Below are 105,901 nucleotides of genomic sequence, written 5' to 3'. Positions count from 1 at the left end.
CAAAATTTTTGAAATTTTTTATATATTATATATTTTAATAATTTTTTAAAATAATTTTTTATTAAATAATTAATATAATTAAAAAATAATAAAATAATTTTACAAACTCTATTCAATTTTACTCAAATTTTTAAGTTTCTCCATCCATCTTTTTTTTTTCTTTTTTGTCCTTATATTATGAAATTATAAAGAGGTAAAATTTTTATTTAATTTTTTTTATTTATATTACTATTATTATTTATATTTATTTAGTTTTTTCAATTAATTGCTCATATATTTTAAGTTTCTATAGATTTTCTGTTTTAAATTTCTACGAATCATCAATCATAATTTTTTTATTATATATGTCATATCTCCTACTTGTTATGATTTTTTTTCTGTTATGTGAATTTTGTTTTTAATGTTTTTAATTTTTGAAAATTAAAAAATTAATTATTGTATATGTAATTCTCAAATATACCTTCAAGTGTTGCATTATTGGCTGTTGTTTAAAATTTCACTAATATATTATTTTTTATTAATCTTAATTATATAAGAAAAAATTATCTTGAGTATATGTTTTTAATGTGTTTTACATTTTATATTTAGTTGAAAGGAAATTATCTTGAATATAAGAAGAAATTATTAATTATATATATATCATATTTAACTATTTATATTTTATGCATTATAGTTTAATAGTTAGTATTAAAACTTAAATATAACAAAATAAGAATATTAGATGTTGACTATATTAATTTTTTAGTAGTTTATATCGATAAAGACAAGATTTTAAAACAAAATGGATGATAAATTTCTTACAAATAATTTAGTTGTTTATATTTAAAAGAATTTTTACTATCATCAACAAAACTTTTCTAAAGTATTATTATAATTTTTTTTATTTTTTTATTTACAAATTATATAAAATTATTATTTATTTTAAATCTTTTAATTATTAATAATTAAGTTCAAAATATTAATATTAAAAATTTTTTATTTTTATATTTTTTAGCCTCTGACCCTAATAAAAATTAATTAGCTCCGCCCTATATAGGTTCTTAACCATTCTGGAATTACTCGACTACTGAGATTGTCATCGGACAAAAGCCAGAGCATTGCCGCTGGCTAAATAAGGGTAACAAAAGGCATGTCCCACTCCCACTCGATATTAGAATTAGTTTAGAATCCCAATTTCCGGTAGAAATAGATTTCAGGTTGTGTTTAAAACCAATAAAGATACAATAGGATAGTCTTGGACCGTGCAATCGGAATTTCTTCAAACTTGGTCATTCCCCTGCGACTTGTACAATCAACATCAGTTGTATAGAAACAGAAAGTTCAAGTGAGGGTGATCCAGCATATGCAACGCTAAGAACACAAGACTCGGATGAACCATCAGTTTCATATGCTGCCATGTTACAATCATAAAACTCACAATGTTTGGAGAACGGTTTCGGAAAGATATAGAGTTTTCTCATTGGCGTGCTTACAGTGCACTGAGCATCTCTCGCATGGCTTAAACACCATCAGCCTTGTGAGCCCGTTTGTTCCTTACAAGTTGCTAAAGAAAGAAAGACTTTTCTCTTTCTTTACAAAATACCAGCATAACCATTTACAGGAGTTATTGAGCATTTAACTTTTGATTGGGAAAGTGCTTTGTCCTTTTTTTTTTTCCATTGTCCTTAAAAACGAAGCTGTTTGCCTATTCTAGTTATTGAACTTAATTGGCGCAGCAAGATGCTCCTGCAATTACACTTTGTCATCATGGAACCACCACCTGGTCTCCTTGGGAGAACGCCCATTTCTACAGTTCTTTACGTAGCGGTCATTGTCTTCAGGACGTTGCTGCAAGCATAATTAATAGTATTAAAAGGAGTTGTGTGGATTTAAAGAAACAGAAGTAAGATACCAATCTCCCCTCATATTTGCAACATCACCATCTTATCTGAAATCATTTAGGACATGCCCATCATTTACAGAAAATAGTAGTGCTTATTCCCGGTATGGAAATTTTAGCCCAAAATGAAAATTGGCAGTATGTCCTATGTATGACACAAACTGAACAAGCATGACATGAAGACAGAGTGGTATAATAAAGCCCCCAGAAAGTCAATTGGATGTATATTCAAACCTTCACAGTTGAGCTTGATAGCATGGAGAGAATGCTGATACAGATAGAACTAACTGTCATGGCTGGGGACCATGAATCATACAAGATATCTACAAAATACAATGGAGAAATCATGTATTATATGTCTGTCTTGTTGCAAGTTATGCAATAAAACATAGGTAAAGCACATACATGTGAAAACTGAGCAACATCACTATCAATGTGCATGCATGTGCATCTGCATGTGTGTGGGGGAGAGAGAGAGAGCATCTGAATTTTACAAAACATAAGTTAAAATAACAATATCAATTATGCTTTGAATTTAGCAAACCATGTTAAAAAGGCATAGCAAGTAGATAAAAATATTATCCTGAGCTCATTTCTCAAGCTATTACTATGCCCTCCCCTGTCCACTTGAAGAAACCATATAAAGAATTAACAAGCAAGTTGACATTGTAAAAGGCTACAAGATAATAACATTTCACAACCTCGTGAAGGAAGCCATGTGTTTCAAAAGAACGCAGCACAGATTACCCTATTACTGTAACAGAACAACAACATCATACCACAGCCAGGAAACGAGGAGGAAAAGGTAGACTATAGTTCACCGACTTCCCATTTCGGAAAAAACCCAATAAAAGAAAAATCAGTTTCCTTTTAAGTCTTACAAAGTAAAAAACATCCATACTAGTCACTGAGGGCAACAATCTTTAAATTTCAATTTCCCCTTTCTTTCCCCTTTTATTATATACATATGTAAAGACAAAGCTAACAAGGTTTTTCTGTTGCCAGTTGTAGTGAATATTTGGAGACTTAGAAATTGCACTTACTTTTTTTCCATATATATTTTGGTGAAAAGGATAGGAAGAAGGACGCATAATACAATAACATCCAAATATCAGTAAGAATAGTCTCACATAATAACCAAAGATCCTCCCAAGAAAACAAAGGGAAAAACTTTTGAAGGTAACAACAAATGAGTAAGGCGCAACACTAACCAAAAGCCCATCATTTTCCAAGGATAAATAGACAAAAATTAAGATGAAAGCAAAGAGACAAATCAGATCATGACATATCACTTGCAAAAAGTAAGATAAAAATCAATCAAAAACCTCCGAGAAATTGAAATTCATTGTAAGAACAGAGCAATTTTATGACAAAATAGTACCTAAACAAATATGGCCATTGCTATAAATATGCGGATGCAGAGGTGCCGGATGAAGAAAAATCACCTGCGACCGAAAGATCAAAATCATAAAAAAAGACAACCTCTTATAAAATTAAATTAAAAAATCTTTAAAAAAAAGGTTTCTTGAATTAAATGTAAACCTGGGGAGCTTCCATAGGGTAATGTTCAGGGAAATCCACCTGAAGCTGATAGGTTTCATTGGCGTATAAAGTTCCCGGAGCTCCATTTACTTCAATCACCCACCTGAATTTTTTTGTTCAAATAAAAAAGTTCCAATTTTTTAGAACAGAAGCAAAAGAAGAAGAAGAAATCGACGGAGGGAAGCAGAAGATCTAAAAGAAAATGGAAAAATGATTGAATCAAGTGCCTTTGGAGATTATCGGTGACTTTATGTTTGAAACCGGAGGGAGGGTTGACCTGCCACTCCACCAGCTCTTTCTGCAACCGGTTGCACGCTATCTTACTCAGCGCCTGAAACACCAAATCCAAACATTTCCAACAAAATCAATTCCAAAGAAAGGGAGAGAGAGAGAGAGAGAGTGAAGTCAGAGAGAGGAGGATTGAAGGAGGAACCTTGCGAGCGGAGGCGGAGGAGCTGGTCATGCTTTTCTGGCCTTCGGCTGTCGTATTCGGGCCTTCTGGCCTCAATCCAAAGGGAAAATATCAATCAAGAAAGGAAAGGAAAGGAAAGGAAAGAAAGGAAAGAGAGTTTTTTTTTTTTTTTTTCTTTTTACAAAGAGAAAGAGAGAAAGGGAGTGATTTATTTCTTATTTGACAAAACAAAGACAGAGAAAGAGTGACCCTCTTTGCGTTCCCCACCGTATCCTCTCTCTCTCTCTCTCCCCGTTTGATCGATGTCTTTTTTTCCTTCTTTTATCATCTTATTACTTACTCGGTCAAGGCGGTTTTTCATTTCGACAAGGAGCCCTTCGACAACCATCGAAACGATGTCGTTTCTATTACCATCCAGCCTGATCCGAGACCCGACAAAGCTTAGATTTGTTATTTATGTTTTTCATTTACAGTAATCTTGGATGTATATTAGTAAAATCCCGTAAATTTTCATTTTATTCGTCTTTTTATCATGCTAATGGAGTGTAATTTATTAAGTTATATGATTAAGTAAGTTAAATTGAAATAATTTTCTCGATTTAAAAAAATAAATTCAAATTTTATTTTTTAAATGAAAAATACATGCATTATGCATTTATAATTGAATCAAATATTCAATATTAAATTGATATTTTGAATTATAGTATTTATTTATTATCCAATTTGACATAAAATTAAAATTAAATAAGTAAAAAAAAAAAAGCAAACAAAACATAAGACAAGCTCATGTCTAGAAATGGATCATCCCTCCACGCTAGTCATTTTCTTATCCTTTATCATGACGGAGAGAAGGGGCGATGGCTCGTCAACGCATGGCTGTGCTGTCTATGGATCGGCATTAACTACAATTTCTAAATACAAATGTCTAGCCAGGGATTAATTTCAGAGGCAGATTTGGTGGTAGATTTTTATTTTTATTTATTTTTTTGTTTTTGCAATGCTGCTAATTCCTTCTTATCCAACGACAACAACTAGGAAAATCCAACGTAGGATCTTACTTTTCTCTTTCGGCAGGCAATATGCCCACCTCTTTGACTCCTCCAATGTTTTTATTCTCATTTCTCCATTTTAAGAATCTATGGACATGGCAAGATCAGGGGATTAGCATATTCCAGCCTTGCTAATTGGTGCTTTCCTTTGCAATTTGTCCCTTCCTAATTCTTTTCCACAAAGATGGTCTTGGCAACACCCTATATGTCAAACCCACTACATATATTCTGCTTTACAACATAAATAAATGAATGAAGGAAGGATGCTCTAAAAGACAACCAAGAATCCTTTTTTTTTTTACTTCATTTCATACTAAAGTTAGGCCTAAACTCCTTATTTCAACACCAAGTTGTCTCTTTGTCGTTACATAATCACTTTCACAAAATCCTGACAAGTGGTTACCTTGTATTTGCCCAGAGAGCAGATGCATGATGCAATTGGCAAAATGGTCTTTGGCCTCCTTGGATCTGCAATTTGCTTGCTGCCATAAACCTACCAGCAAACGGCTTGAGCGCACATTAAGAAAGATGCAAGAGACGTCAACTTGCATAGAATATTTACATACAGAAAAGCTTAATAAATTTTAAGCTGGTGCAACAAGTTCCAACTTATTTTTGCAATTTTATGCACCTGAGAGTCTTAACACGTTTCCATCTCTTATTCAATGATTATACAAAGTTCACTGTATAGTACCGGAGGCGATGCCCTTTGTTTGCCAGATCAATATTCTTTATGGAAGTTTCTTGGCCCCCCCTTTCCCCATTTTCAGCTCACCTCCATAGTGGCATCTTTTTCATGACATATTCCAAAGTTTGCCAAATGCTCTTAGTGGGGAGACTGAATTTGGAGATGGGAAAAAGGCTTCGCCGGTAGCATTCCCTGGCCCAGCTCTAGGGATTGATTGAGTGTGGAAGAACTTTATATGGGTTGAGGATCCCATTCGGGTCAAGCAATGTTTTGATGGAAGCCATTATTTGTACCTATCCAAAAAGATTCTCTTTTTAGACACTCTTCATGAAGCAACTATGAACTCACAAAGAGAAACCAGGAAACAGAAATATGTAGTATCATTTTGCGTTCGGAGAAAAACTCACAGTTTCAGGGGTTTTGCTGTAATAGATCTTGTTAGCTTTCATCAATCCCAGGCCATGTTCAGCACTGATACTCCCTCGGTGCTTAGATGTCCATTCATAGACATAGGGTTCAATTTGTTCTAAAATCTGCAATATTACAGATATTAATACAAATATGGAAGGATTTCTTCAAATTATACAGGAGGACCTTACCGCGTCATCGTACTGTGGAGCAGAAATATTAAGATGCAAATTCCCATCCCCAAGGTGACCATATCCAACTACTTTCGCCAAATTACCTGAAAATTTGAGATGCAGATCCTAAGCAGAATTTAAAGACATTTCTATGCTGTGAAATGCTGGATAAGTAATTTACAAACCACACAATCACATTGAATTACCAAAAAAAACATAACAACTTTGCTTAACAAATCATATTTGTATCAATAACAACTCTGCTTACCAAGTCTTACTCTCATGTCATCCACAAGATTGTACATCTTTTCAACAGGCAATGACAAATCATATTTGTAAACGGCACCAGCTTTCATCAATGCTTCTGGTACACCCTGCAATGTAAGAAAAGGAACCTTACAACTACATCCATTCATGCAGAGATTGCAATGATTATAAATTAAAAAAATATGTAGGAAGAAGAATATGGTATTCAAATGGGAACCTCACGTATTCGCCAAAATGAGGATAGTTGGTTTATGTCTTGTGCAAGAACACCATCAGAAATTAAACCACCTTCCATTGAGCTAAGTAAGAAGGCCTCAAGTTTCTCCCTGCAGGAATTTATAATTTTGTAAACTCATGGAGATATTGAAGGGCCCCAAGAGCTAAAATAGATGCTAATGAAAGAACATTTGACAGCATCAAGTACAACGAAAAATCCAAAAAAAGGTTCAATTCAAGAAGTTTAAAGCTGCAGGTTGATTTCAGCATATTTGTCTTGCAATCATCATTTGAACTTCTGTTAAGTGTGTGTGTTTCTTCTACTGTAAATGATTGAGACAAAAGAAAGTGAAAAGATGTATAAAGAGAAAGTTTAGCACCAATAGATGAATAAAAACCAATTGATGAAGATTTACCTATCAAAAGAGTCATCACTGCCTATTGTCTCAATCAGAACATAGAAGTTGTGCATTGAGGTGGGTAACGGATTCCGAACTCCATCTAAATGATGCAAAACCTGGCAGATATAATGCAATAACAAATCAGAAATGCTTCCAGCCTTCATTCAACCAGAAACAACTAAGATTGCAGGAGTATGCTTTAATTCATCAGAAAAAAAAAATTAGCATCAACCCTTTGTCCAGTCAAAATATGGAAGCCATAAGAAAGGATTTTAGCAGCAACAATAAAAGCTCTAATAATAATAGCTTTATGAGACACAGACTGAAAAACCTGTTAAGAGTATGGGACAGAAAGCTTACCAAAACCATTGCCTGGTCATCCAAAAATTCAATAGCAGATAGGATCTCCCCAAGTTTTCTTTTTGCTTCCATGAGAAGTTTCTGATAAACAGGAGGAAGAAAATGATAAGCAGATAACAATGATGTCTATTATCCTATTATTCTGCATTAATTTAGCATAAATTGTTCCCAAGAAAAGATGTTTTATGGTGAGGAAGTAGATCAAACCTGGCAGCTAGAATAATCTTTGCATGCAAGAAAAGCTAAATTTACAGAAGACAGCTTGGGAGGGGTCAGTATAGAAACTTTAGTTACAATTCCCAAGGATCCTTCACTTCCTACACAGATGATAGAAGAAATATAAGTGAAGATGTAAACTCTAATGAAAACAATACTTGCAGCAATTCCACCAATAAAGCATAAGGTGCACACCTATAAACAAATGCTTCAAGTCATACCCAGTATTATCTTTACGTAAAGTCCCAAGCATATCAAGCACATCACCATTTGCTAAAACAGCTTCAAGACCTACAAGGTAATGGGAAAGCAGGCTTCAGATGGAATTGGCATGAGCAAAATAAATTCAGAAGATATCTGATATCAAAAATTGCAAGATAAGTTGATAGCAGGTTTTGAATACTGGAATAGTTAACATGTCAGTTAAATGGCTAGGTTATTGAGCTCTTGAACTTCAAGGTCTTTCTTCCATATCATTTCACTATTAAACAGTAATCTGTGTCCAAACATTATGTATCTTTCTTTTAGAGAATAAGCTTCAAGCACTTCAATGTGAGTGCCCAAAAAAACTGCAAATACTTGAGAGACTATTAAACAACCATGAATCTGAAACCCTAAAATATAATAATAAATGGGCATATCTCCTAAGCAGAAAGGAATATAACCTAAGGAAGCTAATTTTATTTTTATGTTTTACTATTTAGATGTGCAATTTAGGACACAACATCCTATTAAAAAGTATTAATGCAAATTGTTCAATGATGCCCACACAAGGTTCAGGCTACCCTCCCTATAGATAGTGCACACACCATGCTATCAGCCACCAAACTCCACCTGTAGAAAATATGAAGCTTCACAATAATGGTTCAAAAATTAAGAGTTAACCTCATATAACCAGCTTGATGAAATGCAACACCCTAAAATTTTCATATTAGAAGGCATATGCATAACTCAGTAGGCTCCTTTTCATTTTCCCTTTCTGATTGCTAAACCCACCCTAAGTTGAAGAAATAAGTGTAAATTGAAGAAAATAGATGTCCAATTAACAAGCAGAATTCTTACCGAGTACATTCCCATGAAGTGAACCATAACGTACAAGGCGCAAACCACCAGCATTAGTTGAAACGTTTCCACCAATTTGACAGCTCCCTTTTGCACCTAAGTCCAGAGGCATAACAAATCTGAAATAAAGCATATACTCATAAAATGAGTGAAGATAGATCAATATCCACAGATAAAGGTGACAGGGGTACAAGTATGCATCTAAAGTCGAACAAAGTTACAGGTCCATCGAGAAAAGGCATTGAAAGTATAGCAGGCAATTACCCTTGGTTGTCCAGGAAAGAGATAAGATTTTCTAATATGCAGCCTGCCTCACATACCAATATACCACTGACCTGAAATATAGCATATTTCATATATAACTGTGTTATGATGTTATATATTGATGTGGAACTGGAATGCACAATGCTACTTTATACCTTAAGTGATATGGTGGGGTTAGTTTTCTTTTCCTTTATTTAAAGCAGTTTCATTTAGAATTTAGAATTAATCAGGACTAGTTAGAAATTTAGTTATAGTTTTACATTATTATAATATAATAGTTGGATATCTTATACCTCTAGGATTTCATTTCTATTTCTTCTTTGTTCACAAAGTCCAATAAGAAATTCATAATGATCTAAACGAATTCTTCTAAGTAAAATCCACACTGCACAACCTTAATTCAAAACAAAAAAAGATCCTTATGTTTGTATACTTGGCAAGAAAAAGAATAAGCAAGAAACAAAGTGGAAAAACGACATGAAAACATACCTTGTCAAAACTTATGATATTATTCATCGAACCAACATTGACAATTACCTGAGAATTATATCAGAGAAAAGCAATTTAATTAGTATAAGACAAGAAGAAAGCATCCACCAAAAAGAGTATCAGACAACAGATTATCGATCAACAGCTCCGAAAAATCGGCATTACCTCATCAAAAACAGGCACACTTCCACCAACAAGACCAGTATTTCCAGCTTGAGGAACAACAGCTAAACATCTTGAATTACAATATCTAAGAATCTGTGACACCTGCAATAGAAAAATAATGTAAAATCACCGAAGATATAACAGAGTTTCGAGAGCTTTGAAGAGCAAAATTAGAAAGCGAACCTCCTCAGTGCTTCGAGGCTGAAGCAAGAGCTTACTGGAGCCTTTGTATTTATGCATCCAATCCGTATTTACAGTTTCGAGCCTATCCTCATCTTGAATAACGTTTTTCTCTCCTAGTAACCCCTTGAAATAACTAATATCATCGGAATTTAACGTCGAAAATGAAGGATTTCTCTGAACAAGCGTCGACACTGAACTGAAATATCTGTACTGAACCGCATTCACTTCTCCAACACTTTTGTAATCTCTGATCCAATTAAAACTCGTCTGAAAACTCCTCTTTTGATTGAAATGCGTAAAATCTGTTTTAAGAAAAAACAATTTTGAATTTTACAACAATACTCAAAATTTTGAAACAAAAGAACCAAAAAATAGAAGGAGCCGAAGCGACGGCAGCTGATGATACCTGAACCGGAACTTAATCGACGGTTGAGAAGCGATTTCAATGATCGTCGGAGATTGCTCGTAGCTCTCAACTTCTCCATTTCCGATTTTCAATTTTTTTTTGGTTTTTTTTTCCGTTGCAGACGTGCCAAACTTATCCGCCAACGTTATTTATGTACGCAACTTAGAAGTTAATTCAAAATGACCATAATACCCCCTCTCCGTTTTGCTGAGACTAAGACGCTGCCGTTTTGAGACTTCCCCTTCCTCTATCCCCCTATTCAATACTTCTGCGTCGGGAAAGCAAACACAGAGCACACACTGAGAAGTTGGTTTGATGGCCTCCATTTTTGGCCAACCCGGCAGCTGCGTCAGAGTCCACCAGCGATGCTGCTTTAACACTCTAAGATTCTTCTCTTCGAAGCCTTCCGCTTCTAGTTCCAATTCTCGTCGCCTTTTCCCGCGAAGAGCAATCGGGAAAAGTTTCGCTCTCGATGTTTCCAGAAGCTTCTCTCAATCTCTCCGCCTCCTCAACGGCGATGGCGTCCCCACTCTCCATCACTTCGTCGCTCAAGCTTCCCTCACGGCCTCTCAACCACATCCCGAGTAAGTCAATTACTTTATTTTTCTCTCCCTTTTTGATATCAATTTTTCCGTGTCTTAATAATTAAAGTGCATAGTAAAGAAAAGTGATGAATTTTATACCTCAAAAAACAATTTTTTTTGGTGTTAGAATTTTGTCTAGTGATGCACCAGCTTCGGAAATTGCTTCAAAAGGTAGAATTTATCATGAGACATATGGGTGTCAAATGAATATAAACGATATGGAAATTGTGCTATCAATTATGAAGAATGCTGGGTATAGTGAAACTGTGGAAGTTCCTGAGAGTGCAGAGATTATATTCATTAACACTTGCGCGATAAGGGACAACGCGGAACAAAAAGTATGGCAAAGGCTTAATTATTTTTGGTTTTTAAAGAGGCATTGGAAGAGCAATGTAGCTATAGGAAGGTCGCAGTCCTTGCACCCTCCGAAAGTGGTGGTGTTGGGATGTATGGCTGAAAGGTTAAAGGATAAGATCCTGGATTCGGATAAGATGGTTGATGTTGTTTGCGGGCCAGATGCTTATAGAGATTTGCCAAGGCTGTTGGAAGAGGTTGATTATGGTCAGAAAGGGATTAACACTCTTCTTTCGCTTGAAGAGACGTATGCAGATATCAGTCCTGTCAGGATTTCGAAAAATTCGGTTACAGCTTTTGTTTCTGTGATGAGGGGGTGTAACAATATGTGCTCATTTTGTATCGTTCCATTTACTAGAGGTAGAGAGAGGTCTCGTCCTGTGGAGTCTATAGTGAAGGAGGTTGGGGAGCTTTGGAAAGAAGGTGTAAAGGAGGTGACTCTTCTCGGACAGAATGTGAATAGTTATAACGATGATTCTGGAATTGAAAAAGAAGTTGAACCAGGAAGTAATTGGGCATTGAGTGAAGGCTTTAAAAGCATGTGTAAGGTGAAAAATATGGGTTTGCGTTTTGCTGATCTCCTAGATCGACTTTCTACTGAGTTTCCCGAAATGAGGTTCAGATATACATCCCCACATCCTAAAGATTTTCCGGATGAGTTGCTGTATCTGATGCGAGACCACCGTAATATCTGCAAGTCTATACATTTGCCTGCACAAACAGGGAGTACCACAGTGCTTGAAAGAATGCGTCGAGGATATAGTAGAGAGGCTTACTTAGACCTTGTTCAGAAGATACGCAGGATCATTCCAGACGTGGGAATAAGCAGTGATTTCATATGTGGTAAGGTTTTATAAGGTTATTGTGGTTTTACTATTTTGGTTATATACTTAGATGTGAAAACTTAGACAGTTGCCCTTTAGTATGAAGGAATGACATCAGTTATCTATGCGAAATATTACCACTCCACCCAAAAAATAATCTCTTAATCTGCCATAGGGTTTCTATAATAATTTTTTGATGTTGCCTGGAATATTACTTAATGCCTAAAGTCACATCAATTTCCTTCCTTTTTACCTTAAGGGATTGCAATGAACCAGATGTTCACTTACATTGTCAACTAGGAGATGTGAAGTTGGGCCTTTTGAACAAGCTTATTGCTGTTTCGATTAGGGTGTGATGGTGATTGGGCTATGCTCTTAGTAAGGATCAAAGACTTCTCTTTTAGAGAATCGAGCCCTGATCATTTTGCTTTTTCTGCATTTGTCCTGCCTAATATGGTGGATCGCATGTCTTTACAGAGAGCTTATTGGTTTCTTTTATCTATTTTGCAAAGTACCATAGCTTCATCTTCCTTGTTTCGAGTATTCTTCTATTGATTAACATGCAAACTGTAGTACAAATTGCTGTTTTTGTTTTTGGGGAAATGCCATTTCCACTAACTGTTACACTTGAGGTGTCTATTCTGTTCTGTTTATTAATCAAGTGAAAGGACTCTCATTTTTAGAACATAAAATTAGACTCACACCTTTGTTAGAGCGTGAGCCAGGCTTGTGCTTCTTTTAGAAGCATGCTTTTTAAAGTAGGAGTTAAAAATCTATCTAAGCTTAATCTTCTGAAAAAGAGCCTCAGATTCCACGGTTGGTAGAGAGCACAATAGGCACATGTGCACCACTGGTGAATAGTGGGTAATAAATAACTCTCCCAACCTATCACCAAAAACTAGCAAAATTTTCTGTTCTCTTGTTTGTCCATATCTTTTGCAAAATTATGCCTAGTGAATCTACTGCAGCTGTTGGTGTTAGATGATCCACAGATGCACTGCTGCTAGAGTTGCTACCAATAACTCATCTCCCCTGTATAAGAAAGTTAACCTGCAGTTTCTGGTGTTGCCCTCTCATCATCTGGATATCTTGTGCAGGTTTCTGTGGTGAAACAGAGGAGGAGCATACAGACACGTTAAGCCTAATAAAGGCCGTTGGTTATGATATGGCATACATGTTTGCATACAGCATGAGGGAAAAAACTCATGCCCACCGAAACTATGTTGATGACGTTCCTGAAAAAGTCAAGCAAAGGAGGCTTACAGAACTTATCGAGGCTTTCCGTGAAAGTACTGGTCAACACTATGATGCTCAGTTGGGAACCATCCAACTTGTGCTGGTTGAAGGCCCAAACAAGAGAGCTCCAGATACAGAGTTTATTGGCAAAAGTGATAGAGGCCATAGAGTTTCATTTATCAATCTTCCTTTGCAAGATCGAGATGATCAAGTGGATAACAAAAGGAATCCTGTTGTTGGTGATTATGTAGAAGTTCTTATAACAAAGACTACAAGAGCATCACTTTTTGGAGCGGCACTTGCCATAACTAAATTAAGCACATTTTACAACAACGTGGAGGAAGCAGCAGTTGCCTGTGGTAGCAGAAGTTGAAAACCAGAGCTGCCCTTTTACTGATGTGCGTGCGTTAGGCCTTTTTTCTTTTTAATTACTAGTTCCCTTTATTTGCAATGAAATTACAAGCACTTTCATTCTTGTTTCATAATGCTAGAATAGCTTCTTGCTGTAGAATTGACATTTGTTCCTAGGAGATTTGATGTAAATTCTGTGCTAGGTTGGTCCTGCCAAGGAAAGGGTATGGGCACGAGAGCACGAGAGCCTAAGAATACAGAGTGAAGTCTGAAATTTTCTATTTGAAGCTGCTGCTTCAACATGGCTAAGAGGTGCTTTTCTGTAATTTTTTTCAGAATGTGGTAGAGAATACATGTCGATACCAATTGCCATAAAGAGAGGATAGAAGCAATTGTGGCTGCGGATTTTTCTTCATTTCCTTTTGTTCTCACTCTACATATTGCTGGCTGATGCATTGTAGAAAGCAGAAAATTGATTCTTAGGCCCTACTGCTGCCCCGCATCTTAATTATGGTAGCTGTTACTCTAGCCTGAACGACCATGACATTTCTCTACCTCGTCTGGCAGAGCAAAATGATCAGAAAATGATGTTGACATGCTAAGTTGTCCTCTCTCTCTGTCTCTCTCATCTTTTCCTTCTGATACATAGAATGGGAAGGAAAGAATAATTCCATTTCTATCTCACTTGCATGATGGCTTCAATTCAAGATTGAAACCTCAAAGTTTTACCGCCCATGATTGTTCCACAGACTGAACAGGAATTAAGAGCACAGGGAAATCATTTCCAAATATGCGGCAAGGGATTCCACTAGATTTTTGAAACGGCTGGGGGGTCATCATGGATAAAATTATATAACATGATTGAGAGAATCATATGATTTCACTCATCATGAGTTAAAAAAAAAGAGGTCAAAGCACGCACGCATGTTCTCCCCTCTCACCAGCCAGCCCCCATCGCACAAACCCCACATGGCTGGCATGCAAGAGGACGGACCACTTTCTTTTGTTGCCTTCAAAATTTCAACCATGGCAAATGGCAGTAGGCAATCCCATTTGACATAAAGCCAAGACAAAAAACACTTGGATTTCTCTGTTGGGTCATAACTCATAAACAGTTACCTCAAAAGATGGGTGTGTGTTGCACATATTCTCAGAAAAACTATAAAAATGCATGAAAGAGAGAGAAAAGGAAAGGGAGAGAGAGGCAGTGGGCGGCTGGGTAGTGGTGGTGGTGGCTGTGAGAGTACTGGAGGATGATGAAAGACAAGACGATGATTTAGTTTACTGTTCGCATTAAAGAAAAAAGAGGCTGACAATTCCGGCGCCCTCACGTTAGGCCCAGTGGGCTTCTCTCCGTGCCTTCTTAAAGGTCGGGAGAAGTCGAAAAAGGTAATACTACCTACTGTTCACACCTCTCATTAACTTCTCTTCCTTTTTTAACACGTTGGTTACAAGTGTCAACCAAGCTCGGATTCTTTTCCATGCTGAGATTTGTATGAATTTAAACAGGATCACTTTCCATCCAGGTTTGATACTATTTGTTAAGATGAAATGTGTCTTAGTATTGTTGAAAGAATCGAAAACAGCTAAGAGCAAGAAGATTAATTCTTTTAGCAGAAGAAGAAGAACAACAAGAAGCCTTTAAGCCCTACCCCACTCTTTTTTCCTCTATTATGCGCAGGGATGGGTACATCTCTATCTAAAATGAAGAGAAGACAAAATGAACAAGCGTGGAGCATTGGGTGCACCCAAAATGGCCAACTCATTTAATGATAGGTGCAACCTCTAGATCTTCCGAATCTCTCGCTCAAGATAGCCATGACCCTCTCATTCATTTCCCTTACCAAGGACAAAGAGCTTTTTCCTTATTATTTTTCACTTGCCAAGTAGTATCTCTGTCTCTCTCCCTCTCCCTCTCCCTTCTCCTCTCTCTTTCTCCTTTTCTCAAAAAAGCTAGAGCTGCATGAAGTGATCAGGTTAATAACCCCATGTGTATTTTGGAACACTCTGAACTTTCCCAAGGTCTCTCATAAGGGCAAAAACCTTTGCAGCTTATTGCTAGAAATAGTCTAGGGTTTATCATTTGGTTATTTTGGTGAAAGATGGACCGGGGAATAGGATTGTTTAGCGTGTTGATGGGTGCTGTCTTGGTAGGATATTGGTTTTGGCACAAGAAGAAGATGAAGAGAGTAGGCGTAGGAGGAGAGGTAGTAGCAAAGAAAAGTGGGGTTCCTAAAGGGAGCTTGGGTTGGCCTTTCATAGGAGAAACTCTCGACTTCATTGCTTGTGGTTACACCTCCCGGCCTGTCAGTTTCATGGACAAACGCAAATCCCTGTGAGCTTTTCCTTTTCCTTAATTTCTAACCCCACTGTATATGTTTTCTTGCTTTTGGGATTGTCTTCTTCTTGCTCCTTGTTCTTTTGCCCTCCCTCCTTTCTCCATGGCTCCATTTGTATATTCATGTATATGTATATATATATATATATTCTTTTAAGTTTAAATTTTTAATATTAGTCTTATTAGTTTACCAGGCTTGCTTTTTCTCTTTGGATGATGGAAACCCTAGATTCACAAATCATTGCTCCATCATCATCATATCAGAATTATTATATTTTTGTTATTTTTGGTTTAAATATAAATTTATCATCTTTCTTATTATTTTATGTAAAAATATTGCTTATACAGCCTATAAAGTTCTAATTGTTCCCAAATTTTTATAATTATAAAAGGGCATGCATGGCATTACAAATTATTCTGATTATTATTAGTACTACAAAAGAATTTCTTATAGTACTAGAGGACTCTTCATCTATCAAATCATGTAACATGCAGGCTAAAACATAACCTTGTGGGGTAACAATAAATTTAAAGTTTTTTATTATTATTTATTTTATTTTCTTTTCTTTTCTTTTTGTTGGCATAAGGAGTTTATAGCAATTAGCATGTAGTGGTAAAAGTTTTCTATATTTATATAACCCAAAGGAAGAAAAATCTACCCTTCCCCCTTTCTAAAGGATGCCATTCAGTTACATCACTAATTCTCTTTTTCTTTTCTTTTCTTTTTTTCCATTTTTGAGAGTGGATGGAATGACTAATATTTTCTTGGTTTGCAATTAAATATTGTAATATCAATATATTATATATACACTAATACTGGTATGTAACTTGTCATTTCATCCAAAAAAAATTAGTAATGGAATTAATTTGAACTCTTCATTTCATTTCACATTATTTGATTAGTCAATGGGGACATTGCCTCAATGACTAGGCCCCAAATTCCCCTTATATAATTCAGACAAATTCTTTGTAAAAATTAATTACCACATTAAATAAAAGGGAACAAATGTGTGCCTAAAAATTGATTACATTGAATGATATGTACCAAAAAGAAATTCTTTTTCATTAATGAGCTATGACAGATAACTACTCCAATGGCCTTCCCAGCTTCAAAAATAGAAGGTGACATTAACTAAAAAAGTTTGCAAGTGAAAGACTTACTAGGACAAAAGCACATTGGGTTTTGGAGCTCCAGCCTATTGCTTGTTGCAGGAAGTAACCAACAGCACCCAAATTCTCCATTGTTTTCAGCATTTTTTTTTTCTTTCCAACGAAACCACCATTTCTTTTCCATTTTTGAACTCCATAGCGTCCCCCTCTGTGGACTTCAATCAATGAAGCTAACAAAACAAAAAGCAATAAAAGAAGTCCTGCCCTGCAATAAAGCAAAAGCTTTGGCCTTTTGCTTAGTTTCTCTTCTCTCTGTTCCAGGCATGGGACGGTGTTCAAAACTCACATCTTGGGAACACCCATCATTGTTTCCACCGATCCCGACGTGAACAAGGTGGTTTTACAGAACCATGGCAATGTTTTTATCCCTGCTTACCCCAAATCGATCCGGGAGTTGCTTGGAGAACATTCCATCCTTCAGATGAATGGGAATCTTCAGAAGAGAGTTCATGCACTCCTCGGAGGTTTCTTGAGATCCCCACAACTCAAGAGCCGTGTCACTAGATACATTGAAAACTCTGTCAAACTAACTTTGGGCTCATGGCAAGACATGCAGCCGATACATGTTCAAGAAGAAACCAAAAAGGTCAATTTCAAAATAGTACAGTACTACTTAAACAAATATTGATTCCAAATAATGATACTGATATTTTGACTCTGACGAAGCTTGATTTTTCTGCTTCATGGACATCTCAGATTACATTCAATGTCTTGGTAAAAGTTTTGATGAGTGTTGGTCCTGGAGAAGACTTGAACTTTCTGAAGAGAGAATTTGAAGAATTCATCAAAGGCTTAATCTGCTTACCCATCAAATTTCCAGGAACAAGACTATATAAATCTTTGAAGGTGAATAAATAAAAGAAAACACTTGGATTTATCTTTCTCTTCAGTTTACCGTTTCTGTAGGGTATCTACAAGGGATTCTTTTTTTTTTTGGTTCATTGTAGGCCAAAGAAAGGTTACTGAAAATGGTGAAAAAGATTGTGGAGGAGAGAAAATTGGCTATGGAGAAAACAGACGAAAGAGGTATGGCCAATGATGCGGTGGACGTGCTGCTACGTGACAGGGAAGAAGCAAACGACAAGCAATCTCTACCGTTGGATTTCGTCAGCGGAAACATAATAGAGATGATGATCCCTGGAGAAGAGACGGTTCCCATGGCAATGACCCTAGCTGTCAAATTCCTCAGTGACTGCCCTGTGGCACTCCACCAGTTGATGGTACGTAACATGAATATAAATAAATAAAAACAGATTAAAAAACATAAAAAAGCTCTAACCTTTTTCATCCCACGGCTAGGATCATTTTGATTCCATCTGCAAAAGTTGGTCCTAACGCCAACTGTTTGACTTTCTCTTTCCTTTTTCTTTTAATTTTTTCCTTGGGAATGGAGAAGCCTCTTTCCTAGCTAGTTTCCTTAGACACACGAGTACACGCACGTGCAAGACAGATTGTACGTGTGGAGGGCCCCAGATTGTGTCGAAAAATAGACCATACTGTAAAGAGTTAAGAGTACTGTCACTTTTCTCTTAACTCTTCATCCCTTGCCTGTGCTTTGATTATCACAGCTCTACCTAACTCCTAGTCAGTTTTCTTTCCAATGGAACAAAGAAAAAGGAAAAACCCTTTCTTTTGACTTTACTATTTGTACTTAGGATCATATTCCAATTGTACTCCTCTGTCAAAGAAACTGAACTTTGAGTAATGCAATGAACCATATTGTTTAAGAGGAATCCTGGGCATGGTTTCCTTACTGAAGCTAAAAACGGTTGATCTTAACCACGAATCTGTAGCAACAATGTAGAAAATTTTCAAGAATTGGCAAGTTTCTGTATGGGCTGGTCAGATATTTGGCAACCCAAAATTTATCTCACAAGTTCAAAACAGATTGAACATTGAACTGGGAATTGAACCGTGTTGGTGTAGTCACAGTCACCAAAACTACCAAAACTGTCCCTCGGTTTCATGTTAAGATCTCCGTGGAAAAGGTACATGAAGAAGAAATTCATGGGGCAATTATTTTCAAGGTTAGAATTGAAGGGGGGGAGCCTGTAATTTTGTAAAGAAGGTTCTTACCATAATTACGAAATGAAAGTCTTTGAAATTGTTGTAAAGATACGTGACAGGTCTGAAGTCTGTTACCCCTTTTTATTTTCTTTTTCCTTGTTGAAGAAACAATAAAGGAAAAGTGATCCAATGGAAAAGTTGTTGGCTTCTTACTTTGAAAAGCAAGTTTGTCATGACACTTTTGCGTAATTGATGATGTTGATTTGTGCAGGAGGAGAACATGGAACTGAAGAAGCAGAAGATGATGAATTCTGCTGAAGACTATAGTTGGACTGACTACTTGTCTTTGCCTTTCACTCAAAATGTGAGTCTCAAATTTCAAAGGAGATGATGTAAAAGTTTCCTTTTCACATAAAAAAAAGTTGCATATTACATGAAGCTTTCCTTTTCTTTTTGCTCTTGCTAGGTGATAAGTGAAACTCTTAGACTGGCAAATATCATCAATGGAGTTTGGAGGAAAGCACTCAAGGATATAGACATTAAAGGTAGTTTCATGTAGAATTTCTTTAAGATTGACTCTGCAGAAATCAGGAAAAGCACTTTTCATTGGACCAAACTTTTTTATGGTTGTTTGCAGGTTATTTGATACCACAGGGATGGTGTGTCCTGGCATCTTTCATTTCTGTTCATATGGATGAGGAAAATTATGAAAACCCATATCGTTTTGATCCATGGAGATGGGAGGTAAGCTTTAAATAATTGTGAACAATTCCACCACTTTACAAGATAAGTGTCACTTGAATTTTAGTTCATCTGTATAAGCAATTTAACTCCAAAATGCTTTAGGTTTTATCTCCATTGATGATAATTTTGTTTGTTTGCAGAAACTTGGAGCTGCTGTTAACAACAATAGCTTTACACCCTTTGGAGGTGGGCAGAGGCTCTGCCCTGGTTTAGAACTGTCAAGGCTAGAGCTTTCAATCTTCCTTCACCATCTTGTCACCAGTTACAGGTAATTAATCAATCTTGTTCTTCCTTAATCATACATTTCTTCTGCTGCTGCTATAACTCGATCCCGTGAAGCATGGGATACCTCCATGGTTAAAGGGCCTTGGAAATGTACATCCAACAGGCCATTAAAATCCCACATGATTGAGAGTTGCTTTTATTTAATGACATAAACTAAGAAGAAGCTAAAGAATTGATATTTAGCTACCATGCCCTGGTAGTAGGTGTCATCAGAAGCCCACCAATTCTATCCAGATTTGCCATCTCTTACAGTCTGTCAAAACTCAAAACAACTCTGTTTTCTCTTATCACATGCAGATGGGTTACTCAGGAGGATGAAATCATCTACTTTCCAACTGTTAAGATGAAGAGGAAGCTGCCAATCACAGTCACCCCCTTATGCAACTACCAGTAGTTTGGCCCATCCAGGAAAGATCTTTTCAAAAAATATCTAAAAAAGAAAATATTTTCTAGTCTCATTGGATAGATATAACCAGACAGATACTTGGAAGCTTTATCCCCACCAAAAGGGAGCCATTGGAAATGGAATTTGTACAGCTGCAATGATCTTTAACAAACCGATGGGACTGTGTATCATGGTGTTAGTTCTCATGTCACCATCTTTTTTTATAGCAGTCGAGGACCTTGGGCCCTTTTTTGGTCATTCAAAATTGAATGCAAGTGGGGATGACATAATCTAACTCTTCATGTCTGAGCTTCAAATGGATTAATTTTTCCTTTTTTTTGTTTGAGTTGATAATAACAATTTTTTTTTATATATTTAGAAGAAAAGGGATTTGAATTTTACTTTTTAAATAGAAAATAATATACCAATCAATGAGTCAAATGCTAAGATACAGTTGATAATAACATTTATGGTAGTACAAAATTCCTTGTTTCACTGCCTCCCTTAAATCATCTTCCAGGCCAAAGTGGAGGGAGAATACCACCAAAGATATCAAAATCATCTTACACAGGGTATTGCCTTCTAGATTAACAGCAACAGAAGAGCAAAGCTGAGGTTAGATTGCATTTCTGGCCATGGAAAATTGGTTGGTTGTAGTGCAAATATCTTTCCTTTTTGTTTGGTAAAAAAACAAAAACAGATGAGAAAAACAGGACTTGATTGATGAACATTCAGCTAACTGATCCAAAATTTTGAGTAGTTGCTGTCTCGCATAAAACACCTACTGATATTGACAACACCAGATCAGTCACTTGAAGGAAAGCTACATGACTCCCAGGCAGGCAGGCAATTCAATTCTTAGAAAGCAGCTTCGAACCTTTAACAGTTTGATAGGAAGATGAAAAAAAAAAGAGGAACGAGAAAAACACTAGTTTCTTTTCCATCCCCTTTCTTTCTCCTTCCCTCTTACCAAACATAGTGTAAGTGGATCCGACCACAAGATATAGGAGCTTTCTGGCTCCAACTATTTGACATCCTAAAAATAAAAAAGGAAACTTTCACATGCATTCATTTGTGCCATCTTTTCAAATACTGCTTTAGTCCTTTCTGCTTCGTGGGTGTGTTTCTACTTTGTAGCCTGTAAGAGTTGTTCTAACCTCGTTTTACACATGAAGAAATTTTAAAGATGCTTGGAGCACAGAAAATGGGAACATAGCTCATAATCGTTGCTGATATTTCTTGTCTGTAGTTTATCTCAACCTGGAAATGTGCAGCATATGTTATAAGAACTTCTTGCTAAGAACTAACATGAAAGTTCAAAGTTTTCCAACGGGTAAGAGCTCATGGTAATCAAGCAGAAGCTACTAAATTATGCAGTCATTGAACAAACTAAAACCCTGCTTGCAGGTAGTCAAACCGAATTAGCAATGCCTATTTGATGAGATAAATAACCACTTTAGTTTCTCTATTCAGCCTAGCATATATCATAAATAGGAATGGCAAAAGGGTTGGGGGTTTAACCCTTAACCACCCAATTGTCATATAATCACCATGAAAGAATGTAGTGGCCCTGGCATCTTCTGTTAATTTAAACCAAAAATAAAACCGTAAGAAAAAAAACCTCAGATGGTCTAAGATCCCATTCCCTTATAGTAAACCACTTAAATGGCCAAAAAACTCTCCAGTATCCTCAAACATGATGAAATGAAGAATTATTTTAAATGAATGTTTCTCCCTTTTCCATGACATTTTGTTAGGTTACTTGGCAATCAAACATCACATCATAAAATAAATTTTGAAATCCAACTAACTTATTCCAAATCTCATTTCACCAGTTCAATAATAAGTCCTCAAAGAAGGGCTCGGTTAAAAAGATATGCAAAAAGGGGACAAGAATCAGGCCCATGGTTGGGAAAGCCAAATGTAACTTTGCAACACCTTTCCTGTTTCCTAATCCTGCTCATAAAATACAAATTTCCAGTCTACAAATGAGAAAGTGCAGAACTAGAAAACCAACATCAGATGTCTAAAGGCCATTAACTTGGGCACTGAATGGCGTAACTAAACATTAGGAAGGAAATGCAAATAAAGCTTATAGAAACATGGTTTGATGTCTCAAAAGCAGCATACCATTGGAAGAAGAAGTCTACGACCAAGTGATATTTCAAGCCACGGCCTTTTTCTTTTCTTCCTCAAGCCGCTGCAGTTCAACCAGCCTTTCGGCCCATGCTCTTTCCCTTGCCACTGCAGCCATCTTACGCTCTACTCGCTTAATCTTCTTCTTCCTATTAGCCTCCTGCAACTGAGCTTTCCTCTTCTTTGCCTCTGCCTGCAGAACTCCACAATAAGACATAAGCATTTTCCCCAGAACCAAGTATGCAGATATTAAAAAGTAGACAGTCTACTCCAAAGACAACCAGAAAGGATGAGAGGAAGAGAAAGTTTACTACAGAGATAATTCATTAATACATCCAAACATAAGTAAACACAAAGCAATTATATGGCTTATCTAACTGCCCGCATATGTCAGAACTTTAAGAAAATCTGAAAAATAAGAGAAGAAGCTTGCTAAAAGTGTACTATAAACAATGCATGCAAGCACAAGCTTGTAGATATTTCACTTAAAACCTCAGTCTAAACGCTTGTCGTAATAATAAAAAGACAAAAACTGAAGACCACAAGTGCAGTGCTAGTGAGGGCAGCACACACTGCTAGAGTGGTAACCAGTTATGAGTCCAATTCTGAGAAGATGTTAAAGATATTACAAAAGTGCCGATGGAGCAATTAGACAGACATGGTTTCAGAAGTGAAAAGGGAAAGTCAATAATAACCAACAATTGATATTAGTTCTCCTTTTATTTTCTTTTGATACAAGAGTACATTCTTAACAACAGAATTATTGTTTTAGCTAAATTGATATTTCTAAAGCTACAAATGATGCAGCTAGAGATGAACTTCTGCAATCCAAATATGGCTTCCTCATATAATCAGAACAATTCTGTGCTAAAAGGGTATCATATTACACATTTTATGAATTCTGAAGCCACATTCACCCGGCCTCGCAGGAACCAATGTTAGAGGCATAATATGAAATGCCAATTGAAGACAGACTTCAATAAAGTAGCCACAACCGAATGCTGGTGTTTAAATAAATTGAAGACAAGAAAAGAACAAGATGGTGACTACAGTTCAAGGATAAATTGGTTCATCCATACACATAATTCAGGATAAGCTGGATTGTTTACCTCAGTCTATGGTTGAAATTATAGCACGTATTTGGAAGACCCGTCCCTACATGAGCTCTGACAATATGACACACTCTATTAGGGAAACATGAATCTACCCTCATTTCACATTCCAATGTCCCTTTTGGCTAATTAAAAGATAACTTACTGAAAACATTGCTCAGATATATACCTTCAGGAATTCTTCTAAATGCATTCAACAAGGTAACCAGTAATGTAAATTGTAACTTCAACATTCAACAATTCATTTTAAATCAGCTTCATTCTACCGGAATGAATATTCTATTTGAGATTTGGATGCATTTTAAGTAAAGGCAAAATGGTTGATAATGCATATAACTAAAACCTAAGGCACTACCTTCCTCATCTTTAACATAGCTTGATAAAACTAAACATATTACAAACTAGATAATTGCTATACAAAGCTGAAATCGATCAAACGTTTTCAATGTGGTTTATCGAAAACGAACCAATTTAAATGCACGACGCAGCCTCATTCTCTTTTTCTCGTTCCTTCTTTTGACACTCCCTTCATTCGGGTTATTAGGAAGAATTGGCTCCCCTGGTGTATACTTTACCCATGCATACGGCCCTGCATCCTTAAATCCATCAGCATTTTCCCCTATTTTTCCTCATTTTTCAGTAACAATTTTGCTCTTTAACAAAATGAGCATATATGAGCTCCTCTCTAAAGGCCTTCTAAAACCCTAATTCCACATAAACCCGAGCAAAAAATGAAATAAAAAGCCTCAAAACTTTAAATTAATTAAAATTGGAAAAAGGGTTTAAGCGAGGTTTCGAAAGGAAGTACCTGGGGGTTTCAAGCTGGCTCTTTTCCGACGCGGTTTGTCTTGGGGCCTTCTCTTTGGCAAACGAGTGTCGGTTAAGCTATGCAACTGATTGGATATCGGGATCCATGGAGATTGCCGGTAAAACGACCCGCCCAAAAAGGAGCTGAAACCGGGTTTTGGGCATAAAGAAGAGGAGAGACTCGAAGTAGTTACAGAAGCAGGGGGGGCCCGGGATAGGATGGTCCGAGATAGCGGTCGAATGATAGTTCTTAGAGCTCCGAATCCCATTATTTTAAAGCATGAAACGGTTAATTTTTCAGGTCCAAAGTGAGTGTCAAAATGAAAGCTTTGTTTTTGGTTTCTGGCTTTTACCTTGTTCTTGTTTGAGCAGAGTGGAAACCTCAAACCAGAGTGAAAAAGAAAGGGTTGGAGACGAAGAAGCGAATGGCAAAAATCGGCCCTTAAGCCCAAACTATTAGGGCAATTGGGCCAATTCCATTCCCAAATTAAAGAGGTTCTTAGGACATTCCAACAAAAAAAAACCACTTGACCCAGCCCATTTTTTCTGTATATATAATTTAATTTTTGATTTGGAAAAAAATGATTTGAATCTTATTAAAAAAGTAAGCTTGTTTCGGTATATAATATAATTTAATTCTTTATTTGAAGAAAAGAAGATTTGTGCCTTACTAGAAAAGCAAGGAGATCATGTCAGAGTGATTCACTGGAGTTTTGGCTATGGTTGAATGTTTGATTCGATAGCAAACATATATACATTTAAAAGATTGGGTTTGAATTGCCTCAAATTCGCATTAAATAGTTAGGTTATATAAGGAATTGGTAATGATCTTAGGTTGGGATGTTAATCTTTTCTTCTAGGAGAACTAGAAGGATGAAAACGACAGTCACACAAAGAAAAATACTTAAGAAGGATGGAGCTGCTATGAACTATAAGCAGCAGCAAATTCAACATTATCTGAACCTTTTGGAAGCACATGGTCATGGAAATGTATTCCAGCTTGATTGAACAAGAAGAGTAGATGTAACAATTCCTCATTAGACAGCTTTGAAGGCCTCTTATCTTCAAACCCACCTGTTCTCAAAATCCCAACAATTTTCTCTTTGAACAAAGTCATTTCCAAATCAGAAGCAGAAGATGCAAAGCCATCCTCTTCATCAGTCCTTTCTTCTTCATTGTCACCACCATAGTCATCGTCCGATTCATAATCCTTGCACACCAGGGCTGTTTTGGCCAGTTTCAACAGCTCTATCACCTTCTTCTTCTGCTTAAACGTAGCACCTAGTGTCTTATTCTTCTTGCTGAAACAAGTCCTCGTGAAAGCCCACCACTCATCAAGATTGACATCCGGGACTTGAGCTTTTGGTCGGATCATTACAACAGAGGAATCAACTTTTGGGCAAGGAAGAAACTCCCTCTTGCTCACATCCATAACAAATTCTACATCAGCCACCAACTTCACATTCACAGCCAATCTGTTAAACTCCGAGTCCCCAGGTTTGGCCAACAGCCGACGAGCAAACTCCTTCTGGAGAAGCAACGTTGCACTCCTAAAAGGGTTCCTTCCATAAACCAATTTAGCCACAAGAGGAGACGAGATCCCGTATGGAATGTTAGCTACGACGAGATCAAATTGAGGAAACTCCGCCTTCATTGCATCTTGACATATAACCTGCAAACAAAAATTAGATTTTTAAGATAATAACATGCACAATTTTACTTTTATATAGAACTATGAAACACCCAACAAAGCTTGGAACATTCTCTCAGACATTTCATCGAACATATAAATTTTCATTTGTTGAAACCGTACATGGAGCCTATCTTGCAACCCTTTCTCAGCAACACGTTTGTTGAGAATATCCACCATTCTTTTATCAATTTCGATGGCCACGACCCTTTTAGCAGCTTCAAGGAGCTTGACAGTGAGATTTCCGGTGCCGGGTCCGATTTCTAAGACGGTGTCGGTAGGTCTTACGTTGGACCTTCGGACAATAGCGTCGAGAATCCGTGTGTTGGTGAGAAGATGTTGCCCCTTGCTCTTATACAAATACAAAGGGTCTTGTTGATTCTCTTTTGTGTCGCAAAATTTCTGGTCTTTGTCATCATCTTCTTCATCATTAACTTTGCCAGAACAATGACTGGATGTTGTGCTGAGATTTCTTAGACAGTTTTGCCAGAAAATTAACCGAGAAATGCAGAGTTGAGTTGATTTTGGCTTGAGCAGAAGCATTTGCTTTTGGCAAATGGTTAATGAACTGAACGCCAGAATTTGAATTCCCCTAATTCTTGGTTAGGGGGGAAAATTATTACTTTGTAATAAGCTACTTTACATTAGCTAACGTAACTAGAATTAAGATTAGAATATAAGCTAACCTCATTAACATTAACATTATAATACTTTATAATAGGATTCGGTTAGAAGTTGAATAATGTAATTGTTACTTGTCACGGACTCACAGTCTATTTAGAGTTCGGATAATCATTTTAGACTATCCTCTATGTGAATTCGATTAGTTATATATATTTTTATTTATAAATTTTTTATAATCAATATAATATTTATTACAATTCATTAATTATTTTACAAATGATTTTAAATTTTTTTAATTATTAATTTAATTTAATTTTGATTAATAATATATATATAAATTGACTTTAAATTTATTTTAATCAAGTAATTAATAGATATGGATATTTAATGAATAATATCTATAATATTCAAGTATGAGTTCCAATAATACTTTAAAATTTTTATCAGATATTTTATAGTGTTCTATTTTTTATTAAATAATAAAATTCGGATTAAAATATTTAAAAAAATAACGAATATTTCACTGATTAACAGCTCAATTTTTATTTAAAAAATGAGAATATTACATAACTGTGATTATGGGCCATGAAGAAACTGCCCAGAAGGCTTAAAACCAGTTTGAAAAACTCCGAAACCCGAATCTCATGGGATTCTCAAGGGGCTTTCGACCAAAACCCGACTTTGTTTTCCAATGGGGCTTGGCCTTCTTCGTACTTTTTGCCGTGCCGTGTTTATCTGCCCGCAGTTCGCGACCTGAACAGGGCACACCCGGAAGTACCAATCCATGGTAGCTTCACGTAAAAGCCACGCTTCATGGCTTCATGCTGTCTGCTTACATCAGGAAGGAAAGACAGAGGCACGCAGCCTTGATAGCTACGCTCAGCTGCATGGTTCCATGCCCGGGTTGTAAAATAAATTGGAAAGTCATAATCAGACACCCTCACACAGCTTGGGAGAAAGACCAATCATTGTTTCTTTGGCTCAGGTTTCAGGATTTATCCATCTCTTCACGGAAACTCTGATCCTTTTTTTTTCGGAAAGCATGGAAAACTGCATCAATGATTGTTTCATTCCCCTATCCTCCTGCCATTGCTATACTTATCTGCTTATACAAACCAGAAACAGAATATTATATGTCAGGCCTTCATGATTTTGTTCTTTTGGGGCCGTTAATAGGAGGGATTGGTGGCTTAATACTTTCTTTATTACACAACAAAATCAGTTTTTTAGGGTCTCTTTGTCTGATTAAGTGGAACCTACTGATTTCAGTTACATCCCAGACAAGGATCTTCAATGAAGTGGTCCATTGGTTTGGTTCCTTTTTTTTTTTTCTTGAGCATGTAAGCAACGAATTACATGGTAAAAGCAAAGAGATCACACATAATTTTAAATGTTGCAAATATTCTGTAATTACAATAAATATTACAGAATTTAGATATATACATATATATATGCATATGTATGTATGTGTATATATAAAAATATTAACTTGATTGTCTGATATTCAGAATTATTCTTATACCATTTGATTTCGAAATGCATCTTTCATTTCTATTACACTTTTGAAAGATAATACATTATTAATAAATCCCGACACATCTCGAGACCATCTACCTTGGTGACATCGCAATCTCCCTCCTTTGAGGACTCAAAAGATTTCACAAGGGATCCAACTCATGACTTCCTTAATACAAAGTTGATTCTGATACAATTTCAAAAAGAAAAACTACATATATTCTGAGTAGGGACCAGAACCAAGAATCATGGCATGGAGTTTCAGCTCCTTTAAGTTTACTTCATATTCAAGGGACTTGACTGAACTTTGAGAGGGAAAGTATCTCACCCGATCTATAAACATTGGTCTTAAAAGAAGCTGAATGAAATCTTTTTCTTTTCTACAAGAAAGTAGTACTAAAAAAACTCGAATGTGAACTCTTTATTTCATACAAAACACATTAAACTGTCCTTTTAGCTATGGATTTCCAGGTCTATCTATGTATACATTACATGGCCCATGCCTTTGAATCAAACCCGCCAAGTCCCAAATGAAAAAGCTAAAGCTTCTAGCCTTCTGCTATTACTAATTATATAAAGTAATAAAAAGCTTTTGCTTCAGTGACACTGGCGCAAGTTTGCACATTGTACCCAACAGTTTATACCGTTAAAAAGAAAAGGATTTGATGAGCAATGGCTCGCTAGAACCGAGAAAAAGTGCACAAAAGGTAAAGGAATCCTATCTGCTTTACGAGAATGGTGTAGTTGAAGGACCATGAAAAGAGAGACAAGTGTTGATGAATAGAAGAGAAGCCATGGAGAAGTGATGATGGGACCCCAAAGAAAGAAACACATAAAGCTACAACAACATCTTGGCCACCACCCCACTCTTCAAGTGTGGAGAAGACTGTCAGTGTTGGGTGAATGATGTGCTCAAAAAGGCAACCCTAAAATCAGTAATTTAGCCTTGGGTGTGAAGGAAATGGGTTTGCAAAGGCATGCAACATACCCATGCTAATCAATCAAATAAATTTGGGATCACATGAATTCTTAATTAATTTGCTTTAAATGTAACTAGGGTTGGTTTCATGTGCTTATTAATCATTACCATTGACAAATTTTACCCCATTTTTATGCCCTTTGCAGCTCCCCTTTTTTCCTTCTCATTCTAATCACATGGCAGGCAAGAGAATATTTCTGAATATACAAAAATTAACTTGTGAAATATGTGATTTTTTCCTTAAGTTTAACACTAATTAATTGTAACTAGGATTGATTTCATGTGCTTATCAATAAAAAAATAAATTTATTTATTATTTAATTATTCATTTTCTCTTTTTTAAAATAATTGATTATTTTGATTTTCTCCTCTGTTTCCTTCCTCTTTCCTTCCCCTTTTCCTTTGCAAAGTAAAAGAAGTATAGTACAAAGGTCCTAATCTAGGCACGTGGCGGCCATATATGCGAACGCCATAAGGCATAGGTCCTCTCCAATCTCGGTCCCCTTACCCTTAATTTAAGGGACACTAGCCCCATTATCTCCACCCCAATCAAAAGAGGAAAGAAAGTTACTCAAACTCGTACGAGTTGAAATAATTTCACCGCAGAGAATCCCAATTTTTGTACCTCGTAAAGAATATGCCATCCCCGAGAATCACAAGGGGGAGGGGGCAAAACCGTCAACTCGTCATAACGGAAATCGTTTCCCACCGACGTTAACGGAACCAGGATCTCGACCCTCACGAGAGCTCTCGAATTGGAGGGAACCAACTAACGGACCATCGACGCCGTTCCGCAAGGGGGGGGGGGGGGGGGGGGGGTGGCCAAAATGGAGAGTCACGCGCGGCAGGTCCACCGACGCTTAAGGGGAATTGATGGAAGAAGTGGACCCCATCGAAACAGGCACCAACCAAACCTTTAGATCTTCTATCACGTGTGTACCATCACGTTCGCCAGCCAAACAATGCCATCCAGATCCAAATCCATCAAAGATGTGGAGCTTTCGTTATCTTTGGCGCCCTTTCGCTTTGACACGACACAGTTTCGTGTCTCTGTCTCCACCACCGTCACTCTTTTAACTGTTCCAACGTACCTCTTTCCTTTTAACGGTTCGTTTTTAGTTTTGGGTCGCTGTAATAATCATAACTCCTCAAGTCTAACACTAATCATTAATTAACTCTTTTTTGTTTGCCTAAAAGTTTGTGCCTACAAAAGATTAACCTTTTTCTACCCCTTGACGAAGTGGGATAATTTGATTACATAACAGATGATATAATAATTAATATGATTAAATATTAATTATTATATATTCATATTACCAAATCACATCATATATTATACAGATAAAAAATAGTAATTAATTTTTTAAAATTAGAGTTTGCATTTATATTTATGAAGTATAATTAGCTGCCAAATTATTGGGTAAATTATACATGCACTAAGTGTGTAATTAAGAAACCTAATAAGGAGGTGATCCATGCAAGAAAGTAAATGTGTAGGTAACAACTTTATCTAATGCCCCATTTGAGCTACATTTGCCAGATGGGTACATTTGAGTAGGTATGGAGCTTTATATCAAAGGGTTGTTCCTTCAATTGACAGGAGTAGTAACAATAATGCATATTCTTCTTGACTATGAAAATGAAAATACATCAAATCCACCTTAATTCCTGCCCTTTCCTCTCTTTGGCCTAGCAGCATGACATCCTAACCAATTAATTAAAGACAGGAAAAGTTATAATCAAGGGCCCCTTTATGATATTTATTAGATAAATTATCGAAACAATGTTACTTAAACAAGAGATATTTTCAGAACTTAAATATAATAAAAATTTCTTTTTTATTTTTATTTGATTTTAATTGAATTGTTTATCTTAAAATCCAACATGATATCGAAACAGGGTTTGTGTTTATTTATAGGTTAGTGAAAAGAAAATATATATTTTGAGAATGCTGAGTAGTTTGCTCTGAAAAGAGCATCATATCATGGACAAACACTGTACAAAATAAAAGGGTTTGGCACACCAGGAAGCAGAAATCTTATGATTGACCCAAATTATGCAAAGCTGGTGCCGGTGTCTGTCTTTAAAAAAAGTGGGTGCCCCCAAGTGTAAATTAGGCACTTTCTCTTTTTTGAATGGGTTGCTGTGATCTCAATGCAATGCGCAGATTATGTGAATTGAAGGTTAGGTGTGTGTAGGGCAGCTTTCAGAGCAAACCCTTTCACTTTGTTTATCAAAGAAAGAAAGAAGAAATGCTCACTGCAAGGCTTCTTAACCAAAGGGCTTTAATTTAGCCACTGACAAAGTACTCATTAGTTATGTTATCCACAAAGTTGAATCAAATAATGGATTTAGGCTGAGGTTTTTCCCCCTTTTTTTTTTTTCTCTGATTGCAGTAATTTTTGGGGTTCTCCAATTATTGATGTAGGCCTGTTTAGGATTAGGGCTAAGAATTATGTACAAGACAATTTGATGATGTGAATGTGGCATGGCTTGGCCGGGAAGGAATTTGATTGATGTAACTTCTTTTGAGGAGCCCAAATCATATGAATATGAAAGTTTCACCCTGATGAAACATGCATGTGGTCATGACATATGTATGAAACCTTGCAAAGAAAAATAAGCACAAGTTGCTTTGCTGTAAATGGTTTTTTCCATAGTCTAATTCCATTTGTTGAAGGGGGTTATAGTGACTCTTTCATGCTGTCCAGCTTTGTTAGGGAAGTACCTTTCAGAGCAATGACATTGAAAAAGATGTTTGAAAGTTTAATTTTTATGCTATAAAAACGACTTCTGCAAGCAGCAACAAATCAGGCAAATCCAAGTCAGTTTAATCCACTAATTAGTCAAGTTTAGTACTTGGACCAATCTTTAGCAGACAGCTGCCTAAGCATGCATAGGCTGAATGTATCCCTGGAATCTCTGACTAAATCCCACCTTGAAAAGAAACTTTTGGCCTTCATTTTCCTTCCTCCTCCTGCAATGGACAATGGTGATTACCAGCAACAAATAAGAAAATCCTAAATTTGCTAGCAATCTGTCACCATTCACCGGGGACAAGGAGCTTGAAAACCTGCCGTGAGAAAACCATATTAATGACTGCCACCAAAAGGGAGAGAACAAAAAACATAAATAAATAAAACACCAAATTAACTTTAAAAGGCATTGATATGTAGGTGACAACATAAATAAGAAACAGTGGCAGTGGGTGACCTAATAAGTGATAAATATGTAAATAAATCCTTAATCTGCGCTTGGAATTGGAAGTGGGAATGAGACCCCACGACGCTTAAGGGGTTGAACTTGATTTCATTGCACTTTCCTTTCCGCTCATCTCGGCGTTGAAAGGTAAAAGAGAAAGAAAGACACGAGTAAAAGACTAGGATTGAACCATACTGAGGCTTTGGATGGCTGACTTGTTTTCTAGCTTACCTACATAACATGCATGCCATGTGGGGACATACAAGAAGGAACATCCATCTAAATCAAACCGTTGGTTTGACTTTCATTAAAGTCTAAGATTAATTAAGCAAATCTAATTACTTTGATTAAAGGGTTTTTTGCTAAAGTAATCATGTTTATAACGTTCCCCAAGAAGCCTTTCATAAATGGTGTAGGGAGGCCTTGGAATCTAATCTTATCAATGTTTCATTAGTTGAATCTCCTTTTTCCTTTTTATTTTTTAATGATTCATTGAATGTAAATGCTATAGATTTTGATGCAGCATGAAAATATTTTTCTTTAATCTTTACATGGTAAAACATAGTCTCCATAGCAATTTCACTTCTAGAATATCAGCTCAAAGAGCTTGTTCATTCCATGGAGTTTCTGCCATGATGGTGACCCCTTTTATGATTGAAAGAACGAAGCACCAATTTGACAGAACCTAAGCATTGAGTAGAGGTTTATGCCTTCTCGTAATGTATGCATATGGTACTTTCATATCGCATTAAAATAATTTGCAGAACATTTTCGGGAGACTCACTGTTTCATTTAGCCTCATTTATTGTCAACCTCTTCTTTATTTTCCTTTTGTCAAAGGAACCTTCTATGGTAAAATATATATAGATAAGACTTACAAAGTTTTTAGACTTGGTTGGTTTTTCAAATTATAATTAAAAATTGCTGACAAGAATATTGTTTGTATGACTAAATCACTGTTGATGTAGCTGCATTTAATATTGAGTACAATTCTTTTTTTTTTCTCCGGAAGGACCCTCTCTTTGTGATGGCAAAGCACTACCACATGAAACATTATTTTTTTAATGAGAACAGAGATATTGCAGAATAAAAACCAATAAAGATTGTAGGGTCACAATTGAAATATGACAGCAAAAGGGCAGAATAGAATACTGATTTTGGCTGGAATGACAACTAGAAGTTGAGAAGATCAACAAGTCACAGAAAACTGAACAAAAGAAATTTATGTGAAGGGGTTGTTTTGAGAAGACAAAAGAAGTTGGTATCAGCTAGTGTGAATTAGAAGCAAAAGAATTGTCACAATAAGTAGGAAAATATGATGGGTACATGAGATGGTCTTTCTGGGTTCACATGGAGAAGGAGGGAATGCAGACAGATTTTGCAAAAAGGGTCCCCGAAGACAAAAAGCAGGCAGCAGGCGGCAGGGGCGGCAGCAGCAGCAGCGGCAATGAGCAAACTTTACCCCTTTTTTGTCATGACCATAATACCCTAAGTCAGAGGGTGTATCAACAGGTCAAACCATTAACAGTAGTGCTATAATAAGAGTGTTGTCGGTTGGTTCTGCAAGTTTTTTCCCAGGTTAAATTTGGAATTAGGTATATCAGACAAGGGGTTGATATAAGTCTCTTTGGTAATGTAGTGCAATTAATTGACAAGTGGATGATACCATGTTAGCTGATCTAATCTTATGACTTGAGTCCATCCCACTTCAGAAATGTACTACAGACAGAATATACAACAGTTTTTCTTCTCACGTCTTTTCATTAATTTGTAGGAGAGCAGGAATTACAATTTGAGTTAAGACAACTTATAGAAAAATAACATTGTAACACATTTAAGTTATATGGCATCCTTTGATTATTTTGAATGGAAGTGTAAAGGACATAGAATTACATGTCAGGTTATCATGTTTTCAATGAAAGTGGTATATGAGCTAGCTTGGAAAGACAAAAGAATTGGCAATAACGATTCACTTAAACAAAATTTTTTACATTGTATTCTTTTTGCTTTTTCCTGAAAATCTTTGGGGAGTTTAGTTTAGTTTAGGCAATGTGTTAAGTGGAAAGGGCAAATGGGAGATACTAAATCTAGTAAAGTCATGACAGATTCTGTTAACGCGTGGAGAACACTCACCAACGTTAAGCTTTTAATCTTTATCTAAGAACAGTATAAAGCTTCTTCTATTTACTGTTGTGATACCCTTTTTTTCCCTGTTTTTTGTCAATTTTTTTTTGTTTTTTCTACCCTTTTTTTTTTTTTTTTTGTTTTCACTTCCTTTTATTGCTATGGCTACGGACACTGGTGAGCTGTGAGTTGAAAACTGTACACACACATTTTTTGTCACTTATAAATTGCTGTCTGCTCAAAGTCTCACTTCTCTCTCAGAGACCCTGTGTGAAAATGGATTCTCTTCCTGCTCCACTTTACTCTTATTAAACTACAGCCACGAGCCCACCAGCTCAAAACCTCCTTTTTCTTTCTTTCTCAATCGCATTCCCTTTGGGTTGCAAGCTTTCTTTTGTGAGTTTTGGAAGTTAAAGGCTGAGTCTTGAGCTGTTCAAAACATGGAAACAAGCTCATTTTCAAGGCTGTTAATTGCATTTTGCCTAGCTTTGTGTTTGGGTTGTCAAGTGACCCAGTGCAGTGTCACCTATGATAGGAAAGCTGTAGTGATTAATGGCCAGAGGAGAATCCTCTTCTCTGGTTCCATTCATTATCCCAGAAGCACTCCTGATGTACTTCAACAGATTCTCCTTCTAGTTTCTATTGAAATTTTTGGAGCTTTTGGTGTATTATTTTCTTATTCTTGAGAAATGAAAATGGGTTATTTCTTTTGTTGTAGATGTGGGAAGATCTGATACAGAAGGCCAAAGATGGAGGACTTGATGTGATTGAAACTTACGTCTTTTGGAATGTTCATGAGCCATCTCCTGGAAACGTACTCTTGTTTTCCCTCCATTTTCCTCTACAATATAAAGTTTATATTTTTACTCTGTTTTTCCAACTTGGGTTGTACTATTTGTTAAATATTTCTTCGTTTACGATTTTACAGTACAATTTTGAAGGGAGATATGACCTTGTGAGATTCATGAAGACAATACAGAGAGCAGGTCTCTATGCTCATCTCCGCATTGGGCCTTATGTTTGTGCAGAGTGGAATTTCGGGTTAGATCTAAATTTCTGTCCAACTCTTTTTTCCTTCTTCTCTTTGCAATTTGTTTTTTTTTTCTTTTTTCTTTTTTGATTTCTGTTCTCTTCTCTGCTGTGTGAGCTAATTGGGGAAACTTCTATTTCCTTGATAAGTTGATATTCTAAAGCATTTTACTCTGTGCAGAGGGTTTCCTGTTTGGTTAAAATATGTGCCAGGCATCAGCTTCAGAACAGACAATGAGCCTTTCAAGGTATCCCTTCTGTGCTTCTTTATTACTACTTTCCCTTCCTTTGTTTTAACTGCATGGCAAGTTAGAGCAGAATCACTGGAACATAAATAATCATTAATAGTTTAGAATATATTTTAACCTTTGTTTTCTCAAAAAATGAAACTGAATAAGGGCTGTTGATACATTATTGCAGAGAGCTATGCAAGGGTTCACTGAGAAGATTGTAGGACTGATGAAGAGTCATAACCTGTTTGAGTCCCAGGGTGGTCCCATTATTCTCTCTCAGGTAAATGTTTTAGCTGTTGGCTTTACTTTCTTTTTCACCCCATTTTATCATTTTTATCTTCCTACATCTTAAGATGCAAATTTTTGCAACCATATATTTTGGCGTCCTAATATAAAGTCAAGTTACAATGGAGATATGAACCCTTTTTTTTTTTTCTCTTTTTAATTTGTATGAGTTCAGATTGAGAATGAGTATGGCGCACAGAGTAAATTACTAGGGGCTTCTGGCTATAATTATGTTACTTGGGCAGCCAAAATGGCGATAGAGACAGGAACTGGGGTCCCATGGGTGATGTGCAAGGAAGAAGATGCCCCGGATCCAGTGGTAAGTAATTAGCCCTCAGGTCTTTATTCATCATGTCAAGTCTCTTGCTCTACGGTCTTGAACTTTGAAGGATAAGTTACTGAGTATCAATGTGTACAAAGCCCAATTTCTTGTATCCAACTGTCAAATATAGGGTGTTCTGTTTATCTTAAATCTCAATTTAATTTGTTACAATGATGATTGGCTAAGAGAGTGTCATGGGTACTTGTAATAGATAAACACATGCAATGGTTTCTACTGTGATACATTCCAACCCAACAAACCCTACAAGCCAACAATGTGGACAGAGGCTTGGAGTGGATGGTAAGTTTATCATGTGTTTTTCTTTTGTAACCTTAATTTGAAGAGTCTGATATGAAATGAAGTCCAACCATTTTATATCTTCGATTGTCCAAAAGGTTCACAGAGTTTGGTGGTCCACTTCACCATCGGCCAGCTGAAGATTTGGCATTTGCTGTTGCACGATTCATACAAAAAGGAGGATCCTTTGTTAATTATTACATGGTTGGTTCCCCCATTTTTCTCTCTATATATTCACATCTTTGAAAGGCATGAAATATTTACAATAGAAAACCCGATTCTCTTTAACTGAGTTGAGTGTTAACCACGTGAAATAGTACCATGGAGGGACCAATTTTGGGCGTACGGCTGGAGGCCCTTTCATCACTACCAGTTACGATTATGATGCTCCAATAGATGAATATGGTGAGAAAAAAAGCTATTTGCTTATCTCTACATAGTTTGTTCTGTTAAAAGTATCATCTGCTTTTGGTGTTTTCAGTTTGTTTGATATGCAACTGCTCTTCTAAATTACTTTAACACTTAAAATGGTTGCACCTTACAGCCCGTGCCTCACAACAATAGCATTTGAACTGAAAACAATATAAATTCAAGTCTTTTGTTTTTGTCTGCTGATGTTTATATATATACTTATTTCATTCGAACCATTAGTTGGGTTACAAAATGGGAAGATATGGTTTTATGCACTCCTTCCAATTGCCTCCCCTCTAGTTCAACATCATCCATTTTTATCACTTTGAGTTTATGTGAAGGCCATCAGTTTTGGTTAGCAACCACTAATGCATTACTAACTACTTCCCACGAAAACATGACAGGTTTGATTAGACAACCTAAGTATGGTCATCTAAAGGAGCTTCACAGGGCTATTAAGATGTCTGAGCGAGCTTTAGTTTCAGCAGATCCTATTGTTACTTCACTCGGAAGCTTCCAGCAGGTTTCTGCTTTGACTCTCAAAGTGCTCTGCTTCCAGCAGATGTGGGATTTTAATTGCTTATTGAATCTAATCAATCTTTGGCATTTTCCAGGCTTATATGTACACATCAGAATCAGGAGATTGTGCAGCTTTCCTATCGAACTATGATACCAAATCTGCTGCAAGAGTGTTATTTAACAACATGCACTATAACTTGCCTCCTTGGTCCATCAGCATCCTTCCTGATTGCAGGAATGCAGTATTTAATACTGCTAAGGTATAACATTGTGAAATGACTGAATTTGCATCATCAGGTTCAGTATTATTGTAACTGAAGCATATTTTTAAGGACATGAAATATTTTTTAGATAAGTTTTAAAAAGTTTAAGGATCTCTTAAATGACAGTAAGTCATGTTCGTCCTTTTCAGGTTGGAGTTCAGACATCACAAATGCAGATGTTGCCGACAAATGCTGAGATGTTCTCTTGGGAAAGCTATGATGAAGATACTTCTTCTCTGGATGACAGCTCAACAATTACTGCTGATGGTCTATTAGAACAAATAAATGTCACGAGGGATGCAAGTGATTACCTATGGTACATTACTAGGTGAGACTGATGCCCCCACAGTTAGATGTGAAGGGATTTTTTATTCTTTCCTCATTCTTAATTTATATTTGGTTCCCTTTTCTCCAGCCTTTTATCATTTTAGGGATGAGTAGGTGGGAGGGAGTTTTTAGCTTGAAGAAGAGAAAAGTACTGTGTTTCTGATTCATCATTTCTTATTGCTCTGCTATCCCTTTATTTTGTTCTTTCCTAGAAGATCAAATCAGAATCGAAAAGAAACAGCAATAGAGATATTCCCTGTTTTCATTTTCTTTTGGGGGGAGAGAGAGGGGGAATGCCTATTGAAGAAACTTTAATTATAGCTTGCTTCTTCTGCATTGTTTGCCTGAATTTGCATTCAATATGTTAGAAGACTCACTGGCAAATAAATGTCTTTGAGCAGCATTACTGAAGCCAATTTAAGATTATATGATGCTTACTGATTCTTAAATTTTGGAAATGTCTCACAATTAGATATTATATGTTACAGTGTTAACATCGGTTCATCTGAATCCTTCCTTCACGGAGGGGAACTCCCCACTCTCATTGTTCAATCAACAGGCCATGCTGTACACATCTTTATCAACGGACAGCTTTCAGGTACATAGTTATATTGCTTTTTCCATGGACTGTTTGTTTTTTCTTTTCAGAAATAAAAATTGTAACATGGTGGTAACAGGTTCTGCCTTTGGAACGAGGCAAAATAGGAGATTCACATATACTGGGAAGGTCAATCTGCGTGCAGGTACTAACAGAATTGCACTGCTGAGTGTTGCTGTTGGATTGCCAGTAAGTTTTTTTCCCCAATCGTTATTACTTTGTACATCAAATCGTTAAGTATCATAGTCGTCTTTGTGGGGGGTACTTGGTGAACTAACCAGTGGTAGGAAAAGGATAGAAACCTTTCACAGCTTAGGCAATCATAAAATGGCAACTTTATCTTGTATGATGAAGCTAAAGAAAATTGGTGGAAGAAAACAATGGCTTGGTTATTGTGTTTTTTATAGGGTACATGACTCGTGTTTTTTTGGTGATAAAGAATGTAGGGGGACACTTCGAGACATGGAACACAGGAATCCTGGGTCCAGTTGCACTGCATGGACTTGATCAAGGAAAATGGGACCTGTCCTGGCAAAAATGGACTTACCAGGTAATTGACTCGACCTGTCTATCTTTAATGTCTTCATCATTGAATCAAATAAGTTTGATCATGACTGCCTCTTTGAACAGGTTGGGCTTAAAGGAGAGGCAATGAATCTTGTCTCACCAAATAGTATTTCCTCTGTTGAGTGGATGGAGGGATCATTGGCTGCACAAAAACAGCAGCCTTTAAGATGGCATAAGGTAAATGAAAATAAAAAATATAAAGTAGTTGCAGCATGAGTTGTGGCTCCTAGAAATTCCAACGTTTTCCCTTCAACGTTGCAGGCTTATTTCAATGCACCTGAGGGTGACGAGCCATTGGCTTTGGACATGGAAAGTATGGGTAAAGGTCAAATATGGATTAATGGGCAGAGCATTGGTAGATATTGGACCGCATATGCTCATGGTGACTGCAATGGCTGCAGTTATGCTGGGACATTTCGACCTCCCAAGTGTCAGCTTGGTTGTGGCCAACCAACCCAAAGATGGTAACTACTCTTCTGTGTAGTCAATAGTAAGCAGCAAATGGCCTAAATTAATAATATTTTATCATTTAATTTCCAATTTCTTATTTTATTCAGGTACCATGTTCCTCGGTCTTGGTTGAAACCTACACAAAATCTGTTGGTTATTTTTGAGGAGCTCGGAGCAGATCCCTCAAGAATCTCAGTCATGAAAAGATCTGTGTCCAGTGTTTGTGCTGAGGTCTCTGAGTATCACCCGAATATCAAGAACTGGCAGATTGAAAGCTATGGAAAGGCAGAAGAGTTCCACAGACCCAAGGTTCACTTGCACTGTAATCCTGGGCAGGCTATCTCTTTCATTAAATTTGCAAGCTTTGGAACCCCTCTGGGAACTTGTGGAAGTTACCAGCAGGGCCCTTGCCATGCTCCTGCTTCATATGCCATCTTGGAGAAGGTATTTTCACTTTCTTGTCAACAGAGTAAACTTAATCTAAAACTCGCAATCATGCATTTCTCATCATGTTCTACCATGTTTTGCAGAAGTGCATAGGGAAGCAAAGATGTGCTGTCACCATAGCCAACAGTAATTTTGGCCAAGATCCATGTCCAAATGTGCTGAAGCGGTTGTCAGTCGAAGCTGCTTGTGCTCCAATAACTTCAACAACAGGGCAACCAAACCGGGGGGGTTAACCAGATCAAAAGAGTGACAGAACAACTCAGTAATGTTTGCATCTAGTAATTTAACTATACTTTATCAGCATTTCAAGGAAGCAGCAAAGAACCAAATAAAAGGAAGAGTGCAAAGAATAGGCGTTTAGTTTAGGTTAGGCTGAGTGCCACAGCTTTTCAAATGGAGGGCTCTGGCTAAAGGTGTTCAGTGCTGTAGGCAGTTAGTTCTTTTAATCTTGAGTTAAGTAGACTCCTGCAAATCAGTGATTGTAAGATAGGTGAGTTTCTGAAGTCCTGTGGGTCCTGCAATTTGGGTCCCTGAGGTCAAATTTCTGGCCTGTGTCCCCTCCCCGGGCTTTTAACCGGATACGGGCACAGGAGAAAAGGATTACTTTGTATTGGTGTGATTTCTGTTTGTATCCTGGGGAAAAATTTGAACCCCAATTAGGTTCATGTTGGGAGCGGTTCCTGGTATGACCATTGTTCAATGTGCAGTTCCTGATTAAAGTGCCTTATTTTTCCAGTTGTTTCCCTGTCTTTCCCTTCCTGTTGAATGCTGTAATTCCTAATGTTAATCCAGAAATCATGTTTCCCACATCACTGTTAGAGCTGAAACAGGTTAAAGTGGAATCCAAAGTCATCTAAGACTCCTGAGAAAGGTATACCAATCTCAATCCTCTTGGCACCTGGGCTTTAAACATGTATAGATAAGCCCAGTGAAGTCCAAGATGAATTTCCCAAGAGTCATTTTCTGTTCCAAAAACATGTCTTTTTAGTTTTTGTCATCTAACCAGCAATCCTAGATATTGACAAAATAAACTAAGTTGATGAATTGGGTCCCATGAGGATTGAAAATGGATATCAGCGGTCAAATGGACATGGCCCCCTTGACTTGAACATACATTTCCACAGAAAATGAAACCAGCATTCTATCAACATCTGGGCAAGTAGTACTAGGAAACACGCAAGATATAGAAACAAACTGAAGGTCTAACATAGAGATGTCTAGATTTGTAGCAGCACACGATGATGAGGTCTATAGTAAATTCCTCCAAACATGAAGATAAATATATACTAATGATTATCATAATCAAGCAGAAGCAGAAGCCATATGCTTTGCCACAGTCTGCTGAAGATCATCTTTCTTTGCTCCCACCACCTTGTCCACAATCTTCCCCTCCTTGAGGAACATGAAAGTTGGCATCGCCTCCACAGCCCAATCAGTAGCAACTTCCTGAAAACAAGAAGACAAAAAAAAAAACAACTTTAATCAACATATTTTTCACTTCTTGACATTTCCACCCATAATGATACAGAATTATTTTTTTTTAACTCTGCATGAATTATTACCTTCAGCTCATCCACATCCACCTTAAGAAACATGACATTGGGAAGCTTCTTGGCCAGTTCAGCCAGGAAGGGTGCGATAAAACGGCAGGGTCCGCACCATGAAGCAGTGAAATCAACAACCACCTGCATTTCACCACATTGTAGAGGAGCAAAAGGTAGAAAAAAGCATGAAAAAGAAGGAAAATAAATACAAACACCAACATGACCATCAACATCTGTCATTGATTTGCCATCATCACCACAAGTACCAACCTTAAAATTCATTAATTACACATTTATTTCCATCACTTTTTTTTTGGGTAGGTTACAGAACAAATTCTGACTAGAAATTAAGTTTTTTTCCCCTAGAAACAAACACATCAAATCATAATCTAATACAAGTAACAATTTATTTTTGTAATTGAGAAAGACTGACCAAACAGGTTAACCCTAGTCCTTGGTTTCTCAACTATCATCTTAAAAAATTGTCCTCGTATCACCCCCAGACTGACAGAGGCAGACAATAACCTTAATTAACTAACTATTTATATGTTAAGAATATACATAATCAATCTACCTCCCTTTAATCCAGGTTTTAGCATGTGAAAAGACTGACAAATATTAACCGAGAGATTATTTAAATAAATAAAGGGTACCTTCAGCAACAACAGAAATCTTTTTTCTTTTATTTATCAACAAGGATTCAACTTTACAGATCCTGGAATTTTTATATTAAAATCCTAAATCCTGAACCCACCATTCAAATTACCCTACAAACAAAACAACCAAAACCATAAAAAAAAAAAAGAAAAAAAAATTTCAAGCACAGGAAAACATATTTAAAGAAAATAGATCAGACCCATCATCTTAAAAATCAAAATATAATCATAAATCTAAAGCTAAAAAAAACACAAAAAAAGACCCTTAAAAATAAAAAACGAATTACCAGCTTCTTGGATTCATTGCCCTTCTGAAGCTGCTCGTTCCATGACTCAACAGTGTGGCAACCGATTACTTGTCCTTCCTCTGCCGCCATTTTCGCTTTAGACTCTTCACAAAGGGAAATTAAATGAACAAAAAGATTCTCACGCAAGAAATGCTTCCCTCTGGCTTTGATCAACTCGTTTCTCTTTTCGGCGGCTCCTTAAAAAAGCAAATCGGCTTAAGGAAATGGGCTAGGCCCTATAGTTTTGCTGTAATTACGGATTTGCCATCTCAGATGGAGACATGTACGAAGATTTCCCTGCGACGTCAACAAAGAAGGCCAAACTCCCAACCACCAGCAGTTTTGTTCTAGTCGAGACTTCTGAGATTAATATTTTAAACGCGCTATTTTTTCAACCGTTAGATTATGATAATCATTGAAGTTTGTCAATTTTGATGATGGTACGATTCGATCAGATCGGTAGTTATAGGTCTTGTATTCGCTTGTTAGTGTGTGAACGCAAGCTTCCTATCTTCTTTTTTTTAAAAATGAAATAATATATTAATGACTGTTTTTGTTTTTTTTTTTCTCTCCCAAAAGTTTTAAATTAGGAAAGGATTTTTCTCAATTTCATAAAAATTAATTTTTTTTTAAAAAAGGAGGAACCTTTCAAAGGATTAGTAATTGACATTAAATTGGCATTATAACTATATAAGGTAAGCATCAATTAGTATATACTTAATTGGTACATAACTTAATCAATAATCAAGCACATAACCTTCTCCTAAAAGAAATCCAACTTGACCATTAAAAAAATTAGAATATTCTTTGAAAGTCAAAAATGGATACCCTTTTCTTAGTTGGATAGGACTACCTTCCACATTTAATAAATATCTCAATATTTTTCACACGTATGATTCCATTTGAGAATTAATAAAAGAATTTTATCGAAAATGCAATAGCTTATGATAATCATATGATAAACAAAATAGTAGATTCCTTTTGTAGTGAGTTAAGTTTCATTTTTCATTTGAAGAAAACAGATTTAAACTTGACTTTTTAATTAAAAATATATATATTTATTATTGAATCAAATACTCATGTTAAGTACCCGGTTTTTATTATTGAACATTTTGTAAAATAAAAGAATCTATATTTAGGCTATGGACAAACGTAATTCATTTTCCCAAGTACAAAAGGACTTTGGGTTTAGGAGAAATCATCTACCTTGGCCCAAGGGCATAACCAAATTTGTTAAGGAAAATGGACACCGTTACCTTTGAATCAAAAATATTTCCCTTCATTCTATGTATTGGACTGGAAAACATATGTGCAAGAGTTGGAATAAAGCTAGATCGGCAACAACCCTTGTCTAATTACAGAGTATTCATTTATCATGAGAAGAGCACAAAGAAGATAACTTCCTTGTAATAGCCTACGAATCTCGATTGTGTATAAGCATATGGATATTGCAAGCAGATCTTATACATAAATGCAGATGGAGAGTTGGATAATGTTTAAAAGCTACAAATGGATTAAACTTTTGAAACAGTAAGTGCCGAGAAGGAACCAACCAACAAGGAGGAATGCGAAGAGGGCCAAGAAAGTCAGGTATGTAGTGCCACCAAACGCAAGTCCGAGACCGGATACAATGACAAATGGCAAGAAAGATCGCAGGAATGCTGTTTTGCTCACCCAGCAGCCCTTGAGGAAGATGAGGACGGCAAGGTTCACTACGTTCCACCCACCCGAACGAAAGCCTAACCTGTTCAGGTTGTTTGCTACAAATGAATGGCAATTGCAAGTGAAAAGGCTGTATGAGCGGTGTTGGAACTCTTGCGTGCTTTTTCGTAGTGTGTCGTCCCATGTTAATGTCTCTCTCCTAGGATCATCATGCTGGTATTCTTGCTCTCCTTTAAATGCAGAGGGATGAGGAGAAATGCAGCATTCCTGGAAAAAAGCTCGAAAGGTCATATGTCTAACTGAGGAAGAATGATTAAGAAAGAAATACTCAAGTAGAAACGCTGGCTTCCACACAATTTCTGTCATTTCTCAGCAATTAATACTTGAAATTTTTGCTCTCACATCTACCAAAGTGCATTCATGAACCTGCCATTGACACCATCCTTAGCCACCAATAATCAAAAGGTTTCTGCCCTCACATCTAGCATAGAGCATTCACAAATTATCAAAAGCTCAAGACTTTACATTGTGCAGCCTATTAGAATTCTATCCTATCAAATCCCATACAAGGTAAAGCACAACAGCCCAAGCTAATCCCAATTCTCAAGAACAGAACTAAGAAATCCTACTTGGGAATTCTTAATCCAGTTAAAAAGATCATGTCATTTTCCCCTGTAAAAAGAGATGGAACATGAATATGTATACCTTATCTATGTTGATTTGGATATAGCGAGCCACTGCCCCGAAAGTAAAATTGTCAACACAGACAAAATTAGGCCCTGCAAAATCTAGAATAACCCCATCTTCTCTGCAAATGCCAACGTGGCCAATGAAAGGAACCAACCATGAAAGAACAGGTAGAGGTGTCCAAACAATGCAGCACGGAAACCGTTCTCTTCTCGGATCAATTTGCATAGTACGTGGAAAAGTCAAACCGCCCTCAACCATTAGCTGGTGATCAGAATCTACGTGTTCTTCCATTTTCCACTGTCCTAAGTTGCCAAAGAAATAAAACCAAGTACACCATTAAAATTAGTACAAAAGTTGCAATTTTTCATGAAACCCACATTGATTGTTCCTACAAGGCTTTAAAATTTGTTACAAATTCTCCTATCAATCATCTATAGGGTTGAATCAAGGTAAATGAGAGAGTTTTCCAGCAAATGATAAAGCATGATGATTCGAAAATCGAAAAATAGAGCTCCGTAAATAGATTCGAAGAGGGAGAGATTAAAGCGTACCTTTGTCGGGAAGAGAAACGCAGATCCAGCGGAGAGTCGAGGGATCGGGTGCGCGCCCCAGCGATGGTCAAAAAGGAGGTCCCCGACTCCTCCCTGAAATTTGTTCGTATGTTTGGATACTGGAATGTGATTGCCCAGCCTGAGGTTTTCACTGTACCGCACCGGTTCAGGATTTATGTATCATGTAGATTGTTGAATATTTTCAATTTTTCCATATAGAATGTTATTTTTTTAATTAACACCTTATGAATTTTTTTTTTCTAAATTAACACTTTATAAATAATTTTTGTTTCTATAAAAAAGTCAAACTGTTAATTTTACATCTTTAAATATGAACAAATAAATTAACTTTAAATTAAAAATATTTTGATAATTTAATTTAAAAATTAATAATTTAATTTTTTATAAAATTAAAAATTAAAAATTTAACAGAAGCCAACCATTTAAAGATTTAATGTCGGAGATTTTGAAAAAACAGAAATTTCCACAAATGAAACTTTAAATTAATTACTGTAATGGACTTGTAAACCTTACTTAAAATACAGAAATTATTAGTAAAGTGTTAATTACAAAAAATATATTCATAAAAATTTAAATTATAACGAATGTATGTGAAATGTACCTTCTTCGGATGTATTATCAGCTACAGAGTAACTCTCATTTTGGATGGATTAAGGTTTGCAAATTTGATCATTCAACTAAAATTTCATTATTAACAACAAAAAATAGAAAAGGGTATTGTTGTATGTAGCAAATCAGACTCATGAGCAACCTTAATGCAATAATAATAATATAATTAATCCAACATCAGAAGCATGCTCCAAAAGCTAGTTTTGTTTTTTGGCCAAATAAACAAAAGAAAAATGGCTATTAGAGCTCACGGAAGGCCCCTTCTGGGTTTCTTCAATTATTAAAATAACCTTGGAAGGCATCTTCATATGTCATCTCTGGCGAATGATGACCATGACAGTTCAGACTCCAAGTTTCTTGCTTGTCTTCCTCCACTCTTTCCGTTCGTTTTGGTGTATTACTTTGAGTAGCAGTGACCAACCACTGTGTCTTATATCCTGGTGGCATCGATCTGGACCAGATGACAGATTCTGGTAGCAACGTTGGAATGGAGCTGAGGGCGTGAAACTGGGGAATTTACTTTCCAGGGGCAGGAAGCAAGGGCTGGGTGAGGGAGGATTCGCCTGGATCTTCCACTTGATTGTTCTCAGACATTGACTTAATCGGATCCTTTTCTGACACAAGCTTGCTCTCTTTTCTTTTTCCTAGAATAACCAGATACAGTCCAGATATAATCAATGCAGCTCCAAGTATCCTGGAAAATTTAATTACCAGTAAACATAAGAATGTAAATCAAGCAATCAATCCCGACTCAAAAATTCTGGTATCGAAGCAAGTATCTTTGCAGGCATGGATGCTTGACTAGATTTTCAGGAGTAAGAAACTAATGGGTACTTTGGATGTCGAGACCTACCCTCCCAAGTAGAATTCTTCACCCAAAGTAACAGTGGCAATTACAGCAGCAAGTAAGGTTTGCAGAGGTAGATACATCGAGACAAACAATGGACCTCCTCGATCGACAACCCATATCTGTATTGCGAACACCATTGCCGAACCTATCAAGCCCTGCACCCATCAAAACTTTTCCACCATCATTTTCTCTAAAATGAAATATAGACTTACAAATTAGAAGGTTCAAACCGTCAGTTCAAAGGTTACCAACCGCATAGAAAATAGTGAACACTTCACTGCCAGAGTTGACCTGCCAAGCTCGGGAGTCTCTTTCGATGTATGCTGCGATTGCCCCAAATTGGATAACAGCGAAAAAGCAGGAATAAGAAACGAAGGAGAGCCGAGCTGGGTATTTCTTCAGGACTGGTGCTTGTAAAACGATCCAGCTTGACCAACAAAGGGAATGCCCGATGAGACAGATACAACCGACGGTCCAGTTCTTCCCCTCGGCATCTCCAAAGGAGAAAAATTCTGACTTATCCGAAGGTGAATTTGGACTGTAAACAGTTGGCCCCTTGTAGAGGGTTATGACCAAGGCTCCAGAGACAGAAGCAAGAGTTCCAAGCACCTTAGCTATTCCAGCTTTATGATTTAAGTGCACTTGTTCCATTCTGCAAGGAAACACAATTCGTTTTACAAATGGAGGGGAGTAACAAGGAAAAGCCAGTTTTAGGATTCTGATAGTAAGTTTCTGACCTGAGTAAGGCAGCCATGAAGAAGTCACAGCCGGGACAGAATTCTCCGTAGCAGAAGCTAATGTAGGTGATGTGTTGTCTAAGCCAAATATGTAAAATCCTTGATTCAATGTTATTCTGCAAAAACAGAAAACCAGCAATGGCAATTTTGACAACATGATTCATCAATACAAAAATTGGAAATTGTGTTTACAAATGGTTTCATTCTTCATACCCAATAAATCCCAGGAGGAAGAACTGTATCAGAAAAGAAATGGTCAGGGTTGGTCTTTTATTCCTACACAGCAAAGAAAGAATAAATAAAATGGTGAAGAAAACATAACCCAATTGGGAAAAGATTCTTGATCTTTTACTGAAATTAATTACTTACTTTTCTAGGTAATATGCAAAGGGAGCCAGGGCAAGTAGGGCTAAGATGTTCCTGTAAAAGGGGAAAACTAGCTTGCTTACACCCATGTTCAGAGCAACTCTCATAATCACATGATTTACGGCATAACCAAGCTGGAAAACTACCATGGCGATATGAAGCTTTGCTCGTTCTGGCACCATGGCAGAGGCTGAACCAGCTTCAGCCATTGGAGCAAAGCAGGGGAAGTGGAAAACCTTGCAAAGGGCAAACTGGTGAGAATTGAGAGGATGCTAGTTTGTTATAATTAATGAGAAAACGACAACAGGGTTGTCACCAAAGCTTATAGAAAACATATAATTAATTATTTATATCTGACAGAATCCAATTTTCCTGCTGGCAATTGCATCTGTGGATCACAACCTTGTGCAAAGATACGGAAGGCAAAAATGAAATAATCTAGAAATGAAGAACAGAAAGAAAGTGAATTAATTTGGAGGACTTTTCATTACTAAATTGATCATTCCAATCAAGTATTTATGCTGAAATCTATTTACACTGATTTACAACTAGCTAATCATAATTTACTTGACTAGCTAATTGCTTAATTACTGTTAACTCCTCTTAACGAACACTTGCTTCACGGTTCATCAACAAAACTTTTTAACTAACTTTCCAATACCGACAACATTTATATCATGCACAAATCATGTGTTAAACTTCTTATACTCCCCTCAAGCTGTACATGAATATTATGAATGTTCAACCTACTTATTAAGCTATAAAACTGGGCGCCCAAGCTGCAAGCCCTTAGTAAACAGGTCTGCCAGCTGAAGTTTTGTGTGCACTTATCTAGGTACTATAAGACCTGCTAGCACTTTCTCTCATATTCATGATAAATTGGATTTTTTGCTTATATGCAAGACAGATTGATTATCACATAACAACTCCACTGCCTTATTATAATTCATTCCCAAATCTTTAAGCAAGAATGTTAACTAAATACTTTCACTGCAAGCCGTTGTCATGGTCCTATATTCTGCTTCACTTGACCTTCTTGTTTCAGGGCAATCATATCCGGTCACTGTCACTATATGCCCTCGATTGCAAGTCTGAATATCTATAACATACTTAAAAGGAAGCCCCAAAGGGGCTTCCTTATTAACCCACATGTCAACTGAGCCCATGCCCACGTTTTGAATCTCTAAACCATTTGTGAGTCCAACTTTACAAAAAGAAACAGTCAATCCACGTTTTTGCATCTTTGAAATTCATATCTGTTTTCTTCATAGCCAAAGAAGCTACATTTTCTAGGAAGGAGTTTTTTACTTGTGAAACTTGAAGGAAGGGCTTTGAAATCTCTAGCATGGTTCTGAAACAAAATCCAATTTGCCTACGGTAATAAGTCATTTGACCCTATTCATATTTCCCAGTGCATTCCCATCCCCTATTCTTTGACTTTTCAGCTTAGATTTACTTGATTGTTTTCATCTTTTCACCTTCCCTCATTGTCGGCTTCCCCTCGAGTCCACACTATACTTCAAGCTTGCTGTTGGATCGGCTTGGGGAACAATAGGGAATCATGAATTTTGAATATTTGATCATAGATTTCGATCAAAGAGTTTGGGTTTTTAGGATTAAATGCTGTGTTTGCTTTTTCAGATTTCATTTTGGCCTTTGGATTTTGTACGCTGCGATGACGTGTGTGGTCTGATATGAGTGTCGTGTGTAGCCTATTGGTTCTTGCCATATGTCTATTTTGTTTTTTGTTCTATCTTGCTTATTATTCTTCACTTCAATGTTTAGCACTTCTTAAATTAGAATAAGTTTTTTGTTTAAGGTCCTTTCTCATGTCTTTCTTTTTTTCCTGCTTTAATTTTACCATTCTTCAATTTGAGTTTTGTCAATAATCTATATAGATAATTGATTATTAACTGCTCATTTTGATTTCTTTTCTATTTTTTGCACTCAGCTATTTTTCTTTTTTTTAATTGAGTTTTTATGAATTCTCATGTTTAAAGAAGTTTTAAGTTATTAGTTGTTTCTAAGACCTCTACTTTGATTTAAAGTGTTGTTCATGTTTCTTTTTGTTATTGTGTGTTTTCCATTTTGTTTATTTTAGTGTGAGATTTATATTTAAAATCCTGTTACAATTTGATCATTCAATTTATTATTTTTTTATTTTATATCTATGTAATCATAATTGATGTTAAACAACATAAGAATCATCTTATGAATTCTGATTGAATTCTCATACTGACTTAAAATTAATGTTGTTTTTTTTCTCTTATGCTTTTAGCCTTGCAGTGCATTTGTCAATATCAAATTCTCTGTTGGTACAAGTTGCTGCTGGAAAATGTAATGTCTTATGATTACATTAAGTTTTAGTTACAATTTTTTATTATTTGCTCTGTAGTTTTAATTTATTCATCTCTTTTCTTGCTTAAGTCTTGACATTATTATCTTTCAAATCTTATGAATAAGTTAGTCAAACCAATTAAAGAGTCATACCTTATCAAGGTCGGTTAGAGCAGAGGTGGGCCAGAAGTTAATATACTAATTTAATTAATTTTCAAAATAAAATACTAAATCAACTGGTTTTGTCAAATCCAATGAAAAATTCATTGAAATTCTTTTCAAATCTATAACATATTTAAAATGACGCCCCAATGAGGTTTCCAATGTTAACCACGTGGAGGATAGAGAGAGTAAAAGGGAAAATATGTTGAAGCAAAGAGAGAGAAAGAGAGGGGTGCAAAGGGGTCAGAGTAAACTGCGTGAAGGGCAAATAGAGAGAAAGAGAAAATATGCTAAAGCAAAGAGAGGGGGTGCAAAGAGGTCTGTGTGTTGCACACGGGTAATATTCTAGTGCTAGTAATAATAATCCCTATCCAGGTGCTTTCCTCAAATATCTCAACACTCAACATTGCTCGCATGTGAGTCTGATAAGGATTGTCCATAAACTGAGCTAGCACATGTGAAGCATAGGTTATGTCTAGCCTTATGAAGATCAAAATATAATAATTTGTCTACAAACTTCCTGTAACAAGTAGCATCTACTCCTTGACTATCAGCAGATTGCTTAGTCAATTTACAATTGTAATCTATTGGAGTACCTAACAAGTAATTCCATAATATATTTCTTTTGGCACATTAAAATATCTTGAATAGATCTAATAATCTCAATATTAAGAAAGTATTTTAGCTTACTAAAGTCTTTTAAGTTTACAATATGATACCATATGTCTTATATCGTAAGATATGTATCGTGTATCGTAAGATATATTTTTGATATTTCATCAAATGTGATGTAAATATGTATTTTTTTTATTAATATTGTATTTTACAATACGTAAAACATATAATACCATATTGATATTTTTATTAATAATATATAAATTTAAATAATATTTTTATTAATTTATTAATTAAAACTTAAAAAACACTTATCATGATAAAGTCAAAAAAGAAATTCAAATTTTTTTAATTTTTTTGTTTAAAATCTAAATTTTAAAAATTAAAACTCATAAAAAATAATTTTTATGTTTTAACTAAAAATAAATTTTAATAATTAATTAATTTAAATTTATAAGAAAATATCAATCCTATGATACATACATCTTATGTTATAATATATATATATATATATATCATGTATCATATGGTAAATTTGTAATATCTAATTAAATACTATATTGTTATTATTTTTTATTATTATCATACAATACAATTTATCAAGTATAGTAAATTATTATTATTTTTAATATTATTATATAATATAATTATAATTTATGTTTATCACATACAATATAATATAATATAATACAATTTATTGCATAAAATACAATATTGATAATTATTTTATATCTTCACAACTAAAAAAATTTATTTTCGAAAAAATAAAGCGCTCTCTTGAAACCTTAATTTCCAATCTCAGGGAATAAGAATTAAAGGAATGCCGCCGAAGACAAAAAATAGCGGCCTCTCAACGTCTTAGAGGTAACTAGTAGAGACGATGAAGGCTGCACCTAAAAGCCCTGAATTGTTGTGACTCAGAAAGTGTGCTTAGTCACAAAACCACCGCTGCCATTGCAAATCTCTGGACTCGATATGCCGCAGAGCTCAAGGGCCATAGAGCCATCAGTATTACTTGTCCGATGAAACCCTAAAGTCTCAAAGTTTCTTAAAGGTGGGGATTTATGCCGTTGGCCCCACCTCCAAACTTGTTTTCCAAAGTTCGCCTTATAACAAGTAATTTAATAATATATTTGTCACAGCCCAAATCTTGAGCCATAACTAATGCATGGGTCCAATGGGCACAACCCACTAAGCTCAAGTAAGCCTCTTTATGTGAACCTGTTCATTGTTCTATCAATTATACATCATCATTTCTAAATCCACAATTCGTAATTCTCAACTATAAGTACTTAAATAATATACCATGGTAATCAAATCCACATATTTGTATTATCCCAAAATAATGTCATCAATTACCAACTCATAATAGCATCATCAATCAAAATAGACATATAATGTTTACAAAATAAATCTTAGTAATTCACATCAAGTATACATGCATAAATGCAAAAAACCCTTGATTACCAGCGGAGTGACTGGGTAAGGATATTGCTACTAGATGCCATGGTAAACCTACAAAAATGTGAATATAAGTGGATACTTCAATTTAGGTCCCAACCACCTCCAAATTTGTCTTTGTTGATTTTCTTTTTGATCGACTCCAAACTTCAACTAATGCTCAAAGGGAAATGCGGGGTCTCGTTGGAACCTTAGTGGATTTGTAGTTGAATTTTTTTGGTGAGGATTAAAACGGGAAAAATTCCTTTAAGAGTTTTCAAGCTACTTTGAATAGTTTATCTCTCTAAATCATTCAGCTAGGGAGAGAAAGTGCAAAGAGAAAACTTTTTGAGGGTTTTTAAGGTGAAAAGGTGAAAGAGCATGAAAAATTCTATGAAAAAGTGTAAAAAAACATGAAATTTGAAGTTAATATGATAAAGTTATGAAGGTTTCGAGGATGGCCTCTGTGGAAGATGAAAAATTTGCAATGGAGAAAAGAAATGAGAAGAAGAATGAATAAGGTGCTGCGAAGTAAGGATATTTATACATAGGGTTGACAAAATTTTCACATATTTACGAAAATGCCATTAACAAGTTGATTTTGTCTTTCCCTTTCTTTTGGTGCAATCTTTTACTCTTTTGATATTGAGACAAGGTCCACAATAGATTAAATGTACTAGAGTTCACGAAAACTTAAAAATTTATACTCGACATTTAAAATTATCATTTTACCCATAATGTGAAAATTATTTTTATTTTATTTATTTTATTATTATATATTATTTATTTACTTATTCTACTTACTTAGACCTTAATAATATTAGAAAACTTACTTTTAAGAGCTTACCAAGAAAAATGACAAGATTACCCCTAATCCATGTCCTCATCTCTATCTCAAGTTACGCGTCCATAGAGGTCGAAGTTTTACAATATTTCTTTTGGCACATTAAAATACTTTGAATAGACCTAACAATCTCAATATTAAGAAAGTATTTCAGCTTACTAAAGTTTTTGAGTTTATAATATAATACCATATGTCTTATGTAGTAAGATATGTATCGTATATAATAAGATGTATTTTTTTTATTCTTCAAATACAATATAAATACGTATCTTTTTTATTAGTATCGTATATTGATACTTTTATTAATAATATATAATTTTAAATAATATATATTTTTATTAATTTATTAGTTAAAATTTAGAAAAACACTTTTCATGATAAAGTAAAAAAAGAAATGTAATTTTTTTAATTTTTTGTTTAAAATCTAAATTTTAAAAATTAAAACTTATAAAAAATAATTTTTATGTTTTAACTAAAGAATAAACTTTTAATAATTAATTAAATTTAAATTTATAAGAAAATATCAATCCTATGATACATGCATATTATATTATAAAATATATATATCCTGTATGGTATGGTAAATTTTCAATATTTAATTAAAAAATATATTATTATTATTATTTTTTACTATTATCATATAACTAGGATGGTGCTCGTAGTTACGTTACAAAAAAAATCACATAAAATATTGATTATATTATAATGAATTTCAATTTGGTACCTTTAAAAAAGCTTGTAGAGAAAGTAATATTGTATTAGTCAACTGCATGAATGTTCGATTTTTATTGATAGAGGAAAAAATAAATTGAAATTTATTTAAAATAATTATTTACTTTGATTTCAATTATTGAAAACTTGCACCGATATATATGATTATAAAACAGTAAAATATTACGAAATGAGATAGTATATAATATGTACTATTGGTAGATTAAGATAAACAGTTGTACAATATTAAGTAACCGTATATTATAAATATCCTATCAATATAAAATAATTATTAATTTTTAATAATATATCTTTTATATATAAAATGAATAGTTAAAGGTTGTCAAATTTAGTTGATTTATTTGTTCAATGATGCTATGTGTTATGTATATTAAGAAATGAATAAACCTTATTGACTTTTTTATTTTGTTCAATGAATTGGATGGATATTTATTGGAATTTAAACATTCATGTATAAAAGAGATGTCTAAATACTATGGATTCTGGTTCATGTAGAATAAGAGGATATAAACAGAAAATAATATTAAATTGCAATTGATAAATATTAAATGAATCTATATTCTAAACATTAAAAATTAAAAATTATTGTTTTCAAGTTCTTTTTACTTAAATAAATAAAAATAAAAAAACCCTTTATATGTAAAAAAACAATGCAACTTTGGCATAAGGTGTAAAAAAAAAATTAATTCAATTGAGAATGACAACTAATTGACCTAATTATTTATCATATTTAAAACATAATTTATCCAAAAAAAGACGATAATCCTATCAAAGATATTAGATGTATAATAAACTATTAAGAAATGAGAAGGAATATAACCTATACTATTAATAGATTAAAATAAACAGTTGTAGAATATAAAACAATATTATAATGTAAAAATCTTATTAATATAAAATAATCAGTAATTTATAGTATTATATGTTTTGACTTTAGAACACCCGCAACATGCTAAACCCAGTGTTGCTGGCCTTAAAATCTTAGGCTTAGTAATGCTTTGTCTCATTGCAAGATGATAAAAAAGTTCTTAATGTGATAATTAGATCTCCTTACAGTTTATATACTTTTCCCTTGCAATTACCTATAACTGTTAGCTGAGTAAAGAGTTAATTGTTCTTTAATTATATGCCCTCCCACCTCCACCTTTAAAAAAGAGTTAATTGATTTATTTATTCAATGATAACTGTGTGCATTTTTTATTTTTTTTATTTTGTTCAATGAATTGGATGGATGTTTATTAGAATTTAAAAATTCATGTACAAAAGAGATGTCTATATATTATAGATTCAGGTTGATGCAAAATAAGATAATATAGACAAAAAATAATATTAAATTGTAATTGATAAATATTAAATGAATCTATCTTATAAGTATTAAAAATTAGAAATTATTGTTTTCAAATATTTTTTACTAAAATAAATAAAAGTCAAAAAAAAAAAAACCTTCAAATGTTAAAAACAATGTAGTTTTGACATAAGGTGTAAAAAAAAAGTAATTTAATTAAGAATGACAAATGTCAATCAATTGACCCAATCAATTATTCTACTTTTATATAATGAATTGGATAGATATTTATTGAAATTTAAACATTTAAGTATAAAAGAGATATCTATTTACTATACATTTAGGTTCATATAGAATAAGAAAATATAGATCAAAATAATATTAAATTATAACTTATAAATATTAAATGAATCTATCTTCTAAGTATTAAAAGTTAAAAATTATTATTTTTAATTTTTTTATTAAAATAAAAAAATAAAAAAAAACTCTTAAAATATCAAAAACAACTTATTTTTGACATAACGTGTAAAAAAAATTAATTCAATAAAAAATAAAAAGTCAAAAAAATAAAAAGGTGTTCTAATTGAATGACACTTGACATTCAATTGAAGACTCAATTTAAACAAATTGAAAAAAATTAAAACATTATATTTTTATATATATTATAAATATAATTTATCACGTATAATAAATTATTATATTTTTTAATATAATTATAATTTATATTGATCACGTATAATATAATATAATATAATATAATTTATTACGTATAATATAATATTGATAACTATGTTATATCTCCGCAATTAAAAATTTTTATCTTCTTAAAAATAAAAATAAAGCGCTCTCTCGGAAACTTAATTTCCGGTCTCAGGGAATAAAAATTAAAAAAATGCCGCCGAAGACAGAAAAAGAGCGGCCTCTCAACGTCGTAGAGGTAACCAGCAGCGAGGATGAAGGCGGCGCCCGAACTGTCGCGACTCAGAAAGTGTGCTCAGTCACAACACCACCGCCGCCACTGCAAATCTCCGGACCCGATATGCCTCAGAGTTCAGGGGCCATCGAGCCGTCGGTATTACCGTCCGATGAAACCCTAGAGTCTCGAAGTTTCTGGAAGGCGGGGAATTATGCCGTTGGCCCCACCTCCAAACCCCTTGTCCAAAGTTCGCCGTCTAAGTTTTTTTCTTTTCACTCTTTTCTTTATATGTATTAATAATATTTTTGGTATCGGATTGATTTTTTTTGTAAAAAAAAAAATTTAAGGTTCATTGGAGCATGCGCGTGTACATCCGAAGTTTCTTCATTCAAATGCGACGTCGCATAAGTGGGCATTTGGGGGTAACTGGAAATTCCACTAGCTGAATTCTGGAAATAAACTTTTGTTTATGTGTGGATTTTTTGTAATCTGTATAAAATTTTCCCTAAAAATTGCAGCAATTGCTGAGCTAATGGACAATGCTGTGGATGAGGCAAGCTTTAATCTAACTTATTTGTCAGTTAATCTTTAATAACGCTGTTGAATTGGTTTTTAATTGTCATTTTGTACCTGCCTGTTTTTATAGATTCACCGTGGTGCAACTTTTGTAAAGGTTGATAAAATTGATGTAATGAAGGATAATTCTCCAGCTTTACTTTTTCAAGGTATAATAATATTACTTTGTGCTTCATTTTTCTCTCTTAGAAAGATGGTGGTTTATGATGCAAAATCTGAATTCTCATGCTTACTTTGCAGATGATGGTGGAGGAATGGATCCTGAATTGATCCGGAAATGTATGAGCTTGGGTTACTCATCAAAGAAGTCAAATACAACAATTGGACAATGTAATTCTTATTACTTATCTTGTTTTATCGGTTTTTTTTCCTTGACCAAATGGTTTTGTTTATCGCAATTTTGTTTTCAGTTTGTTAATGTTCAATTTTGTGGTTATTGTCCTGAAATGATGGCTGATAGAGCAACTCAACATCCTGCATTCATGTTCTACATGACTCCAAATATTTGTTTATGTTGATTTCAACATGAATATATTTTTGCAGATGGCAATGGATTTAAGACAAGCACCATGCGACTAGGTGCTGATGTTGTTGTTTTTAGTCGCTCAATTCGTGCAAGGTATTACTTCCTCTGTGGTGAAACACAGATTCCTACTCTTCTGTGAAGATGTTTAGACATTCTCTAAAGGAGATTTGTCTTTCATTTCATCTGTTGTGTTGGATGTGTTGCGTAGCTCTAATTGGTTTTGAATGCATGGGATTTGAAATGTACTGTCTTTGCTTCTATTTTTGTCATAGAGACTTTAGGCTTTTAGGTGATGGAGATAAATATGTGTATCTCTGCAACGTAGTCACCCCATTCAGGTTACTCCCTTAGGCAGACAGGAAAGGGTTTACTGATTTCTGAATTTTAATATAGCTAAACCTTTCAAGGTTAGAATCAGAAAATTTTGGGCAAAAAGTGCTATTTGTGTCTTGAATTTTATCTGGTTTAAGCTGCTCTGCCCCCTCTAATCGAAATGCTCCTTCTGCTTCTGGCTCTTATTTTACTACTAGTACTAAGTAGTATCTTTCAATATTCTGTGACTCTTCTTTTTTCTTCCCAATATGTCCTTAGCAAAGCGACACAGAGTGTGGGACTTCTATCTTACACCTTCCTACGCAGAACTGGGCTGGATGATGTCATTGTTCCAATGGTAATTCATTGTGCCCTTTAGTGTTTGGGGACTTTTTTTTTTTCTCATCCCTTCAAGGAGTTAGGTTTTGAGGATTTGTATGAATTTCTAATGTCTACAACTCAACTGCTTTCCTGTTTCACTTCGTTTGCAGATTGATTTTGACATTTCTGGTCATTGGGCAGAGCCAATAATTTACAGCTCACAGGATGATTGGTCTTCTAACTTGAAAACTATCTTGGAATGGTCTCCCTTTACATCAAAGGAGGAACTGCTGCTACAGGTTTGCGAGCTATTCTTTCCTTAGTAAAGTGTGGCTTACTTTTTTGTTAGTCTTGTTCAGAAGTACTGCCAGGAATGACTATTCTGGATTCACCATGTTGAATGTCTAAATTAAATCCGTAACACGTCCAAATTTTAATACTATTTAGCAATAAGGTGTTTTTTAATTAGGAAGGAATTAGAATTACAAAGGCCATTCTGATTCTGAGACAATTACCTCCTTAGCAAATTAATTAAATGCCTACAAAAATGCAAATGAAGTAGTATAAAATACTAGAAGAGCGGCTAAATGCACTAGTCTAGCAGTTGGCTGCAGTGTGTGCTCCTTTTCCGCTAACAAGCCTTTTTCTTCCTGCATTTCCAGTTTGATGATATTGGACCACATGGAACAAAAATAGTAATATACAACTTATGGCTGAATGATGAAGGCATATATGAACTGGCTTTTGATGATGATGATGAGGTACGTGCTTGGTGCTGTAAACCACAAACTGTATCTAAATTTATTCTTGTGGTATAATTTTAGCAATATATCTTGAGAAGCAACATGCTCCAGCATTCGCATGTTTGTGCTCAGACCTAGGCATTGGATCTCTCAATGCCTTTACTTATGAATTGAAAGCTTTTGATAACCCTGTCATTTCAGTATTTATGAGGTACATGTGTACACATGTTTATATTTGTGTATCAGGCATATCTTTTGCTCTTCTCTTTTTGGTGATTTCATTACTACATATAATAGATAAAAGAATTTTAACCTCAAGGTGTTTACTGTTTTTCTCTGTTCTTTTTCAAAAGGATATTCGACTGAGAGATGAAGCTCTTCGTGGAGCTACAAAATTGCATAAAAAGATTGCTGAACTTCAATCCCATATTTCTTACCGCATCTTGTATTCGTTGAGGGTAACATTTCATAGTTTTGGACTTATTTAGTTTGGTTGAAACTGCTTGATATCACTGGACTCATCAAATCGTAGTTCTTTTCCCTGCCTAGGCATATGCATCAATGCTGTACCTCAGAAAATTTAAGAATTTTCAAATCATATTAAGAGGGAAACCTGTCCAGCAGTTCAATATCGCTGATGAATTGAGGTATCCAAAGGTTGTAACATACAAGCCCCAAGTAGCTACTGGATTGAAAGAGGTAAGAGATAGTTTGCTAGGATATTTTCTGTTGTTTTCACCTTTTTTCTTTTGCATGTGTGTTTGAGATAGATTCCTTGTCCCACCTCTTTTTTTTTTTCCTTAAATGTCATCCATTTTGAAACTTTCTTTTCCCTGCTGCTGACAGTTGTGTTCTAGTCTTCTTATTTCTTTCTCGTGCTTCTATTCTTTGCTAGATTTACTTTCAAGGTTGTTACCTTCAAATCTAAATTTATTATTGCTACTTTAGAGATAATGTTTACTTTGGAAACTTATGGAGTTCTTCTTCTAATATAGTGTGCAGTGGAAACTACCATTGGATTTATAAAAGAGGCCCCTTCTCTTGGAGTTTCAGGATTTAATGTCTACCATAAAAATCGCCTTATCAGGGTATGTTTTGATACTAGTCATCTTAACTTTTCATTCTTTTTTATCTATCTAATTAGGTGCTACTATATTTTTATGCTCTGATGATCTGACTATAGATCAGTATCATTTAAGTCCTGTATGAATACAACGTTTTAAACTTTGAATACTTATGGAACCTAAGGTTTTAAACTTTGAATGTTAGTGGAACTTTGGTGATGTAAGTAATGCAACCAATTTCAATGAGTTCAAGTTTGCTTGAAAGTTTGGTACCTTGGAAATTTGAAGCTATTTAGAGGACTTTCTGCCAGTTGTATGATAAGGGTTTCTGCATGTTCTGAATAATATTGACGTACTTGATTATGTTACTGATTTAGCAAGTCTGTTCACATTGATGTAGCCCTTCTGGAAAGTGACTGGCGATGGCTCTTCTAAAGGGAATGGTGTTGTTGGTAATATGCTTTTTCTCTAGATTTTTTTGTTAGGTATCCACTCACTTTTTCTGTTACTTATATTATGGCTTCATTGCTTATATTGCAGGTGTTCTTGAAGCAGACTTTATAGAACCAGCGCATGACAAGCAGGATTTTGAGAGGTCATCACTGTCTGTCCGGCTGGAAAATAGGCTAAAACAGATGGTCTCAGATTACTGGTTTGTTCCTTATCATACATTGCTTTTAGATTGCTATTCAATTTTTGTAGACCCGAATGACAATTCTGAGGTTTTTTGTGAGGGGGGAATGGGGGTGGGAGGTCAGTATTGACTTCTCCATTTGATAAACTTTTCATTACAAGATGAGGGTATTTTAAAGATTATCTCACAACTGACAGCTAATTCTTGTTTGTATGGTATTTTAAAGAATATCTCACATGCCTCCTCTCAACTTTCCTTTAGCGTTACTTGAAGATTTCTAACTCTTCTTATATGTACTGGCTGGTCTCAGTTGGGTGCAACTATATGTATGAGACATAATTGGCATTATCTTCATGAGCACTTATTTTTGTTGTTTATGTTCTTGATTTGCTGAACCAAGGTGAATATTTCTGGAGAATTTGAATTCTTAAATCCTTGTTCTTAAAACAGCTGGCATAACTGAGGAAAATGTTTTTTCCTTCACAACTAGGTTCTGAGGTGTTCTGGTTAGTCCAGTTGATGATACAAGGGCTTGCATAAGTATAATAGTGTTTTGACTGACCTTTAAGTACTCGCAGTAGCATGTCTGGAATCGAGCCTCTCTTTTATAATTTTTCTTGCTTGAAATAGATTGGATTTTTTTCTGGGCAAAACATCTAGATTCCATCCTAGTTAAAACTGTTGCAAGTGGTCTATGAATGATAAATAAGAGGTAAGCAGGTAGCATAGTCCTAAAAGACGTGCTATTTGTCCACCATTTTCTTGGACACTATTGGTAAAATATTTACCTATACAATCGTTGTTCAAATTTATAATAAAGGAGCCTTAAGTTTTACTGATTACTTGATTTATTTAATCATGATTCTGTATGCTTTTTGACTCAGATAGATTGAGGTTTGTTATTACTATTTTGACTAGATGGAGTTTGTTCTTGTGAGACAGGAGAAACCATTGTCACTTGATCGGGTATCAGGCCTTAGTTTCCTCTGCACGTGATAAGCAAAAGGGGCACCCTGGTCAACCTCCTGTTGTGCATGCAGCAAGCATGGAGAAGCATTTGCCTTCTTATCGGCATAATATTAGTTTTAATTTGCAGGCAGAAGTTGATGACCAAGCTGTTCATATTCCAGGCGATGGCAAGCAGGATTTAAGCGACAAGCAACCAGATGTCGAAGTTCCTAATGGACTCATGTCAGAAGATGATCTTGAATCCATGTCGGTTGATCAGATATGTGAAGAGAACATAAAACTTTTCGGGAGGTAAAATTTCATGGTCAATGTAGCTGGTTGGGAGTTTCTATCAATCACATTGTATCTTGCGTATCTCTCATTCCAATGATAATGTCTGTGCACTGGGTTCAGATTTCAAATGTAGCATCTGTTCTTAGATTCCATCTTCAGTCATTTCCTTGAAGATTTCTTCTTTGTTTCTCAAATTTCAACTTACGTTAACTAAACCGGTGGATGCTTAATTAAGATTTACCACTTACTATGCATCTATAATTCGGTTGAGCCTGATGATATCCTCTGATGCAGGTGTGAGGAACACAGAAAGGAGGAGGCTGAATTGAAACAGACGGTATGTATTACTTACGAATGAGTCCTTCTGGCTTTGAAAGAATGAATACTTTTGTGGGCATCAATTAATAAACTTGGTACTAAATTCTTTTACCATTCGTGGAAATCATAGATCGACAAACTGGAGAAGGAGTTGGAGGAAATGAGAAAGAAGTGTGCCCAAATTTCCTCACTCCTGGAGGGTAAACAGAAACTGAAGGTTAAATAAAACTCTCAACCCAAAACTTAAAGCTGATCTTCTCTACTAGTTTTATTGTTTATTGCTTCGTCAGCATGGAAGGAACCATTTTTGCACCCAAGCTACCCCATGATGTAAAGTTTATTCTTGTTCCCTTGATGTATATAGGAATGACTTGCCCCTCAAAGCATTGCCCTGTATTTATCCAGTTAATTCCTATCCTTTGGAGGATTACATAATGGGCATTCATTACTTCAAATTATACTATATAGTTTCTATTCAAACCATTTTGTGTATAATTTTTATTTTTATTGTTATTTTTGTCCCATAAAATTATTAATATATTTAAATAATTTTAAATTAGTCTATTTATTCATATTTAAAAGTAATTTTGTAATTTTTTAATAAATTTAACAATTCAATTTTTTATCTAATTGAATTAAAATAAAAAAATTAAAACTACAAATGCTGTCGACACGATTCTTCTGATTTGGGTCATATTGTTTAGATTGGGTTTGGGCCCGTTTCTTTTCCAACATCTTTTCTCTTATTGACCGGCCCGAGCCCTAAAGTCCAGTCCAGTTCAGTCCATGGTTTGTCTCCCTCGGTTAAACTCGAACCGCCTCTTTGTTTCCAGTGTTTACGTCTGTTGTCAGCTGTACCCATTCAGCCATTGATCCGTCAACGGAGCCGCGACTCCAACTCTCGGAACCACCATGAGGAAACGAGATTTAGCTATCCTTATGCTCTCTGCCTTCGCCATATTCTTCTCTCTTCAGGTTCTTTTACTTCCATTTTTAGTTTGTTGTTTATCTCTACATTTACTTTCTATAATTATAATATCCACTGAACTCAAACCATAAACCCTAGAAACACCTAGGCGCTTCAATTCCATGCTAATTTTACTGAGTTGACTTTTTTTTTGTTATTATTTTTTGGTATAGCACGAGGGAGATTTCTCGTTTAGAGAAGCGTGGTTTCATTTATCCGATGAACATCCGATCAAATACGAAGCGGAGCGTCTCCCTCCACCTATCGTCGCCGATCTAAATGGCGATGGAAAGAAAGAAATTCTCATCGCCACTCACGATGCCAGAATTGAGGTTATTCATTTTTTTATATAATAAATTAATTAAAACAAAAAAAAATGAAGCTTATTGTAAAGAATAAATTTGATTGAATTTGGAACCTACTAGGTATTGGAGCCACATGCACGGCGTGTGGATGAGGGGTTCAGTGAAGCGCGTTTGCTGGCAGAAGTGTCCTTGTTGCCTGATAAGATCAGGGTTGCTTCCGGTAGACGTCCTGTGGCCATGGCCACTGGTGTTATAGATCGAACTTATAAGACCGGACAACCTCAAAAGCAGGTTCTTGTTGTTGTTACTTCGGGTTGGTCTGTCATGTGTTTCGACCATAATCTCAAAAAGTTATGGGAGAATAATTTGCAGGTCTGTATACTTTGCTTGCTTGTATTTGATGTTTCTGTGACTTGTTTGTCAAGTGGTTTTGGTTCTGATGCTTTTGGGGTTTTGTGGTGTTGGACAGGAAGATTTTCCACATAGTGCACATCATAGGGAGATAGCGATTTCAATAAGCAATTACACCTTGAGGCATGGGGATTCAGGTTTGGTCATTGTTGGTGGGAGGATGGAAATGCAGCCCCATGTATGTTTGCTAAGTTCTCTTGTTGTAGTGGCATTTATTCTTTCTCTTGTTATATTCTCGAAATCTAGCTGTACATTTCTGTTCCTTGAGTCAGGGTTCTGAGAACTATTATGTTTCGATTGTATAGGAACCATTTTTCTTATCACTTGTTAGTGTCCCAGTGTTTAATATTATTAAAACCTGGATATATGATGTGTGAAGTGGATTTTTTGCATTACTTCTCTTTGATTTATTAACAAGTTTCATTAACATTTTCAGATATACCTAGATCCTTTTGAAGAAATTGGGATGGCTGAACGAAATGCTGAGCAGCATAGAAGAAGTGCGAACGAAAAGGAGGTATGGATGTATCATTGTCCATTTCTTTCTCTGCTACTTTAGGGTTTTTAAACTTGTCTAACAAATACTTAAAAACCAATGTTTTCGCATTAACCATCCGTACTTGTCAAAGTTGGACATAGTTTTTATTTTCTATTATCTCTCCATGTGAGAATGATTGCCCCAATCTTCATTGGACAAAATGTGCATCATTAGGAATAAGATGTCACTTCTAGTTCCAGGATTTGAATACTGATACCTTGTATCCTTAATAGGCTTCTGAGAACTCTGGAACTGTGAATTTACGTCATTTTGCTTTTTATGCATTTGATGGACGAAAAGGTGGACTTCGGTGGTCTAGAAAGAATGAGGTAACTTTTTTTTTTTTAATTTCATCATTATTTGTCTGTACACTTCATTTTGCAATTTGGCATATCTTTCACCATATGTGTAGGTTTTGAGAAAATGTATATGCGTATTTATAATTCTTGTCACCTGGTTGCCAGTGTGGTGCTTTAATCACCTATCTTCTCAATGCTAATATGATCATTTTGTTGGTTCAGAATGTTGAAGAACATTCTACAGATCCATCACAGCTAATTCCACAACATAACTACAAGCTCGATGCGCATGCTCTGAACAGTCGTCATCCTGGTGAGGTATGCTTTAAATCCATCTGGATAATTATATCGTCTGAAGGTGGATATAACCTTTAGCTGCTTTGGAGGAAAAATATAATAGTAGCTGAAATCTTATTTGTAATGGGCTCATCATGGTCCTAGTGAAATTATAGGCAGCTGATTTTTTCCAACTTGGTGTCCATTTTCTGGTCACATCATCCATTTTTTTGAGTCAAATTTTCATCAAATACAAGTCTCAATTCATCAGCTATAAGAGCACACTTTTGCTCACAGGGTTGTACATTTTGTTGAACTTCTCTAAGTTCTGGCTATTTTTCTAATTGTGTCGATATGTTTATTTGTTAGAGAACTTCCCCTACTCTAGATGATCGCTTGTAATAATCCTTTTGAAATTATTCTTTTCCAGTCTTGTCGAATCTTTCCCAAGTATAAGTCTCTTATACATGTCGAACTGTAGTTTGAATGCAGGGAATTCAGAGAATCAATCCTTGGAGTTATGCCACATCATTGGGTAAGCATGTAGTAGTACATGCTAATTTTGAACATTTACTCTGTTCATTGTATTCTCAAGTATGTGAGAAATTCATGTTAAATCTATCTTTTTCACTAGGATAGGAGAGAAGATACATTGTTGAAGTTGTCACATTTCAAGCGGCATAAGAGGAAAACATTGAAAAGAGTACCTGGAAAGTCGACAACCTATCCTTTTCACAAGCCTGAGGAACACCATCCTCCAGGGAAGGATGAAACAAAAAAAATTTCAAACTTGATTGGAAAAGCTGCGAAGTATGCCAGTTCAGCAAAATCTAAGAAGGTAAGTTTGCCAATGTGGTATGCATACTGCTGTTAAACCTTCCTTTTGTAGTTCATAAGGGTTTGGACATGAAGATGTTTTAGTTATTTGGTTGGTTTTATTTTAGTTGTGATGCTGATCAACACGTAGTTCAGGAACAGCACCTAACATTTGTCTTATGCACCTCTTTTCTTTTGTTTCTCTGTTTTTCTTTGTTGCATAGATCTTTTTTTATAGCTATAATGCATCATCTAACTGCGCCCTTTTGCTGTTGCACTTAGCCAGTCTTATGCACTAGTACGCCCAACCCTGTGATAAACTTATTTATTGAAAGCTTTCAGTTACATAATATGACCACTCAATTTTATTATCATATCAGTTTGTCTTTAGTGACTTCCAGATATATTACAAACTGAAATTTTTGTTACATAATGTTTATGAAATATGTTCTCAATAATTATTTTATTATTTTTACCTTGATCAACTATCTTCTGCTTCATATCTAAGAGTATGAAGCATAAAGTACATTTATAAATGCCTTCTAATTTCCTTATTTACATTTTTGATGCAGCCAATGTCTTATATTCCAACCATAACAAATTACACACAGCTCTGGTGGATTCCTAATGTTGTTGTGGCCCATCAAAAGGAAGGGATAGAAGCTGTTCATTTGGCATCTGGTCGAACCATATGCAAGGTGACCTTAAACCCACACTCTGTGCTTTTAGATATAAGAAATCTTGTGGTTTCTGAAATCTGCTGAAGTAATATGCCATTTGTTTGTCTGACTTTCTTTTAACACCTGTTAATATGAAATGCTACTTTTGCAAACTGAAAAAGTCAGCCTGTGTCTTGGATCTTATCTTCAGCTTTTTCTTTTTTCTTTTTTTCCGTACATCACGAAATATGCATAACAATGTTAAATTGAACTTCTGTTAGTTTTTAAATACAATTTATTCATGCTATATATCTGGATCATATATTGCCTAACAAATTGATGTGTAATGTTTTATTGATTTCATCAGCTTCATCTTCAAGAAGGTGGCCTTCATGCTGATATTAATGGGGATGGAGTCCTAGATCATGTACAGGTGAAGGCTGTTCCCTTTATCTTTTTTTTTTTAAGATCACCTTGTACTAATTGTTGTTTGTTGTGAGTAATGCATATGTAAGAAGAAAAACTGCATTAGTACCAAAGTGCTAACTACTTCAGGTGTGACCATTTATTCGTTCTCCTCAGGCTGTTGGAGGAAATGGGGCTGAGCAGACTGTTGTGAGTGGATCAATGGAAGTTCTGCGACCTTGTTGGGCTGTGGCAACCTCCGGAGTGCCAGTTCGAGAACAACTCTTTAATGCTTCAATATGTCATCATTCACCTTTCAATTTATTCCAACATGGAGAGTTCTACAGAAATTTCGGTCGAAGTACAGATGTTGCCTCTTTAGAAGTGGCCACACCAATTCTTATCCCTAAAAGTGATGGGCATAGGCATCGTAAGGGGAGTCATGGTGATGTTATTTTCTTAACAAATCGAGGAGAGGTATGCTGTTGTTCTGAGTCTAGTTGCTTTCTGTAGCTACCTTGAAATTGGATTGAATGCATTTGAATTCAGAATTTTTTTTATTAAAAAAATTGGAAAAAAAAAGCATCTGTTATTTTATTTGAATCTACAACTCTGAAGTTTATAAAAATATATTCCTTGATTACGGATTTTTTTGGGAGTGTTTGTTAAGTATTTTATCAGGCAGAAACCATCCTTATTTCATGTTCCCTGTGAACATGGAAATGATTGAGGTCATTTACTCACATTTGGTCAAGCGCACATTGTTACATTTTCTAGTCCTAGGCTGCGAGATGCATGTTACATTTCATCTATATGCTGAAGAGTTAGCAACTTCTGTGCTAATCCTTTCAGGTAACTGCATACTCTCCTGGCTTGCACGGGCATGATGCTGTTTGGCAATGGCAGCTCTTGACAGATGCTACATGGTCAAATCTTCCCTCTCCTTCCGGGATGATGGAAGGCGGTACGGTGGTTCCAACCCTGAAGCCGATCTCATTGCGAGTGCATGACAATCAGCAAATGATCCTTGCAGCAGGAGACCAAACAGGCGTAATTATTTCTCCCGGAGGTAGTATATTAACATCAATCGATCTTCCTGCTCAACCCACCCACTCCCTGATCTCTGAGGATTTTTCAAACGACGGGCTCACCGACCTCATTCTCGTGACCTCCAGTGGAGTATACGGGTTTGTCCAGACCAGGCAGCCGGGTGCCCTCTTCTTCAGCACACTGGTTGGCTGCCTTTTACTTGTGATGGGAGTAATCTTCGTCACTCAACACCTGAACTCAATAAAGGGAAAACCTCGTGCTTCGTCTGGCCCTCGGTGAAAAGCAGTCGTTATATGTCCAGAGGCATGACAACCGTGTAGATCATAGGACATATGGATGAAAAAGAGAAAAAAGGGTGTAAGAGTTCGAATTCTCCGGGAACAGGAAGAGATCAAAGATTCATGCAGACATGGATTTAGAGGGGCGAGCTCATGTAACTATTACAAGTTGGAGAAAAGTTTTAATTTTGTTCTTATTGAAAATTTTAATTAATGATACTTAATCCGAAAAATGGGAAATTTAATTCATATCTCATTTTGAATTTAGTTAATGTCCGTGTCACGGTTTCACATTTTTAATCAAAAAGGTAGGCATACCTGTTAGAGATGAAGAAATATTTTTATTTACAAGTTATAAATTTATCTCCTAAATGTTTAAGAAATTCATCCCTTCTATTTCAAGAAAATCCTGCAAGTTTAATACGTTTGGGTCTATTTTTCGTATCCGAAAACAATGCACCTAGTCTTAGCTTAAAGTATGGTACATGAAAACGATAAGGGTTGCATTAAATCTTTAAAATTTAGACAGAAAGCAGCCATTAAAGGAGATAGTACTGGATGATCCCTAGAGCTTGAAAAACCGAGGAGAGAAGCAGGAAGGAAAGGAGGCCCATCCTTGGATAGATAGACAGATCTCGTGATCTGATCTCTTCCGAGGCGACAGCCAAGTAAATTCCCCCTGGAACCTGGATGGAGGCCTCGGAGTCTAAGCACATGCAGGTCGTTTAAATATTGACAGCAGCCATTTCCGATGTTTCTGGTTTTCTGGTCCATCACAAATCCCAGTTAGTAACTGTGTACATTTTACCTGAGGCTTGTCATAGGCCGGAAAAGTGTCCGTTCCACGAGTATGAAATATCTTGAAAAGTTTATACACGTGAACGTTATATATTTTTCAAGTTAATTTTTTTAAATAAAATAATAAAATCATCAAATCAAATAAAAAAATTTTAATAAACTTACAACTTTACGAGAATACTTTTTGAGATAAAATAATAGTTTCGTGATAAAAAGTAATTGCTTCCTATTCTTATAATTATTTCATTTAATAGTATATACCCCATTTTTTCTTTTTTTGTTTGTAATTTTTAGGGAACCTTTTAATTTTGTATGCTATGTTTTCCAGCTGAGAGATTGTTCAGCCAAACCAATATTCACAAAATCTGCGGGGAAAAGAAAAGGCCCTTAAATGGAGTAATAGATTAGGGATAGCTTAATCAGAAAGGGGAGGGTATGAGTAAGAATGATCTTGAAAGTTTCAGCGTCTCAATTAAAGAGCAATAATTCTTTTTCCTTGAATGCCAAACATTGTTGGTACGAACGGTTTCAGTCAAATCCAACTTCATTGAATCACACTTTACATAATGGCCTTATCAATTATAGTTTTTTTTGTTCTGTATCGCTCTCAAATCAAAATGACCCAAAAGAATTTAAGTCCTTGAGAAATACTTTTAATGTTTCGGATTTCACATTAGTATAATTCTTAAGCAAAAGTCTTCTTTAATTTGACAGATATATCTTCTTGGATTAAAAAGAACCGTTAATTTTTTTAAAAAAAATTCAAACAAAATGATGAAAGAGATGGGAATGGGTAAGAAATCAGCATCAATTGCGAGAAAAAAGGCTTTCATTAGTGGCATTACGAAGCATATTAATATAAAATAATGGCAAAAGGGTGGCAAGGGAGAGGCATGCAAAAGCGTGATGTTGCCACATTACTATTTTGGGCGGTGCATCCCTTTCACCATGCACTCAAACCGGACTTGTTTTCTGATGGTATTTATGCTCTGCTTGTCCAATCGAGGTAAACTCCCTTTCTTCCACCATGCCATCCACAGTGTTTCTTGATCATTATTCCTCTCTTTTTCTTTCTCTTCATCTTCAAATCATCTTTAAACAATGGGATTTGGATTGGGATTTGGGGGACTCGTCCTGAATTCTCTTTCCATTTCCATTTTAAGAGAGTAAATTGGAAGTTGGCAGCACGTTTAGCATATGATAAATTATTGATTTTTGGAAGGTTTAATCACTCAAATTGATACTACAATCCTACTTTTGCGAGTTATTATCTGTCTATATTATTAGTGGGCGATCAAAATGCTCATTTTATGATATCAAAATAAGCGTTGTGCTCATCTGTTGGTCCCTTCGAGAGCTTTTTTTTTTAAAATTTATGTCACATAATAAGTCTGTATTCTTTACACGTGAGAAAGAATACTAAAATGATGATAAAAGGGTTTAGATATTCGTCTTAAAAAGTAAACAAGGTATTATTTTTTACTTTTTACACCTTTTGGGATACTTCAAATCATTGGTGTGCTTACACCATAATAAGATAATTTACTCAGAGATAGACACGTACAAAAGTACACATTTAAAATATAATTCAAAAGTCTAACAAAAAAAATAATAATTTTGAAACTATACATCAAACATGATGTACAATCAAATGTCAAAAAAGATTTTCTCCCTCATCTCTTTGAACTCTTCAAATTTAATGAAAAATTATGACCCTTGTGACCTCCGAAATTGTACTACAAGGTTTTCGTGTGCATTTTGCTTAACTTTACCTTAAGATTAAGTACTAACTACTAAAGATAGTTGACCAAATATGGATGTGGACATCCTGCACCAATTAGTTAGAGTTGCATCATGTAAGAGAAATAGCTGATTTTACAATGTAATTGTCAGAAATGAAACCAAAAGAAAATCGTAATTGAAGCACTTGCCATTTGGAATTTGGTCCATAGGCCACAAATAAGAACAAAGAGCTCAAGCACAACGGGGATGGGGGGAAATTTGCTTTTGGGGTTATTTTGGATCAAAAGGAACATGTCTCCATCACCATAATTTGGCCATTATAAAGCTTCTTAAGTGAATTAGGCACCAAGTTGAGCAAGTCAATGGCCCTAATGCATTATTATTAGGCTTGATTTTTAGGGTGGGGATTGATGGAAAGACCAAGCCAGGGGCAGATATGATGACAGCCCCCACCAACTCTTTGGGGGAAACTGTTGCATTATGCAAAGGACAGCCCCATTAAAGTTACTATCGATTGTCAAACAGAAACCCTGCTTAATGAAGAAGGCAGCTGTTGTTCATCAAACCCATACATTTAAAAGCAAGCTCCTCAACTTAATTACCCTTCATCCTTTATGTTAAAAGTACAAACATTTCTCTTAAATTTTCAACTATTTTTAATTTTTGATATAGTTAGGGTTAACTAATCGTCAATTCAATTCATCGTAACAATCTATGTTCTTCTTAACGATTGTAATTTTTTTTTTAAAAAAATTAAAATTTAAAAATTTAAACACTCTCTTTTCTTCTCTTGAATAAATCTTAATTCTGATATTACTCATGAACAATATAAATTACATCAAAATCGATCAAGATTCAAGTGTCAACTTTTCCTTCTCTTAAATTTTCTCCACTCACCATCTTTTTAAAATATGTAAATACAATTCATATGCATCAAAGGGTCTTTAATATCTTTAAAAAAATTGGAAAAAAAAAGATAGTTGGCCTTCTTACAAGTTAAAGATGTTGTCTTTCAAAATTGTCCTCTATGGAGTATGTTGAATTTGTTTGATTTTAAAGACAGGTGCCGAAACAGGTAAAGTCAAATATGTTTTTGTTTAAAAGGCACACATTTAGTGGTCAAAGCCTAAAACCCCACCATGAATTTGCAAACACATAGCTCACCCCTTTGCATGTGCCACTTGTGAAGAAACAAACTGCTTCTTCCAAAGGGCAACTGCAGGTTTTCATTAGCCGTTTGGTAGTTGGCTTTACTCCCTTCGAGTCGCCATTATTTATTAAGAGGTATTCAAAGCTTGAAAAGAAGATAACATAATCAAAACCCAGATTCAAAACAGGCAGAAAAAATTAATTGCTAAATCAAAAAAATAATGTGCTCCTCCCCCCCTTCACCACCAAAACAATCTGTCAATTAATTCTGCTTCCATGCATGCAATATCTGATATTTGGTGTGTGTATATATATATATATATATATATTTGGACCTCTAAACTATATCTCTGTCTATTAATTTTATTGTATTTTATTTTATTTTCTAGATTACTGTAGGGTTGTTAATTAAGTAAATTAGGCAGAGAAAGAAAAGGGAAAAAAGATGGTGGTCCAAGTTCATCTTTTGGGCCTGATAGCTTGTAGAGTGGGGACTTGGTATACCGAAAGGCAAGTTGGATTTCATTTGCTAGAGACAATCAGGGTACATTCCTCTTTTGCTCTAAAAGTTTCTTAAAAATGAAGGACTGGCAGTGTCATTTTTGTTTTCATTTTTTTGATGCATTTCTTGAAATTTTTTTTTTCAAATCATGTTTTGTTGTACAGATTATAAACCAAATCAGTAAAATTATGTTGAATTACGATATTATTATATTACATACGATTACAATTACAGTAGCAGTGATTTAATCATATTTGTACAATTGTTGCAGCTGAGTTTGAGTAAAATTCATGCATTTATCTATGGGGGGATGGACACTTGGAAGAGTTAGAGAGGAGGGAAGAAAGAAAAGAGAAAACCTAATCCGTGGAAATTCAATAGCTTTGCATTGGCAACTAGTGCGGCTTTTATTGATATTATCGTACTAACAATGAGTTTAAAGAAAGCCTCAATATTTATATATATACACACTAGAAAACACGTGATGAAGACGTAACAAATGGTATTAGACACAGATGACAACTCCTTGGAAAAGGGAATTAAAGTTTTCTTTTCTTTCTTTGGCTAATTAGACTAAATTTTATTCAGCAAATGAAGGTGAGAATTCTATTTCAGAATACAATATTCCATGTGAACTGTGCTTGTCTAAATTCAAAGGGGAGAGTGGTATATAAAGTTTATACTTATGGATAGATAACAAAACCAAAGGTGAAGTATTGTTCATGGTTTTATCCAAAAGAGAAAAGGAAACTACAGTTTATGGTTGAAACTAAACCTACATGACTGTCAAAATTCATAGCAGCACCCTAGCCCTGCAGCAAGGAATTGAATGAGGCCCATCAATTTTATTCTGCTAAAAATGGAAAAAAAAAATGTTGAATTAGAGGTCATGCAAATCCCAAATTCCTCTTAGAGATGGTCATGAGCAATCTCATCTTCATTTCTTCAAAAGTTTTGTTCATACATATAGACATGCAAAAAAAGGAAAGGAAAATCAAGTGAGAATTCATTTACATAATCATAATGGAAAGGGGTCCAAGGCTACTCTTCCCTGGTGGTCGATGGAGTTTTATTTGAATTACCCCTTACATACATATTTTGCAACGGTGAAATTGGTGATGGATTTTCAAAGGTGATAGCAGACAGCTGATAAACAGGAACATGGGACCAAACCCTAATCCAAAGGGGTGGGGGACCCACACCCAGGGAAAAAACGAGGCGTGGGGTGGGACCCTTGAACCGAAGTGCAAGTGATGAGAAGTGCAGCACTTCCCAGAGTCGGGAGATCTCATTATCATAAAGAGAATCCAGACGCCCAAAAAATAGAACTCCCTGCCATGGCAAGTGGAAAGGAATCGAAAGGGAATGTAAAAAAAAAATTGGGTAGAGCTAGGATGGAGGCAGGCAACCAAATCTTTTCGCGCATATATTTTGACTTCCCTCTCCTTCCTCCCCCTGCGTGTCACATGCCTGTTCCCATCAATTCCCTCCCCCATTTATTGCCTTTGACAGTGACTCCATGCCCTCTTTCCATCGCAGCATCTGAGGCTTACTCAACCCTTCTCTCCCCTCACATTGTTTCTTAGCAACCAAACAAAAGAATTCTACACTGACTCAGCAGCAGGGAGAAGAAATTTGAAGTCACCCTGTAGTTTTTCCCCAAGACCCCATTCCTTTTTTTTTCCTCCACGCCCGCCCCCTGCTAAGATGGGACATTTAGCTCTACCATGTAAGCTTACCAAAATGGGAAGGTGATAACATAATAACAAAAAAAAAAAAAAAGAAAGAAAGAAAACAACAACCACCATTGTAAAAAGCAAAAGCAGGACTTAGTTTTTTTGGTCTTGCAAATTGCAATCTTTTGCTTGTGACCGAAAGAGTTAGTTAACTTTGGGATTTGTAGCTCTTGTTTTTTTTTTCTTCTGGGGTTGCCCTAATTCCCCTTCATTCTCTCGAAAATATAATAATATTAGACCCTCTCTCCCTTCCTCCCTTTCCTTCCTCCATACAAAACAAAGCGGTCCTGACTCAGTGGCTGCTGGTGCTGCTGCTGCTGCTGTTTACTTACTGCTGCCCATATTAAAAAAAAATAACTAGAAGAATGAGAGTACTCTAGTCTTTAAACCATGGCCAGATGGATTGGATTGAATAAAAATTTAACGCGTTTTCCTTTGTTGTTTATATCTTTTACTTTCTCTCTGGCAAACCTTTTTTTCTTTCTTTCTTTGCCCTTCTCTTTCTATCTTGTTTGCATCAGAATAATATTTACTGGTACTACTACATAAAAAGTTTCTCTCTCTCTCTCTCTCTCTCTCTCTCTCTCTCTCTTTCTTTCTTTCTCAGTCTGTGAAAATACTATAAAGTAAGCTAAGGTAGTCAACCATGGGAACAAACACAGGGCTCGAGAATGACAGACAGAGAGAGAGAGGGAGACGTACACAATTATTGGGACTCGCACACATCATTCACTTCTCTCTCTTTCCCTCCTTCACCCCAAAAAATTAAAATATAAAACAGTAAAAAAAATTCATCTTTTTTCATTTCAGGCCTTTAATATTAAAACCCTTTCCTTAAAGCGCGTGGGTCTGGCCATGCCAGGGAAGAGAAGCTTCATCTTCTCAGTTTTGCTGTTGCTGCCGCTGCACCCCATATCCATTCAGGTGCCTTTCTTTGTGTAACCAACAATTTCTTTTTCTTCTCTTCTTTTATATATTCAAAGAATCGTTTCCTTCTTTTGTATTTCAGTGCATTTTGAATAAATGTAATCGTTGACATTGCGGCACCACCTTGCCCGATTCTTGCTTGCACCACCTCCTTTTGTATTAAGGGTACTATATATATATATATATATATATTAGACCCAAAATCATATTTAAAGGATTTTCACCAAAAGGGCTCATGAAAATTAATTAAATTTCTATTTATATAAATATTTTTTAGTTAAAAACAAAGGCATACATGATTTTCACGTTAATATTAATATAGGTAATTTCTATAATTACATGTATATTTAAATTTAAAAATTTTATTAAAAATGTATCATCTTAAATCAAGTTTGTTATAATTATTTAATTTTTTATACAAATTAATAGCGTATTTATAACTCGAACTTAACAATATACCTTTACGTGTGCTCGAAGTTAAGTCAAATAACTCCGAATTAAAAAATTGTATTAACTTTTGATGGAGAGGGAAAAAAGGGAAAACATTGAAAAAAAAATTATACCCTCTATGGATTATATCAGCTCTTTGTACACTAAACGAACTTGCTTTGAATTTATGGAAAAATTAAAGCAAGTATATAGTGTTGACTTTAAGCATCACATTTAATGTTAGTGGAACTTAATTTAAAATTTTGATCATTTTTGGTTTGAAAAATTATCTCCATGGGTTAGTTAAGATAAGAGTTAGACGGATCCAACTACAACTTTTTTCTATTTCTACTGTTTTATGTCAATGGAGATCCTATCAAATAAATATATTTTTTATTTTCTTTTTTTGGATAAAAAATTAAATAAATAAGTCTATTCAGCTTTACGTTAAGATACAAGCCAATTGATATCTATTATCGGAAATTTTGTTATCTAAATTTCTTGTCTAATTAAATAGATATTGATTATGATAAACGTAAGTAATCGGGTTAAATCTTATTAAACAAATAGACCATTCACAAGAAAAATATATATATCTTATTTAAAATTTTTATTAAATGGTGGGGACGAATCAATTCCAAATCGAGAATTTAACTCGAAGTAGATCTTGAATTAAACGAATCACCAATAAATGTAGAAAAGAAGAGGATGTTCAAATTAAGATGGTAAAGCCTAAAAAAGAGAGGGATGAATGGGGTTTGAGTTTATGGCAAAGCCAATCTGCAAACCTAGCTAACCTATTATCTTATCTATAAACGTGGTGCAACGGTGCAATATAATTCTAATATGGCTATGATTATGCTAATAATAATAATAATAACGTGATAAATGTTAACAAGTACTTTAAATGTAATATATATAGTCTTAATTTCTTAATTAAAACGTTGTTTTTTACATGTTTTTCACTTTAAAGTGTGTAAAATTTGACTGTGAGATGTTATTAAATTTCAATTAGTTAGATATTAATTAGGGATTAATATTTAAAAAAATTTCAATGTCATGAATCATTTTTAAATTTATTTTATTTATTATTACCTAATCATTTACTCTTTCTGTTCATTTTCTTTATCTATCTTTCTTGAGATGCCTCCTATGAAAAGTTTTTCCATTTTTAGATACTAAATATTTTCATTTTTTATATTAAAATTTATTGAACATTTAACATTTATATCACAATATCAAAAAAAAAAAAAAAAACGAAAAGGGTATTAGGTATTACAATTTCATATGTTTCAAAAGTTTCACCTTTACCATTTCCTTCCTTGACAAATTTGTACATAATTTATCAAATTAAATAATTATTTTTACTATTGCAAATTTTTTTTCTAGATTCTTGCTCTTTAACAGTGTAAAAAAAAAAAAACTCTTTTAGCCAGCTGTAATTTTGAAAAAAGTTGACAAGGACATCTTAACCTTGGAAATTCCCTCATCACACAAAAAAAAAAAAAAAATTGGGGTCAAATTTGTAATTGGGGGATCCATGTTTTTGACATTGTCAATTTGACAGGCACTACTACACTACTTGAGCCTTGATCTTTCTTGTCAATTTTGCTTCTTTTTTTTTTTTCACTTTTCAAAATCTTAATCGATGGCTTTGTTTTACAATTACATAATATATCCGATTCCAATCACAATTGGAGATTGGAACAAATTGAACAAAATATAAATTATATTTTTTTTAAAAGTTTTCTACGAGAATTTATTGATGAATAAAAAAAAAGACAAAAAATCCGAATAAAATTTTTTTAAATTGATATCAAAACAATTCAATCAAATTTGCTATACCAATTTTTCATGTTGTTTACCTTTATAAACTTTAATTAGGGTCAATAATTAGATAATCCAAAATTGACCCAAAAACAATTTCTAACAAAGAGGGATTTTGCTAATAATGATATGAAGGGTTACCCCTATGTTCCATACTTCATGTTGGCTGGCCCCTTCTAGTGTTTCAAGCAGACCCTCTTTCAAATACTACTAACTATAACACAGTACGCAAAAATCAATGAAGCATCCAAGCCAGGACTGTCTGGCTGGCGGTTGACCCATCGCCGTATTCAGCCAATGCATATTTAGTTTGTATTGGGACAAAAGAAAAAAGTTTTCAGAAGAACAGGGGGGCCAATGTGACAGATGAACCAACCTTCAAAACTGTTTTCAGTCCGAGAGGATGTGATGAAGAGATATGAGTTCAGGTAGTAAACCAAAGATTTGAAATGTACTGAAAAAACAGAGGGTAATGTGACATTCTTCAGCCATAACATGACCAGGGGCAGGGACCTGCCGGTTGAATTGAATGAAGATTGGATTTATTGATTTTCCATCTGTTAAAACTGGCCAAGCTAAACAGGACCAGCCTGTGCTCAGAAGGATGAAAACAAGAAGTCCATCACTATTATACTAGCAGCTGATCAGCCATGGAAAATGAAATCCTGATCCTGATGGGGGCAGGGTGACGTGAGGGTCATCGGTCCATCTAATGTTTTTTGTGTTGGCTTCCATCTCCATTGTTAATTACATCTGACTTTACCAATACTTCTTGTTATGAAATTGCCAGATGGGTTTTTTGCTCTTGGCAGGGTGGACCGTTTCTAGCAGAATTATTAGTTTTTGGGTGGGTTGGATTGCAATGGGAGGAAGCTCTTCAGCCTCCTCGATCCATCCAGCCAGAAGCTTGGGAGAGTAATGATCTTTTTCAGCGAAGGTTCGTGGGTGAATTGACATGAATGCCATCCCTCTAATGGTGACGCGGCGGCATGTGACTGGTGGGGTTCTACCACTGGGGAAAACCGCAGACGGCGAGAACCAAAGCCCAGCCCCCCCAACTTTGTTCGTACAGCAAGGTCACCATCGTCTTCCCATGCACATTTAATGTTGACAGTTCTCACGCTCAGCTCTCTCTTTTCATTTCAGTGAAGAAATCAAAGAAAAAGTCATTGGAAAATTAACCATACAACTCTTTAACAATGAGCATTAAATTAGTGTTTTTAGTAGAGATACTAATAAATGTTTTATAATAATATTTTTTGAATAATGCAATTTCATTAAGTAAAATTAAAGTATTTTATAGACAGGGTTTAGATAAAATTTAAATAGTAGGAAATATAAATGTTAAATTTTAACCTAGTTCCTATTTAAGTATTTCATTCTTTTTTTTTTCTCTTCTTTTTAATTGGTTTTTTTTTTCTGTTTGTATAATGAACAATAATCAAATATATTATATTACATAATTTAATTAACTGATATTAAAATACATTGTAATCGGATTTAGGCAAATTTTGGATAGTAAAACTATTACAGTCACATAATTGAACAAATGTAGAAAAGGTGTTAATTTTCAAGAGAATTAAGATAGGTTCAAGAATCACAAGTTAGGAAGTTTATGAATTTTATGTTTAATTATTGTTTTGCTTATAAGCAAAAAAAGAATTCTAAGCAAAAAAAGAAAAGAATTATAAGTCTTTGGATTTAGCTTTCCATTTTTGTTTCATTTTGTTTTGTTTCTCATGAGTAGTAAAAACAATACTAACTTGAAAAGAAAAGTTATTGCTATTACTCACTAGCTCTAGGCCTGTAAAAGGAAATAACAACTCAAATATTCTTGGCTTAAATTATGTTTGTTTATAACCTTTTTTAAACAAAAAATTAAGTAACTAAAAGAAAAGACAAGAGATTTGGATTACCACCAAAAAGGGTTTAGGACAAATAATTGTAATTATTATAATTAACTACAAATATGAATTACTCGGAGTTTTTAACTTTTGTGAAATTCTTAAAAGATCTGCATTGTTATTCACAACAAAATTTGAAATATTTATAATGTAAGTGTATGCAAACGTGTGTATGTGTTTTTTTTTTTTTTAATTTTATGAACTCAAATTTATATAATTAACCTCGTTTTGTATATAAAGAAAATAATGTAAAATTTTCATCTTCAATAACAATTGAATTTTTATTTGATGAAAGCTATTTGTTATTTATGCATTTCATTTATCATATTCGATTAATTGAAGCATACCCAAGAATTTTACAATTTTTGATAACAATTTTCATAAATTTGAGTTTTAGTAATCACCTTGTCAAAAAATAAGTAATAAAAACTAAAATCAAATTCCTTCCGTGTTGTTTTAATTATTTTCACAAGGTGTCTGGTAAATAATTTTACTAAAATAACTTAAATATGTGTTAATATTTAAGAACTTCCACATCAGCAATGACATGAATCCCACTTGATGACGTGGATAGCGAAGATGGTGAGAGTCCCCCACCCAAATGCCCCCCCCCCCCCCCCCTCTTCCCACCCGCATGGCACTAAAAATTCTCATCCCTTTCGCCCCCTACCCAAACAAATGAGCGTGGCGAGCACGCCCTCTTTATTCCACTTGGGCAATTTATATTTTTGAGGTTAGTAATGTCTCGTCGGAATTTTCATTTTCAGCAAAAACAAAAAATGTACGGACACTGTATTTGTCATCATCATTCCTTTTATTTTCCTTTGTTTTCTGGTTGAAATTCAATTCAGCGTTTTGATTCTTCCTTCATATAATTATTATTATTATTATTTGTTGCATGATTTAAGAAATGACATATATGTCCTCTACTGTATTAGTCAACCCCCACGCGTAGTAAAGATCAATGCACATCATTTAAGAAAATAAATAAATTAATTATTTAAAATAATGGTCCCAAAGTCACGTAATTACAAAAACTTTTTGTTTGATTAATTTTTATTTATTTAAAAAAAAAAAAAGACTTAGATTGAGTCATTTTGGATTGATAGAATTATTTAAATAAAAATAAAAAAAAAAAAGTGGAAAGGCAAGGGCAGGGTGGCGCTGTGTTCCCCTCTAACACCACAATTTATACCTGACATGATTAATTCTTTTAAGATTTCGATAAAATACGCTTCCCCTCTTTTTCACTGCCCAAATCTCTCTACCTTCATAAACTATTTGCCCATGTTTTAATTTACCAACTAGCATTCAAATAATTATTGCATACCCTTTTCAACCTTTCTCACCTAATATCACATAAATTTTTTTATTAAAATTAAAAAATTATTATTTATGAATATAAATAAATATAGGTTTGATTTATTTTACAGAATAAAATGAATAACCTATCTTTTGTCGAAAACTTGAAAATATAGGAAAAAAAAAAAGATATATAGAAGTGGAGTTTATTTATTTTTGGTTGGGAAATGGGATGCTCTGCCTCGTTTAAAAAATACATTTACAGATATGACCTTGGAGCAGACAGATGTCCGAAAAACAGTGGACGAGAGTTTGCTTTACAGCTGCAAATTATGCACATAATAAATTAAGGAAAAGGTGGAGAATAAGGGGAGGGGGGAAGGGAACGAGAGGGGATATAATTTCGCACGTAAAAATCAAAGTTTAAGGACTTTTAATCATTTTGTTAATCCGGAGGCAAAAATACATTGAGACACCCAAAGGAAAAAAAAAAAAAAAAAAAAGAAAAAGTAGCGGGCTTTACGGGAAAAAGGCTGGTGGGACGACACGTGGCGAAGGGTTGACCGTCGGATGGGAATGAGGCGGTTGATGATTGGATTGGTTTTTTTTGAGATGACATTCCATAGCCTAACGATGAGAGACAGTTTTTAGTGAAATGAAAGAGAAAGAGATCAACTGTTTATAGACAGAAAGAGAGAAAAAAGGGGAGGGGAGGGGAGGGAACTTCATTTTTATTTTTTTATTTCGTTTAACCATTTCTCTTTCTCTTTTTTTCCATTATTTTCTTTTTTTGGGGTGTTGGTCTGTTCATCAGATACAAGACAGAGAGAGAGAGAGAGAGAGAGCGAGCTGCTGCTTAGCATAGTTAGAGGCTGAAAGAGAAAAACAGAAAGAAAAGAAAAAACCCTGCAAGAAATCAGAGAAAAGAGAGATGGGTTATGGGAAGACTTAAATTGGGTTAGCAGAACAGAGAGAGAGAGAGAGAAAGGCATGGCGGCGTTGGCAGAAAAGAGAGCTGTAATTCTTGTGTTGTGTCTTAAATGCCTTTGCAACGACAGCAACGACAAGTAAGTAAGCCAGGCAGAGGCAACAGGCAGCCAGCAAAACGAAATTCGTCAAGGAAAAAGGAGACGGTGGGAGAAGATTTTGCTGAGGAGAGATTTTACATAAGTTGGAAAGGAAGAGAGAATTGGAAAGAAAAAGGAAGGGTGGGGCGGGGAAGGAAGAGACTATAAACAACTGCTGCCTTTCCTTCCAACTGAACCTGACGTCTGTCCTCTTAATCCAACCAGCTTCTTTTTTTTGGGAAGCAATTAGTGGGGGCAGCAACCCAAACAAAAACAACACGAAAAATACTAGGAGTAATCAACAGCAACTACTCACTTTCAGTTCAAGACTTCACTTTTGTTTTTTGTGTTTGCTTTTTTGGGTTAAGATTGTTATTAGACAGAGGGAGAGTGTAGCTGCATAATAGGTGTAAACACGTACGGAAGGAGGAGAATTGCCAATAGCTGGGGAGGGGAAAAAAGAAGCACAAGGAAGGGATAAGAATTCGAAAGAGTACCCATTTGGAAAAATTGGGTTCTACAATCAAAAGAGGGAGTGAGTTTCTGATATGGATTGTCAGTTACAATTGAGGTTTGGGAGAGGTTTAGAGGAGGAACAATGGCTGGGATTTTCTCACTAGGAGGAAGAGGAAGCAACAGCCAGGAAGATCAACAGAACAATCCACCAACAGAAATCCCACCTGAGAGCTGGTTTTGGTACAAAAATGAGGACATTTCCTACAAGGGTTTCGAACTATGGCAACAACAAGAACTTTTCCAACGCCACAACAGTAGCAGCAGCAACAACCCGCAAGACCATCATCAACAGCAACAAGATCTTTATTCGTCAGCAGCTGGGTTAGGGGTTGGACCTAGCAGGAGCTCAATCAACGTCTCTGATGATTCCTCGTCGAGATCGGCTTTTATGATGATGAGAAGTAGTGGGGCAGGAGGAGTAGGCATGAGTTGCCAAGATTGTGGCAACCAAGCTAAAAAAGACTGCCCTCACATGCGGTGTCGAACTTGTTGTAAGAGCCGAGGATTAGATTGCCAAACCCATGTTAAAAGTACTTGGGTTCCTGCTTCCAAGCGCCGTGAAAGGCAACAACAACTTGTTGCTTTGCAGCAGCAGCAACAACAGCAACAGCAACTCCAGCTTCGTGGTGAGAATCCCAAAAGACAGCGAGAGAATCCAACATCTTCCTCCCTTGCCTGCACTCGTTTACCCGCAAACGCGTCAGGTACAGTTTATTTCTTATTTTTTGGGTGTGTTTTCTTTCTTTTAATACTACTACTTTATAGTATCCTCTCAGTGAAAACATTCACGGTCCCTAAGATTGACTGTTTTTGCAAGAATTTAGAGGCAAAATTTTTCTAGAAAGAGATAAGAAACTTGTGTCCAGGAAAAACAAAATAGAGAAAAAAAAAACCCAAGAAAAATATAAATAAAATAAATAATACTACTACTAATACTACTAATAAAAGTTAAAGAAAGGGCATATCGATTGCGTGTAATGAAATCGACCTCCATAGTAAACCCCCCATCAGCTTTTCTTTTCATCTTTTCCTTTTGCAAATACTGTTATTTAGTAATCCTGACGAGTATTTTGACAGGGAAGAAACTATTTTTTCCTCTTTCTAACCGTCCTCTCTATCTTTTCTCTCTGTCTCCCCCCTCTCCCGTGTTGATATTTGTGTATAACCATGTGTTGCTTGCTTTGCTTGTCCCATTTCTTTTTCCTCTTCTTTTAAATGCAAAACCAGGTAACCAACAGAAAAGAAAGCCCTTTGTTTTTGTTCATTTACTCATCTTGTTTTCCACATCCAATCTAATAAAGGATTTGGATTTCGTTGTTGTTGTTGGTTTTGTTTCCTTCTTTTAGGGTTAGAACTGGGGAATTTTCCGGCAGAAATGAACTCTCCAGCGGTGTTCAGGTGCGTTAGAGTGAGTAGCATTGATGATGCTGACGATCAGTATGCTTATCAGACGGCTGTGAACATTGGAGGGCATGTTTTCAAGGGACTTCTTTACGATCAAGGCCCTGAAAGTGGCTACAACAACATGGCAGCAGCTGGTGAGAGTTCTTCTGGCGGCGGGGTTCAACCGCTGAATCTTATCACTGCTGGCCCGACAGCCGCCACCAACACGGGTACCATTGCAGCTAACGCCAGTGGCGGTAGAGTAACCGCTGCTTCTTCTTCATCGACCGCCGCATTTTTAGATCCTTCCTCTCTATATCCAACTCCACTCAACACTTTCATGGCTGGTACGCAGTTTTTCCCACATCCAAGATCTTGAAAAAAACACAAAAAAAAAAAAACACCAGAGTCTTCATCTTCTTTCTTCTACGTCTCTTCTTCTTCCTCTTTTTTGTTTTTCTTGTTTCTAGCTTTCTTTCTCTAATCTTGTCAACTTTCTTGACATTTGATGTTAATGAAGTACTACAACATTTGATACCCAGCATTGAAGTAGGGAGTTGTTGAAAGGGTTAAGGAAAAAAAACAAGAGAAAAGAGAGAGAGGGAAATGCGGGAGATGTTTGTTCTTTTCTTTTTTTTTTGTTGTTCAAATTTCAATGCTTTGTTTCAAAATCATTAATATAAATTCTTCATCTTCTTCTGCATCTTCTTCCTCTTCTGCTGCTTCTTGAATGAAATGTAAAGTCGTTTTTTTTGTACGAAAATGTGCGCAGCATGTAGCATGGCGAGTGCTGCTTGCTAGATATATTATCATCAGCATCTGGGGGGTTTTGAATTTCCATTACGCTTCCTGGTTGTTTTTCAACTTGGAAGCTGCTTTTTCTCTGTTTACCCGTATGTTTGCCGGTTTCAAAGGGGGACGAATATTGGGTTTCTTCTTTGGTTGGACAAACCACAAACACCACATCTTTTTTCCTTATCACGGTATGGGCGGTCCAGCCATGCATGAGCATTCAAGTTCAAAAGGTGAAACATTAAAAATCTTCCCCACCCTTCCTCCCTCTCTCTCTCTCTCTCTCTTTCTCTCTCTCTTCTCCCTTATACATTTTCATGTGATCATCGTTTTGTTGTTTAGAGTAGACATGCACAGATGGTGACCTTGTTGATAAAATGGGAAATATTTCTTATCATCTGCTCTTTTGTTTAATGCCCCTTCCTGCAAAAGAAACGTATTATTGTGTGGTGAAAGATGGTTGCGTACGTTACAGCATGATTCATCTCTGCATTATTATTGTAAAGACTGTTGTCTCCAATGGTAATGGGAGTCAGGAATAAAAAAAATTTTGGAAATGTTGAAGCTTTTCCTTAATCTAACAACCTTTTCTTCGGTCCTGTACTGTTGTTCTCTTCTCACTTCCCAAGGACACAAAAAAGAAAAGAGTAAATTTTAATTTTTTTTTGGAAAGGGTTTTTGTTCTTACATGCTGTCTAGGACATGCTCATATAGCATGTTTTTCAATTAATGTTAGCACATAATGCCAGCTGCTGTGTTTTCTCTTTCTTTGTTCCATCCCTAATTACTCAACTTCTGACACAATGTACCCCTCTTACCAGCTGCATTTTAACTTAAATTTTGGATCAAATTTTTAAAGCAGAAGCTCTAACCCTTTTTTAAAATCTTAACTATAGTTTTAACTTAATTAAGATTAATTATAAAGCAGAAGCTGTTACACCTTTGGTTTTCCTTTTTATGGTTATTGCTTTCTTATGCTAAATATAGTGTCTCTAGTGGAAACTTCTTGATCACAATCTTTGAAGTCATCATACCTGGTTAAAAATAGAAATTTATGATCAGATTTTATATTAAGGGAAACTGACAAAATGTATGTACTTGCTCTCTACCTGACAAATTACATACTGATCAGTCAAAACTGCCATGTTAGGCTCTTAGTACAAGGATTAGGGTATTTAACAACTCAATAAGAAAGCTGCATGGATCAAAATATTAGTTAATTTGAGATTATTTTGAGGCTGTATAAAGATACTGCAGAATTAGGGGAAAGCAAGGATTTCCTTGGCTTTTCCAGATTTTATTTTGATGTAATGCTATGGTGGTTGGTGGTCTAAAAAAGTTCCAACAAGAGTATATGTCTTGTTGATCTGATTCCCAGCTAAAAGGGTTAGCTTTTTAAAAATAATTATAATAATAAAAATAGCAATTATGATGATTATTATTTTGATAAAATAGGGAAAGTTAATATGACTTTGATTAGGACTTTCTTAGAAGAGAGGTCTGTCATCTCCAAAGCAAGTCAGCATTGAAGCAAATAATCGGCATACTCACCCTTATACAAATTTGTTTAAAGTGAAATTAGAAACTGCTTTATCAGTTTTATTCATCAGTTTTATTTTGTTCTAAAATTTATTTTATGTTAGATATCTAATTCGTTTGAGGTAAAAATTTTCCTTATAAAAGTTGGAAATAAGAGCTAGCATCAAGAATATAATAAAAAGAAGCATAGGATCATATGATTGAGCTATACAGTTGTTGCAATGGAAATAGGAAAATGCATTGTTCTTCATGTAAAAGAAATTAAGCATACAAGTCATGCGCATTTGCGAGTAATATGTTTGTTATTTCATGAGATATAGATGTAAAAACCAGGCTTCTGCTCATGATATTTAGTTTCAGTTGACATTGATAAAAAGAACTTAAAATTTTCAGGAAATAAGTATCTAGGAAAAAGAATAAGCTTTAAACATGCATGTCTAAAACATTTTGTAATTTCAGTCTGTTGCTTAAGTAAGACAATTACCAGGAAGTGTTTGTTTCTATTCCCTGACAGCCCTTAATCGAATGTCTAACAAAAATTCTACTTGGTAGTACTCTGACATGTCCCAACTACTTATAAGGACACTTAATATTTAAAGGGAGAATATATTTGGTATCAAGTTGTTTGAAGAAGCTCTAATGGTTGTTTTTCCTTTCTGAATCGAATTATTGGCTATGGCTGTGTAACATACAGACTCACTATTTTTTATGATAAAGAACTCATGTATAGTTGACTTGATTTGGAGTGCTTTGATAGGATCAATATTGCAGGGAAAAATTGTAGTTGTATTATTTTTAAAAATCAATGAAAGTTCTAAAGTGGACCAATATATTTACCTGCAGCCTGTATACATGTATACTTTTAATGCATCATATGCAATTGTTTTCTGTACGAAATTTGCAATTTGTATTGATATGAATATTGAAACTAGTGGAGTTCTTGTAAATTAGTAGGAATTTTGTGGTATTAATTGTCTAGGTAGCTGGGGAGCAATGCAAAGCCAATAATTGGTTTTTGAGTGACCACATATCTCATTTTTGAGCAGGTAGGGTCATGAAGGGACTAAATTTAATGGAGACTGCATGTAACAGAGGGAACAAGGGGGCTACAACATTAGAATATTATCAAGAATTCAATCATGTCATCTCTGTCTGTTGTGTTTATAAGAAAATAAGTACTGATGGATCAACTGAAATGTGATTCTCTTTGGGAATTATGTATAAAATAGAATTCTTTTTTCATATAAGGGTCTTCCTGTTTAGTGTTGAAGTGGACATAATCGGGATTTCCTTGCTAAGAAGGGAACTATATCTGTAACACCGCTTTGCATGCTTTTGAGTTTCAAATGAAAACCAGATTATAGGAACATGAATCTTCTTTTTTTGGTAAATTAGTTGGTATGAGAATCTTGCAGTAGGCTATTCAAGGAATTCTTTGAATCTAAATATTTTGGAAGGCAGGTAGTTCTGGTGTTTTGATTCTCTGTGTCTTAACTTGACAACAAATATTTCATCTGTGCATAGTTCATAAAATCCTTGGGTCTAGCAGTGATCTTACTGTTGGATTTCCTGCAATTGGTTCATCTGTACAGCCAACATTCCTTGAATTCAGGTGGTGCAAGCTAGCTGGCTAGCTTTTGCAATCCAGAAAACAAAGAATATTCTTTGGTACGGTTTTATTGATGTTGTTGACCTAATGGAGAAACTTATTCAGACCTGTTTGGTAACTGGTTTGCGAAAGATTTTTGATTGAATGGTTATATCTGATGTTCCCCATCTTATCTCATGTTGTGTTAATTTAAAAGGGGAATTTTCCCAACAATCGACTGCTATCAAACTAAGTAACACAGGCAGATGTTCTATCACGTCCCCTATCCCTGAAAAGACTTCACAAATAGAAGCCCCAAAGAACATTAAGATGTGAAAAAAAAAAATCATCAGTCCCCCTTTCCCAACGTAAAAAGTATTTATGCTACTTTGCCAGAGAGTTCTTCAGTGGCATTTTGAGGGTTTCCTTGCTCAGAAACTTTCGCCTTTTCTCGGATTCTCATGTTGAGAGACACCAAGAGGAATAATATTTTTCTTTGCACAGGAAACTCTCACTCGGGGTGGATTCTCCATCGACATTCTATTTGTTATTCGTAACTGTCAGCAATTCTCTGAAAGAAAGAATATGGAATAACTAAATTCTCTTCCTTTCTCTTACTGCTGATATTTACCCATCAGACCATCTGGTGCATTTCACCATCAGGACCAACCCCAATTTTTATTTTTATAGTCGTGATTGTTTTCGAGCCCTAAAGAAAGAATCCATGTCCCTGTTTACTCAAGACATGGTCTGGGAATTTTCAGACAATGAAAAAACATGCATGAACAACACGAGCAAGGAGAGGTAGAGGATACCCGGCCACCTCCAACTTTTGGATTTCGCCATGGCCAACAAGTCTGCATGCGCTCCAACCTTTCCGGTTGATATAATTTACCAGGCTCCAAGTTCCAATCGTGCTTGACCCAACTTAAGCCATGTCCTGACGTCTACTTTGCTCAGCAAACTGTAGTCCACAGACATAAGAATAACGAAGCATAGAACTGAGAGCCATGATGCAGCAGTGAAAAAGGCTTTTGGCAGTCTACGGTTTGGAGTTTTCTAAAGATTGAAAAAAGGAGTAAATGTTATGTGAAGGAACTCCCAGAGAAAGAAAGAGAAAGAACATCAATGATTAACCATAGCAAACAGTTTTTGCTTGAAACTGAAAGCCCAAAGAACAGCCAAAGTCATTTAAGACTACTGGGATTTGTCACGGCATTAAGGGGCTGTAGGGATGTGTTGTGGGGATGTGTCCATATCTGCTGGGTACGTAGTACCTTTGGGTGTGGCCAGTAGCCAGTGTGCAGAGAGATAAATCTTGCTGCAGGAGCAGTATCAGTTAATTTTTGTGTTTGTGGGCATAATTGGTGTGGTCCCAAACTGGCTTTTCTGTTAGCGGGTGTCTCAGCTCTGCTTCCAAAAGCTTGCTTTGCTCAACCTGCTGTTCCAACCCCCCAAAAGAAAAGAAGCCCTGTTGTGCTTGTGAGGGTGCAGGAGGCAAGTCTTTGTTGAGCCTTTGCATTGGATAGGGACAGTCCTTTCTACTAAGGGGAAAAAAGGGAATTAAATAAAAGGAATGCTGCGATGCTGCAAATTGGTGCAAGATACATTCATCTATAAAAATAAGAGTTTTCCCTGTTTGCAAAAACCATAAATACGGCTTAAAAAAACCAAATAGTATTATGTATTCAGCAGTGAATATAGCCACCTTATCGCTCCATAAACTCAGTACCTATTTTTCACTTGGCCCTGTGCTTTTGGTTTTGAATCCCTTTAATTAGCCTTGACTATGGATATTGAGGTACCCAACTAACTTTGTCCATAGCTAAGATGTTGGAGAACAGTTTTCTTGGTACCCATTTTTTCTTTTGGGAAAAAAACCTAAGGATTCAAAATTGTCAGACCGAAAATCTGAACTATCAACTGTTTCCCATGTTGGCATGTTAGCTTACTTCTAATCAAACCTTGTTCCCCATTTGAATCAACAGGCTTTTGATGCGACCGGCAACCTAGAAGTTTTGGACATTCTGAATCTTAATGCGGCGAAGTGGATGTATCTGATCATCTTTTGCTTTAGGGACCCCCCAACTTTGTCTCTAAAAATATGGTTTCAAACAGAGTTTATTCGCATGATAAGAGAACAGGTATGGAGGATGTTGGCTTATGCTTTTTTCCAGAACCTGTAAAGCTTCAAATTAAAAAAGGGCCAAAGAACCCTTTTGCCCCAAAATCTGCCTCTGGGTCTTGGAAACGACAGACATTGTAAATAGCATCCTGTTGCCTCTTCTCTGGACCAAAAATCTACAACCCTTTTGCTCCATTCTCCTCCCCCTGTCTTTGCCCTTCATCTCCCCAACTTGTCCAAACTCAAAAAAAGAAAAAAAAGAAAGGGTCCATAAAGTGCCCTGCATTCTGGTCCATGTTGGGAGCTGACAAAGCTTAATGGGATATGCCTTCACTTTGTCCAACTGAAACCCACTAAATCATACAAAAGAAAGTGGAATTGCATTAATAATTTAATAATGATCTCATCTTCATTCCATGTCACATCCAAAGATTTTGCTGAGATATCTTTGCATAAAATCTATGGATGATTGATCTGATGATCTCATAATTCAACCTGCATCAGACAGAAAGTGCACAGACCTTTGTTTTTGTGATGGAGAAAGCTTGGGCTACCACTTTCATTTTGCTGAAGGAGTAGGTCTTTTGTGAGGGTCTCTAGTCTCTCCCATCAAGCCTTGGGTTATGCTTGGGCCATAATGAAAATAGTCTTCCAGGGTCCAAGGCCTTGATGAGTAAATTCATCTGGTTCATCAGGAATAGGAAAAAAAAAAAAGAGTAAAAGTAAAAGACAGAAATGAGAAAACAAAGCTGTCCAACGAATTCCCTTCTCCAACTCCTTCGGATCTTGAGACATTCATACTTGGAAAATTGGAATGTTTCTTCTCTCTTTACAGTTTCTGCTTTCTCTTGCGTTTCCATCCACAAACTAAGCTTAATCTTCTCAATGTTTTTGATCTCCATTTCTTACCAAAACCACGCCTCCTAAAGCATATCTCTTCTCCCGTGTCCACTCTCACTTCTAAAGAGTTAAATCAAAATGGCAATAGGGGGAAAGTCTCGTAGCAACAAGCGTTCATCGTCGGTTTCATATGCATCGACTATAACCACCGTAGTCTTTGTAACCTTATGCGTTTTTGGGGTATGGATGCTCACTTCCAACTCCGTTGCACCTCCACAAACAACCACCACACGCACCGCCGCTGACAACAATGCCGACAGTACGTTTCCTTCTTCAAATGAAGAACAAATCACCAAAAATAATGATGATAAAGACAAAGCTGTCTTTGAAGATAATCCAGGGCAACTCCCTGATGACGCCATCAAACCTGATGAGGGTAAGTCCGAGGAGGATAAAGGAAGCGAGTCTGAGGATAAAGGAACAGAAGGTGGAGCAGTTGAGGAGGATCCACATGGTTTACAGGGCAAAGAATCAACTGAAGAGCAGGAGAAGCAGAGTGAAACTCAGATATCAGAGGAAAGTGTATTGACTCAAAACCAACAACCTGAGGAAAACAGCCAGAAGGAGTTAGAAGACAATAGGGAAACGGGAAATGAGGAAACCAACAGGAATCCGGAGGCAAACAACAATCCGGATTCAGAAGAAGATCAAAGTCAAAGTGCGGAACAGCAACAAGGAAATGAGAAATCGAAAGAGTGGCAGTATAATCAAGAGTCGGAAGATCAACAGCAACGTGAAGACAAGCAAAAGATACAAGAGGTTGAAAGCCATGAAGAAACGCAAGAAACAACAAACGAGAAATCGAAGGAAGATGATCAAGAGAAAGAAAAGAATGACACGACGGAGTTAGAAGAAGAACAAAAGGGAAACAAACAGCAAAGTCAAGAGCAACAAGAGCTACAAACGCAAGAGATTGCACAAACCACTTTTAGTGACGAAACCAAGGACAAACAAAAAGAAATACTAAACGCGACTCAAACCGATGCGTTCAATATACTGAAGCCAGCAAGCAACCAGGAGACAACAGAGAAAGAAACCCAAAGTGAAGCTCAGAATCAGGAAACTCAACAACAGGACACCCCAAAGGAAGAAATTTCGAACGACTCAAACTCGGGAGAGTCGTTAGGAAGTTCCATTCCAAAAGAGTCGTCTGAGTCGAAGAAGTCCTGGAAGACGCAGAAGACTCAATCAGAGAACGAGAAAGAGAGACGGAAGGACGAATCAAACGGTAAAGAGAGTATCTATGGTTACACATGGCAGTTATGTAACGTCACTGCCGGTCCTGATTACATACCATGTTTGGACAACGAGAAAGCATTGAAGAAATTACATAGTACTAAGCACTTTGAACATCGGGAGAGGCATTGCCCTGAGGAGGCACCCACGTGTTTGGTCCCACTTCCGGAGGGATACAAAAGGTCCATCCCGTGGCCCCAAAGCCGAGATAAGGTCAAGATTGAATAAACCCATCTGATTGTTATGATCTTTTTGCGAGATTGTAACTTTGTTTTCCTGTGGTCTTGCAGATATGGTACCATAATGTACCACACACGAAGTTGGCTCAGGTGAAAGGGCATCAGAACTGGGTTAAAGTGAGCGGTGAGTTCTTGACTTTCCCTGGCGGAGGGACCCAATTCATACATGGGGCCCGCCACTACATTGACTTTGTCGAGCAGGTAATTCTGAGACAGTCCCATGTATGTATTGACTTTGATCCTGCTTGAACTACGTATAAATTTCTTATTTTCACTCACAAAATTACAATGAAGATGTTCTCTTTTTGCATATGAATCTGTAATTATTATATTTTAAATTCTATACACTTACTTTCTTATCCTGAGATTGATAGTGAGACTCAGAAAAGTAAGTAAGATGACAAGAATGGGAGATTATCATATTATACGCTGAGAATGAAGATTACGTTTGTCATTGGTTGCAGTCAGTACCGGACATTAAATGGGGTAAGCACACCAGGGTGATCTTGGATGTTGGATGTGGTGTTGCCAGCTTTGGAGGTTTTCTTTTCGATAGAGATGTTCTGACAATGTCTTTCGCGCCTAAAGATGAGCATGAAGCTCAAGTTCAATTCGCCCTTGAAAGAGGAATTCCTGCAATATCCGCCGTGATGGGTTCTCAGCGGCTACCATTTCCTTCCAGGGTCTTCGATGTAGTGCACTGTGCACGTTGTAGAGTGCCGTGGCACGCAGAAGGTGGTCTGCTTCTGCTAGAACTGAACCGTGTTCTGAGACCTGGAGGGTACTTTGTCTGGTCAGCTACCCCTGTCTACCAGAATCTTGAGGAGGATGTGGAAATATGGAACGGTGAACACGGAAAATTACATTCAATTCAAACAGAGTTTTTTAGGTTTTCTTTGAGCTGACATGTAGTTAATTTTGCAGCCATGTCGGCCCTGACAGAATGCATGTGTTGGGAGCTTGTGACCATTAAGAAGGATCAATTGAATTCCATTGGTGCTGCCATCTACCGCAAACCTACCTCAAATGAATGCTATGACAAAAGGAAGGAGAATAGTCCTCCAATGTGTGAAAATAGTGATGATGCAAATGCTATCTGGTAGGTTTCTTTACATACTCTCGATGTTATGCTCGATTCTGTCAGGTCAAGGGTCAACTGCAGCTCATGAAGCTATCTCTTCGGCTCAAGTACTATAACGAAATGCTTCACGTTAAGGTGATAGATTCATTCTTGCTTGTTTTGTTTCAGGCACGTACCCCTGCAGGCATGCATGCATCGCGTGCCAGTAAATCAGGCTGAACGAGGGGCACGATGGCCAGCAGATTGGCCTGCTCGGCTACAAAACATTCCCTACTGGTTGAACAGCTCCCAGATGGGGATTTACGGGAAACCAGCTCCCCAAGATTTTGCTAGAGATTATGAACATTGGACACGAGTAGTGAGCAAGTTGTATATGAGCGGATTGGGAATCAGTTGGTCTAATGTTAGAAATGTGATGGACATGAGAGCTGTTTATGGAGGGTAATGGTCGTTCATCACTTCTCTTTCTCGTATTAGAAATCAGTGCACTAAAGATGGAAAGTTACACCTTGGATGCGTGCAGGTTTGCAGCAGCCCTGAAGGACATTCAAGTGTGGGTGCTGAACGTGGTGAACTTCGATTCTCCGGACACACTTCCAATAATCTATGAACGTGGTCTTTTTGGAATATACCATGACTGGTGCGAGTCCTTCAGCACCTACCCTCGATCGTATGATCTCCTGCACGCTGATCATCTGTTCTCCAAGCTGAAAAAGAGGTTAGAAACTGTAGCACGATATTCCCTTCTTTCTTTTCTTTCATTCAATTCCACCTGCAATTGAAAAAGTTTGCTAATCGGTTCATTTCCCCGGCGTTCACAAGGTGCAAACTTGAACCGGTGATGGCAGAGGTTGATCGAATTGTCAGACCAGGAGGAAAACTGATTGTTCGTGATGAATCAAAAGCTATCGGGGAAGTGGAGAACTTGTTGAAGTCTCTGCATTGGGAGGTTCATCTGACTTTCTCCAAAGATGATGAAGGAATACTCAGCGCTCAGAAAGGTGATTGGCGACCAACAACATATCAAGCTTCCTCCTAGAAAGAAAACCTTTCTGCTATTGTTGTTTTAAGGGATGTAAAACAATGAAGCATACATGAACTTGAAACTTGGTATTTTTTTTTATTTTTTCTTAAATTAAGGGTAATTCCTTTTTAAGAGATTTATTTCGTGACGATTATACTTTTATGAATACATGATTTGTTCTTCGTGCCACTATGTATTTTTTTATTTTTGGTATTTTTTAAAGGTTTTTTTTTTAAATTTTGTTTAGACTAATCTTAAGTTAAACAAAAATAAATAAACAACTAAAGAGGGAGAATCATGAAAGAATGATTGGGGAAAACACGAAGAGAGATTAGGAAAAATCGAGAAACCAGAAGAAATATAACCAAAAATATATACAAGTAGACAACATTTCTGTTGGCATTAGCTTTATGAATAATTATAATATGAACTTAATAACAAATTTACAATGAATCAATACTGATCCTAACACAATGTGTCATAAGGTCATGTAGGCAGACATTCAACCAAGCAAACAGCCAGTAAAAGTAATCAAGATGTACTTGATGAAGATTATCAGCAAACCAGTTTTTTCTACCCTTATTACCACTTGATTTGTCTATAACAGGGATAAGAAAGTTGCCTGCTCTGAAGATTAGGTAACGAGACAGACCAGTGCTCGTCAACTCATTTGGAACTTGATCATAGAAGAATTCTTGCAGACCAACCGTGGTGAAAACATCTGAGACACCAAACGAGATATGTCAAGGAAGCAGCTACCACACAGTCATCGGAACCATAGCATTTGGCAAATCCACCAGGCCATACTCTTGAGAAGATTTTTGCTTTTTCATTTAAACTAGATCAACTACTTTCATGGACATAGCTGATAAAAACATACCACTTCCAATTCTCTGCAGATACCAGAGGGTTTTTGTGTTATAGTATCAATAGGAGCAAAGGCACGATCTTAGAGAGGAATGAAGAGAATGATGGTAAGACTGATGAAGCATTGAAGTGAAGAAGCAGGTATCTTGAAGCTCGAGATTGCTCTATCCAAGGTAGACCCTTGCTTAGTGAAAAACATGGATGATTGTGCACAGACAATAGCATAAGCTAGACTTGTTATATATCATAACCTTCTCCTAACAACCAATTTTGACAAGAAACAGCATGCATGAAAAGGACTCTGGACACCATACTTTTGGTGACTTCTTTTTATCTGTCAATGCATACCAATGCCAACCACACTGGTTGCAGTCCTCAAATTACATCTTCAATGAATAATTAAGACATTTTCTTTGAAAATTACATGGAAAATCATGTTCACATTTCACTTGTTTCGAATTCATTTCAGAAGAAAGAACAGTTATATTTACCATATGGAGAAACACAAAATTGCCGATAGATCCATTGACAAAGTATAGGTTTTAGTGAAAACTAAACTAAACAAAGTATAGATTCTAGTGAAAACTAAACTAAATCATTGCTCCCTCTCCCAAACTGCATCTACAACGAACTTAAGACTTGAACCACATCTTCCATAAGGATGAAGAGAATCAAGACTAACATCAACAAGGAGTGCCAGTATCCTGGAGCATTCAATATAATCTTGCGGTGAACTTACTTAATTCACAACCCTAAGATGATTCTCTAATCCGCACGCAGAATTCCTCTTTTATCTGTTAGCTCATTAACTTGCAGCTAGAAGCTTTTGCAATTTACCACTGTGGACTGCATCCTTGAGATCTACAAAGTAGTCACAAACAAATAAATGAGGAAAATGAACTCGAATTAATGGAAAACCAAAAGTTATGAAAGCTATGTAGCTAACCATCAGAGCCTCCAATATGCTTGCCTTTCACAAACACTTGTGGGACAGTGCTTCGACCGACCAAATCCAGAAGGACATACTGGATTTTACCTCCATCATCTAAAACAAAAATTCAACAAGTCAAAGCGTCATTTAGAATCGCTCTTTTCGTACGTATTCACCGGAAAAACTCAGCAGAAGCAGATAACGCATAGATACCTCGGAGATCAAGCTCTACAACATAAGGTTTCTCACTTAGCTCACTGAATATGCGCTTGGCACGAAAGCAATACCTAAGAACAGGGCAAAGCAACAGAATTGAGACCAACCCATCGTAGAATCCAATACACAAAATACCAAAAGAGTTCAAGTTTCAATTCTACTTTTGAAGACATACCCAACAAGAAAAATGGGGTTTAAAGCGGCATAAGATTAATTACAATCGATAAACACGATGCCCTGATTCTAAATTATGAATATGAAATGGTCCAAATAAAACCGGAAATGTGAAAGAAGGAAAAGAGGAAAAAATAAAAACAACTTACGGGCAATAGGACTTGGAGAAAATGACGATCTTGTGAGAGAAGATGGTGTTTTGGACAAAGGCGGAAGCTGAATTGTTGGCTTTAGCTTGCCTTAGAGCATTTCCGGCTAACAGCAACACCACGACCGTCCCAAATATCGTCAGGATAAACCTCGACCGCGTCATCCTTTCCCACGTTCTTCTTCCGACGGAAGTCTTGGATTCGGAGCTTGTAACTCGGAACCGATTGATCGCGAGGTTTCTGATCAGTTGATAGTCGACGAGCTTGAGTTTGACCGTTTCATCTATGTTTTATGGGCCAAGGCCCAGCCAATTTGAGGCTATAGTTAGCCCATTGGGCTTAGCAGGCTTGGAGTTTTTTGACCCAAAAAGGAACGATATCCATGTACAAGTCCGATTAGAAAACTCGTATTCGTATGTATCGAAATACTCTTTTATCGGAGAACGGGTCAATTTGTAATAATTATTATTTAAAAGTGATTTATTTCAAAAACGGAAAAAGAATGGCGTGCATATATTTATATTTTTCGATTATTGATATGTATAAGTCAAATTTTATGGAGTTAAAAATCCAATATTTAAAATGAAATTGATTTGGGTAATACTTTTTTCGATGATTGAAATCGATATTAATTTTGTGCTAAAAAGTAGTCCTACATTTAATGATTTTATATTAATAAAATAATTTCAAGAAATTCGAGAACAAATAATAATTTTCTTCTTCTGTTTGCCATGAATTTTTCACCAAATTAAAACAACAACAAAATAAAAATAAAAATAAAAATTTAAGATGACTTAAGATTTGGGCGCCTTGGAATCCGATTCGCGAAGCTTATTGTAAACCTCGAGCTCCTCATAGTACACATCCCAAACGCACCGCACGCATCCACTCCCGCAACAATCCCCAGGCTCGGGCTTCTCCGGCGGAGGCGGCAATTTCTTCGCTAATTCTTCTTCGTCTCCTTTTTTCTTATCGTCGCCGGTGTCCTCTATCGCCAACGACGCTTTCGATAAACCGTTCTCGGTGGCCATGGATTTTGATTGAAAGCAGCCGCTGACGAGAAGGAGCCGGCGTGGATCTTGAGTTATGTGGCTGTTGATGGTGATTATATTGGAGGAGACAAATCGAAGGGTCGGAGTCGGGTGTCTCATGGGCGGCGAGCCCACATGGGTTCGGGAGTTATTGAATTTGGTCAGCCGTGATTGGTCTGTAGGGGTTCGCGGAAGGAGCGACGCCAGCTTTTTTGGGCGTGGGACAGCTTCGAATTTATTCTGTATTGACTGTCAAGAACCGCGAGAGGAACATTTAAACGTTTCTATTTCTCCTACCCCTTGCCAGATGGCTAAGGTTACAGGTGGCAGCGGTTTATTGGTTTAGATAGTGTTTTTTGGGTTATTGGACTCTGTATTAAATCAAAAAATATTTTTAAAAAATAAAATAATAATTAATCTTATTGAGATAGTAGGCACAGTCAATCCGACCTAATATGATAACAATTAAAATATTTTTTTCATTTAATATAAGAAAGCACGGATTAATATTTTCCTAAATAATGTAAAATTGAAAAGAATAGAAAAGAATTTGTAGACTTTGGATTATTAAAATTGATATGCGAATACTACAATGTTGTTGTATGAATTTAATAAGTGTTTAACCATGTGTTAGCCGGACCCTAACACAATAATTTTAAAGAGTGTCATTAGGGCATTCGTTAATAAAATTATTAAGGAAATACAGATAGCAAAATCCGTAACGAAATTCAGATGCATATAGATAAGGATTAAAGTTAGTTAGATTATTATTTAAAAAAAACATTTTTTCATTTAATGTCAAGAAGATAAGGTTAACAGTTCCCTATCATGATGGGAAGAAGACTTTTAATAATTAGAATTGATAGGCATGTACTATGATGCTACTGCTACTATCTGAATTTCAAACAACACGCAGCCAGAAATCGTCCTTGAAACTTAAAAGGCAGATGTAGGTTAGGTTAGGTTAGGTAATTAATTTAGTTTGATATTTGCATTTAATCTCACTGTAAAAAGTAATTGCCCAATGGATTCCCAGGCCACATGCTTGAGATAAGGTGTGGGTTGAAACTTAATTGAAATATGCTCAGGTTTGGTTCCAATATAACAACAAAACCTGTCCTGTTTGTGGTTCAGGAAGATCTGACAAGAACCAAACATTTCACATTCATGCAAACAGGCATTATTGAATCCTTCTACCATACTTGATTAATAAAGGATATAGGCAACAGAGCAGGCCCGGGAACTGTTATTTTCAACTATGGCTTTTTCAACCCTAGTAGGAGGAGGATTAGTCCGAAGTAGTCGAACCTGTAAGCTAATTTGATGAACCGGAGCTTGAAATCATTCCATGGAGGATATCTTGGTTCCAATTCAGGAAAGAAGGCTCTGTGCAGTACAGCTTTTTCATGGCTGAAAGTATCAAAAGAATACTTCCCATGGTACCTTCCGAAGCCACTTTGGCCAGCTCCTCCAAATGGTAGCGAATCACATACAAACTGCAAAACATTTTTAACACATTGAACAAGCTTCAATTTATCTGCATGATGAATATGTAAGAGAAGTTTGAGGAGAAGCAGAGCAATACTTGAACCATGACATCGTTGAATGTTACAGTTCCTGAGGATGTTTCTGATAGAATTCGTTTCTTGAAGGTTCCATCCTCAGTGAAAGCATATATAACAAGAGGCTTAGGCCTAGAGTTGATGAAGTCGATGCTTTCTTCAATGTTCTTCAGCTATACAAGAATGGCAACTGTTTTTCAGGATTTTTCCTGAACAAAACAGATAGTTTGCAGGAAGAAACAATAAAACAGGGTTGAGAATCTCTCACTGTGATTATGGGAAGCAATGGACCAAAGATTTCTTCAGTCATGATCTCAGAATCAAGTGGGGGATCTAACAAGATTGTTGGCTCAATAACCCTGTTAATTAGTTCATTGATGAATCAAAGATCCGCATGAAGCCTTGTCTATGAACATGAAAAAGATAAATAAATAAATAAATGCCTTGGAAATTCAAAGATGCAGAGAAATTACAGTCTTTCTTCATCAACGGAACCTCCATGAACAATTGAGGACGCAACATGGGGATCTTTTAAAAGATGATAGATTCTTTCAAAGTGATGCTTGTTCACAATTCTGGAGACGCATTTCAAGTCTCCAAGGTTTCCACCAAAGAATCTCTTGATGTTCTTCTTTAATAGCTCAATCTGAAACAGACGAAAAATCTATGAATTCAAATCGACATTCGAATCCCATTTTCCATCAAAATTTTGATGGTGAATACCAGAGTAGAGGCAAATTTCTCTTCCACAAGCAAGTAATCTACAGCGATGCAAGCTTGTCCGCTGCAGAGCCCCCACTTCCCCCCTGCGATTCTTTTAGCAATCACCTTGACACCAGAGTGACAGAAGCAAATTTAGAACGTCGAACCATTTTCCCTCTGAATAGACATTAACATTTGTTCAAAGCATTAATTCTTGTAATCAGACAAAAGAACCTTTGTTTTTGAATGGCTGGAGAAGGCGTCTACAACAGCAGGGCACTTTCCACCAAGTTCTAAAGTAACTGGCGTCAGATGCCTGGCAGCTGCAGTCATAACCAATCGGCCCACTTGTGGACTCCCTGAAGACAATTGATAAAAAGCAGATGTTATCTGAGATTCAAATCATCCATAAAAGAAATACATTTATGCAAGTAAGGTTACCAGTGAAGAATATCTTGTCCCATTTCAGCTCAAGCAGTCTTTCACCAACATCTGCTCCACCGCCGATCACCTTAACGGCTTTGTTGTCCAAATAAAGAGGAATAGTTTCAATGAAAAAAGACGAGCAATCCGGGGCCAGTTCTGAAGGTTTTAGCACCACTGCGTTTCCTGCAGAGATTGCTCCGATCAATGGGTCCAATGCCAACGCTGCATCAAGAACAACATATGAGAATATTTAGGCATTTCCATCAGTTTAGAGATCCTTGGTTTCGAGTGGAAACTGGGAAGAGACAAGCATAAGCTAGATCTAACTGAACTAAAGTGCAATTAATTGATGTTTCCTGGGCTGCTTGCAGGATTCGTCGATTTAGGAAGAAGAGCAAATTGATCTCAATACTATAGATATTCCATCTTCCGCAGGGTGCAACATCAGGATACAGAATTCAGAATTAAAACAGGCTTCTCAGGTTTTGGCTGAACTCACTGATGGGGAAGTTCCAAGACGAGAATATGAGAACTACGCCAACTGGTTCAGGCAGCACCTCCCCTTTTGCAGGAAAGAAAACCAATGGCAACTCAGCCTGGACCGAAACAAACAAAAAGAAAAAGGCAAAGTATTGGCATGGTTCCAGCCACTTCCAGGAGAAATTAAACGTAGGGAAAAAGAAAGAGATCAGAGAGCAGAAAACCTTCTTGGGTGCCACCCACTTGTCCAGACAGCTCAAAGCATAGTTGGCTGATTTCAGTATAACTCCCATCTGCAATGAAAATTAGCAATCAAACGCAACTTGGATTGAACGAAATTAGCTGATAAATCCATATATACATATGCACTCACCTCATCTCTGTATGATTCAGCTGGATCCTTTCCAAGATCCTGATGGAGTACCTTATAAATGGTCTGCTCGTTTTCATTTATCAGGTCAATCACAGCCTTGAGCTGGTTCTTCCTCCACGCCACACTTCTAGTTCTTCCACTTTTGAAGGTTTCCCTTAACCCTGCTATGCTTCCTTCCATTGCTGATATACCTTCACTTTGCTTCTCTGGTATGAAACTTTTAAAAGCAACTTGCCCCTTCCCTTCTTGACCCTGCTCATAGTTATTGCTGATTGATAATTTAATACTTCAGCCACCTAAACTCTAGGACAGATGGCTTTTTCCGTCTGCTCCCCTTTTTTGGGACTAAACAGTCCTCATGGACAACTCGCAAACTCTGGTGTTACCGCATTGAAGAAATGCTGGCACCCAACCTGTGGAATTGGCCCTGTGTTTAACTAATTCAGTAATATTTTCATTGTCAAAATACTAATTTTTTTTGCCACGGTGAATATTTATTGTTTTATTAATATTTAAATAATAATTTATATATATAGTACAAATATTTTTTAAAATTTAAAATAAATTATTTATAAATGAAAGTCTATTAATTGAAAGACAATATTTCAAAATTATATATAATTGAAATTTTATACTACTAATTTATTAATTATTCACTTTTAATGAAAATCATTCTAAGCAGAATTAGAATTTTTATTTACAAATTCGATAAATATAATGAATAAATATGATAATTTTCGTCAATCATTATAGGTATAATTAAATTTCCCCTTAAGCAAATGATTAACTTAATTAATCACTATTTAAATTGAAAAAAAAATGAATCTCGAATTCATACTTATATTATGTTAACAAAAATTTGAAATTAGATGCAAATTTTTATATTTTAAAATTTAAATAATAATTAAAATTTTTTATCTATGTGCTATATATTCAATTTGGAAAGAAAAGAAATATATATTTCATTCCTTTGAAGTTTGAGTTTCCAAATCAACCAGGACTTTTGTCCTATACCCATGTATATTGTGTTGACACTAAAAAATAGACGCAAAATTAATAAAATAATTACAATTTCAAACAAGAAGAATTTTTTTTATAGTAGATTAGTTAATTCCTTGTATTAATATATATTATATATAATAAAAATTAGGATTGAATCATTGGACGATTCAATTGGTTTGATCTATCATACATAAGAATTAAATGGACAAAATATTTTTAAAAAATCAATCAGAATCAACCAAATATAAAAAAAAATCAATCGAATCAATTATCCAATTAATTTGATTGGTTCGATTTTGGACTAAAAGAATCAAAATTTTATTTTATTTTGATAAATTATAATATTAAAATTTATTAACTTTATTCATAATTATAAAAAATGAAATGAAAATTAATAACAAAATATATTTTATATAAAATTAAAAATAATATATAATATTAATTTAATATTTTAGTTAATTCAATTCAAAATTTTTAAAATAAAAATATCAAATAAATCAATTGAATCAGACTTTTTAAATTTAATAGACTAATTGAATCAAATCATTTTATTCAAATCGCATTTAACATTTTTAAATCATCAATCCGACTCAATTTGACTTATCCCTGATAAAGATAATTCATTGCCCACGACCAAAGTTTCTGCCCTAGCTACCTTCAAACAGCCTGTTTCATATACGACTACACCCATTGAAAGAAACAGAGGAAAGCATTGACAAGGCTGCTGTAATTGATCTTTACTTGGGTAGGTAAAGCATTTACTCACGTTTAGCTAATAAAGGAAAAACAAACAAAATTCGATTAAATTACGGTTAATGTATAGTAAGTATATAACATTTATATATTATCATTTAAAATTATAAAAAATAAAAATTTGACCGAGATAATAATATTTAATTTATAAATTTTATGTACGAATATAAATCTGTTAAACTATTTTATTTTATTTTTGCTTTTTACTGATATATGTTGTTGGTAGGAAATTTAATAAAGAAGAATGTTTATTATAAGACATGAATGGGTGCAATCTTTGTGAGTACTAAGAAAAATTTTGTTCAAGGATTAAAAGCTGAAAAACGAAATCCTCTTGATTGGTCGCAAACCATCTGATTTGGCCCTCGGGAATTGGATTTAAAGAGAGGAAAATGGGAAGAAGTAGGCCATGCCATTGCACCCCTAGGACAGTTTATAACTTTTATATAATATTAGGCTACTAAATCTTGATACTTCATTAATGAATATTATTTTTTAAAAAATAAAAAATAAATATTAAAGCTAGATGCAATTTTGGAATTTTTATTAACATTTTATTTTTCCCAAAATAATACCTCATTAATGAGGTGTTAGAATTTGATAGTTTGATCGTATACAAAAATTGTATATTATCAATGCATCAAATATTAATCATTTTTCTTATGTATCCTACAACTAACTAGTACATTCTTTAATCTTTGTAGTTGGTCGATGATGAGAAATATCAAGAATGCACTAGGAGAAAAACCCACAAGTTAATAGAAGAAGGTAAACAAGAATTAGAAGAAGGTAATATGGACTTTGAGTTTTGTTAAGCAAAGGGGATTTTAACATTTTGGTGACAATTAAATAGGTTAATTTTAGAATGGGAACTGAGTTTGTATATTTTGTATTTGCTTTGTATCAAGTATGTAGTCATATAAACAGGTGTGAATTTTATCGATGAGGAAGTTATTCAATTCATTGATTAGTTCGGTCATTTATATAATAAGAGGTTTTGGAGTTTAAACATTGATAATTTATCACTTATGTTATTCAAAATGTGAACTGTTGACATGATTAATAATTTTTAAAAAATACATGTTTGCGCCTTAACCTAAAGTTTGTACAACCTATTTATGTCCCTAATTTAATTCACCTAAAAAATATATGAATCTTTTATTGTTGTGTTATTATTGTTAGTACTATTTTATGAGAGAAAATATTTATGCATGAATGGTAACTGTCAAAACAAAAAAAAAAGTAATATTACCGTGAAAAATTGAAATATATGCATATATATATAAACAGAAACGTTCTATCTCATTTGGTATTTTTTTATAATTTTGTGTTATGTGTTTTTAAAATTTTTCATATTAGGGTTTAAGATTTAAGGTTTTAATGTTAAAATAATAACATAAAGCTAGTACCGTGACATAAAATCATGGAAAGAAATGCACCAAACGGTGCATCAGTAAATGAGACAAAAGATTTTTATTCATATATATATATATATATATATATATATATATATATATATATATATCATAATATTCAAAAAAAATCTTAAATTATTTTTAAAAAGTTAAATAAATTTTTATTTTTTTATTAATTTCAATGAAGTCTCTGTATTTTTATTTAAAATTAAATAAATTTTTATTATTAATAATTGATTAATTATAATTAATAAAAATATTTTTTATCATTTTATATCCATGTGACGCTTACGTGATATGGAGATAAAGGTTGAAAAATGTAATCTGATCATATTATCATATTGCATTAATATGTCATATTATTATTTATTATAATATATCAAATCAACATCATAAGATATAAAATTATAAATTTTTATTTAAAATTTTTTAAATAATTATATATATATATATATATATATGTATAAGATATATGTATGTATAATACGCTGAAAAGGCATTTTTAAAAATAACCCTTATAGATAAGATGTTTTCAAAAATAACCTTCTTTATAATTTCAACTATTTTTAACCAAGTTGGATAAAATTACTCTTAATGAAATTACACGTCATGATGTTACACACTATGTACAAAAACATCTTTTACACCATGGTTAGGTTGTTACACGCCATGTACAAAAATATGTGACATGCCATAATTAAGTTGTTATACGTTATATACAAAAACATATTATACGTCATGTACAAAAACATATGACACGTCATTGTTAAGTTGTTATACGTCATAGTTAGGTTGTTATACGCCATTGTTAGGTTGTTACACGGTATATACAAAAACATGTGACATGCCATAGTTTGGTTGTTACACGCCAGATATAAAAACATATGATATGTCATGATTAGGTTGTTACATACTATGTATAAAAACATGTGATACGCCCTAATTAGGTTTGTTACACATCATATACAAAAACATCTGACACATTATAGTTAGATTATTACACGCCGTATACAAAAATATATGACATGCCATGGTTATGTTGTTACACACTATGTACAAAAACATATGACACGTCATGGTTAGGTTGTTACATACTATGTACAAAAACATGTAACGTGCCATGGTTAGGTTGTTATACGTCATATTCAAAATCATTTTGTTATACTTTAATACTTAAAATGATGTTATTACTTACTAACCAAAACTTAAAATCTTCTCAACTCTCTTCATTTCTTTTATTTTTTTGACAATATGACACCGATTAAAGTGTTTCTAACATGTTTTCATAGATCAAAACATAAATTTTCTTATCTAAAACACCTATTTCGACTACAAATAAAAAAAATTTCTTTGAAAATCTAAATTTATAAATTTCAAATTTTTGAGTTTATTGGTGTATAGGTTTCGAATTGATCCAATTAAAAACTATTTTAAACATATGTGATCATTTTTACCATTTTAGTTTTATCTAAAACACTTAAAAATAAAAAATTTCAAATAAACATCTACCTAAGCACATCAAAACTATTACTTAGTGTCTTGAAAGTGCAAGAAAAATAAATCTAAAAATGCGAG

At 35.4% G+C, this 105,901-nt stretch overlaps 17 protein-coding genes and 1 long non-coding RNA gene across 27 annotated transcripts; 7 read left to right on the top strand and 11 right to left on the bottom strand.

Annotated features, from left to right (window-relative positions):
- Nucleotides 1–1,433: 1,433 nt before the first annotated feature.
- Nucleotides 1,434–4,031, bottom strand: UBC17 (ubiquitin-conjugating enzyme 17). Its single transcript, XM_088802970.1, has 6 exons — nucleotides 3,855–4,031; nucleotides 3,649–3,752; nucleotides 3,422–3,524; nucleotides 3,261–3,324; nucleotides 2,114–2,202; nucleotides 1,434–1,827 (listed from the first exon to the last, which is right to left on the bottom strand). Exons 1-6 carry the CDS (start codon nucleotides 3,882–3,884, stop codon nucleotides 1,732–1,734), a joined length of 486 nt encoding a protein of 161 aa, XP_088659096.1. The 5' UTR covers nucleotides 3,885–4,031; the 3' UTR covers nucleotides 1,434–1,731.
- A 1,120-nt stretch (nucleotides 4,032–5,151) lies between these two features.
- Nucleotides 5,152–10,340, bottom strand: D2HGDH (FAD-linked oxidases family protein). Its single transcript, XM_007046743.3, has 15 exons — nucleotides 10,181–10,340; nucleotides 9,775–10,076; nucleotides 9,592–9,693; nucleotides 9,427–9,474; nucleotides 8,938–9,008; nucleotides 8,674–8,792; nucleotides 7,807–7,902; nucleotides 7,603–7,712; nucleotides 7,396–7,476; nucleotides 7,051–7,151; nucleotides 6,636–6,744; nucleotides 6,420–6,525; nucleotides 6,170–6,255; nucleotides 5,978–6,103; nucleotides 5,152–5,863 (listed from the first exon to the last, which is right to left on the bottom strand). The coding sequence occupies exons 1-15, from the start codon at nucleotides 10,257–10,259 to the stop codon at nucleotides 5,774–5,776; spliced, it is 1,626 nt and encodes a 541-aa protein (XP_007046805.3). The 5' UTR covers nucleotides 10,260–10,340; the 3' UTR covers nucleotides 5,152–5,773.
- Nucleotides 10,341–10,438: 98 nt separating this feature from the next.
- LOC18610844 (Methylthiotransferase) lies at nucleotides 10,439–13,905 on the top strand. Of its 6 annotated transcripts, XR_016026987.1 has the most exons (5): nucleotides 10,439–10,764; nucleotides 10,892–11,961; nucleotides 13,040–13,576; nucleotides 13,733–13,790; nucleotides 13,866–13,905. XR_016026987.1 is itself a non-coding variant. In XM_018123405.2 (4 exons), exons 1-3 carry the CDS (start codon nucleotides 10,496–10,498, stop codon nucleotides 13,549–13,551), a joined length of 1,851 nt encoding a protein of 616 aa, XP_017978894.2. In that variant the 5' UTR covers nucleotides 10,439–10,495; the 3' UTR covers nucleotides 13,552–13,576; nucleotides 13,866–13,905. The 6 variants fall into 6 exon arrangements, 4 of the variants coding, with proteins under 4 accessions (XP_017978894.2, XP_007046802.3, XP_088663236.1 ...); XM_018123405.2 differs by lacking the exon at nucleotides 13,733–13,790; XM_007046740.3 differs by lacking the exon at nucleotides 13,866–13,905 and having other exon boundaries at nucleotides 13,733–13,838.
- Nucleotides 13,906–14,052: 147 nt separating this feature from the next.
- Nucleotides 14,053–20,818, top strand: ROT3 (Cytochrome P450 superfamily protein). Its single transcript, XM_018123415.2, has 9 exons — nucleotides 14,053–15,864; nucleotides 17,299–17,623; nucleotides 17,734–17,883; nucleotides 17,985–18,257; nucleotides 19,316–19,408; nucleotides 19,511–19,589; nucleotides 19,682–19,788; nucleotides 19,929–20,056; nucleotides 20,371–20,818. Exons 1-9 carry the CDS (start codon nucleotides 15,632–15,634, stop codon nucleotides 20,465–20,467), a joined length of 1,485 nt encoding a protein of 494 aa, XP_017978904.2. The 5' UTR covers nucleotides 14,053–15,631; the 3' UTR covers nucleotides 20,468–20,818.
- Nucleotides 20,819–22,251: 1,433 nt separating this feature from the next.
- Nucleotides 22,252–24,938, bottom strand: LOC18610842 (protein translocase subunit). Its single transcript, XM_018116820.2, has 3 exons — nucleotides 24,515–24,938; nucleotides 24,174–24,295; nucleotides 22,252–22,787 (listed from the first exon to the last, which is right to left on the bottom strand). The coding sequence occupies exons 1-3, from the start codon at nucleotides 24,780–24,782 to the stop codon at nucleotides 22,623–22,625; spliced, it is 555 nt and encodes a 184-aa protein (XP_017972309.2). The 5' UTR covers nucleotides 24,783–24,938; the 3' UTR covers nucleotides 22,252–22,622.
- Nucleotides 24,939–25,266: 328 nt separating this feature from the next.
- DIM1B (Ribosomal RNA adenine dimethylase family protein) lies at nucleotides 25,267–26,937 on the bottom strand. The gene is made up of 2 exons (XM_007046736.3): nucleotides 26,327–26,937; nucleotides 25,267–26,185 (listed from the first exon to the last, which is right to left on the bottom strand). The coding sequence occupies exons 1-2, from the start codon at nucleotides 26,744–26,746 to the stop codon at nucleotides 25,436–25,438; spliced, it is 1,170 nt and encodes a 389-aa protein (XP_007046798.3). The 5' UTR covers nucleotides 26,747–26,937; the 3' UTR covers nucleotides 25,267–25,435.
- A 7,931-nt stretch (nucleotides 26,938–34,868) lies between these two features.
- BGAL3 (beta-galactosidase 3) lies at nucleotides 34,869–41,129 on the top strand. The gene is made up of 19 exons (XM_007046732.3): nucleotides 34,869–35,257; nucleotides 35,365–35,460; nucleotides 35,575–35,687; nucleotides 35,857–35,923; nucleotides 36,096–36,188; nucleotides 36,369–36,512; nucleotides 36,727–36,815; nucleotides 36,911–37,016; nucleotides 37,130–37,217; nucleotides 37,628–37,746; nucleotides 37,838–38,002; nucleotides 38,155–38,333; nucleotides 38,821–38,930; nucleotides 39,010–39,119; nucleotides 39,370–39,480; nucleotides 39,561–39,674; nucleotides 39,759–39,961; nucleotides 40,055–40,391; nucleotides 40,478–41,129. Exons 1-19 carry the CDS (start codon nucleotides 35,087–35,089, stop codon nucleotides 40,625–40,627), a joined length of 2,565 nt encoding a protein of 854 aa, XP_007046794.3. The 5' UTR covers nucleotides 34,869–35,086; the 3' UTR covers nucleotides 40,628–41,129.
- Nucleotides 41,130–41,578: 449 nt separating this feature from the next.
- Nucleotides 41,579–43,165, bottom strand: TRX1 (thioredoxin H-type 1). The gene is made up of 3 exons (XM_007046731.3): nucleotides 42,882–43,165; nucleotides 41,957–42,079; nucleotides 41,579–41,840 (listed from the first exon to the last, which is right to left on the bottom strand). The coding sequence occupies exons 1-3, from the start codon at nucleotides 42,969–42,971 to the stop codon at nucleotides 41,697–41,699; spliced, it is 357 nt and encodes a 118-aa protein (XP_007046793.1). The 5' UTR covers nucleotides 42,972–43,165; the 3' UTR covers nucleotides 41,579–41,696.
- Nucleotides 43,166–44,138: 973 nt separating this feature from the next.
- Nucleotides 44,139–45,945, bottom strand: RTH (RTE1-homolog). Of its 2 annotated transcripts, none has more exons than XM_007046730.3 (3): nucleotides 45,785–45,945; nucleotides 45,249–45,530; nucleotides 44,139–44,810 (listed from the first exon to the last, which is right to left on the bottom strand). In XM_007046730.3, exons 2-3 carry the CDS (start codon nucleotides 45,522–45,524, stop codon nucleotides 44,385–44,387), a joined length of 702 nt encoding a protein of 233 aa, XP_007046792.3. In that variant the 5' UTR covers nucleotides 45,525–45,530; nucleotides 45,785–45,945; the 3' UTR covers nucleotides 44,139–44,384. The 2 variants fall into 2 exon arrangements, with proteins under 2 accessions (XP_007046792.3, XP_007046791.3); XM_007046729.3 differs by having other exon boundaries at nucleotides 45,249–45,535; nucleotides 45,785–45,924.
- An 856-nt stretch (nucleotides 45,946–46,801) lies between these two features.
- LOC18610835 (WAT1-related protein At3g53210-like) lies at nucleotides 46,802–48,271 on the bottom strand. 3 transcript variants are annotated; one of them, XM_007046727.3, is made up of 5 exons: nucleotides 48,215–48,271; nucleotides 48,002–48,117; nucleotides 47,517–47,916; nucleotides 47,268–47,419; nucleotides 46,802–47,108 (listed from the first exon to the last, which is right to left on the bottom strand). In XM_007046727.3, the coding sequence occupies exons 2-5, from the start codon at nucleotides 48,016–48,018 to the stop codon at nucleotides 46,931–46,933; spliced, it is 747 nt and encodes a 248-aa protein (XP_007046789.3). In that variant the 5' UTR covers nucleotides 48,019–48,117; nucleotides 48,215–48,271; the 3' UTR covers nucleotides 46,802–46,930. The 3 variants fall into 3 exon arrangements, with proteins under 3 accessions (XP_007046789.3, XP_088659280.1, XP_088659297.1); XM_088803154.1 differs by lacking the exons at nucleotides 48,002–48,117; nucleotides 48,215–48,271; XM_088803171.1 differs by lacking the exons at nucleotides 48,002–48,117; nucleotides 48,215–48,271 and having other exon boundaries at nucleotides 46,802–47,058.
- Nucleotides 48,272–48,369: 98 nt separating this feature from the next.
- Nucleotides 48,370–50,015, bottom strand: LOC148764414 (uncharacterized). The gene is made up of 3 exons (XR_016024452.1): nucleotides 49,676–50,015; nucleotides 48,514–48,603; nucleotides 48,370–48,421 (listed from the first exon to the last, which is right to left on the bottom strand). It is a non-coding gene; the product is annotated as an uncharacterized LOC148764414 (long non-coding RNA).
- Nucleotides 50,016–56,601: 6,586 nt separating this feature from the next.
- On the top strand, nucleotides 56,602–62,933 carry LOC18610834 (protein MICRORCHIDIA 2-like). Its single transcript, XM_018114245.2, has 17 exons — nucleotides 56,602–56,945; nucleotides 57,046–57,120; nucleotides 57,217–57,251; nucleotides 57,345–57,423; nucleotides 57,515–57,604; nucleotides 57,818–57,893; nucleotides 58,392–58,470; nucleotides 58,604–58,732; nucleotides 59,096–59,194; nucleotides 59,530–59,634; nucleotides 59,726–59,875; nucleotides 60,172–60,264; nucleotides 60,641–60,692; nucleotides 60,781–60,892; nucleotides 61,817–62,134; nucleotides 62,411–62,453; nucleotides 62,565–62,933. The coding sequence occupies exons 1-17, from the start codon at nucleotides 56,675–56,677 to the stop codon at nucleotides 62,658–62,660; spliced, it is 1,902 nt and encodes a 633-aa protein (XP_017969734.2). The 5' UTR covers nucleotides 56,602–56,674; the 3' UTR covers nucleotides 62,661–62,933.
- A 307-nt stretch (nucleotides 62,934–63,240) lies between these two features.
- LOC18610833 (FG-GAP repeat-containing protein) lies at nucleotides 63,241–68,705 on the top strand. Its single transcript, XM_007046725.3, has 13 exons — nucleotides 63,241–63,409; nucleotides 63,575–63,733; nucleotides 63,827–64,078; nucleotides 64,176–64,295; nucleotides 64,554–64,634; nucleotides 64,889–64,984; nucleotides 65,177–65,272; nucleotides 65,712–65,765; nucleotides 65,865–66,068; nucleotides 66,619–66,744; nucleotides 67,073–67,138; nucleotides 67,288–67,587; nucleotides 67,963–68,705. Exons 1-13 carry the CDS (start codon nucleotides 63,347–63,349, stop codon nucleotides 68,437–68,439), a joined length of 2,094 nt encoding a protein of 697 aa, XP_007046787.3. The 5' UTR covers nucleotides 63,241–63,346; the 3' UTR covers nucleotides 68,440–68,705.
- Nucleotides 68,706–81,458: 12,753 nt separating this feature from the next.
- LOC18610831 (protein SHORT INTERNODES-like) lies at nucleotides 81,459–84,424 on the top strand. Its single transcript, XM_018114444.2, has 2 exons — nucleotides 81,459–83,042; nucleotides 83,685–84,424. The coding sequence occupies exons 1-2, from the start codon at nucleotides 82,421–82,423 to the stop codon at nucleotides 84,098–84,100; spliced, it is 1,038 nt and encodes a 345-aa protein (XP_017969933.2). The 5' UTR covers nucleotides 81,459–82,420; the 3' UTR covers nucleotides 84,101–84,424.
- A 6,319-nt stretch (nucleotides 84,425–90,743) lies between these two features.
- LOC18610829 (S-adenosyl-L-methionine-dependent methyltransferases superfamily protein) lies at nucleotides 90,744–94,260 on the top strand. Its single transcript, XM_007046721.3, has 7 exons — nucleotides 90,744–92,114; nucleotides 92,192–92,341; nucleotides 92,605–92,986; nucleotides 93,065–93,239; nucleotides 93,390–93,662; nucleotides 93,745–93,939; nucleotides 94,044–94,260. The coding sequence occupies exons 1-7, from the start codon at nucleotides 90,744–90,746 to the stop codon at nucleotides 94,258–94,260; spliced, it is 2,763 nt and encodes a 920-aa protein (XP_007046783.3).
- Nucleotides 94,261–95,547: 1,287 nt separating this feature from the next.
- LOC18610828 (Glutaredoxin family protein) lies at nucleotides 95,548–96,968 on the bottom strand. 2 transcript variants are annotated; one of them, XM_088802972.1, is made up of 4 exons: nucleotides 96,583–96,968; nucleotides 96,257–96,330; nucleotides 96,083–96,157; nucleotides 95,548–95,973 (listed from the first exon to the last, which is right to left on the bottom strand). In XM_088802972.1, exons 1-4 carry the CDS (start codon nucleotides 96,744–96,746, stop codon nucleotides 95,918–95,920), a joined length of 369 nt encoding a protein of 122 aa, XP_088659098.1. In that variant the 5' UTR covers nucleotides 96,747–96,968; the 3' UTR covers nucleotides 95,548–95,917. The 2 variants fall into 2 exon arrangements, with proteins under 2 accessions (XP_088659098.1, XP_007046782.1); XM_007046720.3 differs by having other exon boundaries at nucleotides 96,059–96,157; nucleotides 96,583–96,947.
- A 308-nt stretch (nucleotides 96,969–97,276) lies between these two features.
- Nucleotides 97,277–97,854, bottom strand: LOC148764413 (oxidoreductase-like protein, amino-terminal protein). Its single transcript, XM_088802973.1, has one exon. It carries the CDS (start codon nucleotides 97,731–97,733, stop codon nucleotides 97,377–97,379), a length of 357 nt encoding a protein of 118 aa, XP_088659099.1. The 5' UTR covers nucleotides 97,734–97,854; the 3' UTR covers nucleotides 97,277–97,376.
- Nucleotides 97,855–98,658: 804 nt separating this feature from the next.
- Nucleotides 98,659–101,529, bottom strand: ALDH3F1 (aldehyde dehydrogenase 3F1). The gene is made up of 10 exons (XM_007046716.3): nucleotides 101,157–101,529; nucleotides 101,008–101,076; nucleotides 100,803–100,899; nucleotides 100,319–100,525; nucleotides 100,112–100,236; nucleotides 99,899–100,003; nucleotides 99,649–99,821; nucleotides 99,444–99,534; nucleotides 99,199–99,348; nucleotides 98,659–99,109 (listed from the first exon to the last, which is right to left on the bottom strand). Exons 1-10 carry the CDS (start codon nucleotides 101,334–101,336, stop codon nucleotides 98,870–98,872), a joined length of 1,437 nt encoding a protein of 478 aa, XP_007046778.2. The 5' UTR covers nucleotides 101,337–101,529; the 3' UTR covers nucleotides 98,659–98,869.
- Between the last annotated feature and the right edge of the window lie 4,372 nt (nucleotides 101,530–105,901).

The sequence above is a fragment of the Theobroma cacao genome, chromosome 1 (genome assembly GCF_053813885.1).
Source record: "Theobroma cacao isolate CCN51 chromosome 1, ASM5381388v1, whole genome shotgun sequence".
Taxonomy (NCBI): Eukaryota; Viridiplantae; Streptophyta; class Magnoliopsida; order Malvales; family Malvaceae; genus Theobroma; species Theobroma cacao.
The sequence above is the reverse complement of the archived record's forward strand: the minus strand, read 5'-3'. Positions and strand labels throughout refer to the sequence as shown.

Bases quoted from the DNA above. Each gene is read 5' to 3' on its own strand.
- LOC18610844 (XM_018123405.2), top strand. From the start codon at position 10,496: ATGGCCTCCATTTTTGGCCAACCCGGCAGCTGCGTCAGAGTCCACCAG. The intron at 10,765-10,891 runs GTAAGTCAATTA...TTTTGGTGTTAG, and splicing joins GCCTCTCAACCACATCCCGA to AATTTTGTCTAGTGATGCAC. The intron at 11,962-13,039 runs GTAAGGTTTTAT...TATCTTGTGCAG, and splicing joins AAGCAGTGATTTCATATGTG to GTTTCTGTGGTGAAACAGAG.
- LOC18610833 (XM_007046725.3), top strand. From the start codon at position 63,347: ATGAGGAAACGAGATTTAGCTATCCTTATGCTCTCTGCCTTCGCCATA. The intron at 65,766-65,864 runs GTAAGCATGTAG...CTTTTTCACTAG, and splicing joins GAGTTATGCCACATCATTGG to GATAGGAGAGAAGATACATT. The intron at 66,069-66,618 runs GTAAGTTTGCCA...TTTTTGATGCAG, and splicing joins GTTCAGCAAAATCTAAGAAG to CCAATGTCTTATATTCCAAC.
- BGAL3 (XM_007046732.3), top strand. From the start codon at position 35,087: ATGGAAACAAGCTCATTTTCAAGGCTGTTAATTGCATTTTGCCTAGCT. The intron at 35,924-36,095 runs GTATCCCTTCTG...ACATTATTGCAG, and splicing joins CAGACAATGAGCCTTTCAAG to AGAGCTATGCAAGGGTTCAC. The intron at 39,481-39,560 runs GTAATTGACTCG...CTCTTTGAACAG, and splicing joins GGCAAAAATGGACTTACCAG to GTTGGGCTTAAAGGAGAGGC.
- LOC18610835 (XM_007046727.3), bottom strand. The intron at 47,420-47,516 runs GTTGGTAACCTT...TGATGGGTGCAG, and splicing joins TGTTCACTATTTTCTATGCG to GGCTTGATAGGTTCGGCAAT. The intron at 47,109-47,267 runs GTAGGTCTCGAC...TAAATTTTCCAG, and splicing joins GAAGAATTCTACTTGGGAGG to GATACTTGGAGCTGCATTGA.
- LOC18610829 (XM_007046721.3), top strand. From the start codon at position 90,744: ATGGCAATAGGGGGAAAGTCTCGTAGCAACAAGCGTTCATCGTCGGTT. The intron at 92,987-93,064 runs GTGAACACGGAA...TTAATTTTGCAG, and splicing joins GGATGTGGAAATATGGAACG to CCATGTCGGCCCTGACAGAA. The intron at 93,940-94,043 runs GTTAGAAACTGT...GGCGTTCACAAG, and splicing joins TTCTCCAAGCTGAAAAAGAG to GTGCAAACTTGAACCGGTGA.
- LOC148764413 (XM_088802973.1), bottom strand. From the start codon at position 97,733: ATGAGACACCCGACTCCGACCCTTCGATTTGTCTCCTCCAATATAATC.
- ALDH3F1 (XM_007046716.3), bottom strand. From the start codon at position 101,336: ATGGAAGGAAGCATAGCAGGGTTAAGGGAAACCTTCAAAAGTGGAAGA. The intron at 100,526-100,802 runs GTGAGTTCAGCC...TTCTTGATGCAG, and splicing joins GTCTTGGAACTTCCCCATCA to CGTTGGCATTGGACCCATTG. The intron at 99,822-99,898 runs GTATTCACCATC...CGTCTGTTTCAG, and splicing joins AGAAATTTGCCTCTACTCTG to ATTGAGCTATTAAAGAAGAA.
- DIM1B (XM_007046736.3), bottom strand. From the start codon at position 26,746: ATGCTTCTGCTCAAGCCAAAATCAACTCAACTCTGCATTTCTCGGTTA. The intron at 26,186-26,326 runs GTACGGTTTCAA...TTTTGTTTGCAG, and splicing joins GGTTGCAAGATAGGCTCCAT to GTTATATGTCAAGATGCAAT.
- TRX1 (XM_007046731.3), bottom strand. From the start codon at position 42,971: ATGGCGGCAGAGGAAGGACAAGTAATCGGTTGCCACACTGTTGAGTCA. The intron at 42,080-42,881 runs GTAATTCGTTTT...GGTGAAATGCAG, and splicing joins GCAATGAATCCAAGAAGCTG to GTGGTTGTTGATTTCACTGC. The intron at 41,841-41,956 runs GTAATAATTCAT...TCTTGTTTTCAG, and splicing joins TGGATGTGGATGAGCTGAAG to GAAGTTGCTACTGATTGGGC.
- ROT3 (XM_018123415.2), top strand. From the start codon at position 15,632: ATGGACCGGGGAATAGGATTGTTTAGCGTGTTGATGGGTGCTGTCTTG. The intron at 15,865-17,298 runs GTGAGCTTTTCC...TCTCTGTTCCAG, and splicing joins ATGGACAAACGCAAATCCCT to GCATGGGACGGTGTTCAAAA. The intron at 18,258-19,315 runs GTACGTAACATG...TGATTTGTGCAG, and splicing joins TGGCACTCCACCAGTTGATG to GAGGAGAACATGGAACTGAA.
- RTH (XM_007046730.3), bottom strand. From the start codon at position 45,524: ATGGAAGAACACGTAGATTCTGATCACCAGCTAATGGTTGAGGGCGGT. The intron at 44,811-45,248 runs GTATACATATTC...GCTTTTTTCCAG, and splicing joins TCCAAATCAACATAGATAAG to GAATGCTGCATTTCTCCTCA.
- LOC18610834 (XM_018114245.2), top strand. From the start codon at position 56,675: ATGCCGCCGAAGACAGAAAAAGAGCGGCCTCTCAACGTCGTAGAGGTA. The intron at 60,893-61,816 runs GTTTGTTCCTTA...CTTGTGAGACAG, and splicing joins CAGATGGTCTCAGATTACTG to GAGAAACCATTGTCACTTGA. The intron at 62,454-62,564 runs GTATGTATTACT...TGGAAATCATAG, and splicing joins AGGCTGAATTGAAACAGACG to ATCGACAAACTGGAGAAGGA.
- LOC18610828 (XM_007046720.3), bottom strand. From the start codon at position 96,746: ATGACGCGGTCGAGGTTTATCCTGACGATATTTGGGACGGTCGTGGTG. The intron at 96,158-96,256 runs GTATCTATGCGT...TTTTTGTTTTAG, and splicing joins TGTAGAGCTTGATCTCCGAG to ATGATGGAGGTAAAATCCAG. The intron at 95,974-96,058 runs GTTAGCTACATA...ACTACTTTGTAG, and splicing joins GCATATTGGAGGCTCTGATG to ATCTCAAGGATGCAGTCCAC.
- LOC18610842 (XM_018116820.2), bottom strand. From the start codon at position 24,782: ATGGGATTCGGAGCTCTAAGAACTATCATTCGACCGCTATCTCGGACC. The intron at 24,296-24,514 runs GTACTTCCTTTC...TTAAGGATGCAG, and splicing joins AGCCAGCTTGAAACCCCCAG to GGCCGTATGCATGGGTAAAG. The intron at 22,788-24,173 runs GTTCGTTTTCGA...GGAGTTCTGCAG, and splicing joins TGCGTCGTGCATTTAAATTG to GCAGAGGCAAAGAAGAGGAA.
- UBC17 (XM_088802970.1), bottom strand. From the start codon at position 3,884: ATGACCAGCTCCTCCGCCTCCGCTCGCAAG. The intron at 3,753-3,854 runs GTTCCTCCTTCA...TTGGTGTTTCAG, and splicing joins CCTCCGCCTCCGCTCGCAAG to GCGCTGAGTAAGATAGCGTG. The intron at 3,525-3,648 runs GCACTTGATTCA...AAAAAAATTCAG, and splicing joins GTCACCGATAATCTCCAAAG to GTGGGTGATTGAAGTAAATG.
- LOC18610831 (XM_018114444.2), top strand. From the start codon at position 82,421: ATGGCTGGGATTTTCTCACTAGGAGGAAGAGGAAGCAACAGCCAGGAA. The intron at 83,043-83,684 runs GTACAGTTTATT...TCCTTCTTTTAG, and splicing joins TTTACCCGCAAACGCGTCAG to GGTTAGAACTGGGGAATTTT.
- D2HGDH (XM_007046743.3), bottom strand. From the start codon at position 10,259: ATGGAGAAGTTGAGAGCTACGAGCAATCTCCGACGATCATTGAAATCG. The intron at 10,077-10,180 runs GTATCATCAGCT...TTCTTAAAACAG, and splicing joins TCGATTAAGTTCCGGTTCAG to ATTTTACGCATTTCAATCAA. The intron at 8,793-8,937 runs GTAATTGCCTGC...GCTTTATTTCAG, and splicing joins TCTTTCCTGGACAACCAAGG to ATTTGTTATGCCTCTGGACT.